Below are 144,179 nucleotides of genomic sequence, written 5' to 3'. Positions count from 1 at the left end.
TTGGAAATGGGTTAGCAACATTATGTGGTCGTTTCATAACGTTTCCCTCAAGACCTTTTGTTACGGTACTTTTGGTGGTAGGATGGGGGGATTTAGTCAGGAAGAGGTGACGGTTACAGGAAGGTTAAAAAGAGGGCAAAAGTGACAAAAGTCAAAAGCCTTTTAAGTTCTTTGCAGCACGGCATTGGCACATTTCTTTCCTCTTGGCAGTAAACTGCACACTACAGGTACTCAAAAGTCTTCTTTAGGGCTGCAACAAAGTTCAGTTTCCTTGTTTTGTACAACAAACAGTCCAATATTGTCTGATGTATTACATTTACAGATTAAACAGAGGGGAAAGTACCAAGTTACTGTATTTGATGAGCCAGAACCAGAGAATGTTGGGAAATCTGGTGTGCTGGTCAGTGACTCAGCATTCATCCTTTCTCCCTCGCTCAGGTAAAGGCTCCATCCCCTCCCTGGACTCTCCTCATTCTCTGGATGGATGCTACTTCTCTCCCTCCCTGGTGACTGACTGGTTTTGGGGGGTGGTGAGCGAGGCTGTGGAGGAGCTTAGGCGCAGCCCCCAGAGAGGCATTCCTACCCCGGACAGACTGGAGAGGAACGGACCCCTCACCACCATCATCCTCCAGGTACAGATGAGACGAAGACCGATGGAATGCTTGTGTCTGAATCAATAAAGTTCCCTTTGGAGATTTCTTGCTAACAAAAAAAAAACATTGTTTCACCGTCGTCACTGCAGGCCGGCTCTAGTCGGGTGCTGTACGACCTGCTGCCCGTGGTGTCGTTTCGGGGCTGGCCTGCTGTGGCCCAAGGCTGGCTGACCGCCAACCACTTCTGGGATGGTAAAATCACAGAGGAGGAAGCCATATCGGGCTTCTATCTGCTGCCCTGCTGCTCCCCGCTGGGCGGTCGGCCCGACAGGGAGTGGAGGCTGGCATTCTCACGCAGCGAGGTCAGAGGATGTTAATGTGACTTTTATTTTGGTGTCATGTTTGGTTCCACCTTGTATCAGGTTTAAATCTTCTTCTTTTCCGTCAAACTTCCTTTGTCTATCTCTCAAATATTCATGTTGAGTTTACCACTGTGTCTTTAATCTTGATCCGGCTTAATTCATTGGTCCTCTATTTCTTTTATTTCCAGGTTCAGTTGAAGAAGTGCATCCCTTACCCCATGGCCCAGGCTTTCCAAGCAGCCAGAGCCGTGTTGTCTCGTATCCTGGCCCGTCCTCGTAGAGGCCTCAGCCTCTACCACCTGCGTACCCTTCTGTTCTGGGCCTGCGATCGACTTCCCCCCGCCTATCTGTCCTGCCCTGACGCCGAAACCCCTGGCCGACTCCTCCTAGGTCTCCTGGATGACCTGGCTCATTGCATCCTGGGTAAAAACTGCCCAAACTACTTCCTGCCCCAGTGCAACATGTTGGAGCACCTCACAGACAGCCAGGCGCTGCTTGTCGCCAGGAAACTTGCCCACGTGCGCTCTGATCCCAGCGAGCACCTGCGGGCGGCTCTGGACCAAGCCCAGCAGGCGGGCCAGCTGAAGAAGGAGCTCACGGCGAGCACCAACGGCCACGGCTCCCCGGGCACAACCCGGCCAGCGGCATCATCTCCCCCTCGGAGGACAAGCTGGCGCAGCGACTGCAGCAGCTGGTAACTGAGAACCCTGGGAAATCCATATCCGTCTTCCTCAACCCTGATGATGTCACCAGGCCACACTTCCGCATCGATGACAAGTTCTACTGATGCAGACGTGCTGCGGAGAAGACGGCACACCGGAGGTGACGGGGACTGGACGTGAACACACTCCTCCTGTTCACCATTGTTAGACTGAAAAATGCAACGAAGCCTTGCTGCTCGACTGACTCTTTAAACCAAAAACACACATGTCCTACTACTGAGAAATCACGCAGACGTCGCACAATACACATGATGTCACCGAGCTGTTGCCACGGAGACGGCCCTCTCCTAACGAGCTGGCCTTAATGAGACTTATCAGCTGGTGTTAAGAAGACAAGGGCCGACTTAAGTCGTGTGATATAAGTCCAATGGAGCTCAGCACAGAGTGTGTACGTGTGTATGTGTGTGTGTACGTGTGTGTGTGCGTGTGTGTGTGTGTGTGTGTGTGTGTGTAGAAGACTAAGGGTTATAACATTTTACCTACCTTTCTAAAGACAAAGAGAGAAAAGCTCCTTGATTGCTGCATTTTTCTCCTTATCTTAGAGCAGAGTGGCTGAATTAGAGAGGAGAAACAAGGTGTGGCTGATGTAACTGAATGTAATGTTGTGAGGAGAACTGCCGAGTCTTTGAACAAAGAGTCTCTTTCCTCTGTCAACTACATTGTAGCCCTCTTTTTGTTTTTACCCCCTTGCCTTGATTTATGGCATTTTTTATTCATTTGAAACAAATCTTTCTCAGGTATTCATAATACTTATCTTTTTTAAATGTATATGATTCATTTTTAGGTCTTAAAATATATTTCAATGGCGCTTACATTTCATCGTGTAATGGAATGTACCAAAGAGCTGCGTTTGAGTGGTTTTGAGAAAGAGAAACCTAGGTCTTGCATAACAGCGTGATGAATCTACTGAGCCGTGGTCTGAATGTTAATGTTAACTTTTCTCCTTCTGAAGGCCTGGTCACACCAACATTTCACCAACATTTCAAAATCAAATACTCTCAATGGAATCAGCACTATCTGTGGATGACGTTTGAGGGACTGTAGAGTCAACAAATAGAGGAAGCTATTAGCTTATTAGCTTTGTTGCACCATCCCATTTTATTTGACCTCCTTTAGAGTTTAAACAGCCCCACAAAAGAGGGTTGGCAAACAGTTATGAAAAGGAGTGAACGGTAGAAATAAGTCTTGAAAATACTGTTTTGTTTATATTGCTCTGATAGCGGTCGAGCTAATGAATTTGTTCACTGACAATAAGCATCAGTTTCTTCAACGGCGTCCTTCTTGAATGAAACTAGAACAATGCTCAGTACAGAGATATGAAAAGAAGCTCGTCAGCAGTTACGTCCTGGTTGGGTGGCGTGTTAGCGGTTAGCTCGCCAGCTTTAATTGCTCACTAATTAACCCGCCCTGTGACTTATCACTCTCAGAGCTGCAACAATTAGTTGCACAATTTTTTTTTATTTGATAGAGAGAAAAAAAAAAAAAGGCAACTATTTTTGACTTTTTTTTTTTTTTTTTTTTGTAACATGAATGTAAATTGGAGTTTGGTTTTCTGTTGGTGCAAAAATAAGTAGTTTTCTGACATTTTACAGACAAAATGCTGAATCAGTAATGAAAAAAGTGATCTGAAAGCAGTCCTAATCACTGCTTCACTGAGCTTCTAGGGCCACATATGTTGGAAGCAGGTTCATTTGGCTGTGCTTCTTTCTGGCATGACAAGGCCTTAAAAGGGTGTTTGTATTATATATATATATATATATATATATATATATATATATCATACAAAGTATTTCCTGTATTGTACGAAGATGAGAGATTTGTTACAATATTTGAGAAATTCTTGAAGCTTCTTAAAGATTTTGAGTTTTGTTTTTCCTACCTGAGCAGACTTTTGTGTTTGGGGTGTTAAGATAGGCCCTTTATTAGACATTGAATACATATAAACCTATGTTTGGAGATGTGCAGAATCAAATTAGTGTATAAGAGTGTATTGACTGAACAAGAAGGCAGAATAGATTTAGAGGCAGGACTTTGGCTCTTTATATAATATCGTCACGACTAAGTCAAGGTATTTAACCATCAAAGCGTCCCACACAGGGCCCAGCACATCTTGTTGCACATCATGTAAGCGTGTCTATTAACTTTTCAGTTTTCTGTGTCTCTCATTCCACTTTTCGGAAACTGGTTTTGACTCGAGTGATTCTGATAATTGTCCCCCGTCTCCTCTGCTTGGTTGGTCTTTTTTAATGAGCTCTGTGTGTGCGTGTGCGTGTGCGTGTGTGTGTGTGTGTGTGTGTGTGTGTGTGTGTTCACCGAGAGACGAGCCGCGCAGCAGGACGCAGAGACAGACACCCAGATGCTGCCCAATTGAATTAAACCCTCGGTGGGTGCGTGTTAGTCGCTGGGCCCTATCGCCTCTCACCAGACGGGAGTCATCCACAGGGGGATGGGGGAGGGAGGGAGGGAGGGAGGGAGGGAGACGGGCCCTCCTCTGGTCCTTTGAACAGAATTGAAGAGTGAGTAAGGGCCTTGCGGGGCCTGGACAGCTGCCTCTTTCTGTTGCTGTCTTTCTCTTGCCTATTTCTGTTTTTTTTTTTTTTTTTTTCTGTCATTCTCCCGCTCTCTTTCATTTTCTCTCACTCTCATGGCTCCAATGTTATTCCCCTCTCCCTCCCTCCCTCCCTCCCTCCCTCCTAGCATCCACATTTACTCCTCAGAGGGTTGGCATATTTCTTTCTTTTTAGTTCTGGAGATCCAGAGCAACAAAAAGCTCCTCAAAACCTGGAACTCCTCCAACCTTCTGTTTACACTCTTTACACTGATTTGATTAGGAGCTGTGCAGCCAGTCAACGTTGTAGTGGAGACAACAAGTATAAGCAGACAGGCAGTAATGTTCTCCCGTCCACTTCTGGTGGTCTGGTGGGTCGTACGTAGATTTGGCTGAACACTATCTGCAAACAAACTGTTGGGTGAACTTTAATCTGATGGGGTTTACCAAGCAGTAAAAAGAAATTCTGCTCACAATATTGGTGCGTTGTCAGGGTATAAAACGCTACAAAGCACATGATTGTTTACAGTTTGTATAAATACCAAGGTGGTGGTGGTTAATTGTGGTGGTTTTATAGATGCTGGTGGATTGTTTTTCCTTAAGACAGGCGTATGAATATCTCTTACAACATCTGCTCGCAAAGTCTGGGTCTACAAATTTCATGTGCTTACTACTGAATGATTAGGTTATTTTTTTGTTACAGCATCTGTCTGTGCTGCTGATTGTGTGTGTGTGTGTGTGTGCGTGTGTGTGCGAGACTGTGTGTGTGTGTGTGTGTGTGTGTGTGTGTGTGTGTGTGTGTGTGTGTGTGTGTGTGTGTGTGTGTGTGTGTGTGTGTGCGTGTGTGTGCGAGACTGTGTGTGTGTGTGGAAAAAAACCAAAGCGTGTTGTTGAGATTATGTTGCAGAATGTTTAGGCGGGTTGTATGTTCAGCTGCCGGGTGTGAGTTTGTGTTCTCAGCACTTTTTCAAGACGAGCCCAAACAAATTGAACAAAATTGTACAAGTTCCGAATAGTCCTAAAGAGAAAAACTGCATTTATTTATTGTGAAGGTACTTTCTCATTGCCTCTGTAATGTTTGACTGAGAGTGTTGGCAGTGTAACGTGTCAGGTCAGGGGTGGTGTCTCACTTTGTACCTTAACGGGCCTAGTTAGAGATTACAGGACAATAACAATCAATGTTTTTCCTGAGTTGTGCACATGAATTGAAATTCTATATTTCACTGTAGTGTCAGTTTTGAGATATGCAATCGGGGCCCCTATGAAAAGGTCTACTCTAGTTCTAAGAAGATCTGCTGTGCAGTGATTGCATGGAACACAGACAGCACTCCGCTCTGTGTTGCTCTATTTAAAATCCTCACTGTTTTTTTCTTTTGTGCTTTAAACTTCTGATGATTCTGTTTAAGATTCAGTCAGCCTCTGTGAATAAATAACTGACTATACGATGAATGTATCAACCATATATCTCTAATCTGTTCCCTGCTTGAGGACACATCCAATCTAATTTCTCACAGTTATCTGCACAGATGTACTGCCGTCTGTACTCAAGTGCTCAGATAACAATCTGTACTGAATCACTCCACAGTTTGAGGAATTACATTTTATATCTCTGTCATTACTTGAGTTCTTTCTAATTTTTCTTTTCTTTTTTTTTTTTTTTTTTTAAAGTCCTAATTATTTCCTCTGTATCAGGATATCCTTACTGTTGTTTTCTGGGGGTTTCTATTGATCAAGCTTTAGCATGAAATAAATCACTACATTTCAAATCACATTGTGTGGTGCTATATATTTATTAATGTGTTATGGATAGGGGATGATTAAAAGAAAGCTGCTTGTCCTGATTGTAACCCATGTCCACAGTTTCAGTTCATCTGAGCTGCAACACATGTTGAGTCCAACAGAGGGCGCTCTAAGACAGTGTTTGTAATGAGTGTCTCACCCCGATCTGTTCTGCTCCAGTCACAGTGTGTGAGGAGAGTGAGAGGATGCTCCAGGCTGTCAGTATAAATACTGACTTTGCCAATGTTAGTGCAGGACTTGCTTTAATTATTGGCAATATTTACTATGTATTGGTTTTTTTTTTCTTTATTGGAGCATCAAAAGTATTTCACACGATTGGACTTGTATAACTAAAGTGAAAACATACAAAACAACATGCATAATGTTGTCTTATCAATTTCTTTCATCTTAAGTGTCTCTACTGTGCAACAGTTACTCCCAAATATATACACCTTACAGGACACCGTACATCATTATTATGTTATTTAAGTAGCTAACATTACATGCAACATATTTAGGAGCTTTAGATGGGAGGTAGTTCATTGTTATTGTCTGTCCCTAATAGACAAATCCAGGGTAGGTTCAGTCTTTCTTATGATTTATATTGCTTCTTCATATTCTATAAAATAAAGGCATGATGTTCCTGCTTTTGAATAATAATCCAATATGAAATACCATGCTCATTATTCCGAAAGTTACAATACTGATGATCCTTAAATGAATTACTCTAAACTCAAAAGCGTTGTTTTCAAACAGGGCGTCATTTTAAAGGTAAAAGTGTCATTCTTTGAAGAACCTTGAATGAATCTCCACATTGCAACAATTAAAGTGCCCAAAAAGGTTCCTAAAAAAAAAAGAAATCTGTCATAAACTGGTAATCAAAAGCTGAAGCTGTGCATATGCCGAGGACACATCTGGTTGTGTCTCCAGGCGGTCCCTGACATTTCCAAATATTTAGCCATTGTCTGTCATTAGTTATGTGATGATGGCGCAGATGTTTTTGGTACAAACACACATATCATTTCTTTTTTTAATATTACCCCAAACCACAAGCACGCACTGACAGCAGCAATCTGTTAATGTCTGTTAAGCAGATTATGAAGCAAGGAATGTGGTGGATTGTGTTCGCTACAGATGTGACCGTCCACGCTGTGACCTCAGGAGGAAGTGTGAGGATTAATATGTACCATTTCCCTGGAGTCCAGCCTCATATTAGTCTAGGTTTATACTTACTATTATTGGGGTTTTTTTAACGTTTTTTTTCTGTTTACTGCAGATGCGTATAGGTGGGATTTAGATGGTTTTCTAATGGATTTCTCCAACTGATCAGTCGGTTGGTCTACCGCAAACTGAAACATCTCAACAAATATTGGATCCACAAATCCATGTTTTTTTGTTTTGGCCGACTCAGCAGCTGTTTTCAAAGTACAAGCTCTAAAAACCCACCTGTTCAGTCCAAACAGCGGAGAGATTGGACAACATAGTGGAGCATTTAGCAGCTTAAAGGCAATATATTTCCGTCTGTTGTGGGTTGAGTCCAAAAACTGAGTAACAAGAGAGTGAATATTGAGCTCACATTGGCCAGCTGGGCCAACACATTACTCTAAATGATTGATAATGTTGCTCCATTACTTCTGGATATGTAAATTAGCAACTTTGCTAACACCTTTGCCATACCACCTTAAAAGCTGATGATGTGTTTTGTTCACTCCTTCCCCCAAGTGGCAAAAAAAAAACTGTTTGTTATAAAGCTGGTGCATGTTTTAAACAATTTCCTAATTGTTTATTTCATGTCACATTGATAAACTCGGCTTGACTTGATTACGGTTCAGTTTTTTTTATTAGCTTTTTTTTTTAAATACATCTCTTCTCATGAACATAGTCCTCCAACTAAGAGAAGGCATCCATGCTTCAATTGTAAAACAAACATCTAAAATAAAAAAATTTAAAATATGTATTTTAACATTTAAGAATTGAAATAACCTCAATAAAAATATATATTTTTTTACTGGTACCCCCATCGCATTCATGTGTCCCCATCCTTCATGTTAACTGTGTCCGCATCGCTGTCTCTTGCCAGTAATTGTAACCAAATCTCCCTCGTAAATAGGCCACTATAACCTCAGCCCTCGGGCAGCCTTGAGTGTGTGTGTGTGTGTGTGTGTGTGTGTGTGTGTGTGTGTGTGTGTGTGTGTGTGTGTGTGTGTGTGTGTGTGTGTGTGTGTGTGTGTGTGTGTGTGTGTGTGTGTGTGTGTGTGTGTGTGTGTGTGTGTGTGTGTGTGTGTGTGTGTGTGTGTGTGTGTGTTGGTGGGTATAAAGTGTTGTGTGTCGCTGTGAATGAGGCCAGGCTGTAGCTCCATAGCACCGGGCTGTCTGTCACTGAGAAACTGGGGCTGAACGGGGACATGTGTTCACCTGACACACACACACACACAGTAGCGAGCCACTGTAAGCTATGCCTGTCATCCTAGTTCCATCCTGCATAAATTAAAACGTGTGTTCAGAGTCGGGAGGAAAAGAAAATGCTCAGTGGAGCTATCATAAATCCAGAACCTCGACCTAGAAGCGTTTAGGCGGGAAAGCTGGATGTTGCAACCTCTTAACGCCTCACTTACCCGATGGAGTTCTCACTCAATCTGTGTGTGTGTGTGTGTGTGTGTGTGTGTGTGTGTGTGTGTGTGTGTGTGTGTGTGTGTGTGTGTGTGAGACCCAAACTTCCCTGTTAGATTCTGGTGACTGGTTAGTGCAGCACATCCAATCTATCTGTCCCCGTTTCTGCCTTCCTAGGACAAACCAGCACACACACTCTATTGTTTAATATTCACACCCTCTCTGCCTTCCTCACCATCATACCCTGTGTGTGTGTGTGTGTGTGTGTGTGTGTGTGTGTGTGTGTGTGTGTGTGTGTGTGTGTGTGTGTGTGTGTGTGTGTGTGTGTGTGTGTGTGTGTGTGTGTGTGTGTGTGTGTGTGTGTGTGTGTGTGTGTGTGTGTGTGTGTGTTAAACTTGTACCCATGCCAGTGTGCATTAATCTCCATTACTGAATCACGTGTATTTAGAGTTTGGAGGGGGGAGAAAGAGAGGACAACCAGTAGAGAGCTCTGCGTGGTTTTCATGCCGATCACACGTCGCGGGTGTCTCCCCACCTTTTACCCTTGTGCAGCTTCAGCCGACCCTTTCTGGCTGAGATGAAAAAAAACCACACATCGTCCATAGCTGATTGTAAATCTCACATCATTAAGCTGATGGTTCTTTGTTTGGCTTGACTGATGCACGTTGAAGAACACTGTAAAAGTCATGATTAATGCACTCTTTTGACCATGTTACCACTTGTGCAGCTGCTGTTTTATTAGCTACTCTGTATTCTCACATGAAGTCCTGATGTCTTACCACAGTTCCTAGCTGCAGTGTTTTCTATTGATCATCAAGACATGATAAAACATCAGCATATCAACATCCAGTAATTGTTGACCTGCACTACTTTCATAACCAGCAAAAAGTCTTTAAACATGCTATGTTCTCTTTTTCTTATCAAGTGACCCCGTAAAGGTCCAGTGTGTAGGATTTCAAAGGATCTATTAGCAGAAATTGAATGTGATGTTCATAATTATGTTTTCATTAGTGTATAATCACCTGAAACTAAGAAGCATTCGTTAGCGTAGAGTCCTTCGTATGGAGCGGGTTCTCTTCGCAGAGTGTGCCTTGTTGCACCGCCATGTTTCTACAGTAGCCCGGAACGGACAAACTAAACACTGATTCTAGAGAGAAACTTTAGTGTCTATACCTTACATGAATGCCACCGTATTTCTCCGACGTGCTGGGGGAGGGTGTGGTGAGCAGAGGGGAATTCAATTGGTTGCAATCTGCAACCTAACCACAAGATGTCACTAGATCCTACACAGTAGGCCTTCAAGCTGCTTTTACACAAGAATGCATTTTTTTTTGCTAAGACTTAACTTGCAAGATCGATAACACTCTAATGACTATCTGTTAAATATAAAGCTGGTGCACCAGACAGATAGCTTAGCTTAGCATAAAGACTAGAAACAGGGGAAACAGTTAGCCTGGCTTTGTCCAAAACTATCAGCCTACAAGCACCTCTCATGTCCTTTAATCAAAATATCATATTTTGTTTGTTATATTGGTTAAAAACCCAAAAGTAAAACCGACATTTGCAATTTTTAGGGGGATTATGTATGGAACTATTTCTTGGCTGGGCGCAATAACTTTGTGGAACTGCTAATTGACTATAACCTCATGGTGGCAACAACACTCCAGAAGGTCAACAGCATTAGTACAGCACAGCCTGGTATTGTGTTTCTGGAATAGTGACTACTGGGGACTGGTTTATCCAAATCCCAGTCTGATTCTGATTATGGCATTCTACACTTACCCCTTTGCATTTATTTAGATGGTAAGTAATTGCAATGATTTTGAAAGGCTTTCCCTGTCACTTGCAGAATGGACAATAGGGCCAGCTGATGATGAAACTTTTTTGGACAGGAATCATGGCTGCAGCTCGAGGTTCTATCAAAGGTCAGCTCTGCTTTCAATTCTTTTAGACACCTGGGGCCTCAGCCAATGTTGTGACACGTCTGAGCCGCAGCTCTGGTTTAATGCTGTGAAATATCAGTGGGTCACATTTTCATCTATTGTTTGTGTTAAGCTAAAACTAATCTCCTTCATTGTGCATGGTATGAATGCCTTACACAAATGAGGGCCCCATATGTTTGGCTCTAACCTGGAGCAAAGATGCAAATATTATATTTTGCATTCATTGATTTTTGACGGCGTATAGTCGATACTGTTGACTTTGAAAAAGAAAGAATTCGTCCAGCCTCAAGTTTTCTCATCACCAGAGTCAGGAGAGAAGACGAAGACACAGAGAGTCTCTGGCTGAGTACGTCCTCCTCACTTCTTTTTCTGTTGGGGTGGTCATTAGTTTGGGCATGTCATCAAGTTTGCTGTGATTGGAAGATCTGCTGCCTCTATGCGCAAGTGTATGTGTGTGTGTGTGTGTGTGTGTGTGTGTGTGTGTGTGTGTGTGTGTGTGTGTGTGTGTGTGTGTGTGTGTGTGTGTGTGTGTGTGTGTGTGTGTGTGTGTGTGTGTGTGTGTGAACTTTCGTTTCAAATGAGTATTTGCAGAATTAATCTTTGTCACATCTTTCATTATATTGTACAAGCCTCTTCCTCTCTTCTCCTCTGTTGTCTTTGCTCCTCTCTTTGTGTGTGTGTGTGTGTGTGTGTGTGTGTGTGTGTGTGTGTGTGTGTGTGTGTGTGTGTGTGTGTGTGTGTGTGTGTGTGTGTGTGTGTGTGTGTGTGTGTGTGTGTGTGTGTGTGTGTGTGTGTGTGTGTGTGTGTGTGTGTGTGTGTGCAGACGGCTCCAGCAGGAGGTGCTCAGTGACGTCAGTGTTGTTTGTGATGCTGGCAGTCATGTCCGTCATTGGACACAATTACTTTTATTGATCAACATCTCTACCTCCTCTCCTCTCCTTCGCTCTGCTCCTTTCAACTTTGCAGACATTGCTGTTGGCATCAGATGCAGTGTGTCCGTGTGTGTGTCCGTGTGTGTGTGTGTTTGCATATTAGAGACAGAGCGAAAGGAGATAAAGACACAGGATCACCTGTTGTTTTATTAGTCATACTCCCTTTGACTACATGTTTTAATAAGTGTGGCTAATTCATGTCAGATGAAGGGTTCAGGATTCTTCTGGGGACACAATGACAAAAGTCTCCGCTAGTTTATGTGTGTGTGCGTCACTTCTTCAGCCACACAACGGCTTTAAAGTTTCTTCTAGTGTTTAAAAGGGCTTATGCATTAGAGATACAGTTTAATTGCTCACCCCTTTTTATCGCACTAACATTACTGACACATTAATTTGCCACACACAAAAGCACAGGCGTGGAAGTTTCATCAATGTCCCATCCGAAAGGATTTGTTCAGCATATTTAGGCCTTCCCGTCCATTTGGGCTTAAAAGTTGAGATCAAAAGTTCATTCTTGACAGTGCAAATTAGTTGATGAAGAACTGAACTAAATTGTGTTTCTCTCAAGTTTGACAGGATTTTTTATTTTAGACAGGATCATTATTTCACCCTAAACAAAGTGTTTGTTGGTGTAATCCTTATTTTGGCCACAAGACCCTGAAGTGCACCACTACCCCATGTCCTAAATAGGAATGAAAGCATTCATGTTTTCTTTCAGATTTAATCTACATAACTTTCTAACTCACCATAAAGAAAACATAAATGCTTTTAAGAACTTTATCCTAGCAAAAAAAAAATGTATCTGTTATTTTGTCATAAACACAGTAAAGAAAGACAATTCAGATCTAAGACTTGAAAAAAAGTATTTTTCTCACCTCCCTCTCGAGATAACCATAAAAAAGTTCTAAAGTTCGCCAATAAACATACCAAATGTTACTTATATCATATTTTATTTCAATCAGATATCACGATTAACATAAATGTTTGCTATTTATTAGGACAATCTAAATGCTGTTGATGAAGTGCAAAATTTCATTAAAATCGCTACATTGCTGCAGAACTGCCAACACTGCAGTAACGATGCCCATATATATATAATAATTTGGGTTTAGATTTATAAAACTTTGCATGTAGATTATTAAATAGTCTTCATGTTGTGGTTTCTTACCTGCAGAGCAGCTTCATGACTTGTGGCTGGCAGATACCAAAAAAAATTCTGATTTCAATACCAGGGCAAGAATCACCATTATCAATATCAATAGGATTTATTATCAAAAACACCTAATGCAATATGTAGGGGAGAGAAAAGTGACATCATTTATGACCTGATTGCATTATTAAAAGACTGCTGATGAATAGAAGTTTATGAAAACAATGTTACCGTTTCAATCCTAACATTTTTATGGTGTGGTCTCACCTGAATGACAGACCACCTGCCTTCCGCCAACCCCCTCTCCCTCTCTCCCCCTCATTCCTATCTCCATCCCTCATTAGCCCTTCGTCTGTGCTGAATTATCCCGCCATTTTATTATTCTCCAGAGGTGGCCGGTGCTGACGCAGCGCTGTGTCTTGTGCTGTCTGCCCTCCCTCCCCCCCTCTCCCACTTCTCTTCCGCAGCTCAGGAGAAAAAGGAAATGAGGGAGGAAGAAGAGGGAGGACAGGGAGGGTAGCTAACATCCTAGAGGGGGGGGCCTCGGAGGAAGAGCAAAAGCAGGCCAACAAAGGCACGTTTGACTGAGAGGCGAACGAGACGCAATAAACTTCCAAGAAGAAAAAAGATGAGACAGAAGGGACGGATGGATAAAGGAGCCGGCAGAAGAAGACTGACATATTCCGCTCCCACCAGAGATTTTTGGCCTAAGCTCTGGCACACATTTGCGATCTAAAATAACTAAATCTTCCTTCGCTCGCTAATCTCTCACTCTAAGTCTTTTTCCCATCTTGTTCTCCATCTCCTCAAAACATACAGTTCAAAGACCTCCCTGCTCCTCCCCTTCCTGTTCCCACATTTATTAAATCTGTGTGTAATTACTATCGTCGCGAAGGGAATCTGAGGCAAGCAAAGGAAAAATTGGTCACGGCCTCGGTATCTTTGAAGTGAAATTACTTGAGCAAAGTTTACTGCCAGAATATGAAGACGCACTGTTACGGCATGCAGGGAATGGTGGGGGGTGCTTGAAAATGGCAGATTAAACTGAGCTCACACCTGTTGTGGGCTCAACCTGGTATCTGAACCCACTGTGAGGACACGGAGGGCTTGAAAATGAGATTGGGAGGGCTGAGAGAGTAGTCTATTTCCCCCCTCGGAGATCAATAAAGATTGTGTGATGATGTTTTTCTCTAGCAGAATATTAAAGCTGCTTGTCCTCATTTTATGACCTTCCTGCGAATATTTCCCCCTTAGCGTCGTCTAAGTTTATTTATGAAAACTGTTTGTAATTGTTCATCAGCTGCTGCAGGGACTTGAAGACATCAATGTGAAGCGATGACTGTTGTGTATTCAAAGAAAAGACAAGTTGTAGTAGTGAACATTGACATGCAGTGGTCTTTCATCATCATCACTGCAGTCAGAGATCAGATCTTTGACCCTGTCGCTGACCTCTCTGACAGCAGCAGGATAGCTGCTCTCATATGCATTACTGAACATTCTCAGCTGAATATATAACATATAACAACAGTTGCATTTACTGAACACACTCGCTTGTTTTCTGTCATGCTCCTGGTCTGGATTCATGGTGTCAATTTTGCATTATAGTATATCTTTCAACAGTTAGTACTACATGAGTATTAAGAGAAATATATTTACTAGCTTTTCAGTCATTTCTGAAACATTGTTGGATTGTTAAATAATTCCCACAAGTTGTTATCAATTTGTAACAGAAAAGCTGCAATGCAAATTTGAGTTGTTGGAGTTTGAAAGGCATGGGAATTTACCATGGAGGGAGGATGAAAAGATGCTATTGGTTGCATTATTGGAAAGGTAGGCTCCATTTTTTTTGGAGCTGGATATACACATACTAAGTTACACCGCCTCGACCCAGAGCTTCACTAATCCGTCAGCACTTTTGCAGTTGTTTGCACTGATTGCACCGTTAGCACAGGAAGCTGCTAGTCGCTGGTTCAGCCTTTCGCCATTTTGAGAGCCATTTGGAGGCAATCCCTAAAACATAGTTATGCTCTGAATTTGAAATTCAGCAGCTTTAAAGTATCTAAAATCCGATCATATAAAAGCCAACTTTAGGTGTTCACGTTTCTTTGTTTCAGTCATCGCATCCTCAGACTGAACTTCTAACCTTTGAGCTCAGTCTCCCACTTTGCCTGCAGGCTAACCTGATGCCATCTTCTTTTCTTCATTGTGCGATTATCCTCCCTCTCCCACTAAATGGACCACTCACCGCCAGGGGACAGACATGAATAATTCTACAACAAAGCTGTTTTTATTATTGCACTTAGTTCAATAGGACCTGTGTGTGTGTGTGTGTGTGTGTGTGTGTGTGTGTGTGTGTGTGTGTGTGTGTGTGTGTGTGTGTGTGTGTGTGTGTGTGTGTGTGTGTGTGTGTGTGTGTGTGTGTGTGTGTGTGTGTGTGTGTGTGTGTGTGTGTGTGTGTTTGTGTCGGTGCATGTGTGCATCCTACTCTCCATCCATCCCTTTCTCCTCTGTAACTCCTGTTCTCCACACTCATGGGAGCTCTCTGACATGAAGAGAAATAGACCCCTCCCATCCACACACACACAGAATGTGAATGAAATAAATTTCACATCGGTGTGCAAAATTGTTTGCATTAATGCCCCAAAATGTACATGTGCATATATTTGCAGACACTGAACACACATACACACACTCACACAGTATTGTATTATATGCTTCTCCTGCAGAGCTTCATTTGGGCTCAAAGAAATATGTTTTAAAAGTAATTCAAAAAGCCAGGTAATCCATTTTTGCACACAGGTTTCGAGGGAGAGGTTGGGAGGATGAAGCGAAGAAGGAAACGAGGTGAAAACCGGCTGATTGGACGAAAAGTACTCCATGGAGAGATAATAGAAACAGATGAAGGGAGTGGAGAAGAGGAAGAAGAATGCGGCGGTATGAAATGGAGTGATACTCTCAATCCAATATTACTTTTTATGTAAGGGCACCGGTGTGAATTTATGTTATTAAAACACAGCAGATAGTGGTAGTGCATGTGTGTATACATGTGTGTTTTATGTCTGTGGGCAATCCATCATTTTACAAACTGTAGTGCAAAATACAAAATCCAACCATACAGAAATGACTATACACAAAGATGGCATTATTGTAACACACACATTGACACACACTGCCTTGTACTTTATGTTCTTAGAATTACTCACTGACATGAACATGGAGGCAGACACTATTGCATCTACATGTACAGTATGCAACCGACCACATTTGTATCCATGTACATTATACAACTAAAGTACATGGATGACAATTAGTTTGACTAATCAGCAATGCTTATTAATGTTCCTTCTTGATGCAAAGTCATATTTGAAAATATATCTTAGATTATTCTGTTCTATTATCCTCAACGCTAAAGCTAGGGTTGGTAGTTTCATTCGGGCCAAATTAAATGATTGGACAGATTTATAACAGTCCGGCGACAACCACAAATTCACAAATTATTTTTGCTTTATTTGGTTGTTGTATGTGATTTATTTTACTGTCGAGTAAGAATTTCAACAAAAATAACAAAATGTGTAACATCACCAACCGTAGCTTTAAAGGTGAAATCCACCAATTACAATTAAATATCACAGATCTTTGGGATTACTACTGAATACGTGTGTACTCTTCTTTTAGATGATGACAAATTAACAAGATTTTTGCTTACTTTTTTCTTACAAAGAGGGATTTGTTTGTGTTCCTCTTACTTTTTTTTTTCTGTGATGTCCCTGTCACAAGAGACCTCATTTGAAAAAAAAAAAAATCTTCTTTTTTGGGGAGGGGGGAAACTGGTAAAACCATTAGTAAACAATCTGTTACATGTACGTATTCATGATCCTTCTTGACCCAAAGTCAAACTTAAATTGATAGAAAAGCCATCCCCCTTGTCATTGGGAAATTTCCATTATGGCACCAATCTTTATAAGATATTTTTCTCGAATAAATTTGAGCACATGTAAACTGCGTAAGGTCTGTAACAGGACCATGACTCTGGTGTCCAGGCTCCGGCTCTGATGCATCCAGTGATGTGTACAGTAACAGTCAGTTGTAGCAAGGGTTGACATGAGGTGACTGTCAGACAGCTCTATCTGCATATATAAAATGTGCTCCTTTGTCGCAACCACTTATTCCTCCTGTCCGTCAATGTCTGCATGTGACGGAGGAGCCGAGCCACGGATCGGTGCCTCGTGGATGGAAGGAGAGGGGGGGGGAAGATGGGGAGTGAGACTGGAAAAGAACCAAGTGCTGGGATGAACACAGAGAGCAATTCACGTCTTTCACACCGTAGGATGAGTCATCACGCTCGGCACTGCTCTGGGAAAACGAAACAGAATGGGGAGGGACACCAGCAGAGAGGGGGCTGTAGAGTGTGTGAGTGAGGGCGAGAAAGCATCTCACACTCCCTGAGGAAGAAGAGAAAAAAACAAAAACAAAGAACAAGCACATGATGTCTACCTCAGATTCTGTCAATGAAAGTGTGAGTATGGAAGAGTGCCAGTCACAGACAGGAGGGAGGGAACAGAGTGTATGAAGAGAGAAAGTGCATGGAGTTACTGGAGAGGATGTGTGTGACGACACAGTCCTGTGCAGCACTGATGTCAGGGGGGGGGGGGATACCAACGTTCCCCAACCAAGCTGAAACAATTGGGTCAATTTAATTCATATAGCCCAATATCACAAATCATAAAATATATCTTAGGGGGTTTTGCCATCTGCATATGATAACCTCTGTCCTTTTCAAACCTCGCAGCAGAGAATGACAAGAGAGCCAGGAGAGAGGGAGGGAGAGAGAGAGAGAGAGAGAGAGTGTTTCATCTGGGAATTCAGATATGAAAGGGATAAGAGTGATAGGGGTTAGGAGGAGAAGCTTTCTAACTCTAACTAACTAAAGACATACAGTCTAAGTGAACATTCCTGATGAGGTCGTGGTGATTAGTATGTTTGGGTCTTTAAAGGGTTCCAATTAAATGATCTGCTGGTGTATTTCTTTACTTCAAGGCGTTTTGCCTCTGGGTGTGCACCAGTTGTAATTAGAGGTCAATGACTGGATCAATCAACCCATCAATCAATTATTTTAACTACGTTATCACTTGTAAAGTCATTTGTCACGGCTCACAACCTCTCATCCAGAACCAAAGAGGACGCTGCCCAGGGAACAACATGAGTTCAGGAGGAAGAGCAAAGGAAAGTCAAGGGAACACTGTGGTGCTATTATGAATACAAATGAATCAGAGCAAAGTTGTCAATATCAAAATGCCAATAATAGCATGTGTTGAGGCAATGACAAAGACAAAACCTGCAAACTGTGGACAAATGATCAATATGTGGAATTGGAATCTATTGCTGAAGCACTGGTTGGGTCAAGACTTGAAGCTGGATTGATATGGATCTGACTCCTTTGAAGTTCGACCCTCAGGACCACAGAATTATACAAAACACATACAAAAAATACAAAAAAGTTTTTTTCTACTCCGAATTAAATATGGCGTCTCAGACATCACTAGTTGTGTGTCAGAATAGCCAGAAAAGCATGCTGGCTTGCATACTACGAAATGCGACCAGATGCAGTACAGCCTAGTAGTTTTGCATACTGAATTTGAAATACTATGTATTGAGACAATATTTTTCTGGCATACTAATAGAATGGTGGTATGGGTGTTGCAACACACAGACTAAACAGATCCTGTCTTCCTGTTTTGTCTGTTTTTGTAGTTGACCAACAAGTGTATTAAGAGAACCAAAGTTAAGCAAACCTTAACGCTCAAAATGCTGTGTGATTAATAACAGCAAGAACATAATTATATCTCCAATATTGCATAATAACAAAGTCTATTTAATTTACTATCCAGTTTGGCTTTCAGTGTTCAACAGATCTGCTCTGTTATGAGACGACTTGCCCGACAACACATGGACCCATTTGACAACATGGCATCAAATTGAATGACTAACAGGGAGACAGAGGCTTCCAGGCTGCAGTTTTATCATTATGGAGGTATAAAGTAGAGGCCAAAGAGACTGTGTCATACTGATAGAGCTGATCTGATCAGGTCTATTGATTCCAATCCAGGATTACACAAAAGTTTGGCAATTGATATCATCTCATGTTTACTTAATCTCTCTCTCTCTCTCTCTCTCTCTCTCTCTCTCTCTCTCTCTCTCTCTCTCACTCTCTCTCTCTCTCTCTCTCTCTCTCTCTCACTCTCTATCTCTCTTTCTCTCTCTCTCTCTCTCTCTCTCTCTCTCTCTCTCTCTCTCTCTCTCTCTCTCTCTCTCTCTCTCTCTCTCTCTCTCTCTCTCTCCCAAATGTCCAATTCGGATTTGTTGTATTAGAATGAGTATTGCAGAGACAGGTTGTGTAAAGTTTACAACTCATAGCTGAACTGAATGGAAACAAATCACGGAAAAGTATGAATCAAATAAAACATATATTTAACCAATATTAGAAAATATTTAATATTTCTCTCTTTACGTCTCAAAAACACGCACGCACGCACGCACGCGCGTCAGTAAACGCCATGGAAACAGAACGATGACCCGACCGAGGTCACCTGTGACCTGCAGAACATTCTGACCTCACTTTGCATTTGGACTTGAACACGAGCTGAAAACCTCTTGTGAACCCAAACTGTGGAGAACGAGCTCTTTGAGTTTTTAACTGCGAGACAAAATCTACTGCAACGAATCTTGTTGGAGAACAAAGCTACTGGATCACTACTATCTTGGGCAACAGAAGAGCCTGAAAAAGGCCCTGAGTCGTCTGACTAGCACCTGCTGAGAGAAGTGGGCTGTGAGCTGGACGATAACCGTGCAGGTAAGAAAACTTTTTGATTTAATTTAGCATTTTTCTTCTTGATTCATCCCCTAAAATCCTTAAAAGTGTTCTCAGGTTAGAAATCAGTGAAACTTTTTGAGTTTAAAGGTGAAAAATTCACATTAAGTTATTGGGCCTGCTGGAAAATTTACAGATTTGGTGAAAAGAGACACTCAGTCGACGTTTTCGTCGTGTAAAATGATTATTTGAGGGACATAATGTCATAAATATGGCGGGACATCTGTGGAATGTAATAACAAGTAGTGTAGAGCTTTGAAAACACTGTTATTTTGGTTTGAAGGCATCAAAACTTCCAAATTTAACATTGAAATTTGTGAAAAAAGATGGCGCCTGGGCCATATTTCATAAAATGCTAAATATGTGCTGAAATGGAACGATGAGGAGGAACGTCATGACGCACAGGTGGAATCACACCTGGGCACGAGGCCACCCTGAGCTGGTTTTGATTGTTGAAAGTTGACTTATTGTACAAACATCTGCTCCTTTATTTAATAATATTACATAAACTACTTCTTTAATATTTAACATTGAAATGCACTCGTTGTTGAGGTATTTTGATATGTAAAGTAACTGTATGGGGCTGCATGTGCGCGTGCTGTCCAGCATGACACCATCTCCTCCACGCGCTGTGATATGCAACTCATAAACTTTTAAAATGTAAATCCTTGAGTTATGAACTAAAGATGTAACTGTGTTCATGTTGGATTCATGTCGCCATGTTTCACTGTGCGTCATGAGGCACGTAGTGCAATGCTTATTAAATACGTTCACGCTGTTTACTGCAAACTATTGATGGTTTTTTTAACACAAACACTGGAGTCCTTACAATTGTTTGGTGCAGAATAAATGTCTTTGACTCACGAGAAACGCAACTGTCTGTATAAAGCCGTGCGCATCTACTCCCAGTACAACAATTATGAAGCGCTCTTTGTGTGCAACTAATGATAAAAAACTTTTTTATTCAGAACCCTACACAGTTGCTTCTGACGTATACAAATAAAAGTAGTAATACTGAAAGAATAATAATATGTATTGTGACTGTTATTGTTATTACTATCGACAACATTATTGTCGTTATATTTAATCTGCAGTATGAGTAACACTCTTCAACCAAATATTTGAATATACTTATGATATATATCGTCAAAATATCCATCTTTGTGAAATAAAATTCCCCAACATGAACAAATAATAATGATTATGTTTATCATTAAGTGTCTCATGAAAGCAGGATTAATTGATTATCATTCCCTTATCTGTTCAAACATACAGAGGCAGAACTGCACTGTGTTTTATATTACTGTTAAAAGGCCTCTTGTGTGTTGGTGACTTTGTGACTCGTGTAGTGCAGTCATAGTTAGTTTATCAATAAGGTTTCGTTTTTTTAAATTAAACTTTATTGTAATCCAGAAATATTTAATGTCTTGAGAAATCCTTACAGTTTAAATTTTTCCCCCTCAGCTGGTGTGAACTACATCATGGAACGTCCTGCACAAGATGGTCTCCCTGTAGTCATCAGGATCCTCAACATCAATGAAGGTAATCTCCCGATCTACATCTCTTCTGATGAGGAAGAGGAAGGTGAGGTTGAGATTGTTGATGTTGTGGGTGTAGGTCAGGTCAGGCTTGTCGTTATGGGTGGAGGTGCAGGTGAGTTGATTCCCCCGCTCTACTCTGATGAGGAAGAGGATGAAGTGGATGAAGAGGTCTTTTCCGACTGGGAGAGCGAAGATTCCGGGTACGACTCCATGTCCTCCGATGAAGAGGTGGAAGAGGAGGAAGAGGATGAAGAGGAGGAAGAGGAGGAAGAGGAGGAAGAAGAGGACTTTGAAGACGATGAAGATGGCTTCAGACCTCGCTCCCCTCTCACCCAGCGGTTCCCTCCTCTGAGTTTCTGGCAGGATCTGCGACGAGGGTTTACTCCTCCTCGCCCAGCTGGCCTTCCTCTCTCCCTCCCTTTTGGTGTGGAACGTCCTCATGAAGCTCCGCCCCCTGTTCATCCAAGGTCAGAAGAGTCTGCACCCTCAACCTCCGGCTTCAGCTCCTCCACCAAGAAGAGCAGGGAAGAGGACTGCACAGTGCAGGTAAGTCTGAAGAGGCAGAGGAACTGTGAGGACCACCAAGAGGACGCAGCGCCCTCCACTTCAGGCCTCGGATCCTCCACGAAGAGGACCAGAGAAGAGGACTACATTTCGTTAGCTCCCTCCACTTCAGGCCTCGGATCATCCACAAAGAGGACCAGAGAAGAAGACTACAGGGAGTCAGCGCCCTCCACTTCAGGCCTCGGCCCCTCCGCAAAGAAGAGCCGGGATGAGGACTACAGATGGTCACCACCCTCCACTTCAGGTCCTGGCTTCCCCTCAGTCAGAAGATACTGGCAGTGGAATGAAGACAGCGACTCGGATTGAGACCGACAGCCTGTTTGCTGCAGGATTGTAAAACCTTTACGTCTGGCAGGACTGATAAAGCCCCAGACAGCCTCCCTCGCATCTGGCGAGGTTGGCAATAGGTAGCATCTTGAAGCAGAGCTTTAAATATTTCTTTTTTATGGATCATCCTTTTGAATAACAGTTGATGATGCTAGATGCAGATACCAGAGGTAAGTTTATTATGAATGGTTGTTGTTCTGTTGTGTGTTTTTCTTTATAAAGTCTAGATATCTACGACAGACAAAGGTAAGTCAGCACTTAATGACACGATTAACACAAGTCTTCTGAAAGTCTCACTGAACAGTAATTCAAAGATTGTTCATTTAACTCACTCTGTCTTTTTTCATAGTTAGGTGTAGGTAGCTGTACCAGACAGAGGTGAAGTAATAATTACTAACATTAAGAAAAGTCTTCCAAGTCTATTTAACTTAGGTATCGATGGCTGTAACAGACCTTCAGGATTATACACACTGCACCAACCTCCTCACAAGAAGCAACAAGGAAGACTCAACATCCAGGATCTCCTTAACAACAAAGTAGATGTGTTTACTCCGGACCAGATGAGAAGGATGGAGGACTACATGACCAGATGGAGAGCGGCGGATGCCTTTCTTTCAGAGGGCTAAGTAAGTAATCCCTCTCTAGGACTACAGTATCAGTAATACGATTCCATCATTGAAGGCCAGATTCAACACAACAATGTAAAGGTTGTATAGTTGAGTTCAAAGTATTCACCACTTGTGTTTGTGTCTCACAGGGCAGGACTCCTCTGTGCTTTGGTCTCAGTCCTGGAGCAGCTGAGAGTGGACGTCAACCAGCCCATCATCCCAGGAAGACCCAGACCCACAGCAGACCACTGAACCATCTCAGCACCCCAGAGAGTCCGAGACCCAGTGAGTACGGTAACGTCCTCCCTGGCCCTCCACCCCCCCGACACCACCCGCCCCACCCACCAGCCGAGAGGACGAGGAGCGTCCCGTCCCCACCAGCACAGAGGACCTGGTTTGTCTCCATCTGCTTCTTCTGTGCTGGTGGGTTTGGGAAGCTCCTCACTCACACAGGAAGCTGTCAGCAGCTCTTTGCATCTGCTCAGAAATCAAGAAGGAGACAGACCGTTCAGGCTGAACGAGAAATAATAATTCTAAAAGCTTTAAAGTCTTTAATTTTTCACAAAGAACACAGATTATATGATATCCAATAAATATTGTGCAATTCATGAAAGGCATTACTGTTATTACTATTTAGTATTGATACTCATAATATAACATGTTGATATGAATAAAATGTGAAAAGCTTTAGATTATCATAATTCTTCCTAATTAAAATCAAATGTAATAAAATGAATTGTAATCTTTACTGATTGTGTACCAGTACAGAGCATAATGATACATAGATGTAGGTGCAAGGAAACAAAAGGTTAATGAATTAGGGGTAAAACAATGTGGGAACTTAATTAATTAATATCATTTTGATAATACCGCTGTAGTTTATTTTTAAATGCTCATATAAAAGTTACCAACACTGGAGAGGCATGGATGATAACAAAATAAGAAACTACATAGTAAATAACTACAAAGTACAATTGTGTTTTTACTTTGCATCAAACAGAGGTCCAGGTAAAAGAGTACATACATGACAAATAGGTCCATAGATTGAGGGTCATTGAACAATATCAAAATGAAATTATGATATGACAGGGTCATCTTGTAACTTTCAAACTCAGCACGTCTCTTTGAAGGTCTTTTGCCTGTCTGTTGTTGCGTGTTGTTGCAAGCACAATTTTCTTTGCTGCAATGTGCTAGAGTAGTGGTACCAGAGCCCGGCACCAAAACTCATCACAAAAGCCAGCTCTGTTCTGGGAACCATTGAAGTCGGTGGTGGAGAGGAGGGTCCTGCACAGACCACTTCCTCAAACCCTGGAGCACTTTCAGTAAGAGACTGATCCAGCTCCGCTGTGACAAGGACGGCACCAGGAGGTCCTTCCTTCCAGCTGCCATCTCACTGTACAACCAGTACAAAACAAACATTTGAAAAATTCAACTTTTGGGAAAATCACTTTGCTGATTGTAATCACTGTGTTCAGTTCAAATTCTTTATTCTCTTTTTTTGCATCACTGTTAATATAGACCTGCTCATCCTGTTTGATCACCATGGGACCTCATTTTGAAAAATAAAAAAGGAAGGTAGTCAATGTAGAGAGACAAATAATGATTTTGATTCCGTTTGAATTGTGCCATGAATCACACATATGTTTGTCAAATTAGCACATCATTTTGCACATCAAGAACTATTTAATTTTGTCGTAAAACTGCTGAACTATAAGACTGTGAAGATATTTTACTGACTTTCTATAAGAGTATACAAGAAAAATGTATCCTACTTCTCACTTGATTTATTACCACAGTAAACATTGTTAACATGAGTTTATCATCTCAATCGCTAGATTCAAGTCATCTTCAATACACCATGATGTTCATTTAGTAAATGATGTTCCCATTTAGAGAAAAATAGCTGATAAAGCAGGTATGCTTTAGAGTGTGGCTGCCTTGTGGTTCACAGGTCTCTAGCACGGCAATGTCCGGTCTGGATGTTGGGCCTGATTTGATTTTTTAGAACTTAAACCCTTTGAAAGTTAATGATAAAATATACATAAAAAAAAAATCAGAAAGGCAATTTTGACAATAAATAGATGAATAAAAGTAATTAACATACATGGACATCATAAAAATGAATTTAGCTAAAATAATTTAACTGAATAAACAGCAATGGACAAATTATTCAGATCTTCAGCCCTCCATTCAAACTTCACTCAAAAGTAAACAGGCTTTGCTCACAAATTCTTCTTTTTATCATGTTTGCGTTCTTATCATGGTTTACCCGGATTTTATTTTGAAGGACAGGAAGTGGTGGTTTCCAGATCAGTAGTGGTTTATATCTTCGAAGTCTTTGGTAAAGAATTATTTTTTTTCAGGATGTTGGTAAATTGTGCACATGCGCCTCACATCTCCGGTGGACCGCCAAGTTCATTAGAGACAAAATAGACAAACTTCAGGACAGTAGCGATGGCAGACAGCCAGTCGGAGGCTTCTTGGTTCACCATACCTCATGAACTGTCCAGTGAACCAAGAAGCTTCTGGAATGATGAGAAACTCCGTCAACAATGAGAATAATGAGACAAGCTTGTTGTTTAGTCCAAACCAATACATAAATGTTAACATGAAGAGCCAGCCCCCCCGTGGCTCAACAAGTGCAGACACTTCGCTTCCACACCAGGCGGTTCAGTAACTGGGACGGCCCGAAAGCAAAGAGAAGATGGGTTACATGACTGGTTTTCTTAATTATTTCCTTGGCTTTCAATTTAACATAAATGGCGACTGTTCATTCTTTCCACTCTCCAGACCAAAACATTGCCACCTTAATTTTTAAAGGATGTATTGCTGCTCTGCAGGCCCCAAGACAATAAAGTCCCAAAGCAACAAATGATGGCAACGTTACATGAAAACTGGACTGGATCAAACACGGGACCACTCGGCCCTGACACTCAGACTGCGTGAGGCATTTCATGGGAAGTTTCCCTCTGGAGCGAGGTAACCTTATGTCGGCATAGCTTGCTTGATATCAAACCTAGCTACCTAGAGTCAATGCTAAATTTAAACAAACCTTATGTTAATTAGCTGGCTGCTAAACAGTAGTAATGTTACCTTTTAGCCACCAACAGTTGGTTTTCCCTTTTTTAAATATTGTGAAGTAATTATTGTTTTACAGTTGTTAAGTAAAGCTGTGGTTGATGTGAATGATTGTTTGTGTGGACATGACTAACGTTACATGTTTTCCTTATTCTTCCCAGTTTGGAGATGTTTATGCCATGTGGGAACAAACTGGTTACACCAATACTGGGCAAAGGTCACCATTGAGATGCTTCTATGGTGCACAAGATCTTCAGTAGAGCTCCGGTGTGTCGAAGGTCGTCAGTAGCCCTTGAGGTAAGCAGCAGAGGGCAAGTAAGTGAGAGGCTTGAAGTCCGTCTCACAAAGTGGGATTAATGTTAGACTTTTATTTGGACAACTATAAAACCGGATTTCTGATGTCACATTGGTATCATATGTCTCTTTCTATCATGTTGTAACCATAGTAACTCTTCCTCGTTCTTGGAGAATTCTGTGGATTATGTGATTGAGCAAAGGGCTTTCTACAATGAAAATATATTATTTTTTAGATTGTCTATATCTCGCGGAGAGAATAGTATACATCTGCAAACTTGTTTAGTTGCATGTTGCGACCCAGCTTTTAATTTTCATTGTCATCATAATAACACAGTTTCCTCCTCATCATCAGGGGCCTCTTGTGGTGTGCTGCAGCTCCAACAAATTTCCCTCAACTGTCAATTAATCAAGACATCTAACAATGTACTTACATCCCACTTAAGCACAAAAACATTGGTATTCATACCCTGCATGAATTGGTAAATAGAATGGCCTAACTACAAGGACCTCACTAACTGTTTACTTTAAATCTGAGCTGTGTAACTGTATAAATATTTTATACAGCTACTTTTGTCTATTTTGCACCTGATGGACCTGTGACTGACAGATATCATGTTGTGTAACTTAAACATAATTAAGTGAATGGCAAGCGTTTATCCTGTAAACCCTATCCCTAAAATAATAATATTACAAAATGAGATATCCCAAAAAAATATCAGGGATAGCTCCTTATCTGGATATTTCTGCTCTCCTTTGAAAGGTAAGACCGTAAGGAACACCAATCTATTGTAAGTAAAACTATTTCTAATACCTTTTTGTAAGTAAATGGAGATGCGATGAAGGAAAAAATAAGATTTTTATTCTTGCATCCTTGCCTAATCTAAATTTAAAAGCACTATCACCTTTAAGTCAAGATCCCATGATACAACTTAATGTCTTCTTCTACTCTGTACTACAACTGTGACTCTAAATTTGATGAAAATACCCTAAAATACAACATTTATGATACAAATTATAAAGCTATACTCAGGCGGTCTCCATGTTTTGGCCATATTGATTGTTAACCTGTTGACTGTTTACTGGGTGTATTATTTCAAATAAATATTTATGTCTATAAAGCCATGTTACAAATAACGTAAATCTCCCCAAAACATTCAAATAATAATAAACACAATGAATATTCATCAAGGTTTTTTTTTATCACTGAAGAGTTGCAAGCTGTACTAGTAGGTAAATGGTAAACGATGGGGCCCCGCAGTGCTCTATGAGATTTCCACTCAAATCTCGTCTCAGCAAAGGGAATGGAATGCTATAAGTCTTATTGGTGTCAGTACTTAGATGCAGCCACCAGGTGGCCATGAACCGCCAGAACTCCCACCAGTGCCCATACCACATTCCAGAAGCGGTTCAGAAACGGCTCTCTGCTCTGTAAAAAAAAATTCTGCTCAGAAACTTTTACCCGAATGCTGTTGGCAACATGTGCTGAGGTTAGCACAACAAGCTGTTTGGCGTGAGTTAGTCACACTATGGCTAGCGCAAATAAAACGCCAGAGCTTGATGACCCACCTGAACACCCGAACGTGTTGGTTCGGTGTTTGAAATGTTCCTTATTTTTATACTGAAAATATTTTATCAAAGTTATTCGTGTCTTCAGTCCCCAGCAGGTGTATTGTGTCTGTTTCATATTTGCACTGCTGGCTTATTAGTAAAGATAGTCAGTATGCAGCCAGAATGAGAGGAAGTCTTTCACTTTTTTCTTTGGCTGATGTAGATCCCGGTTGCCTTTTTAAAGTTGATATGAGATATTTGTGTTTGTTGTCATATTTTTTTACCCTTGAAGAGTTTGCATAGAATAGTTGGTCCCTGTGGAAAGAGGGAGTTTTTTTTAATAATGTTGCATTACACTTAATATAGTAAAACTTTTTTTAACAAAATCCAAAAATATTTATTGGGTATTTTTCAAAGCCTTAACTTTTGAAGCAATTTATTTTCTTGTGGTTAAAATTAGAATTCAAGTTCATTTGTTTGTTATTTTCAGCCTGCAACGAGGGAAGGCTCTGATTCAAACACAGAGGAAGATCACTGGGTGGAAGAGGAGGATATGTTTATCCCAGCCACTGCAGTAGCCCAGGCTTCATGAAGCACCCAACACAAAGCTCAAGCTTCTCCATCACAGCTCTCCATAAGTAACCAGATCCCGATTCAATGGCAAAATGAATATGAAACGTACATCAACCTCATAAACGAGACGTCAGATGAAGGTAACGATGATGACCTGTACAGTGCTGTCATTGCCAGTTCTGAGGATAAGACATAAGTACTTTGTGCATATGTTACTACAGTAATACGACAGTGATACGTTTAAAGACTCCTGTCAATGTTCATGCAAGCACAGTTAATGATAGGTCTATCATTCAAATTTTTAGGCAGCCAAAAGAACACATCCCCGTTACTCAAATTCGGTGTGAACTCGGTGACAACATTGATAACTGGCAAGTGTGCAAGTTCAACATCAATCGTTCTGCAGTCCTTGATGGAGCAGTACGGGGGTTCAGACGGCTCTCCTATGACCCAGATAAGAAGATGTCCATAAAATGTTCTGACGAAGGGGGGAACCACGGAACAGGCTGTGGATCCCTTGCAGAGAGTTTCTACGCCTGCTGATGGAAGCATTGGCAGAGTCAGACATGTTGGAAGGACCAGAGGGACAGCTCAACTTGGCTCTCAGTTCCTCTGGTGTATACCTTCATTTAATTACAAAACATTTGATTTTGTATCTTTTATTGATAAAAAAAAAATAGCATCTTTCACACATTTTAATCAAACATCAAATACAAACATAACATGAAAACAATACAATAAAAAAATCTCAAACCAAGTGTGCAGTTTATCATTTTACAAAAAAGAATTAACTCTACTGTTATCCCAAATAGCCATATAAAAAAACCCCAAAAGAAACAACGATCACAACATAATGGAGGTACCCAGGTGGTTTTGTACTCTGTGGCTCACGTTACCTCAGTGTTGGAGAACTATATTGGCCTTCAGGTAGCGTAAACACATGAAATGCTCTTGCTAGAGCCAGTGTTTGGTTTGTCTTTTCTGGGCTACTGTAGAAACTGAGACTGTGAAAATGATCCACTCCTTATGTAGATATGGAGGGCTCATTCTAAGCTAATGAAAACACAACAGTTCATAGTTTCAAGTGATTATACACTAATGACAACATAGCTATGAATATTATATTATATTCAATTTCCATTTCTTTTGCAACAAAGATATTGTAGGCATCAATCCAAGAGTTGGTGCCTGATGTCACCGTCATATGTCGTACAGATACACGTCCGTCCATGTATGGCGCTGGTGTAACTTACTGATCAGCAGAATGCCTGCTGGGACTGAGTTTCAGGAACGCTTGGGAAAAATTGACTTCGTGTGGACACTACCTCACTACTTGAACAATAAAAGAGCTAAGCTACTGAAAAGGTACTTGATTCAGGAAAAACACCAAAGATATCACCACACTGCTTAAAAATGTATTTTACCTAGTCACCACTTGTAGCGTCGCTAATGCCCAACATTGGGTGCAACTCATGGTTGTGACTCTTAGAAAGTGTTTTCACAAGTTTAATTTTTCAGATTAAAGTGTCTCGCAGCTTCACGTCCCATCTTAATCAAAGTGAGTCACTGATGTTGTCACTATAGTCTTCTAGATCACTGATGTAACCACCCGTAGTGCCAGCCTTGTGTTCTTAGTATGAAAAACTCCATTGCTGTGTCCTCCAAATGTTTACCGCCACTGATTTTGTAAAATCTTGTGTATTGTACATTTTTTCAGCTGTGCGGGAGGACAGGTATTTCATAGCAGGCAGAGCCGTTGCTGTCAGATTGGTGCACGGAGGCCCCCCGCCATGTTTTTTCTCGTAGCAGAGGGACCTGATGAATGCAGGCCTGTGCTTGATGACATCCCAGACGTGGAACTCTATAGTAAACTGAAACAGGTTTGAAGAGCGTTTATTTTGCCGCCAATACCAGTAGTATTGTGCATGGCTCCTGGTTTTCTAAATGCATGTTATGTCTATCTCAAAACTCTCTCCCTCTTTATCGCTCTGTCTCTCTCAACCAGGTTTCTGAAGCCAAAACACTGGAGGAGCTGCAGCGGTTTACTGAACCACTCACCAACTACCTAGCCACTGCTGGATGCTTGAGACAGCTTACGAGCCTCGTTGACAAGGACAAACTGTTGGAAGAGGTCCTGATGTTTCATGTGGGTCAGCGTGTCCCTGGTCCCTTGGAAAGGTAAATATTGTCGCAGTGTTCATCCATTAATCTTTCCTATGATATGGTTTGCAGACAGTGGAATATATTGTATAATTAAAGCAGACTGTTATACACTACAATTTACCATATAGCCGTCTTATTAATGCAACACATATGTTCTTTGAATATTGGTCTGTATTTCTTCCTTGTACAAACTCTGCTTATGTCGCCAGTTGCCCAATAATCTACAACCCTTTGAGGCACTCTGTATGTCCTCTTGTTTATCTACGTCGTGTTGAGGTTTTGTGATGGATTGAGAACATTTGGAGTGCTCCATAAAATCAAACATCATCCTGAAGCCTTTGGTCCTGTCCTGTGCTACAGCCCTGGGACCCTAACTTCTGAATCTGTGGAGGACCTGTTTGACATAAGATGGTCAGAGACTGGGAGCAGTATAAGAGCGGATGAGAACAGGGTGGTAGCCTACTGGAAGGACTATTTGCAGGACGCTGATGTCACTTTGCAGCCAGTGTATGGATATGAAAAAGTGTTTAAATTTGGCTGAACTATTAGTACTAGATGGTTTTATTTCATACCCACCAGCCAGTCAGACTTGAGTTCATCTGCTTTTGTCTAAATCATGTTAAACTCTGGTATCTAGAAACACTGACTCTTATACACTTGCGTTCACAATTAATCTGTTATGCAAATGTTAGTATGTTTGTAGTTTTCTTTACAATCCATTGAGCATTACAGAACTTACAGCACTTTGTACCTACAAGTAAACATTTTCAGTGCGTGTGTACAATTTCAGTACGTATGTGCACATTTTCAGTGTTACACACTGTAAGCGTGTACAAAAGAACTGAAATGTGTGCACAGGCAGTAATGACATGCACATACGCACTGAAAATGTGCAAACAGGCACTGACAACAAGCACATACGTACTGTCATTGTGCGCACACATTTTAGTTTTCACTGAAAGCGTCCTCACTACATACAGTCTATGTTGCATACATAAGAATGTGAACGCATCACCGTTCTAATGCTCTTCAATCTGTACGTCAGAAAGTGAACGCGTCACTGTTTAATGCACTTCATTAGGCATCACCCTTTCAATGAGCTTCAGTAGCCTACATGTGTCAGTAAGTGGATGTATCACCGTTCATATGAACTTCAGTGTTGGCTTTCCCAAGGTTTTAATAATCTTTCACAGCGTGAATTACTGCCAACCTGCTCTTAGTCACTTTTGAGGAGCTCCACTCCTAAAAGCTACTGATTCGATCAACTCTAAGTCATTGCTGATTTACATTTTGCAGAGGTTGGAGGCATGAGTTTTGGAAACATTACATTCATTGGACTAGGGGAATACTGTAATCAAAGGTCAAAATAGAGAGCCATAACTGAGGATTGATCCAGGGTGTTTGTGTACCATGGGAGGAGAATGCTTCCTTTGTGCTAGTGCATCATCTGTGCCTGTTCCTGCTTTGTTTAACCTCACTGGGGTTTATAACACCGTGCTGTCCTGATTGGTTTGAAGCTAATCCCTGAAGGAACATTAGTGCTAATATACAACCTCATACAGATGAATGCACACACACACACACACCACACACAGAAACGTATATATATATATATATATATATATATATATATATATATATATATATATATATATATATATATATATATATACACACACACACACCTCTGCCTCTTCTGCACGCTCTCTCTCTAATGTAGAACCATTCATCAGTGACTTTTTCTGTTCTGATCCTCAGGCGAGGTGGCTCTGTTGATGAAGATTTAGGACCTCGACCCCAGGTGTGTGTGCGTGTGTGTGTCTCCCTTTGCTAGCTGTTACCACTTACTTTAGTTTCTCGCCACACCAGCTTAACGGTTTCTCACACAGGGAAAGGCAGATGTCACACTCACAACTTATGAAGTTATATAAACGTCACGCATGCACACACCAACTGACCTTGGGGATGCTGTCGTGTGTGCAGCCTCTCACATTTTATACACACACACATGCTCATGGTGTGTGTGTCTACATGCAAATGAATGAGAGATGTTTAAATGAATGAATGAATTGGTCATATGTCTGATTCTTTGCATGTCTCTTTGTGCGTTATTGACAATCTTTGATCTCATGACAAATGCTTGACTCCTCTGTGAACGTCTGTGTGTGTGTGTGTGTGTGTGTGTGTGTGTGTGTGTGTGTGTGTGTGTGTGTGTGTGTGTGTGTGTGTGTGTGTGTGTGTGTGTGTGTGTGTGTGTGTGTGTGTGTGAGTACCTCAAGGGTAAAGCCGGAGATGTATCAGAATGATTGGGTTAGAATTACATCACAGGGGAAATGCTGTGCTCTGATTGGTTGGTTTTAGAGGCTTATATACAGTATAGAGGAGGGGGTGTGGTGCATTTTGGTCCGCCAGTCCATTACCCTACTCTGAAGATAAGGAATGTCCAATGGATGTTTTGGGATGTATGTGTGTGTGTGTGTGCTGGTGTGTAACTGCCAGTACATTAGGACATGTGTAAGAGTGCATACACACGCACGCACGCGCACGCACGCACGCACACACACACACACGCACACACACACACACACACACACACACACACACACACACACACACACACACACACACACCTCCACATTGTGTTTTCCAGGCAGGAGAAGGTCAGAGGAGGCATCTAGAGTGTTCCTCCAGGTAGGCAGTCAGTCATAGCGGAGCTGCTGATCCACTCACCTCTGCAGAGGTCATATCTGCGCTCCCCAAAGCCCAGAGGCCTCTGAAGGAACATCAATCACTACAGACCTTGGACACACAAACACACACCTCCACTTTCACACTATGGGACTATAATGTGCTATAAGCACAGCCTTGACCACCCCCTTTCATGGGTAAACCCTGTGTTCCTTTAGCAAAAGAGATCATGATTTAAAAGGATATCTGTAAAGTCAATTCACTGTTATTGACGGCTGTTGCTATGTCATGGTGATTTAAGGTGTTTGGCTAGTTTTGGCATGTTATTGGTGAGGGGGTAAATGTCATATTATTTGATATAGAGATCAAGGTTGTTCCTGATGTCCTCACCAGTCGTACTAACCTTTCCAAACCCTTCTCCCCCTGTGGAACATGTTATTTAAAGCACAAGGCCAACAGGGGTGACCTTATTTTCACTGTGCATCACTACTACATACATGATATATAAGATATTAAGAGTTATCTTTAATTATTTGAGAATTATGTTTACCAACGTAAATGTACTGCAAAGGTAACCACCAGCTTTGCTTGTTAAAGGAATCGTCCAACATGTATGGAATTTAAGAAACACAGCTACCTACACCTCTAAATCTGTCTAATTAACATATTCTATTTTGTATGTATAATATAGTCAGCGTTATGTCATCTCACTTCTTTTTCTGTAATTTTATGTCTGGTTTTGATCAACAAACTGTAGTTCATGTGAAAGATTCAGCCCAGATGCCGGACATTTATTCTTGCCATTGAACATTTCTGCAAGCCACATACACGTTGAATGTCAGCGAAAGTATGATTCCAGGCTAATATGAAATGTATTTATGAAAGGTTTCTTTCATTCAGAAGATGTTGCATTTGCAAAAAAAATTCTGGCCACTGGGTTAAAAATTGGTACATGTTGCCAAATCAGTGACAAGCTTTTCTTTCTGGATTATCTATAGGATGAAATTTCCTGTAGCTTGAAAGATACACTTGGATTTTGTTATTGAACATACATTACATTACATTACATTACATTACAGTCATTTAGCAGACGCTTTTATCCAAAGCGACTTACAATCAGTGGTATGTTACATATCATTCACCCATTCACACACTGATGACAGGGCTACCATGCAAGGTGCCACCATCAGACTCTAAGACATATTGATGTCACCAAATACTGTGATTAACTCTGAGCTGTAGGAAGACGTTGTGATTCAGCAGCACTGTAAGTATAGAATTGTCTAAAAAAAAAAAGACCACCTAAATACCAGCAAAGAAGGGTCATTTCTATTTTAGAACTGCAGGTTCATAAATAAATTATGAAAAGCAATTGAGGAGATTATCCTACATAATTAGGATTTGTAAGTGTGTTCTCTTGTTTTTTTATATGAAGTTGTCTGAAACCCAGAGCTCTCAGCCTGCTTTTCAGTTTTCCTGGCAGAATGTGACCAGCAGTTCTTCAGTTTTGAATTGGATAAAGTTAATCCCATATATTGGGCAATAATGATAATTATAATAATTTAAATGATAATTAAAAAAAATCTAAATCATGTCTTAAAATAAAACTGTAAGCAAGCAAACTTTCACTCAGTGTTACTAATATAGCCAAATTACTTTTTAATCCTCTGACTAAATAAAGTAAAAGCTAAAGGAGGGATGTACAGTTGGTGCAAAACTTCTCTTTGGGCTGCAGGAGGTTTTTAAAAACTCCACATAGTAACGAGGAGAGCAACCAAACAGAGATGATAAGTGCTCTGGCCTAGATTGAGTCCTCTTTGTGCCTTCCAGCACAGTATCAGCAGCACGCTTACTTACTTATGCATAGCCTGGTCAGGGCTGCACAGATGAGTTTGGCTCAGCTTAGCAAAAGCAAAAGCCATCTTCTAGTGATAACAGCAAATACTCTGACGGTAATTTATATTTTAATTTTTTTCTTTTCTTAAAATATGAAATTCCTCCAACCCTGACACACACACACACACACACACACACAAACAGTAGGGAGTCTTATGAATCCAGACCTAGTGGCAATAAGTGTTCAGCTGACTGAAATACAGAGCCTAGATATATTAGAAGTATGAACCATGAATACATCTACTGTCCAGTACAGTCAGCTGAAATTTTTGTTGCATATAATGTATGAGCAAGGAAGGGAGTAGGATACTATTTTTGAAAAATGCTACCTGATACAAAAGCTGGCTAACCCACGTACTGTTTACATATGTTCATGTATGTTCAGGGTTTCTGGAGTTGATGTTAAGAATCTGTAATTTAATGAAACTGGTGAGTATTTGTGTATCGTTTAACTTGTACTCATTCTCGTTCTTCATTCTGATGCCTGACAACTATTCATGAATGAAACATTGTAGTGTGTGAAGTTCAATCTTTTTCTTTCACAGGTTTTCATTTTCCTTATGCACCTTCCTGTCTGGTGTGTTTCAGGTCAAACTGTTTTACTTTTATTAAATGATATAAATATTCCTTCACAACTGCTGAAAACCCTTGCTGTAGACTTCAGCTTCACAGGAGATCCAGGTTGACTCTACGAGCAACACAACAACATTCTACAAGTCATTGTCAATGGAGACCGGTGACATGAATCTACAAACTGACGCCTGACATTCGTCACCGTGTACTGGACGTGATGCGCTGCAAATCTTCAGATGTTTTTGTTTCAACCTGTTCTGTTCCTCCTAAAAAAATGTTGTGTCAGCAAGTTCCCAGTTCTATGTAACGACATAACTACGTCAATGAGCGTTTGAGCAATAACATCAGCAGCAACTCCCCGACAATATACGTAGCTGGCTTTTATCTTTCACTCTTGAAACTGACAACTGCTTTTAACATTTCTGCAGAGAGCTCAGTACATTTTCTTAATTTCCCGTTATCTTTGGGTTTTTCACTTCCATTTGATCTATAGTTACGATTTTTGGGGGGAAATTCTTTAAATTTCAGTTAATGTCTTAATGCAGACTCTATGTGACTGTTTTGGCATATCCCAGTCTGTCTTCCTCTGGTGCCCAGAGAGACATTAGCTCTCTTCATGTAAAACAGATGTTCCTCATTCCTCAGCCCTTACTACAGCTGCTGCTCTCCAGCCGAAGAACACAAAATGGATAGGCTCTCCAGGATATTTATCATTAAGTAATTGCGCGAGAAATCAAGCAAAAGTCATTATGCTGGAAGTGGGAAATAATCTACCACCCCCCTCCCCCACCCCACCCCCGTAAAGCCTTCTTCTTTCTTCTCTCACCAACTCCTTTTTCTTCATTCTCTCATCCTCCACCTTTTTGCTCTCCTCCCTCTCTCCTTCACTTTCTCTCCTCCTCTCCCCCCCCAGATTGACCAGATGCTGGCAATTTCACGACTGTTGACTTATTTACATTACTGCAATCATGGGAATGTATGAATATTTATGACGCCGGTCTCTTGCTGTGGGGCATCTGCCCATACAGCCTGCTTATTTGTATGTGTGTGTGTGTGTGTGTGTGTGTGTGTGTGTGTGTGTGTGTGTGTGTGTGTGTGTGTGTGCGTGCGTGCATGCCTCTGTGCATAATGTGCTTAATATTTTGATGAACTGTTAGATTCTGTGTTCATCAGCCATACATTTAATGTGTGAATTTTTGTCCGCAAGTTGAGAGGATGTAACAGCCGGTCAGAGTGTGTGCGTGTGCCTGTGCGTGTGTGTGTGTGTGTGTGTGTGTGTGTGTGTGTGTGTGTGTGTGTGTGTGTGTGTGTGTGTGTGTGTGTGTGTGTGTGTGTGTGTGTGTGTGTGTGTGTGGTACTGTACCACCTCTGAGCTGAGGTTTCCTCTCTCCTCTCTGTGCAGACATGCGAGTGTACGAGAGCACAGGGAAAGACCGGATGAAAAAATCCAATCAATATTTCATGAGAGCTAAAACCTTTTTTTTCACTGTTTATAAATGGATTATTAGAACTGAAGGATGTTCAAGGAATGAAATACAGTATGTCTTAGACAGTAAGTATGGCTGGTTGATAGATGAGGATGCGTGTAAGTCTTATGACATAGTTTTATGTCAGACTAATGCGATGTCCACTTTGGTCTTTTCATTGGATTTGTTGACCGTACAGAAATATGGAATATAACTCAATTTTTATTTGTTATACCGCTTAAATCTGGGACCAGTTGCCAGGCAGACTGGAAATAGTCCATTAGCTTTTTTTTAACGTATTTAACAAATTATATAAAACATAAGACATTGATAAAACACTGTTCACCTATACAGTGCTGGTAGGAAGATGTTGTTATATTTGGACGGAGCCAGGCTTGCTGTTTCCCCCTTTTTCCACTATTTGTGCTAAGCTACTTAGCTACTTAAGGTAGTTTCATATCATACAGGTAGATATAAGAGTGGTATGGATCTACTCACAAAAACATAAATTGTGACAATATAATCTATGTAATTAAGGTATGTGAACTTGTTTGATCCCGATGGAAAATTGATGACTTAAACAAAGAAATAATATAATAAAGAATAAACAAACTCTTGACACAGCAAGCTGCAGCTTCTCTAGGACTTTGGTTTAATAATTAATATCATAAATATGAGTCTTTTTCCTCCAGTTTTCCAAAATGTATTTTCATGCCTTAAGATCTATCTATGTGTTTACTTATCTGGTTAAGTTAACTGTTCTTAGAAGAAAATCAGTTCTAGCAGTGTGGACTGGTTCTAAAAAAAATATCTCAATATTACAAAATGTTACATTTTTGCACAGCCCATAAAAACACATTAGATAAGACTTTTGGTGACTGATTGTTGTCACACTCACTCTTTTAATCTCTTATTTTTGCCAATAAATTGCGCTTTGGGCTGCTGTAAAGGGACAGCACATCAATCAAGATCCATTGTTACATCAAAGGGAGAAAAAAAAGATCAAAAACAGAAACTAGATCATCATTATTGCATTTGCACGAATAAAAACTGTCATTAAATGACACTAAATGTGGACAGCAGGATGGAAAATGAAAGGATATTTTGCCGAGCTGCTGGTGATTTGTAGGATTGTAAATGACACATTTTTACAGGATGACTCTTTGTTTTTCTTCATGTCCACTATCTTACTATATGTTTTTAGATTAAATCGTATATGTTCATGTGTTTCTGTTGAAATATGGGACTTATTTATGTTCTTTGATAGAAGCAGTGAATGAGCAATTGATTAACCTGCAAACTTGGCGACAACAAGTTGATGATTGATTTTACCTGTTCCTGAAATACAATTTTGAATTACCACCGGTCAACTTTCTTCACACAGAAATGTAGTTAAGTGAACTTTCTACTCTACCGTGACGGGTAAATTGTCACAAAGATGATTCATTCTTACTTTATTGATTTGAATCCATTTAATTAGATTAGTATTGCATTCCTGTATGTGAATATTAATCTCTGTTGACTTTTCACTGCCTGTGATGAGTGTGATATATTACAGTGACTCTATCTCCCTGCTGTTAAACCTCTCAATAAAGGTGAAAGACTTTGTGTGCATGTGTTTTTTTTTTTTATTGTGCCTGTGCCACAAAGTGAGAGTGCTGACCGTGCAAATGAAGGTGACATGCGCATGAAAAACATTAGTGCTATTTATTCCACGGGACAAGAGAGCAACTGCACACACACACACACACACACACACACACACACACACACACACACACACACACACACACACACACACACACACACACACACACACACACACACACACACGCTGAGCCATGACAACTGAGGGCTGCATGATTTAAGACTCTGGTCATCCTCTCCTCCTTCTCTTCTCCAGCTAGCACACAATTGCTCACACGCACACAAAATACATAACCCTGTAGACCCAATCACGTACACCACACGCCCAGTGTAAATAACTCAGAGTTCATTCAAGTCAACTGAGGTTGACGGTGTGACCCCCGCTCAGTAATCGTCTGTCACTAACAGGCAGCAGATTGACAGGGGTCACAGCCAGGCCTCCTCCTACCCTTTATTACCCCTTTAAGGACCGGAGCGCTACTAGAAATTAAATAAGTTCAAAGATTTAAGACATATAAAAGACAACCAATCATATACACACATATAAGCCATTAGGCACACACATATAGATGGGCTGTGTAGAAGATCACGTGGCTTCAGACAAATCACATTCCCAAACTGGTGTATAAACAGGTGTATCTAAGTGGCAGCAAACGTTGTCTGTTTATGTGCCTATTAGTGGCATACTTTAGAAACATCTTCCAGAAGCAGTGACATGGTCTGTGGTATATTATGGGACTTCTGATTTAACCAAACTAGCGAAAATGTAACTTAAAACCAATACAAACAACTAAGAAGCAAATAAATAAATCCAGCAGACGAGAGATAAAAGCTTTGTCTCTTGATCCATGAGCGTCCTAGTGATCCTGAACTGAATGTGATCTCCACACTTCATCTTTCACCAGCCAGCCAATCAGCTGCAATTTGCAACTTTGTCAAGCTGCTTTTTGCCTCGAGGGAACCGCCCACTCAGCGCGTGGGCCTCACATGACAGAGCTGATCAGCTGTCAATCATTCTATATGGAGGATTGTCCCCTAGGCTAGTGCCATCAGATTTGTAATCCTTCGTGATAATGGCTAATCCAATTTAGCAAATCCCTGCTGTCAAAAACTCAACTATATACGAGGGGTTCATACAGTATAGAACAGACATATAGAATACACACGGGATATCATGCTGTGTGGAGAACTCTCCGTCTCTAACACACACTCGTGTAGCACCGAGCTCACACCATCAAAGGCCGCTCTGCTATCTCTCTTCATGTGCCAGGCAGGCTGGATACACTGAACCACCTATAGGATATCCTATAGGACATGATGGGGTCGGAGAGCGAAAGAAACGAGAGCAGAAGAAGATGAGGAGGAGATGTCATAATTGCTGGGATTATAAAATGAAGACAGGCTGAACAGCAGGGAGACACTTCCATCCTTCTAATGAGGGCCAATTCACCAAGAGGGTCGACTGGGAGGCACACTGCCAAGGTAGTGCAGGGGTGAGATTACACATAGAGAAACCAGAGAAGAAGACAAAGAACGGGAGATAAAGAGAACAGGACATGAGTCAAAAAATAGAAAAATTATGAATATGTGTCACAGTGATAAACAGTGGATATTGTCAATATTGAGATGCAACCAAAGTACAATTATGTGAGCAGAGAATGTAGCAATGGAAGAAAAGAAAAGAGCCTTCTCTCCTTGTCTACTTTAGAGGACTCCACTTCCAAATCTGCGTTACCCCCCCTTTCTCTTTCATCCCTCTTTTCTCCTCTGTGGATCATGGCAGGCTAATCTCAATCTGTTTCGCTGTGATATCACACAACAGCTCTATAGCTGCTGCGGTGCCAGCCTTTTGGGCTCGCCTTGCCCCAATGCCAGCTCTCTCTGTCTGCCAGGCGGCACCGGCCTCGCAGTTCTAGTGCTCCACACACTCCACGATTTAGTGGGGTTTTCCATCTCCATCGGCTGCATCCAAACGCTCATCTCTGCTGCTACAAAAGTGTGTCCCTGCAGCCATTGTGCTGCCTGTTGTGTCCCCTTCCTCCTCCAGAGTATTTTGTCCTCTTCTACACATTTTCTTTCCGTACAAGTGCATGTAACACCACGGTGTCACGCTGCTGCAAATGAAGGAAACAAGCAGACGTCTAGGCTTTTAAGCAGGCCTCCAGCATCAATGTCAATTTTCCTAAAGTGAAATTTGATGAAGCGTCGGTAATGAAGACGCAGTCAGAAACTGATTTGGTCTGATGGGTTATTTAAAGTTGCTATGTTTTCAAGATTCCTCTACTTTTTAGTGGCAGTTTCTTTCTGAGTTGCTCAAGTTAATATATCACCAGTGAACCAGGTCTTGATGGGAGCTCCTCTGTGAACCTTTGGTTAAACCTTTTTAATTAGAACTTACTGTGTGTGTGTGTGTGTGTGTGTGTGTGTGTGTGTGTGTGTGTGTGTGTGTGTGTGTGTGTGTGTGTGTGTGTGTGTGTGTCTGTGTCTGTGTCTGTGTTTTCTCTATCTAGGTTCTCTGTTACTGAGAGTGTCAGCTGCTCGTCTGTTGGATTTCCCACATGTGCGCACCTTCATTCTTTCTATTTTACTTCACTAATTTATTTCTGCTTGCCATGGCAGACTGTTAATTACAATTAACCATTGAAAGTAAGAGACTACAGTGTATTAATGGCCGTTAGATAACATCATTAAGATTAGCTCATCAGATTTAAAATAAATGTCCCAACTGCACCAAGAAACTCTTAAAAGATTTCTCAAAAGTTTGGATTTCAGTTCCAACCTTCAGGATGAACACCACTGATCTAAAACAATGAAGACTGTGTCAAAAAAAGTCCTGTTGCATCCTTTTGTGGTCTTCAGTGTGTCGTAAATGTGATATTGCTTTGGGCTCAGTGAACTGGCCAGTGTCAGGAAAAAATAAAAAATGTAATATCCCAGTGTTGAACTGCCAGACCGGCTGATAAAAGTGGAGAAATGAACAAGAAGCTGTGAATCTGAGCTGCCCTTGAGAAGGTCACTGTACACTAATTTGAAGTCCAGCTGCTTTGCGAGGTAAGAACCTAAGTACAGGATGGTTCGGCTTGACTTGGCTCTACTCGACTCTACTCATCTCACTCTTGGTATCATGTGTTTCTTCAGTTTCGTTTTCCATGTCAAATAGTACGGCATTCTTTGCTGACCGTCATAGCGACACTGTGTGAAACTGGCTATTCAAACATGGTGTGTTTGTGCAGGATGTCCAGTTTTGCTAGTGATGGTTTTCTATGACCACCTGCAGTAAGTCTAGTTCTTTGATACTGTAGGGTTATTTTCATAAATGTTTGACCACTTTTCCTCTCTCTAATTAGATGGATCAAGAAACATGAGCAGTAAATCAGACAGGTGTCAAACTAAATGAAGCTTTACCGACAATTGACGGCAATTGTGGTACTGGGAGTCACTACTGGAGGAGCGTATTCCGAGACCATCAGTTTGACCTTTGATCATGAACTCAGTACTGCATCCATCTTCCCATGCTGTCTGTTTATGACAACACCCCACACGTCTCTCTGGACATTGATATTATCACTGTGCATCTCCCTGCTAATCACCCACGCATAGACACACACTGCTGGTAATGTCATTATGTAACAAGTCATCAAACGCGGTGATTAAAAATAAATGAAGGGGCGAGGGCACAGGCACGCTACGGTGCACTGAAAATGGTGTGAGAAACAAAGTTTTACTCTGTTTAGCGTGCGCCCCGCTTCTTCCACATATCTCAGAGGAAGTAAAGAAACTTGTAATGAATAGCTGGAAGGCGGTGGAGCTGGTGGAGGCCACAGAGCTGAGTCCTGTGCTGCAGAGAGATAGTCCGCTTTGCTCGACTGCGTGTAGTATCTCCACAAGACAACGGGTCAGCTATCTTCTTCTCTCTCCGTCTTCCTTTGTCCGCTGTGGCTCTTTAATATTTAGAGCTGCTAGACGTTTCCTTCTCTCCTCTCTTCTGTCGGTTTGAGTGGGTCTAATGCTCTGTCCCTTGTCAGCTTACCCTCTTCTTCTTTTTCATTCCTTCCTTTCATTTCCTCTCATGTCTTCTTCCCTTGATCAGCACAGTTCTGTCTCTGGACATAATGTCAGCATCTCCTCTGGTCTCTTTGCTTCTCTTTCCCTTTAAAAAAAAAAAAAAAAAAAAAAAAGAAGCTTTCTTTGTTATCTTGTCCCCTTCATGTCATGTCCTGTCTCCATGGATGGATAACTGAACAGGCCTACCGGGTCACAAGGGGCTCAAAGTGTCAGGGGCTCTTCATCTGCAAAATGCCACTCAAAGAGACACATACCAACCAGTATGACCACAAAGAAAGATAAGACAACTGCAAAGAGACACGGAATTACCAAAAAAGTGACACAAAACCACAGAAAGATGCAAAATGATTTGAAAGAGACACAAGATATCAACAAAAAGAGGCTAAACAACTATAAAGTCTGTTCGTGTTGCTACTATGAAGGACCATTTTGCATGTCTGGGCCCATGGGGTCCATTGTCTCATAGTCCGCCCATGCCTGTCTCCTGTTTTCAACCTCTGCTTCAGAGTGTAGACTTCTTGTCTGTGTGTTTGGGTGCACACACAAGAATATTCATGGTCGTATATAGAGGTTGATGGACTGTATGTGTGACACTAAGTCTGCGTGGAGGGGATCGACTGGTTCACAAATGGAGCAACTGCTGTTCAGCTCAACACTATTGGACATTCAGTATACTCAGCAGCAAGAGCACACACACAAACACATACACACACACACACACACACACACACACACACACACACACACACACACACACACACACACACACACACACACACACAGCACTGCAGATGAGAGGTAAGAGCTGTTTCTTGATCTGTGTGTTGTTTTAGAGATTGCCAGAGAGTCACTTTCATTTTGCTTAAAAGAGAGCTTTTAGGGGAGTAGCGGCGCGTAGGATCCAGCCTTAATTGGCTTGATTCTTTAGTCAACCCCTATGTTCTAAAGTGTTTGTTTTTACATGAGGGCACATCCACAGAGGGAGCAAAGATACACAGGGAAAGAGTCTTTATACATGCTACCCTACCAAGGCAAAGAGTAGTAATTACTGGAACATTCAAGGTAATAGACAAAGTTTCCTAAACCTATCCAAGTAGGTTTGTTGTTTAACCCCTCAGGGGCTTGTGCAGTCGCACCAATTTCTCATTTCGCTGGAGATTTGTGGGAATACGCACAAAACAATAACTTTTCAATATCATACGAATGGCTGACTGAGTATACGTTGGAGAGATGCATAGTTTGAAATAAATATGTGCTTTGGCAGATTATTTAACCTCTCAAAACACAATGTTGAATCATCCAAATCCAAATTTTTTAATACAGAAAACAGGAAGGACAAGTACATTTAGCATTAGCTAAGGTTATCTTCATGCCATGAACAGCCTGTCAAGTTTCGTGGTACTCAGATGAAATGCTTACTGCACAGCTGGGGTGCCGTTACTGTAGCTTTTGCTTCCGTCCGTTTGTTCCTCCAAAATTCCCTGGTCATCCTGGTCATAATTCAGTTTTGATCATTGTATGACTACTTTATGCTTTGTTTGAAAGTAATGCATGAAGGATGAGTTGGAATTATTAAGGCTGCAGATCCTTGACAAACCTGAGGCTGTCCTGAATGGATTCAAAAGTTTTTTTTATATAACGTGGAAAGAAACAGAAGGAGGCTGCTACTGTTGCTCCATTTGATTGGAACTTATTGGTGAGAGGACTCATGTTGAATCGTTCCCTGTTCAACTCAGCATTTTGTCCTTTTGTAATGAAAGTCCTCTATCATTTAAGGGTCCCTTTTCCTTTCCTGTTCAGCCTATGTTTTGTCCTTCCCCATTCATTTCTCTCTCTGCTGTCTGAATGGCCAAATCCCAGTGGTAAACATTCAATACCAGTCTTTGGTACTGAGAAACATACTTGATCTTTCATCCTATCATGATATCGTCTTTTTCACAATCCTGATGGCTGATTGGCTTTCTAAGTACCTGCTCGCCACAAGGAGCGAAAACAACCTTGACCAGGTGTCGTTACACCTTCACCTCGCAGTAAAGATGTAATGCAGAGAAACTGTCCAAGGTCTGACTTTGCCAAAATGAATCTTGACAAAAAATATTTATGACAAGAAAATAACTAACAGGTCCTGCCAAACCTGAAACCTAAAGAAGCTCTTAATAGCACACAGCAAAGACTCAAAGCAAAAGAGATATGGTGTTTTAATCTGAAAGAAAATAAGTGTGTTATCGATAAAACTGTTTTCCAGATGGCTATAAGAATCTGAAATATCTTAAATGAAAATCAGGCTATTAAAAAGACTTAAATTATAACAGCGTCCTGAATTAAATTTAATTAAATTGACAACTTCCTTTAGTCTTTGATATTTGAAACTTAATATTTAACAAATTGATCATTCATAACAGCTTGTATTTTCAATGTCAATGTCAAGTTTATTTAGTTGAGACTAATGGTAAAAATAGCATGTCATGCTGTGCTTCTTACTCTTTAGCTGAAGCTAACAGCACCTGTACACACATTAATTGTCATTCAGGTTCTAGTCGGCAGCCCTGAGCTGTGTACGGCTCAGTGTGAGTTTGTTCATTGACTCTGTGATGCCTGTCTGTGGGCCTCTGCTCATGTTACTTGTCTTGTATTGCAGACAGAAATGAGGCGAGGAATACTTTACTGCACTCACATAATCACTTTGTTTGCAGAAAACACAGTGTCTTGATCTTGCACAGCTCCAAATAAGAGAGACAGTTTGATGGGACTAGATGAATGATGCTAAAAAGTCAACAAACATACATAGTTAATTTGATTATTTAGATTTTTATAATAAGCAATACACCCCAACCTAGAGGCCTGTCCACCTCTCGTGTGAATTGTACTCTGCACCTTGAGTATTGTATTGTGGTGTTATTGTGCTCAACGTTATTGTGGCGCTGTGAGGCTAGCAAGCTTTGTCCTGTGTAAGAATACCGCTTGGCCCACAGACCCAGCTGCATCTAGCTCCATTTGGCTGGCTGGTGAGCTTTTGGATGGCCGTCACTGTCTGTGTATCTGCATGTTGGATAGCTGGCTGGTGTTCGGACTAAATGCTGTATGATCAGCTGTAGTCAGAGTTACAGAGGGTCAGTTCTTGTCACTATTTTTTTTACCCTAATTTACAGGTAGGACCAAGTGTCCAATAAGGACAATAAGATAATTTACATTGAGCATCCACCCATGTTGGCTGAGACCTTGGCAACGGCTGGGATTTGATTCCGATCCGTGGCCCTTTGTTACTTGTCATCCTCTCTCTTTCCCCCTTTCTTGGCATTATCCAGCTGCTGTGATAAGGGCAAAAACTACCTTTAAAATGATCTTTAAGAGAAAGAATGAAAATAATTGACATTGTTTTCAGTAGTGTAGCTGAAGTTAAATGGCAAGAAATAACAACTCCTCTCAGTTTAACTCATACCTGTGCAAAAAAGAAAAGAAAAACGTTTGTAAACCCCAATCTCATGGCCTATTGCTCTGCTGCTGTAGGAAATCAGCATTTGTTCTACTATACTGTATAATTAGCCTACTTATGTGTAGGGATGCCACCAGGCACAAGAGGGGGGGCTCCAGCTCCCCCTAAAACCTAAAAAGCCCCCCTCCTCTTTAAATAAAATGATATTTATATATTTTTCAAATCAAAAGTGAATAAGACAATATTAAACAAAGCTACAATATAAATAATTGAAAAATATATATTTTAAATATATATATATTATGCAGATGACCCCTGACCCCGTCTTTTCATTGGTTGCCCAAAGCTCGTGAACCAGAGAAGAAGTTGTTTTTTTTGTTTGTTTTTGCGGTATGGCTGTGTGGTAATTTGATATGTGAAGTAACGATGTATTGTTCAGTTGAAACAAACGAATGTTGGAGGTTGACAGTAATGCAGAACAATGTCTCGACCTTTTGGAGTAAGTGGCGCTAACATGAACCTGTCCCTCTATGTCCGCTACAGACGCACCTGAGGAACAGGAGGAGTGGTGGCGCTAAACCCCGCTAGCCGTCCCCCGCTAGCTAGCCGTCCCCCGCTAGCTAGCCGTCCCCCGCTAGCTAGCCGTCCCCCGCTAGCCACCAGCTCCACGAGGACTACAGAGCTACAGAGTCACTGTGTTCTTCTGTAAGTGAGCACTCACTTATTTAAATTGACTATTAACTTTTGTTGGCAATTAAGTGGCTTATTGTTTTGTCAAATTGAGTCATTTGACCATGGGTGTTGAATGATAATGAGGCACGTGGGCTGTCAGGACTTGTAGTTCTAGTTCATTCCACGGTGCATTCTTGTCAGTGGTGCCTTTCCCTCAATAGTGATGCTTGTCTAGTGGAAGTGGTTGTTATGTGCAGGTTACAGCTGAAGCACACATGATTCATGTTGAGAGTCGATCATATCGTAATGGAAATGTTGAATGTGTTTTGTTTGAAACTGTAAAAAAAGTGGTTTCTGTAACTGTACATTTTCTGCATAACGTTGAGTCTGCAGTCAGTGTTGTAGTTTCTGTACACACAGTGAGGCATAAACCCAGACATTTTTAGCATTATTATTTATCGTTAAATATTTGGCAATATATCTTTCAGGACAAAATGTTAAGCAACCACTTTTACTAGGTAAGCTCTCCCTCACATACAGATATTCAGTTCACAATGATCATTTAGTTGGACAAGGCAGAATGTTTGGCAGTTTTGCTGGAAAAATGCCTAAACTGAAAATATCAGCAATAATCAACTAATTCCAGTTTAATCTGGATAAATGAAAAAAAAGATGATGATAAAAATAAGTATTTGAATATAATGCTCATAAGCATGTGTCTTAATAATTCAGCTCCTATTGTGTTATTTTGATTAAAAGACCAATAACCTAATTATATAAGGTAGAATAGTTGGGAAAAATCCCTTTAATTATTAATATCATGATCAATGGCATGCTTTATCCAAAACATAGCATTGAGATTGACAAGTTGCCAAACTTCAAGATATAAAACGAGGTCTAGTCAACATTTAACGAGAGCCCTCAACAGCATTACATCTAGACCTTTTGTTGAGAAGACCGTGTTTAGTCTCTCCCATCGTATATATTCCTTGGTAAGGGTGAGGTCTCTTGCCATTGGCAGGAGAAATGATCAACATAGACACATTTGCACTGAGCCAAGGATGTAGTTAATGTGTAGAACATGCTTACCTCACACACAAACATCCAGGTCCAGTCTCAGTTTCTGTCACTGGTTTTATTTCCAGTCCTCTAGGGAGGCCAACGCTGCAGATACCTAAATTATGTGTTCATCTAAGTCCCCTACAGAAAATCCCTTCCATATCAATCCTAATTTGGGGGCCATTTGTCTCAGACTGGTGCCGGTTAACAGGCACTAACTGACAAAGGGGGATGGTGCATTATTGCATTATTTGAGGCAGCACGGCGCAGCTGAGGCATAGTTTACCAGCATCTAATCCACAGCTGTATCGAGAGATATAGAGGGGAGCAGGGGGTAACACACAGATGGAGCAACACCTACACACACTTACACACACACACATATAGATGTTTATATATGTGCTGTGTGTGTTTTCTATCTATGTTTGGTATATTTATCTGTGATACCAGGTCATGGCAGGATGTATGCTGACATACAAAGCTATAATGTATTAGCGCCCTCGACTCCTTCTATACAATTGCTGATGTCGAGATGACAAATCCTGAGCTGTCTGTCATATAGCTCTGCCTACACTGTACAATTGTACTCTTTATGACGTATATGCTCGATACGCTAAAGACACACAACTTGATTTTGCGTCATCCCTAAATTTCTTCCTTTGCTTCTTCCCCAACATCCGTCTTTCTTAATGAGTTAGCCGCGGGCTTCTTGCTCTCTGTGTGTCTATATGCCTGTTGTGACTTAGTTGACTCTTTCTATCTCCGTACTCATCCCGTCAGATCTGAACAGATGGTCTGTCCCATGCTTATCTATTACATGCACGGCTGCAGCCTGCAACACTTCTTCTGTCCTCATCTCTTCTTCTATCCTTCTATCCACACTTGTCCTCCCCTCCTCCAGCCTGCTTTGCTCCACAGTAGGAATAGATGTGAAACAGGAAGGACAACCAATAACCAGGATATTGATTTATGATCGATGAAATGGTGACATCGAATTTAAATTTAAAAAACACTTTATGTCATACTGTTTTCCACTTTGACTTCCCATTAACAGAAGGCTAATCAAATGTTTGAATAAAAACATTTTTACATAAGTCATACCAGCAGCATCACTAGTAGCTTCAACTCGCATTAATCAGAGCAATCTTGAATACACCTTCTAGGAATTTTGTCTCCACTGCTACCCATTTAAATAGATACAATGTAACAAAACTACAAAGGTGAATATTTTTGCCATGTAAATTAGTATTCCTAATTCCTATGCTTGTAGGTTAATGGGTGAGTCACTTATCTCATTTTAGAATCAAATTAGGCATGTTTCCATCAGCTGATTTGGAGCAAATAAACTCGGCTACGCCAGTTGACGGTAAAGGCTACGCTTTAATAATTACACCAGTAAACAGAATAGAAGTAGAAGTGGAAGTTGCGCACCGGAAACAAAACAAGTTGCCTTTGACATCAAACCCATGTATGATAGATAAATAATTGATAGGGGGCATTTTTCTTCTAGACCACCAGTATTTGTAATGCTCCATGCTGTCTATTTTCCATACAGCTTTTGTAATGCAATATACTTCAAAATGCATATACAAATATATTTATACTGTTACTCAAGACAGAAGGGAGAAACTCTTCTCAAAGAGGGGCAGTGTTGCTATCATTAACGTTGACTGATAACAGGCGGGGGAAGGAGGCAGAGAGAAAGAAGCCTTAATCAGGGTTATTGGAGCCAGAAATAACAAATGAGCCAACACGCCTTAACATAATGAGCCCGAGATTAGGCTGGGAGACAAAACAGGACCAGTCACCTCTACTATGTCAGAGAGAGAAATAAAGAGTGTTACATGAGGAGCGACGATGGGAGGGGGAAAGACGATGAGATGAGTAATATGAGGAGGAGGAGGAGGAGAGAGATTAGGATGGGTTACATATGGAGAGGAGGAAGACACCAAAAGAAAGAGGATTGATGTGTATTCTTTAGTTTTTATGAAAATGTTGTGTGGTAAAGTACACATTTCAAGCAAAACCTGTACAATAACAATCTCCATATGGTTTAATGTGCTTTGGCAATATTCTGCATGCCAAATCTATACTTTAAGAATCAGTCTAATGATAGCATGCTAATTTGCAAATTGGGGCCGACTAACATTGGAAATTATAGTGTTAATGTGCGCCCATGCTGAAATGCAGGGTGTTCAATATAATAAGATAGTATCTTAAAATGCTAACTGCGAGAAACGGGAGCATGCTAAAATGCTATCATGCTAATTGTGAACTGCTAAAGATCAACATTTTTGTTAACGTTTATCAGTCAACACAATATCAACACAGCTTATTCAAAAGACAAATTTGTACCTTCCACATCGGCCTCATAATTGTGCATTGTAAATCATAAACTCAAGCTCAATACAAGTAATGCAGAATCTTTCTTTTGTTAATGCTGCATGTGTTTTTATAGTCAGCGTACCATTAAAGGTCTCCCTACTAAACCAATATAGAACCTTGTGAATTGAATTGGACTCGGGGAGATATGCAGACAGATCTGGGCCAGTCTGTCTGGGTGAGGGGATGGAGGGATGGAGGGATGGAGTGGAGGACGGGGAGGGCGGGGTGGAAAACAATGCTGCCCTGTCGCTGGCGAGGCCTGATCATGGTGTCAGCCTCAGAGGCATTCGCCGATGGAAACCTACTCGTGCAGAAAACAGATTCATGTTCGGCCACCCGTGGGTGGCATTGGCACCAGCAGACATGTGCACGGGCACGCACAAGTTTGCGCACACAGAGGTTGCACATACAAGCACACAAACTGACTCTGTATATTTCCTTCTTTTGCCCTCTCTGCCCGTCTTTGTTTCATTCTCTCTCTCTCTCTCTCTCTCTCTCTCTCTCTCTCTCTCTCTCTCTCTCTCTGTGTCTCTCCTTCTTGCCAGTGTTCCTGTCTGTCTCTTTGGCGGCTCTGTTCTCCCTCCTGGCACGCTGTACCATGTCTTGGCTAGACGAGTGATGTCTCCATTGCAATCGACCAGCGTCTGTTTCACTACACCCCCTAAACCAAATCGTACCTCCACACCATGCTTGTTTTTTACGCCAGGAGGATCACGCGATAGATCAAGTGTGCGTGAGTGACGTCTTACAGCCAATTGTTGTCTAGACGGGGGGGGGGGGGGGGGTTAGCCAATAGTGGGTTGTATTCACTCAATCAAACAGTACAGCAGTGGTCGTTGCAGACACACCTAGTGTAGATCTGCACTCTACTTAGTGCACCTTTTGTAGTTAAAGCTTTGTCCTTTTTAAGCTGCCAGATTTTTCCCACAGTCTAGTGGACTGTCTGCCTCCACCCTGGCCCAATGTGTGATTTAAGAGGTGAGGTTGGAGCTGGAGATTGTGGGATGACTTCCAGGCTAGGTGGTTTGGTTTTGAAGAGAGGGAGAGGGTGGGTGGTGACCTTGGGTGGGGAGTTTGGACAGATAGCCATGGTGCAGTAAGAGGACAGGAAAAGGAGTGAGAGAGAGATAATTACGTTATTTAGCAGCTCAGGAAACTGCAATAGGGTAGTGATAGGTGATTGAGTGTGTGTGTGTGTGTGCGCGTAAGGGAAATCCTGCAGGGTTTCCTTCTTTGGTTCCCTGCTAGGCCAGCAGAAACGGGGGAGAGAGAGAGAGAGAGAGACCTGTGTCAGGTCTGCCTGCAATCACAGAATTCAACTTTCATTTAACATTTGCCTTCTCAGGGGAATGGTTGCTGCTCAGCGGGCTGAGGCACTGTTGCTCTGCTGTCATCACAGTTCAATTCAAACCTTGGACAGCGGTAACCACTTACAATTTGTCCGAGTCGAAGTGATCACTATAAGTGAAGGATTATAACTGATGTTTTCTCATGCAGCTTACCATCTGATTTACATTAGCATTTTTTAGCAGCGTAATCATTCTCCAAACCATCCATGAGCTTTGACTTTCCATTTTAAGGTCACAATTAGATTATTTCTTTTTCAGCACTGTTATTTACATTTTCAAATTCTGATTGCTGCATGGTACAGTAATGGATTTTTTTTTTTTTTTTATCTACCATGCTTGCTCAATTTGGTCAAATTTAAATAATTAGTTTTATACGTAACAACAATCATTTTGCTCAACAGTCAACAGGGACAAAAACAACAAAAGAGAAGGTCCACTAGATGACTGGAGGGTGCTTTACATCAACATCAGAGTTGATGAGAAACACTCTAATGCCTTCTGCCTTCTCCCTCACCAAGGAAATGCTTGGGGCAAGGCTTTTTTTTTTTTTTTTTTTTTTAGGTCTTTGATAGGCTCTCTGTTACTGCTACGGGGCCGGTGTATGCAGATGTACGGCGCCACTTTGCCGGAGCTCCTCACTCACCTGGTGAGCGGCATGGATGGAGGCGCTAAGACTGTTGAGGATCGACAGAGTTTCACTATATGGGGGCATAACCGGACAAAATATTCTCTTTCTCTATCTTAGTTTAACATGTTAGCGTGCAGCCTCTGCTAATTAGCACAAAACACAAATTAAAGTGAGGCTGATGTGTATATCATGGTTGCGCTGGAGGAAAAGTCATGTGTACACTGGGCATGTGACTCACAGAGCAGATATGTATGCTGTAGCAGACAAAAAAATAATAATTTCACTTGGAATTTAAGTGGAAACAGATGTTTTTAACTCTCCCCTAGTGTTTCCAAGTGGTATTATTGTTGGCATTCCGCTGTTTGCCATTTCTGCTTCAGTGGATAGTCATTTATACAACTTCAATAGATACTCTTTGGTAACTGGGGTTAGCCATCAATATCTATTTTGGAAAACAGAAGCGCTTTTCTCTTCCTGTTTTAGTTATTTTTTGGCTGATGCACTTCCTTTGTGCCATAAATTGAGGTGGTACCCGGTGGCAGACAGATATAGTCTAGTGATAGACTATATCTGGAGTGAAAGCGAGACTTATAGGCAGTACTTGAAGTGCCAGTACTCTACTTATTCATCAGCAATAATTATGGCATTCTGAATTTCTACATTTCTCTGGGTTTAGGGTTCCTCCCTAAAGAAAATTTGAAGGCCTTTGTCTTAATACTATGCAATTTCACATCATTTTAGACCATTGTTATAACGCCCAAAAAGCCTAGAAAGAAAACTTGTTATGGATAAATAATAACACATTAATTTAATTTTATTTTATTTACTTTTATTCTTCTTAAAATGTTTTCCCTGTCAAATCATATTCAGTAAATCAAAAGAGCAGATTAAGAGAACTTTCAAATAATATTTCTATAATTATTAATAAATTAAAAGGTTATGAATAAAAGTTCACCAATCATTTTACAAAGAGGACTTGAACATTGTACCGATAAATAACAGCTGCCTCTTCTCAACCCCCTCCTCCGTGCCTTGCGTCGCTTCGTCCAGATTCTCCACATTGTTTTTATGTTCATATAGGATATTGGGCACGGTGCAAAATTGCTGTGGCTGTGCCATACATTGTGAACGCCCAGAAAAACCTGATATGGAGAGATAGATAGGAGTACAGGCGGCTTGTGAAAGCATCGGTGCACAAAACAAAATTGCATTATGCCAAAAAAAGTCAAATGTAGAGTTGGTGAGTATCCGCCCACTTCAAGCACTCTTTAAAGGGAACCAATCTAAATGTTGATGGTATTATTTTTCTATAGCCATTTCCTTGTCAACATTTACTTCATAATGATAAGTCTAATACTAATGTGTGCTTAACCTCCAAATAAAGTGCTTCAGAAAATCTGACCAAACTGTCGGCTTGTTTACAACCTGTCTGATCTGACTGCTAGTTCCTTGCTGGGTTAGACTTGATTGTGTACTGTACATGCAGTGTATGTGATAGATTGTGTTCTTGTGACTGACCGATGCGTTTTAACAGACGTATGGACGATGTGACTGCAGTGATGCAAGATGACTCAGACAGTGTCACGCCATCTATACGTCCTTGTCATAGCAAAAAGCACAGCACTGACAACCCCCGCTTAGTTTGTCTCTTTAAGCCAACATCACATCGGAGAAGGTTGGGTGGGGACGGACAAGTAGGAGGGTGGAGTTGTGGAGTTCGGGGGCACCACGGCTCTGGCCAGGCCCGGCTCACTCTGGCCTGGCACGGTACGACAGAAGTGACGGAGAGAATGAGGTAGAAGGGGGAGGAAGAGACTTTGTATAGCAGACATCGAGCGGGGGGATCGGAGTGACAGAGGGGGAGGAGAAACAGGAGGGAGGAAGGAGAGCAAAGGGGAGGGTTTAGGGAAATAGATTTGAGAGAGAGAGAAGAAGAGTGTGTGTGTGTGTGTGTGTGTGTGTGTGTGTGTGTGTGTGTGTGTGTGTGTGTGTGTGTGTGTGTGTGTGTGTGTGTGTGTGTGTGAGAGAAAAGAAAGATAGAGAATAAGAGAGGGAGGGGTAAACAGAGAGAGCATGTGAAGCACGTTGCCAGTGTTCGCTCGGTAATGCACTGTGAACAGGGACAAGCAAGAGAGCGAGTCTCACACACACACACACACACACACACACACACACACATGCATGCATGCTGCCTCTGTCACACACACTCACACCTTCACACTGTGTCGCTCCTTCGTACACACACATATACACTCTCCCTCACACGTGTGCGCTGAGGCAAAGAGGTGCCTTGTGCGGGGGATACACACTTTTACCCCCCCGTCTCTCTCGCACACACACATGGACACACACCGTGCAGCCGGACTCAACGGAACCAGACCGGACTACTGTCACCCACCGGTGGAGACTCTCGCATGAGAAGCGGCGCTACAGCACCTACCGTAAGGCTACCTGCCAGCCCCCTCCCCTTATCCCCATTAACCTCATCTGCTCTCTCTCCGTTTCTCTCTGTCTCACCTCCATTCATTCATCCCTCGTTCTCCCAGCTGCGAGGCGGCGTGTGCGTGGCTGAAGGACACATAGCGGTGCGCTCAGCTGTGGTGTGGCGCGCTTCTGAGAGAGTTGGAGAGCCCGATGCGATAGGGGGGATAGATAGACTCACTGCACTCCCTCCCTCCCTCCCTCCCTCTCCCCTCGCTCCTTCTGTGTCCCTGTCTGTCTCTCGATCCCCGCACTCTGTCGTTGATGAATGTCACCTCTATCTCTGGGAAATGCTGGATTTATCAAGCCCCCTGCCTTTTCCCCCTTCTTCTCTCAGGGTGTGGGTGAACGAGGGTGACGCCAGGAGAGCTTGAAAGACAGCGAGGGAACAAGACGCACTCAGTCCAGCAGCATCCATCCGCACCCCTTCATCCTCGTCCCAGCTTGCGGAGCTGATACCTCAGGTCGGACAGTCTCTACTTCTACTACTTCTCTTGCTCTGACATTGTTTCGGATGGAGACATTTCACAGGTGAGGGACAGAGAGAAAAGGAGCAGTGTCACTCCTCTTAATTTGGACAGTTGACATTCAGGCGTTTTTCGTCCTACTGAAAAGGTTCAGGCGTCTGATCTGCAGGATTTGGCGGGTTAAGAGGACTGTGATTCCTTTTTTTTTTTTTTTTTTTTTTTTTTTTTGGGGGGGGGGTCTTTTTCATCATGCATCAGATGGTTCTGTGGATGGATCTTTTTGGATAAGGTTGAGTTGAACTTCACTGGAGCTCTAGGAGGAGGGTAAGGGTACACTCAGACTGGGACAGAGGCACCAAGGCACATTGCTGGGCTGCAATGCACTGGTTTTTGGGTGGATAACAACATGACTTGTTCCAATAGAGGAACAGTGACGTATGAAGGCTTCATCTGAAACTCACGCGCTACCAGAAATCAAACAACTAGAAGGACGTTTTAAAGGCAAACGCTCATCAATCCAAACCTCAGCGAGCACCACTTTCCTGTTTTGGGTGGGCCTTTGAGGGATCCACCCTTATTTCCTCCATCACTTTTTCTTCCCTTCTCCCAGCTGTTTCAGTCCATCCTCAGAAGCCCCCTCCTCCACTCTGCACCCCTCCATCAGCGGTGCTCCGTCGCCCTGGGTGAGCGGGCAGGGGGGTGGCCCACGGTACCCCCCGACACCTGGGCGCCACCGAGCCGCCAGAGGCTGGTGAGGCGGCGGCAGGGTCAGCGCTGGGAAGATGGCCGCTCTCGCCAGCTCCCTAATTCGCCAGCGCAGGGAGGTCAAGGACCCCCAGGCAAACCGGCAGATTGCCAGCAAGCGCAAGCCCTGCCCAAAGAGCAACAAGTCGCTCTGCCAGAAGCAAATCCTCATATTAATATCAAAGGTTCGACTATGTGGCAGTCGAGGGAGAAAAATGGAAAAAAGACCAGGTGAGTTCCCCCCGGCCTTCCTATCAAACTCCCCTGTTTTCCAGTTTCTTCCTATTTCCTACACCTTGCTCATCTTCTCTTCGTCTTTGCTCCATTTTCTGCTTGTACTGGGTAACTGGATTTTGATGGTTGACTTGCCAGACTACAGATTAATCCTCAACTGTAAAGCCTCAATAGAGAACATCCCCAGCCTGTAATTTCTAGTGCAGGACTTAATCAGAATCTGGGAAACATCCCAGCACATCTTCCTGGTAGCTGTACACAACATGTCCTGTATGTATGGTTGAACAGGAAATGGACAGAGTCAAATCCAGATTAATACACACAGATTTGCACCACTGACCAGAGGCATAACCTAGGCCTGTGATGTGACCGTTGTGATGGCTCTGTTGAGGCGCATGTCAACACGTCCCATCAAACGCTGGTAATCTGCAAGCACAAGCTAGCAGGCAAGCTCATACATACGGTGATTTACTGTGATATAAAAATGTCAAGAGGCACCTCATTTGCAATTCTGGGGGCCATTTCTCTCTTTGTGCTTCCCTCAAGGCAAGTGAAACACAGAGCGGGCTAATTTGTCTTGGGTGTTTGCATGTTAAATGTAATTGCAAAATTATTCATTGAAGCTAAATGAGACACTGACACTTTATTTGTGTGACGTAGTGCGGCTGTGCTACATATGGTGATAGTTATTGACATCACGAGTCATGGATAAATTGAAATATAATGATGGCAAAATGTTGATGCCTTGTGTTTTTTCAGAGGTTCTCTTATCTTTGTGAAACCTGGTTGGATATATGTGGAAATAATATTTACAAATTAAGATAAGGAGAGGCAGGACTGAAGAGTAAAATCATTCTCACACGAATGGACCTTTTGTCCACGAACAAAATGCACTTTAGTAGGTCACACCACTTCTGTGCCGGGGTTTGATTTTATATGAGCAATATTAGTATTATATACTTTAATCATTTGTCTTACACCTCAATAGAGTCAATGATTGAACAGTAAATAATGAGTCGAGTATTGTCCTATTTTCTTTTTAGGAAGTCGTATTTCGTTTTCTGCTTTAGTTTTTTCATTTAAAAAAAAAAAAAAAAAAGGTGTATTCTCTTGTTTTTTTTTTCTTTTTAGGAAGTTATATATACTTTTTCCTCCTCTTTAGGAAGTATTCTTTCTCATATTTTTTGCTTTTTGGATTGAAAAAATATTCCAGTTTATTCCGCTGTCTACTTTCTAATTATTGAGGTATTTTACATAGATCTTGGATCACTCTATACGTGTCTGTATCTTTATTCATGCGTTGTCTGAATGCGCTAACCCTTGCCTCAGTGGTCTGCATGTGTTTGCTTTCCCTCAACTACCTCCCTTCACTTCAATGCGCAGTGTGTATGTGTATGTGTGTGTGTGTCCTTGTTCGCCCCGTGCAAGTGTGCTTGTGTGTTCTGTGATATTTATTACCTCGGTGTGCCAAGTTCATCATGGTAATTACGTGGGGAACCTCTAGCGTGGGAAGCAACATCTGCCATAGAGGCGGCTGCTCTCTATATTGTAATTACAGTAGTAAAGTACCCTGGACAGGTCGTGGCAATGCCAGCTCTTTGGGAAAAGGCCACACGTGAGCCAAGCCCATTGTGTGAAACCATTTCTTGCCCAAATGGCTTCAGTGCTTCTCTCACTCTGATGGATTTATTATGGTAATCGTGGCTACTGTGGTTAGAGACGCATTACCAGCTTCACCAATTCAGGTTTGTGATTTACAGGGGGTCTGTGTTAAGTACCATGTGTGGCAGTGTGTGTCATCATCATTCTCTACGTGTGTGTGTGTGTGTGTGTGTGTGTGTGTGTGTGTGTGTGTGTGTGTGTGTGTGTGTGTGTGTGTGTGTGTGTGTGTGTGTGTGTGTGTGTGTGTGTGTCAGCATAGGAAGGACACTACCCCTAGCAGGGCTGTCACGGTGGAGGAGTTCTCCTGCGGTGTTAATGATTGGCTCAACAGTGCGATATGCAGTATTATTTAAATTTCAAATTACTTAATTTACTCTGATGTTAGTGCTATACAAATAGGCTTTATTGTGGGGCTAATATTAGGTAAAAATAATGCTTTTTTAGATGAAAAACATGACGGTTTTAAAACTAGTAAAATACCTGTTTATTGTTAAATGCAGAGGGTTGCTCTGGTTGCAGAAGAAGTAAAAATGTCGTATACAAGAGTGCTTGCTCTGTATGGAGGGAAGGCTGAGCAACGTAGGGAGAGAGGAAAGACCCGCTGGTGATTGGTCTCTGTGGTAATTGTCCCGCCCCTCCTCCATTGTCTTTGGACGGCTGGGGAACTTTTTTCATGTCACGAAGTCTAGAAAAAAAAAGACCAAAATGCGAGGTGCTCAACGCCTCGTGGTGCTGCTGGTGTTTGTAGCATAGTGTAAAAAGTGCAAACACAGCTGTTGTGGCGGCTGCTTGCGTTCGCCTGCAGTTGGCTCGTCAATTGCGCCGTATTGCAATATCGAAGTTATTGCGACAGCCCTAACCCCTGGCCATGAGTGTGTGTGTGTGTGTGTGTAACTGGTGTATGTGAGTGTGTATTCTCATCATATGTGTTTTTTCCCTCCTTCTCCGAGATTCAGCCCGAGGCCACAGTTGACCCCTGGCCAGGAATAAACGACTAGAATATTCCTGAGCCGTAGCCTCCTCCTCCTCCGCCTCTTCCTCCTCCTCTTCCTCACCCTGGCAGCACTTCAGAGCATCCTGCATACAGCTTGCATTCACTTTGCCTCCAACTGGCTTCTATTGTTTTTACTGGCATCATTTAGCTGCTATTGGCTTGTTCTGCATCTGTTTGCTTATAGTCTCTTGCATTGTCTTATTTCGGTTGGTTCCCATTGTTTTCCGATGGCTTCCATCGTCAAACTGGCTTCATTCAACAGTGGTTACCTTCTCTATTGGTTTCTGTTGACTTTTATCAAGCAGAGAATCACAATTTTCATTTCTCATAGACACAAACTTAAAAATAAAGCGCAGATAAAATTCTGACAAGTGCCTCAGGCTTTAAGATGAATCCACCTATATTTCACCACAGACAACTGATAACAGTGTGACATATTACATCATTACTGCTTGTACAGTCTTATAGTTATAAGTTATAACACGTGATGAACACCACATTTTATACTGTGAAACACTGGGACAGCGTGTCAGTATTATGGTCATTAATGGTCATTCTTATGTTTGAATCTAGCTTGAATGTCAAATGACATCAATGACAACATACGCAGTCACGCCCAAGTCAGTATTTGTTTGTTACAGTTCCCAGGCAGGCAGAGAAACACTCAAAGTGCAAAGCAGCACCAAAGCAATATGATCACTGTCGGGTGAAGTGTCACCAGAAGCCCAATGATGTACCTTTCTGGGTCAGTGGTGTAACATTAGACACGAACCAGTTGTAATATAACCTGTCCTGTGGCTTTGTTGTTTTTCCATTGTGGTTGTTTACTTACAAAACTGGCCTCCACATATGAGAGTAGAGTTATCTTCAAGTGTTTTCTTTTCTTTTTAGATTGTGGCTGTCAGTAATGAACACAAGTTGTTTCTGTGGTTTATTCATTTGAAGGTAGTTGATGGAAAGAAATACGAAGATTCACATTTCAATTTGCTTGTTTTTTAGAATTATTTGTCTAACATTTAAACGGAAATAATATGACTGTAACTATAAGATGAAATACTGAATTTTCATTTTTTTCTGTCTGTTTTGTTTGGTTCTATTCTTTCCAGACTTCCCCACGTATTTCACCTCATTGTAGTCCCAATGTGGTCCCCTATTTGGAGTCCAGCATGTTGTGACACTATCCACAGTTCAACTAATGGCACCTGAAATACGCAGTGTTTCTGTGTGTAAGTCGATGTTATCACGCATCGATCAGTCTTCTTGTGCGTCACTGCATGTCGACCGGATGGTTCAGGTTCCCTTCCCTTTGTACTGCAGAAGGCCATGTGAGGCTATGGTAGGAGTGGAGGAGTTGTACTTAAGATCAAATACTGTGTGTGTGTGTGTGTGTGTGTGTGTGTGTGTGTGTGTGTGTGTGTGTGTGTGTGTGTGTGTGTGTGTGTGTGTGTGTGTGTGTGTGTGTGTGTGTGTGTGTGTGTGTGTGTGTGTGTGTGTGTGTGTGTGTGTGTGTGTTTGTCCTGAAACATGTATAACCTTCTTCTTTGTGACGAATGGTGAGGAGTGACGTGTGTTTGTGTGTCCCGGGCCTAACCCCTAACACCCCACGCCCCTCTTACCTCCTCTCTTATACTGTTGTCCCCCATCTCTTCCCACTCTGTCAACCCCTCACCTCTACACACACACACACACACACACACACACACACACACACACGCACACGCACCCTCTAACCCTCACCTAACCCATACTAATGATGCCCCAGCACTACAGCCCACTCAGCTTATAACAAGGTCAGCTTGCCCTGCACAAACACACACACACACACACACACACACACACACACACACACACACACACACACACACACACACACACACACACACACACACACACACACACACACACACACTCAAGAGCAAACTAGCCTTAGTAGACACACACATTTTCAGGTGCAGATATACACAAGTATCTATAATTACATACACTTGCATCAACATAAAAACACGCCTACACACAGTCAGACAGACTAATAAATCAACACAAACAACGACAAATGATGAGACTTGATCATTTAAGTAGTGAGTGTGGGAGAGAGATAATTTCGCCCCGGCTTTTTGCGCGTGTGTGTATTTTTATGTGTGATGGGCGTGTGCGTTCTGCGCTGATATGATCTAATGAGCATGTTAATCCGCCTATTGGATATCAAAGAGAAAACCAAAATAGCTTTTGCCGTCCTCTGACTGCCTGCTGGAGCTGACTGTGGAAGCCCTCCTCTCTTCTGTTAACAGGACAGAATAACACTTGGAGTTGTAACTGCTGCACGGGGCCAAGTTCATCCAGCCACTGCAAATTGGTTTGTGTGAGTGTGTGTGTTAGTGTGTGTGTGTGTGAGTGTGTGTTTGTGTTGGTTTTAAGAGTGGGAAAATACATGCACGTTTGGGTTAGAGACAAACCACAAATGACAGTGTTTGGCACACACACCTCAGCCAGACTCTGTGTATGCGCTTGTGTGTGTATGTGTGTGTGTGTGTGTGAGAGAAGCTCATTGTTGTGCCGTGATTCATCAGGCCACATCAGTTCCTCTCATTAACACACACTGATTTATCAATAATGTGCGTCTGCGTTTGGAGAGCACACATTGAACTGAGGCGATTTACTGCCTCGTAGACCGGACACTCCGGACAGGCTACACCATGGAGGACTATATTTCTCCCTCTTTCTCTCCCTCTGTCCACGTCTCTCACTTTATCGGCTTTCTCCCTCTCTCCTCCTCCGTCCTCTCAATCCATCCTCCAACCAGCTTTCTTCTCCTCCCTTTCTCCCACAGCCTCGATTCCCCCCCCCCTCCACACCACTCACTTATCTTCTCAAGGACATCTGGCTTTTCTTATAACCGTCTCTCCCTTCAGTGCGTGCCTGTCTGTCTACACCCGCCGTGTTTCCCCGCTGTGTCTAATCATGTTGTCTTTGGGCCACTCAGTTAGTCACTGGATGCTACAATTGTACAGATACTGTAGGTATTGTGCTGCCATGTTACATAACCCTGGTTCTATCGTTAATGAATCAGGAGCAAGTGTGATTCACGACTTAATTTATGGAACTCTAAGCATATAGATGTGCAGTTTGTTTGTTTGCTATTGTTCTCCTTCCCTCTTGATGTATATTTGATGCAGCCTCATGTTGTTGTGGAGGTATCAAGGGTGTAGGTTTAGTTAGGGAGATGCAATTTATATTAATGAAACTGGTTATATATTTTCTCACACTCTGACAGCTGCTACTAAAGCGGGAGGAAACTACACATTTTTACCTGAGGGGTCTGAATACGGCTGAATTTCTGCCAGATTGATTGTCGTTTGATGCTCAGTTTGAGGAAAGTGGTGACGCCTGATTAATTGAATGAGCGATCAATGATCTGGTTCTCATATGGTCTGATGGATTTTTGAGCAAGTCCAAATACCGTAGAGATGGTCCGCCATCTTGCAGTTTGAGCAGTTTTGCTAAGTCCGTTTTTCAACATGGCTGCTTTTTATCTATCTATCCATCTATCCATCTATCCATCTTTCCATCTTTCCATCTATCCATCTATCTAGACTGGCTGGATAGAAATTAAGCTGAACTCCACAACAGAACAGACAACAACCATATTGTCTGCATCTTTAATTCATCTACAGTTCCATTTTTCCCCTTATTACTTTCTATTTATAGTAGATTTGCACCAATTATCTTTCTCTTCTTTTTCAAATGTTTAAAAAAGAAAAAATGAAGAAGACTGTAAAGTCGAAACTCACATTTGTTTGTGCACGTGGTTACAAGTGTGCGTGAGTCTCCTTTACACAATTTTTAGGAGCCAATATTAGAAAATCACTTCCTTAATATTTTGAATAGTGCAAGCTCTGTCATCTTTTGCTCATTAGCTACAGACAACCGACCGCTCCCCATCTATCACTAAAAAGACGTTTCTCCACATGCTTTAAAGTGTGCAGCCGTCGGCCTCTGTTGTTTGGTAACAGGTTCCAGCCCTCTGTCTCTGTCAGCGTGGCAGATGTTGTGTAGGAAATGGTGCCCGGAATAAATGATTTGGAGATGCTAACATTTGGCCCTGTGTGATGATCAATGTGGGCTTTCAGTGCAGCCCCTCCCAACCAATTGATTTATGGAGCGGACCACCATTTGTTTTGATGCAGAGCGTTTTTTGGATGGGCATCAATCATCATTATCAGACAAAATAGAATATTTCTGGTGCATTTGCCTGAGTGTGTGCATATGGGTGTGTTAGTTGTTGTATTTCAGTGTGGGGTAACAGTTTGCTTGTGTGTGTTCCACATAAGAAGCGTCTGGACTGTGTGCGTGAGTGCTGGTGAGGACATGTTGGGTTTAACAAAAGGCTGCAGTGTGTAGGAATGAGGTGAGCCGCTCGGACTCAATGTGCCACATCTTTGGCACGGCACGGCACCGAGAACACCAAAGTGTAATGAATGCAGGGCAATGTTGCCGAAGGGTTTAAGATCTGGATACTATGATCTTCAAATGACCTCCACCTGAGATGCACGCACACACACACACACACACACACACACACACACACACACACACACACACACACACACACACACACACACACACACACACACACACACACACACACACACACACACAGTGACGCATGTCTGCATGCATGCAAATATGCTCGCATTTTTCTACAGCAGCACTCAACTTCTTATTTTGCATTAGACAATTTCCACTCCGCTGGGATTCACCGTCTTGAGAGCCCAAGTAACAAATGACTGGCAAGCGTCGAGTCAGCATCTCGCGCCCCCGTACCACACCCCGCAACTCCCACCACCAACTCAACCTTGCTTCCCTCAATGTCAAAATACCCACAGAAACAGCACACTGTCCCTTTAATCAATGCCCGTAGTTAAATCGCGATATTAACATGCTGAGGACAGTAAAGCCAGCATTAGCATTTTTGTATGCAATCAATTTGCCGCATGGTTTGTGTGCAGAGCCGACATGTGATGGCAGTTTAGGGATACAGGACACACACATAAACAGACACACAACTGTGGGGAAACAGCATGAAAGCCCTCAGGCTAGAAAGGCACAGGCGCACACACACACACACACACACACACACACGTCCTGGTCATGCGTGGAGAGTCTGATCTCTCTGTCAGCTCCAACACAGTGTCCCTGACCGAAGTGACATTGTCTAAAAGAAAGCTCAATAAATCGGCGTATGTGTTTACCTCCCACTCCCGCACACACACATCATCACAAACTCTTCAAACCTGCCACCATGGTGATTGCGAGAATAAATCGGCCTTGCGGGGTAAAGCCCATGAGTGTATGCTTTACTGCTCACGTCTGTACCTGATTATGTGTTAATTTACTTTGACCATAGAGACTGTGGCACCCAAGGGTGGTGTAGCATTTACTGACAGGTGCTGTAGACCAACAGATCAGCATGCAGCAGCACAGCTGAGGCTGAACTCTGAATTGTTATTAAATTAATATTACTTTTCTGCTAATTAAGAGAAGATAGAGAAGATAAAGTAAAGCCGTTATATGACTGAAATTCTGAATGTACAGTAGAATGCAAATTCTTTAGCCTACAGCTGTAAAAGTGAGGGTTTGTTAGCTTTAATAAGACTAAACCTGCCAAAATTGTTAAGGCATCACTGAACTACACTAACAGTAATGCATTTTATTTACAGAGGAATTGAGCATAACTGGCATGTCAGTTGAAATGTAACTGTCACTTTAACTGTCAAAGTTATAATAAATATTTTAAAAGGCCGTTTCATACAAATTCTTGCAGCATACGTTTTCACAGGGACTATTTTCTTCCAAAGTGTATGTGTAAAAAGTAGATTTTCTATGAAGACATTTTCCAGTGAAAACTGTCGATTCTCCAGAGTAACTGGGAGATTGCTTCTTGAAAGACATGATTGATTAAAGGCACAATGAGGAGAATCTGGCGGTTGGCCCCTCCTCCCCAGCTAAACAAGGGTTACTGTGCTCGCCAGCAGGTGAAAGGATAAAATGATGAAGTGATGACTTTTTGGACAGACATGGATGTAAACTGCAGCATGACTGGTTGGCGGAGTCATACGACTGCGAGGCAGTAGATCTAGTTATGCCTCTGTGCTGCTGACATCCGTGGCCAGACTGTCCGTCCATCCTTGTGAACGCGATATCTGGACTCAGGATAAACTGTGTAGATTTTGGTAGACAAAGGTCAAGGTCACTGCAACCTCACATCAGTCACATTGTGTGAACGCAATATCTCGGGTACTCCTGGAGGGAATAGACTGCTGTGGGAATGAGTCCTAGAACCTGGAAATGAGTTAGCATTCTTCCACTTCTGGTTCCCTCATCTCAAAGTCAATACAAAATAAAGGTTTGTGGTTAACACAAGCTTAAAAAAAAAATTGTTATCTTATATATAAGATTTAACGTTTTGTTATACGATACAAAATACATCAGTAAATATATATATATATATATATATATATATATATATATATATATACAGTGGGTAAATTTTTAAGTATTCAGACCCCTTTAAATTTTTCACCCTTTGTTTCATTGCAGCCATTTGCTAAAATCGAAAAAGTTCATTTTTTTTCAGCATTAATGTACACTCAGCAACCCATCTTGACAGAAAAAAACAGAAATGTAGAACTTTTTGCAAATTTATTAAAAAAGAAAAACTGAAATATCACATGGTCATAAGTATTCATTTGCTCAGTATTGAGTAGAAGCACCCTTTTGAGCTAGTACAGCCATGAGTCTTCTTGGGAATGATGCAACAAGTTTCTCACACCTGGATTTGGGGATCTCTCCATTCTTCCTTGCAGATCCTCTCCAGTTCTGTCAATTGAACGTTGTGGACAGCCATTTTCAGGTCTCTCCAGAGATGCTCAATTGGGTTTAGGTCAGGGCTCTGGCTGGGCCAGTCAAGAATGGTCACAGACTTGTTCCGAAGCCACTCCTTTGTTATTTTAGCTGTGTGCTTCGGGTCATTGTCTTGTTGGAAGGTGAACCTTCGGCCCAGTCTGAGGTCCTGAGCACTCTGGAGGAGGTTTTCTTCCAGGATATCTCTGTACTTGGCCGCAAACTCATCTTTCCTTCAATTGCAACCAGTCGTCCTGTCCCTGCAGCTGAAAAACACCCCCATAGCATGATGCTGCCACCACCATGTTTCACTGTTGGGATTGTATTGGGCAGGTGATGAGCAGTGCCTGGTTTTCTCCACACATACCGCTTAGAATTAACGCCAAAAGTTCAATCTTGGTCTCATCAGACCAGAGAATCTTATTTCTCATAGTTTGGGAGTCCTCCATGTGTTTTTTGGCAAACTCTATGTGGGCTTTCATATGTCTTGCACTGAGGAGAGGCTTCCGTCGGGCCACTCTGCCATAAAGCCCCGACTGGTGGAGGGCTGCAGTGATAGTTGACTTTGTGGAACTTTCTCCCATCTCCCTACTGCATCTCTGGAGCTCAGCCACAGTGATCTTTGGGTTCTTCTTTACCTCTCTCACCAAGGCTCTTCTCCCACGATTGCTCAGTTTGGCTGGACGGCCAGGTCTAGGAAGAGTTCTGGTCATCCCATACTTCTTCCATTTAAGGATTATGGAGGCCACTGTGCTCTTAGGAACCTTGAGTGCTGCAGAAATTCTTTTGTAACCTTGGCCAGATCTGTGCCTTGCCACAATTCTGTCTCTGAGCTCCTTGGGCAGTTCCTTCGACCTCATGATTCTCATTTGTTCTGACATGCACTGTGAGCTGTAAGGTCTTATATAGACAGGTGTGTGCCTTTCCTAATCAAGTCCAATCAGTTTAATTAAACACAGCTGGACTCCAATGAAGGAGTAGAACCATCTCAAGGAGGATCAGAAGAAATGGACAGCATGTGAGTTAAATATGAGTGTCACAGCAAAGGGTCTGAATACTTATGACCATGTGATATTTCAGTTTTTCTTTTTTAATAAATTTGCAAAAATTTCTACATTTCTGTTTTTTTCTGTCAAGATGGGTTGCTGAGTGTACATTAATGCGAAAAAAAATGAACTTTTCGATTTTAGCAAATGGCTGCAATGAAACAAAGAGTGAAACACCGTTTACGGCTGTGATAGCGACATTAACCTGTTACTCAACGTAAGTCGGTCATGCTGTATTGAAGAAGACTTGAAACTAAAGATTGAGACCATAAACTCATGTTTACAATGTTTACTGAGGTAATAAATAGAGTGAGAAGTAGGCTAATTTTCTCATAGACTTCCATACAATTGGACTTCTTTTGAGAACCGGAGGAGTCGCCCCCTGTTGGCCAGTAGAGAGAATGCAAGATTTAAGTTTTTTCCGAATAGCCTGCTTAGATATTGCAGTGTAAATCAGGGCCAAAGAGAGAAAATGTGACGGGAGCAAAAAAAGCCTCAGAACTGATTGGTGTTCAGTGTTTACCTCCCTTTTTTGATCAGTATACCATTTGTCTTTGTCCTCATCTCTCTGCCATTGCTCCACTTCCTGTCTTCCCCACACTTGTTCTCCTCTCCCTTTTTATATGCACATGGAGCACTTAAACATGCATTCTGCATTCAATGTACTTAAAGTGCTGTTACGGCATCAGTACATGAATAACACTGAATAATGTAACTTGGCGGAGTCTATAGACAGACAGCAGAGGCGAGTGTTTCGACCCTATAGAGATAATTCATTATGTTACCTTATAGACAGACACAAATATTTCAGGCATTCACATATTGTACGTACACACAATCTGTGAATACAAATGCAAGTGCTGCTGTTTTGTTTTGAAGAGCATTGTGGCGAATCACACAGACAGGCAAGCACTTCACATTTGCAGTTGCTCACTTGTTCACACTGACTGTACACACACACACACACACACACACACACACACACACACAAACACAGAGGATAAAAGGGGACACGGTGCACACAGAGCTGTGATCTATACTGCATCAACCCCCTCTAGGCATTGTGTGTGCTTTCAAAAGCACATGAGTAGATGATGACTGTGGACCTACATGTGTTATTTGTGTAAGGATTTGGCATGTGTTTGCTCCCTTTGAAAATACACACAATAAACAAGTCAGAAACACAGTGAATTCCCAAGTGTGTTTACACGTCTGTGTGTTTGTGTGTGTGTGTGTGTGTGTGTGTGGGTGTGTGTGGGGCACCTTGCTGATTGCAGCACCCTGTCTACCTATGTGTTGTTCCCCTGTGGTACACAAGCACAGGTGCGTGACGCGTCCTTCACTTTAATGTGCCATCAATCTGTAAAGCTGGAGGCAAGCCAGAGCGCAACCTCCCCGGTCCCCTGCTCACGCACACTCACACAGCTACACACAGCTACACACAGCTACACACAGCTACACACACTTGTACAGTTCATGTACTCCAGAATGGTTTGCTGTTCTCCCATAAGAGATTTTGCGTGCAGATGAGAGGAGGACTTCCTCTAAGACTGGGACTTTACCTCTGCCATTAAATTATCCATCATGCAATTAGTCTGCGCAGAGAAGGGAGGGAGAGAACGATAAAGACGGACAGAGATAGAAAGCTCTCTAAGCCATTCATTAAGTCTAGCAGCGAGTCTTGGTTAAAAACTACAGCAAAACACAGTACAAACTGACCACAAACTTTAAGACCCCTTAAGAAAAGTAGATAGACAGGCTGTGCTTAGGCTGAAGGAAAAAAACGACTAATACTGAACTAGTTTTGTCATTAAAAGTAACACAAATCACGTTTTTAGATGTTAATTTTTGTATATTAGGTGCATTCATTGTTTTCTGTGAATCTCTTATTTCCTATAGAGGAAATGACATAATTAATATACATGGAACATGGATACATTGCTATCACGGAAATTAACTTAAAGAACCACAAGGAACTTTCATGTTGTGCAGATTTAGATTTTTGGTGGCATATATCTATATATTTATATATAGATATATGTATATGAATTCATACTGGTAGTTATCCTGTACGTATTTCTCTTACTGCACAGCACTTGACAGAAGTTATGTTAACTGCTTATCTTCAAGATGAAAGTCCTGTGGGTTGGGTGGTGAGTCAGTTAAAACAATTTTCATCTATTAATGTCATATTCCGAGGCTCCCGGTTTCATGCTGAATATGTGGATGGCACCAGCAGCAGGCAGCTAAAGAGCAGAGGAGAGTGATGGAGGCAATGGAGCACTGCTCAAAATCTTTGCAAGTTTAGACGTCGTAAGCCCCTTAAGGCCATCGGGCCATGAAGGACAGCCATTTACAGATATTTATCATCATTATCTTTAAACCAGCTCTGCTTTATTAGACGTTCTGAAGTGGTAAGTGACGGGATGGAGCGGCGGTCAGGTGCTGACATTCACAAAGGTCACAAGACAGATTCAAATCCATGATGCTGTCTACCGGGATGACTCATATCTACAGAACATCTATTGCTCTCTGCTGTAATTCATGTCCCATGCATAAATGGATATATTAACATATGTAGTCATGTTCAGCGTCTTTCCTGTAATCCCTATAAGAGCATGCTGGGATTGAAGGTAGAAGCCTTAAAGCCTTATAATGAAACCAGATGATATCACTTTTTCATCACAAATTCATGTGTCACCCTTAAATCAAGGCTCTTCATTTCAACACGTCTTATTTCAGAAGATATCATTCTAACATTGCTCACATCAGACTTTAAATGTGACAGACTGTATAGTGCAGCATATCTGAATGAGAACCATCTTATATAGAAGCAATTGAAAAATATACATATATTAAATATCTTTCTAAAGTCTCATGAAACATACGTATCCATGTTGAATGTGGAACATGGATCCGTGGTAGAACATGGAAGCGGGTAGCTAACGATGTAGCTGAAATTGGATGTGACAGAGAACAAGCTGGATTCAGAGAGTGAATCACAAGTAGACAGGTCCATCACTGTAAAGTGTTTGATTTGTGCGACTCGTGTACGTTCACGGCTCATGATCTTCCTGTGAGTTGCCGGCCCCAGGATGGACTAAACTCTGCCAAAGCCTCTGCTGTTTGCTCCAGAGAACACTGACTTTGTGGCAGGTCGCCATCTTAGCACCCCAACTGTACAAGCGAGACAGGTGAGAGTGTTTGATTTGTGCTGCGTGTGCGTTCCGGCTCAACTAAACTGCTGACAGAGAGAGAGAGAGAGAGAGACAGAGAGAGACAGAGAAAGAGAGAAGGAGAGAGAGAGAGAGAGAGGGGGGAATACATTTTGGCAGTTTGTCATGAGTTTCCATTAAATTATTAGTTCTATATTAGAGCCACAAAACATTGGACTTGTGAGACAGACGTTTCAAACCGCAAGCCAACAATAACCTTAACCACCCGTTTATTACGGTAACCATGGCGACAAATTGTTTTTATTTACCCAAACTATTACCTTTCCCTACATAGCATAGTAGTTTTTTATGTTTACAAAAATCTGCAGTGACGAGTACTGTACGCATGAATAATTAACCCCTGAACAACTTGAATGCAGTACTAATGAAGGGGAGAGACATTAAAAACTCACTTTTTTACTGCTTGTGTACATACATTTGGCTGTCTGGAGTCTCGGCAACCCCACAAACTGAAATCAGCTTTTGTGAGCTGCCTAGATCAGAAACGTGTGATTCAACAAGCCATTCAGATTTGGTTCCCCTTCCTATGTCACATGCAGGCTCATTAGAATATACCGTCCAAGGCTTGAGAAATACCTTTGCAGAGGTGCAGCATTTATTGCAAGACAATCAGAGCAGACAGGGCTTTAAGGGAGGGGGCCTTAAAGAGACAGGTGCTAAAACTGAGCTTTTCAGGCAGGGTGAATACAGGTACATTCAGACAGAATGTATGAAACAAAGTGTTTTTGCACATAAAGCATGGAACCATGTTCTAGTATAAACCCTAAACACAAGTGGGCAGCTGAAAATGAGCATATTGTGTCCCCTTTAAATCCACAGCTCTGTAGATTCCAACATTAGAATAGTGGGTTTACCTAAACACACATTTCAATCAGGAGTCGCTTTAAAAAAATTCAACAATAATTTATTAGACGTGCCTAAGAATGAATGATACAAAGTCTTTGGCGATTGGGTGAGCGAAACCATCTAACAGAGGGACAGTGATGCTGAGGTCACCAAGGCACAATCCCCCTGGAGTCCAGACACTGGTGATGGTGGTGATGGTGGTTATTAAGGGACTTCCTGCAATACTTATGATGCCTGAGGAGCATGACTGTGCTGACGACTGGAGGTGACTGGGCTGGAGGAGGGTCGCATCTGAATTGTGGAGAGGAGACATTTTTTTAAAGTTTGACAGCCACGATGTGATTGGCTTAAGGAAACTGTGGCAGAAACTGGTTTGTTAACTTTAAGCGAACGCCCACGATCAGCTGATAGTCGTCACGGGGAGAGAGTGAGTGAGATTATGAATGAACAGGAGTGTAAAGAGAGTCTTCCTGACTAAGCTTCATATGCGTAAGATAAGCAAACACTACTACTAACATATTGGGGGTGCCACAAATGCACTACTCTGGTTTAACACAGCAGAATCTCTGCCAACATCTAAGATATGTTCAGCCACAAGCACTAGAGAAACAATTGATAAAGTTAGCTTCCTACACGGCTAGCTATTTAGCCTACGACATCCCTGAGAACAATAGCTACATAAATCAATGTGTACTTTTACTTAAAGAAGTGTGTGTAGTGAGGTGAAGCATCCATCCTGACCCCCTATGAGACTAAAAGTGACTTGGGAGATGGTGTGATTAGAGCAGACAAGGACAGACTGAAGCCTGACCTCTAGCTGGAGGTAACCGGGAGGAAGGAGGAGGAGGAGGAGGATGGAGAGATGGAGAGAGATTTTAGTGGGATGCCACAAAGCAGGTGGTCTGTGCAAGAGAAAGACATCAGGATGTATAAATGATATCATATCATGTTAGATAGTGTTTTTAGTCTTCTCTGAGTACATGACGTGTATACACTTTTTAGGATCACTACACCGAGCATGAGTTGGACATTTTTTGAGTATTTCAGCGTTCAGATGAAAAGCTCTTTCTGTTGTAGCTTGCCGTGTCTGGATTTTGCCAGTTTCACTTTTATGAAGTGTGAGCTGTGAGGGTATTGACTTTTTGTCAGCCTTTGTTCAACCAAAGAGTTTTGAAGGGTTTTCAATTTAAACAGCTGTAATACCAGAGACTTAAAAGCAGACCCAGAGCTACTGTGGGTATTCCAATCAAAACTGTCCAGAGGAAGTTTGGTCCCCAGTGTTCATATACCTATTTGTACATACCGAGTTTTACCTCACACTTACACGCCGTCAAAAGGGATGGTTTGCTATTTTCATCATGACAATTAACATAAATGAACTGTGTCAGGTTGCAGCATGGCATCATGGGTACATACAGTAGCTTTGGTGAAAGGCTGCTGTGATTGTTCAGTGTGTGAAAAGTGTGTTTGTGCATATGTTTGTGGCGTTTGCCTGATTATTACTATTATTGCGTTGCTATACAGTGAAGATAAATGTTAAACGTTGTGTATAATGTATAACAGTACCCCTTAATACAGCGTGAACTAAGTAATACTTGGTTAAGAAAAGGGTTAATTTACTTGGAAGATTAGTTGAAATAGGTTGATTAATTAATTAAACGACCTTATGTAATTTGATTTAAAAAGAAAAGGCTATCAGGACTGGTAGAGCTCTGCAGGAGCTGATGAGTCAGGTGGATAGAGAATAAAGGGAGGTAAGGAAGGAGGGAGCGCACAGATATATCTTGGAAAGCCAGAGGAAGATGGACAGATAGGAAAGAGGAGGCAAGAACTAAAAGCAGCTCTAAAAGGAAGAGATGGTGTGATAGAGAGATGGAGGGATAAAGAGGAAAGGAGGTAGGCGGGTGGAAGCACGGAGGGAGGTAAGAGGGTCACAAGCAGCGGCGAGAGAGATATGGACTGATGGAGGAAGAAGGAAGGAAAAGAAAGATAAAAAAACAAAAAAAAACAAATACCAGGACCGGTTTAAAAGTGATGGAGGTGAGAGGGAGGGAGGAGACCGGCCTGGGAAAGACGGAGCTAACAGCAGTGCTCACATTTATCAAGAAAGGGGGGGATAAAAGAAAGAAGTCAATTCATCACTCTCATAGGAGTCTTCATCAGATAACTTAGTTTGAAAAACACAGGTAATTCTATGTGCGTGTGTGTGTTTGAAATGAAGATTTCAGTTCAGAGTTGGACACATATACTAAAAGTTATTTATAAAGAGTGCGTGAGAAGGGTTTTATGTAAATATGTGCATAATGTGTGAGTGTAACTGAAATTGGAGTCTGGGGGCAGTGCCGGCGCTTTAGAAGAAGATAAGCAGACATAATTAATAGGCCATTAATAAATCTGTTAATGAGCACTCCATGTAAGAGAGAAGGGGGGGGGCGATGATCATGTGTAATTGTGCGCATGCATGTGTGTGAAGCAGAGAGGGGAGCACACACTCACTGTGTGTGTCGCTCATATTCCATATCAGGCATATCTGCTGGCTGAGATAAGTTATCATTATGAGATATGTCCTGCCTGTGACACATACTCACCGTCATCTCCCCCCCATTTGCATAAAGAGGGCTTTTAGCGATGCCCTTGTACCCTCAATGACAGTATCTCTGCATTAGTCAATGAACACACACACACACACACACACACACACACACACACACACACACACACACACACACACACACACACACACACACACACTTCCGCATACTCACACAGACACATACACACATGCATTATGTATTAAAAGCTTAACATATAGTTGTTTTTTATTTAAAGGATTTGACTTTATTACAAGAAGTTGAGAATGCAAAATGAAACTTAATAAATGCCAATACAATATAATATAATAATATAATATAATACCTGTTTATCTGTGATAAAGTAGTCTGAACTCTTTGTTTTTTTCTGTTTAAATTAACCCCCAAAACCTGAGTTAGATCATTATAGACTTTCAACAGGAACATGTACATTTAGAAACCAAAGTTCATAGTGATAAAAATAAAAATGACAACCCTACAGGTCCCAATCTGTTCTCAAAGATCTGCTTTTTTAACTGATCAGAATCGGCTATATTAAGCGCAATCTGATCATTTATTTTAAATCAGCTGTCAAGTGTGTAAGAGCAGGGTCTGAGCCCCGCCTATGACAAAACATCACTCACCATAAAAGACAGAAAAACACATTATAAAACAGTTTAATTATGCTATTTACCTAATTTATCTGCACTCATTTCATCTCAGTTCAGGTCACTCAGCCAAAACAACAAACACTGGAGAAACACTTTTAAAATAAGAAAGAAATTCCCTCAAACAGCAACAAGTCCAAAAAGATTACTGAGAGAGTTTATTTAATACTTTGTTATTTATCAAAAAACACATATACAAATCCATGAAGGAACAGCCTAGATGCTGGCAAGTTTTTCTTAATGCCATGCCAAGGATCAAGCATAAACATCGGATTGATTTTAAAAACATAATATACTTGAAGTTTGCACTTTGCAGCTGTATTATCTAGGAAAATACAAGTATTATATCAGGACTCTCTATTTGCAGATACTTAATATTAAACGAGTCAGGTTGGTTTCACGGGCAAGAAAACTTAATTGGGACATTTAGATACCCAATATTGAACAACTCAGATCTGGTTTGGTTCACAAAAACATGAACTTATTAAGTAAAATTTGTTTCTGAAATTCATTCCATGTAGTTGTCCCCCAGCTCGCACTGGTAGGACTAATAGGCGCCTACATTGAATATGACCTTCGGAGTAAAACATTTTTACTTACTGATCGCTGTTCTTACAAAACTGGAGATTAATAAGTGGTGTCACATTAAATGAAGCCATCTTAAAGTGTACCTATAACACAGCAGTATATGAGCATAACTTATGCATATACAGTACTCCTCCGCCCACTACATGTCAAGGTAAAGTGGACACTCATAGTCTTAGAAACAGATTAAAATATTAACCAGCTTACTCTCACTCACTCACGCGCACACACACACACACACACACACACACACACACACACACACACACACACACACACACACACACACACACACACACACACACACACACACACACACACCACACACCCTGAGGGTCGTGTTGTGGTATGGGAAGCTTTCAGCGGAAGTATAAATGTTAGATTAATGTCAGTCAGGGAGCTGGGAAGTGCTTATGTCAGAGGAGACATAGAAAGTTGAAGCGTGTGTGTGTGTGGATCACAGTTTACATTTGAGCACGTGTGAAGTGCAGTAAGTGAGGCACCGGGACCGGGGTGCGTGCCGTGAGTAACCCGGGGAAACACTGACTTGGCAGTAAAAAAGAGGAGAGTTTCTGCTGTGAATTTATTCCCCCCCTCGAGGAGAGAGATTGATCCTTCCTATGCTGCTTTATACTCGTCTACTCACACAGGAGCCGCCGTGAATCATAGTGTTTTAAAATGAAAGTAACTTTCAGCTTTTGTGGACTAAAATGCCAGGGAAGTTGAAGCGGACACATAAGACTAAAAACTTGCTGTGAAAATTGATTTTCACACTGACCTTATGTTTTAATTTGGTTGAATCCTTTTTCAAAAGAAAATTGGCATTCAATTTAAGAATACTCACAGGTTTAACTTATAGCCTTGGACACAAGGAACTCCTCTCCGGAATCCTGGAGCTCCAGCGCCCATATTGTAATCTGTAATGTCAACATGATGTACAGCCTGGAGGTTGTCCACTGACAATGACTTTGTGGACTCACACAATGTTTGTCTGAATTTATACATCCAGACAGGCTTTTTGCTGTGGTACTGTAATCTGTCCAAAAAAGCAGAAGTACTTTTCATTTAACACTGCCAGAGTCCTCCTGCCCAGTGCCAGACAGAGTCCAATGAATAAATATATACATTGATAATGCTTAATGTATCTTGGCATCCTAACCTTAAAGTCCCCTATGTGTAGACTATACATTCCCCTTTCTATTTGTCAGGGAGCCAGCTCATGGGCCTTTGTGTATGCTGTTTTTTGAAGTATATAATCCACCAAAGCAACAACATGAGCCAATTAGGCACATATTAAACAGGCCCTATTATGCTATTTTCAGGTGCATATTTTTATCTCCAGTTACAACATGTTTACATGCGTTAATGCTCATAATCCTTCTTGTTTTTCTCATCCTGTCCTGCAGCACCTCTTCTCACCCTCTCTCTGAAACGCTCCGTTGTAGCGCTTGCTCCTCCCTCCAGAAAGCAAAGTCTGCTCTGATTGGTCAGCTAGCCCGCTCTGTTGTGATTGGTCAACATTTCACATTTCAGAAAACTCTTCCTCCGGAGCTTCACCTTCATCTCTCTGTCTTGTCGTTTGAGGGCCAAACTAGCCAGAAGGAGTTTTACGTCACTTCCGTAACATTATGACCTCATAAAGTTACAGAAGTGAAGGAGAGAATTCAATGGAGCCGTTTCAGGAGCTTCTGAGGGGGAGGGTAACTCCTTTTAGGAGTGGACTTCAGGTTTTACACTCTACGGACCTTTTACATGTATAAAAATATATATAACACACTAAAGAAGAGGGAGAAAGAAAAAGCATAATAGGGCGACTTTAAATTTAGCGACCGGGATGCTAGGTTTTCTTGTGGGAAAGAACTTAATCCTTGAAGCACCTGCTTTGAATGTTATCAACCATATGAATGGCTGAAACAGCGTCATTAGTGGTCTGTTAGATATGGGTGCACATGGTTCATCACAATATGAATACAAGATGACAAAATGAGGTGCCGACCCCCAGTAGCTCTAAGGATTATGACGGGAGCAAAGGAGGAAGTCAGGTGACATGGTTTAAAGAGCAACAAAGGCCGCGTAGGGTGGAGGTCGTGGTGGATGAACGGGTCAATTAGAGTAGACTAGAATGGTAGTAAGTTTCCCCTTCACTACAATACAATTTGAGTCCTTGTTGGTACGTGACGTGGCCATTAGAGGAAATGAAGGCATCTCGGTTTCAAACTGTAGCCATGCCTGTTGCTGAGTGTTTGCTATATTATCCTGTTAGCTAGTTAGCCAGATGATAGCTGTGTTAAAGTGCCTGTTTCTGCTCAAGCTACAATAGTTTATCGGAATAGAAACCAGGGACTATTCGATTCATTGGTTTAACTTAGGCAAAACTATTATGATTATTTACCTTCTTGTAATCATGAGCCGTGTACATCAGGGGCTTCACTCCATCTCCGTGGCACACCACATGTTTGCGAGGTGCTTTTTGAGCTTTCATTTCCCCCTTTAAATGTAAGCTTTTAATATCCCTTCCAATTCCACATTTCTCAGCCTCTCTGCTCTCAATCCTGCTGCAAGCCTAAAGGGGCTGTGACTTAACTGTAATTATAAAGACCCTACTCCCACACCAGCAGCAATTAGATATACAAAATGGCTGAGGAATCCGCTCCACCACCACCACCACGGCCTCACCTTCCCCTCCTATAGAAAATGAGAGAGAGCTAAGCAACACGGGAAAGCTGATCACCTTATTGAAAACCTGCCTCTCAGCCCTTTAATTTGAGATGCGTGTGTCATTTCGGCATGGATATATACAAAATCCCTTTTTATTCCTCTAAAAGTGTTGAACAAGTTCCCATTAACAATATTCATCAAGGAGACAAGAAGCTGCTTTCTTTTTGAGCCCTCATCGTGACATTGGATCAAACCAGTTATTTATTCCCATCTTGACAAATGATAATCTCCTCACACACATTACACTAGACCTTAAGGTTAAACTGGGCTAAAGGAAAACACTTTTAGGGCTGACAAACTTCAAAAGACAGGGAGCTACAAATGACCCGTAGTTGATGCTCTCTGTCAAAGTCAGTGTTGTGTCAAACATGTCTTGTCCTTGAATATAATATACCTTTTTTAGTAAATCAATATAAAACATTTCTTCATATATTTAGATTTAGTGAGAAAGTTGTACTGTAAAATGTCACAAAGATAATTTAGACTTAGTTTTTAAACCCCTGACTCCTGTCGGATGTGTGCGTTGGCCTGTGTCTAACTGCCTCAGCCAGCAGGCTCAGACATTATGCAGAGCAACGTTGATGGTGAGTCTAGTTGATTGTCGGACTTCACTTCATCACAGAAGCAATGAAGTGTGCGGATGCTTGAACGGCTTTTTTTTAAACTTATGTGTGTGTGGGATTCACATGAATCAAAGTAGAACTTTTATTTTTCAGCACAATGTGTATGTGCAGTCCATCAACACAGGGCTACAGTAGATCTCATGTTGCACCTGAACATCTCAGTGAATCTCTCACTCAGAATACACTCAGGTCTTTCACTTCTTTAGTAAACATACTCCGTTACTTTCACCATCTAAGAAAAAGCCTCCCCTTAAACCCAATTGTAGCTCCGCCTGCAGAGTTTTATCCCAGAGTTGTGAACCCACGCAGGCAGCCCTGCTCTGCTGCAGCGTAATGAAGATACAAAACGGAAATAAATAGAATCGCTAGCGCCGAGCCAGACAAGCTGACCCCCCCGACAGAAAAGGAAGAAAAGAGGTACTAAAGGGACGACTGGGAGAAGAGAAAACGACAGATGAACAGATGTAGGGGGAGATCACCGGGCCGGCTGGAGATGATGGGGTTGCCTGGATGGTTTTTAATGGGGGGGCCCGTCTCCGTACGCACAAAGAGAGAATTATCCCCGTCCAGTTCAATAAAGCAGCTTTTATAATTACAGTGCAGTTTACTAGCTGGAGGGAAATTGAATCCCTCAGAACCAGGGCGAGAACGGTGAGAGAGAAAGAAGGGGGGGTAGATAAGCAGGTGAACAAAGAGGAAATTATAAAGAGAGGAAGAGCAGGAAGGAGAGCGTACTGTGGCTTCACTTTTTCTATTATCTCTGTGCAGCAAATTAGACTCAGAGGCGCAGGAGCTAACTTTACAAACCCTACGCTTGTGTGTGTGTGTGTGTGTGTGTGTGTGTGTGTGTGTGTGTGTGTGTGTGTGTGTGTGTGTGTGTGTGTGTGTGTGTGTGTGTGTGTGTGTGTGTGTGTGTCCTCTTGTTTGCTGTGAGTAGTTGCAGCGGGGTTTTCGCTGCTTTGCGAGGATAACCCCATCTCGCTCGGTTCAATTTCAGCTGACAAATGAACTGCACGAACAGTGGCCAGTGACAATATGACTCCAGGACATTGTGGTTGGCTGTTTTATTGTTGAGTCGCCCCAGTTTGGTGTCACCAATCAAAGAGCGATTGTACTGGATGGGGAACAGCTGCTTCAACGAGACCAGGAAATAATTAGGAGTAACATTTTGTGAACTGCGTGGCATTTCGGTTGATTGCAGAGCTGCCAAACGAGAACATAGTGGGATGAGGATGTACAGCATGAGTGTGTGTGTGTGTGTGTGTGTGTGTTTTGGTATGGGGGCATGAATGAATTGAGGACAGACTGGAAGAGAGAGTCTCTGCAAATCAGTTTAATTAAAGAGTAGCGATGCATGAGATTAGATTGGGAGCCTATGGTGTAAAGGATATGATTACACAGTGAGAGAGACACAGATTGGAGATAGAGAGCAAAAGTGAATGATGGCGAGAGATTTGGGGAGAAAACACAACCCCCGTATATGCAGACTCTAGAGGTAGTTGTTGCCTGTGGTGATGCACAACATGCCAGGTCCCCATGGCCATTCTTAGGTTGCCACGGCACCCAGGGTGTTTCCTGTCTTGATGTTGTGGTACCCCCGGAGTGAGGCAGTGTGCGTGTGTTTGTTTGTGTGTGCGGGTGGAAACATCTCTGGCTGTGCGTCCTGTCTGTCGCTGAGAGCCTAATTAGTGGCGTCGTACAGAATCTGTTGACAAGACGGAACACAACTGCTGCAGGACACACACACACACACACACACACACACACACACACACACACACACACACACGCACACAAACACTACTGTATGTCCAATGTCCTTTGTGACGACATTGAGTCCAACATGGCACTCTTGAGGACAAAATTTCTCAGACCCCAGGTGCCTCTTTTAATGTCATGAAATAAAAAGCATTTGCTGCATGGCCAGCTTACAATCAAGTCATTTAGAGCCAATCATGTTTCGGCTGCACTGTTTTTGAAATTGGGTTTTACAATTACTGCTGTCTTGCTTTAACTACAGTTGACTGTCGGACTGACGTTCACCAACAGCCAGTTTAGATCTGTGTCAGGTTAACCTCATTAAGACATTATCGGTTGACTTGTAGTGAGGTTTCTTTGTTTTTTTTATTCTTTAAAACCTTGACCACTCTTCTTAAGAAACACTTTACCTCAAAATGTTTTTTTTTTTGTTTTCTTTACTTTGAGCATTTCTCACAAGTTTGCAGGTACCCTTAATTGAATACTTCACCCCTGAACTACTGTTCCCATGACTTGGGGGCTTTGGAGTATTTAAACAGAAGGCATAATGACGCTGTAGCCTCTGTTATTTTACATTTTGTCATATTGGCACCATTACAAGTATGCTGAATTATCTATTAGCAGTTCCGGCTTGCAATAAACCCATGGATGTACTGACAACTGTCACAGGATTACTTTGATACTGAAAAAAACTTTAAAACAGCCAATTCTCAGGCACGTTTTGGAGATATAAGCAGCATCTTTATTTGATGATTATGTTCATATACGATGGACATCTGAGATAGTAAAAGTATCCTTCCTGATTCCTGTATGGCACTCCCAAATCTCAACTGATCTTTGGTCACTTAGCTTTGGAATCCATTCAGTTTCAAAACATTAACAGCGAGCTGAGTTAGGGATTCTGTAACAAAAAGAGGAAAAGTACTGTTAGATCTACAGTCATTTAATCACAAACACTGTGCCAGTGAAAGATGATCACACTGCATCACTTAGACGCCACTATTATTGTTCAACTTGAAGATGGAAATACGACTACACTTTACATGACAGTATTACGGCTATGACCTGAGGGAAAAATAAAGTACTACTATAGTGGTTGTTGATTTCCTCATTTAGGAGCGGATGCTGACATAAACCATCAAAGAGAGACAGAGGAAGGGGTTGAGCACGAGGAGGAATAGTCAGAGGCAAAGTTTGTTTCTTTTTATGACTCCTGACACTGAGCCTGATTAGCATTGTGCTCCATGTTCCACTGCTGTGGCTTAGAGAGAGGGAGAGCATGAGAGGGAATGAGGTGGAGAGGGATGAAGGAGGCAGAAGTGCTGGCTCAGCGCTGTGCCAAAGGAAGAAGGAGAAGAAGAGAGGAGGTGAGAGGTGGTCACTCCATATGTTTAGAGATGAATGAGAGGAGAGGACACTATCGGAAAAGAGAGGCAATTAGGAGAAGGTAAGATGTCGTCCCTCTCTCTCTCTCTCTCTCTCTCTCTCTCTCTCTCTCTCTCATTGTCTAAAGGCCCCTGTACACCGTGTGATTTTACACTGTCACAGAAGAGAGTTCACAGACGTGAGAGAAACATGATGAAATATTAGTTTTTTAGTCCAAAATGATGGTCCAAGATCCACAGGCTGTCCTCAAAAGACACACACTAGTGGAGACATACACACATAAACATAGTCACAAAGCTCACAATGTCAATACGTTTTTTTCGAGCATACACAATATATACCACACACACAATCAATCACAAACAGTTTTCTTGCTGACGGAGGCACACCCAGTGATAAGCGTCCTAACCTCGACAACACTCTCTTGGCACTTACATGCTTGCCAATAACCTTTATTATCAATTATCAATTATTATTATTATCAATAACTAATTGAACAGCTCGGTGACATGGTTTTGTTAGGAACATAGATCGACTAACTTATCAGAGCTAACTTGAATGCAACCATTTTGGGCAAATTTGGTGGTCATGATACTAACTGCGAAAAAAACAAAAATGCTAAATTGGGTCGCCTGATATACTTTCACATATATATAAAAAAACAAAAATCGAAATAAGTAGGAAAACACGTCATATGGAGTGATGAAGAATATATTGCTCTGTGAATATTTTAGAATAACAATGTATCAACAAAACTTGACACAATATCAGATGTTTATCTAAAAGCCATTGTCAGCCTGAAATACTGTCATGTGGGAGCCTCACGGCAGGATATCACAATTAATTTTCCAATGACATCCTCATGTTTAAAACCACCACACGTAGAGCTGTGAAGTGTTTCTGATAATAATGTGAAAGCAAATTGATTCGTCCTCTTTCTATCAGCGACTCTGGATGTGATCCAAGTGAGGAATTGAGCAAAGAGTCCTTCTGGGTTCTTTAAATTCGTCAAGTCATTGTCGATTCACCCTTCCCTCCAGCCCATTACCCATCTGTTCCAACACACGCTCTCACACACACACACACACACACACACACACACACACACACACACACACACACACACACACACATCTCTTCTTAACATGACACACACCATCTCTTCTTAAGGATGAGAAACCCACCTGTGTGTGTGTGTGTGTGTGTGTGTGTGTGTGTGTGTGTGTGCAGGTAGGCAGCAATTGGTCATTAACTAATGCACAATGGGGGTATGTGTCTGCCACGGCCGGCCTCGCCGAGGTCAGAGGTCAGTGACGCAACAGCACACAAGCCCCTTGAAGGGCCAATTCGGCCTCATCCATCTCTGTCAGTCTCAGCCAAGAACACACACAAGCATAAATGCATACAGACGCATGTGTAGGTGTCCTCAGGTGGATGTGTGCACGCAAACATGCAGCACGTAGACATGCATTTCCTATGACTACACACACACACACCCACACACACCCGCACACACAAACACAGATGGAGCAACCTCATAGCATCTGGTGTCACTTTCACATGAATTTTGTTTGCAGCCTCATGGGAGAAGACTGAAAGAGAATGACAGCAGGAAGTCTCATGACCTATTTTGGTCACGACCTGTGTCCCTGGGAGTGTGAGTGTGTGTGTGTGTGTGTGTGTGTGCGTGTGTGTGTGTTTGCCTGTGTGGATGTTTCTCGTCTTTTTCTAAATATCCGAGGAGTACCAGGATCTTCAGCTGCAGACCACGATGAACGTGCACAAGACACAGATCAACGAAACATATCTGAAAACATCCTGAGCAACACTGATTGCCAACAAGCTGAACATTAACTGAGCATTCTACATTTATCTAGAAATGTCAAATGTAATCAAACTTAGGATCCCAAATGGGCTCAGCCCAATGTTCCCTCAGCATCATCCCTGGCCCTTGTTAAAATCTGACTAACTTTTTACATATCACACTTACAATATCCGAGAGCAGGGAGACTGGCTAGTACTTATAGCCTTCATTGATTGGGTTGGTTAAGTGTAGCCAAGAGGAGGGTGATTGGTTAGGGTTAGAGTAGAATATCAGGGTAAGCCAATCAGAGGCAGAGTAGGGCAGGTTAAGCCTTCAATGTAGTAGTCAAAGAAAATATTGCAAACAGGAAGGTCCAGTGACGTCATACTGCGTGATAATTAGCCATGCACTTCTGTTTGTTGTATTTTCAGAGCAATAGGCCTTTGTTGGGCTGTGGGACAAATAGGACATCTTTCTGACTGTCTGGGTTTTCTGAATAAAGGGCCATCGGAACAATGAATGGCGTATGTACTGATCTGAAGGTAACATATGGAACTGTGATTTATGTCACAGTTCTTGCAAATAAAATGAAACAAGAGAGGACCACACTTGAAAATGTTTCCAGTATACATCACCTCACATGTCCACCTACAGTAGACGCATGCACTAGATGCACTAGGATTGAAATGGTTCATGTATTCGTACCGAACCATTACTGTTTGGGGGTCATGTGTCCACAGCCTTTTTGCAGAACACACAGCATGTAGAGTGATGCATGTAAAGCGGAATTAAAGTTCACAAGCACGATTTCCACCCGGTAACCTTAAGCCATATGCCATTAGCAACGTGCGTTGGGTGTTAGAACAACAACGTATGGCGTGACAGTAAGTCCACAGCAAAGTCAAATAAAACGGCGGGGCTGGAAGATCCGCCTGTGGGTTCCCGGTCAGCTACAACACTAACGGAGAGAGAATTGTGTACGAGACGAGGACGGCGTGTCGGCATTGCTCCGCTGTTGGAGGGGATGTGAACGGAAACGCATCCAACACTTAAAGCACATTCAACGGTATCACATAGTAGTGACGATCACCGACAATAAATGCTTGGGTGCTTCGAACATTTAGATATAGCAAAGATGGAACAAATTGTAACACTCCTCCTAATGCACAGGTTTTTATTTTTTTAAGCATTGTATAAATTTTGGTAATTTCAGCTTAATAGCATAAGATGCTTGTCAGTTTTATTGCCTAGTTTGTTAAGTGTCCATAAAGTTTAATGCCGAGGTGTTTGAAATGATCCTTTTGGTTATAATGAAAGTGGTTCATCAAAGTTGCCAGTGGGCTAAATGCTACCTCAGTCCCCAGCCACAGGATTTCTGTCTTTGACATTTGCACTACTGTCTGTTCAAAATACAGAACCATATCCTTTGGTGTTTTTTTCCGCTGTACTGTACTTACCCCGAGCCGTGACCTCTAAACCGAACTGTGATTTCTCCCCGTTACACACCTAACATGTACTCTATCTGCTGATCTCACATAAGGTCGGAATCCTCATTTTTCAAAATGTCAACGAGTCTCCAAAGTATCAGGACAAGAAACTCAACCTTTCTGCAAATTCTACACTTCCAACCAATTAATAACATCAGAGTTGTACACTTTCATAATTTGGCCAATTTGTGTCTTTTGGGGGAATTTCTCTCATATTTTCATGTGTTCTTCCACACGTGTTGCTGTGAGTTATGGCATAATATGCTTTAAGTGTCATCTAGAGAGTTTCTATAGACAGGAAATTGGCTTGTGTTTGCCTCTAATGGCTCTTAAGGGAATATTCCTATTTATCTCTGTATAGGTCAGCACTTACCAGGAAAAAGAGAAATATAGTACCGTGTTAAAAAGCTGAAAGATGTAAGGTGTCGTTAAGAGAGAGGGAAGAAGGGAGAGATGAAGTGAGAGTGTACAGGAGGAAAGGGAGGGAAAGGGGGGCAAGAGAAAGAGAGAAGTGTGTGGGTGGAAAGTTTGGTTCCTGGCCATTGACTCTTTTCAATGTTACAACACCAGGGCCATTGGTGATTGATCTCTCCACTCTCCTCCCACCCTTTTCTCTCCCTCGGCGAATGCCCTCCGTCTCTTGCTGATTCACTCGTTCGCTTTCATCCCTTCCCTCTGTCAACGTTTTCACACACTTTCCTTCCTTGCTCCCTAAGTTTTGATGTTCCCATCCTCTTCACCTTACCTTTTCCTTGTCTAATTCCGATTCTTTCGGCCCCTCTCCCTCCATTCATCCTCTTTCTACTTCTTTTCATCCCTCCTTCCTTCTTATTTCCTTAACTCCTGTCTGTAGTGTCCAACTTCCACCAACTCTCCAAGCATTGTCCCTCCTTCCTAATCCCCCCCTCTCCGTTTTCTTCTTCCTTTTATCATGTCCAAGGTCCTCTTCTCCCTCCTTTTCACCTTGATTTGCTAACTCCCTGGTTCCCTCTCATCCAGGCCTTTCTCCCTTCCCCTCAGGTGATATCAGGTCCTGGCCTGGATCCACACTGGGTGGGCGGGGTCTCCCAGCTGATCGTTAATGTAATTAACATTAGGATCCTGGGATACTGAAAACCTATTGACTCGCTCAGCTCTCCAACTCTGTCTTTACCTCCTCCAACCAGGCCTCAGCAGTGTTAAGTTACAAAGCAAGCTTTTAAATCAAAAGATATACCACTGGGACAGGGTTTGTTTCACTTTTTGGCCAGAAAACCAGCAGCTGCCACCTTTGTGCAGGTTCACATATAGAGAGCAGAAGTCCTGCTTCCCATCAGCGCTAGTTACCAGCTTCTATGACCATTCAATCATTTCTGCGTTGACACTGAATGTTTGCCCTGGGCATCAATTATGGGCATCATCTCTACTTATAATGGTCCGGACTAACCTGCTGGAGGGCCCCTGGCTGAGCCAAAAACTTATCACTGTCTGTGTAATGTGTACAATTTCTCTCGGCCTAAATACTACCTGGCCTCATGATTATCCGCATGGTAATTTGATGAAACACTTGATTATAAAATTTTTCCATATGTAAGCATAAAACTCCAATGATATAGATTTTTGACACAGGTAATGAACTGCATGAATGTTACCACACCTTCATCAGTGTGTGAATGGGTGAATGATATGTAATATGCCCTTATCATGTTAAATGCAGATAATAATATAGATTTTGACACAGGTTTATCATGTTAGATGCAGACAGACTCACAAATGTTCAATTGTAAACCACAGGAAGGTTGGTGTAGTTGACCGCTTTTACTGGCTGGAAATCCACTTAATCCCTTGTTAAAATCATGTGACCACAAGACAAAATTATTAATCAATATATATATATATATATACACAGTGGGGTACCAATTGTGCAAGTTCTCCCACTTAAAAAGATGAGAGACGCCTGTAATTTTCATCATAGGTACACTTCAACTATGAGAGACAGAATGGGGGAAATAATCCAGGAAATCACATTGTAGGATTTTTAATGAATTAATTGGTAAATTCCTCGGTAAAATAAGTATTTGGTCACCTACAAACAAGTAAGATTTCTGGCTCTCACAGACCTGTAACTTCTTCTTTAAGAGGCTCCTCTGTCCTCCACTCGTTACCTGTATTAATGGCACCTGTTTGAACTTGTTATCAGTATAAAAGACACCTGTCCACAACCTCAAACAGTCACACTCCAAACTCCACTATGGCCAAGACCAAAGAGCTGTCAAAGGACACCAGAAACAAAATTGTAGACCTGCACCAGGCTGGGAAGACTGAATCTGCAATAGGTAAGCAGCTTGGTGTGAAGAAATCAACTGTGGGAGCAATTATTAGAAAATGGAAGACATACAAGACCACTGATAATCTCCCTCGATCTGGGGCTCCACGCAAGATCTCACCCCGTGGGGCCAAAATGATCACAAGAACGGTGAACAAAAATCCCAGAACCACACGGGGGACCTAGTGAATGACCTGCAGAGAGCTGGGACCAAAGTAACAAAGGCTACCATCAGTAACACACTACGCCGCCAGGGACTCAAATCCTGCAGTGCCAGACGTGTCCCCTGCTTAAGCCAGTACATGTCCAGGCCCGTCTGAAGTTTGCTAGAGAGCATTTGGATGATCCAGAAGAGGATTGGGAGAATGTCATATGGTCAGATGAAACCAAAATAGAACTTTTTGGTAAAAACTCAACTCGTCGTGTTTGGAGGAGAAAGAATGCCGAGTTGCATCCAAAGAACACCATAGCTACTGTGAAGCATGGGGGTGGAAACATCATGCTTTGGGGCTGTTTTTCTGCAAGGGGACCAGGACGACTGATCCGTGTAAAGGAAAGAATGAATGGGGCCATGTATCGTGAGATTTTGAGTGAAAACCTCCTTCCATCAGCAAGGGCATTGAAGATGAAACGTGGCTGGGTCTTTCAGCATGACAATGATCCCAAACACACCGCCCGGGCAACGAAGGAGTGGCTTCGTAAGAAGCATTTCAAGGTCCTGGAGTGGCCTAGCCAGTCTCCAGATCTCAACCCCATAGAAAATCTGTGGAGGGAGTTGAAAGTCCGTGTTGCCCAGCGACAGCCCCAAAACATCACTGCTCTAGAGGAGATCTGCATGGAGGAATGGGCCAAAATACCAGCAACAGTGTGTGAAAAGCTTGTGAAGACTTACAGAAAACGTTTGACCTCTGTCATTGCCAACAAAGGGTATATAACAAAGTATTGAGATGAACTTTTGTTATTGACCAAATACTTATTTTCCACCATAATTTGCAAATATATTCTTAAATCAGACAATGTGATTTTCAGGAATAACAAAGTATTGAGATTTTTTTATTTTCTCATTTTTGTCTCTCATAATTTAGGTATATCTATATGAAAATTACAGGCCTCTCTCATCTTTTTAAGTGGGAGAACTTGCACAATTGGTGGCTGACTAAATACTTTTTTGACCCACTGTATATATATATATATATATATATATATATTGGAAGAAATACTATCTATAAGCTAAACAGGAAATGGGTAAAAGGGAAAAATAAGTAACAAAGTCTAACAAAAGTCCAGGGTCAAACTGGCGACGTTGCGATTACATGCTGAATGTCTTATACAGAACAATAGTTCCTTTTATGACCACAAAGGCTTCCTAACCTTGACCAAGTAGTTATTGTGCCATAACCATCGAGGTGGCAGATCAGAAAGCCTTTTGAAGGCACTGAACAAGGATGCCATCTTGCAAGTAGGTTGCTGGAAGACTGCAAACCTGTTTTGCCTCAAGTTTGGATGTCTTGTTTGCAAGGTTACGGTATGTTGTAGGTCAGGACCTCTTTGTACTTCTGAAGCAGGACTTCTATGTTCAGCTTTCACTTTGGTGCTGTATACGATTTCAGTCCTCCCTCTGTGTCTCTCTTACATTCTCTTTTTGACACAAGCTCTGTCTTGTCCTTGTTATTTATGTCTCTGATCTAAAGCGGTGTTTTTTTCCCTGTGGTTTCGTCTCTTACCCACTTTTTCTGCTCTGATCCAGGTTAGGCCTGTCTCAACGGGAAAGCCTCCTTCTCTTTCAGTCATTCCTTTGCTTCTTCTCTCTCTTGGTCTCCACATCTCTGTCTGTTCGCCTGTACAAACACAGCCACCCCTACGGGTGTCTTTCTTTCAGCTTTTCTAAACTGTCGTCTTCTTTTCTTGATTTATGCCCACCCTCTTTGTCTCACTCTTTCTCCTTCTCGTCCCAATTTCAATCTTGTTCTTTATCCCCTTTCCTTATCTTCCTCTCCTTATACACTCTCTCTCACTTCTGAGACAGCTGCCTTTGTTTCTGTCTCTCTCTGACTTAATTATTAGGCCATTAATTTAAGCTTTAAATCATTAAGCTTTAGTGCACAGACTGAAAAGTTCACTCGTTGCTTTTCTAATTAATCCAACAACGACTCACTCTCCCTGACCTATACGTGTGTGCGTGCTGTGTCACTTTTAGTTTGACTGGTTTCTTTTTTCTGATGAACGTCTTTCCCGACGTGTCTACTCGTGGACCAATGTGTGCGTGTCCATCACGGTAATTACTGTGGTATTCTGCCAGAATCCACTGGAATTATATTCACATCAGACAATCAGGAAAAAATGACCATGGGTTTGGATAATCTGGCTATGGTGTTGGCTTGTTGACATCCCATCTGATCATTTTACCAGCAACTAGCAATGCTGCCATTTTTACAGATCTCACCAAGAAATTTCTAAATTAAAATTGAGATGAATTGTTCCACACCAATGAACGTAATTCTGGCAAGTATTGTTCAGTATTGTCCGTTGGTTGGTATACTGACAGTTATGTAATCTAATTATTTTACCTCATTGCAGTTTTTAGGCAATTAATTTACTGAAAGTAATTAAGCCTTTGGGTTCTCCTCAGTGTTATCGCTTTACATGCATCATATTTCCACATTCTCATGTTTATATAATGGCTTCAAAGTTACCCATACTGTCATAACATGGAAAAGCAGACAATATGGATCAGAGCCACTAGTTTTACAATATGGTTATTGTAAGCATCTAACATATATAGAACATTGTTACAGCCAGAGCCCTGAGGTTGACATCAATTAAGAGGAATCTGTTGTGTGTTCCTCCATCTAGCAGTGCTGCCGGCACAGTGCTGGAAAGTCATAGTGACCCAGTGTCTGATAACTGTGGCAACTAGGGACTGTAAGCCAAATGGTCACGTAGTTGCTTGTAGTAACGTACATAAATGGTTAATAAACACAGATGGGTATGTATTTAAAGTAGTTTGAAGGCTTTAACGAAGACACCTACTTCGTAAAAGCACAGCTGCTGTGTTTTCAGCAGCTGTCGCTACGAGCAACCGTGACGCATTTGGCTAAGCGTCGTCAGTAGACACGATTGGCAGACACTTTGTTCATGTTCTGTTTGTGATTCCGACTGAATTATTTCATAAGGTTTCCCCAGTTATAGCAACTAATCTTATATTTTACAATAACGTCAGTTAGTTGGTTGAGTGAATTTATTCTGTGGGACCTGCAGCCCAAAGATAGCGTCAGCCCACTTACGTTAGCTACGCTAGCAAAGCAGTGTTAACTAAGCTGAGGTTACTTGTTTCACCATGTTAGGCAGCCTGGAACGTCTCAGGTTCTTCCCAAGCTTCTAGACATCGTTGTCAAATGTTGTTCTCTGGAGGATACATCCAGTATTTCCACAGACTGTAAACACGCAGCTCTCTTCTTCTCATCTGTACAGTTTAAAGTAAAGCTGCTGTTTGTGTGGTGCCATGGATCTCTGTTCTGGAATACAGACTTTAACATGTCAGAATTAGATTTTTTATTCTCCACCTCGCTAATTCCAAAGCCTGGAAATGTACCAACTGTTATTTGGCTACTTCTTCTCCGTCAGCCACAGTGTTGTAAGGCCTGTGCACAGTTTATGTAATTTTGTATAATTCATATTGGGAAAGAGAGAAAAGCATTTTGTTTTGAAGGCGTCCCGCCCCTCTCTCTCTCTGCCTCCTATGAGGGATGAGGCTACTGGCGGTTTGGAGATGATTGATGGGCCTTGTAAATATGGCCATTACCATGTAGGCTCTCCCCGCCTTTATACCCATTATTCACTGTCAACTGGGGCCACTGTGAGCCCCTAATTTCATGCAATTTAGCTGTGCACTTAATGTGAATTGTGAAATATGAAAATATGAGAACACATACGGTTCCTTCTCATCGTGATTACAGATTTTTTTTTTAGCTTCAGTGAAGAGTGTAAATGAAGAAAAAAAAGCTTCTCTGTGAAAACGGATCTACATACAATACTCCACTTGTTCTCATTTCAATACAGGATATGTTATTGCTTTTGTGGCTGCCGTCAAGCGTTTGGATGCAATAAATGCCGGGAGATGAAATACTAGCGGTTGTAAAATCCATATGTCCACGGATTAATAGCTTCAGGCCGCTCATGCTAGTGGTGAGAAAGACAATATTAGAGTCAGTGGGGAGTAACAAGCTTATTAACTCCGGAGAAAGCTGAGAAGTGTTTCTGGGACCAGTGTGCAGAAGCATGGCATGTTAAGTAGCAGCAACCAAGCAGGAATTTGCCCACAGTGCTATATTTGATAAGAGAGAGAATTATTCTGAAATGACCTTTGTCCATTGGTTGAGCAAGGAACAGATACCCTCAAAGTTGATTGCAAAAGCATGAGTGCACAAGCGTGCCCCTGTGTTATACACAGAGGTAACAGTGCAGGCACAGACTAGAGAGATTTCACTCTTTTACAGCATAAAACATCACGCAACTGTAAATCGCCGCCACTCTGTTGCACGGCCTCAAGGAGTAATTACTTGGAAAAATTCAACTGTGCTTTGTTTCCACCTGCCAGGCAGCACAAAGGACAATCTGTCAGCCAGTTGACTGAGAGTTTGTGTTACAATATGACTATTCAAATTCCTTGATGGCTGGAAGAAGACAGCCTCAGCGTCTATGTGTATAGCTTTAGGCAAATTTTACTCTTTTGATTCATGTCAGTTTAAGTCTTTTTATTTTTTTTAAAGTCAGTGAAACTTTTGTTTTTGTCATGCATTTAAAATATAACTTTTAAGCATTTTGACACACTCACTCCTTTCAAACGCAACACGAAAGACAGCCAACTGAAAGTAACATAAACGTAACACCCACACTAGCTTATACCTTTTATAAATGCCCCCATGCTGCTTGGATGTTATAGTAGTATGTCCCAGCGGTTTTGAGGCGGCTTCTTGTCTAATTACTAGTGGGTTGTAGATGAATTTGCTCTATGAATTGGTTTCTTCCATGAATTTCTTATGCCAGAACATAACGTGCAGAGACAGAACGTTATTAAATGTTATCGTTGTTATTAACAGTAGTGCAAGAGGTCAAGCAGCCCAATCACTGAGATACTTTAAGGATTTGGAGGATACTGTCTTACTAGGAGATCCATTGTGTGATTCCACAGATGCATGCAGGACATTGAATATAGAACTAGTCTTGTTTTGTTCGTGGAGAATGGTCGCCAACAACACATGCTAGCCTGTTAGGTTTTGGAAGATGAACACAGCAGTGTGCAGAGTTTCTTCATGTTGGAGCATGTGAAAGGTGATGAAAAAAAACATGTTGATTTTCAGTAAATCCAAAGGGAAGCAAACCCTCTTCCATTGATGTAGGGGCTGCTTGCTATTGCATCATCTTTATCGCAACCGGAAGAAACAGAGTCTATGTCTGAATCCCATACTCCATTCAAGTAGTATACAGTATCTTATTAAGTGTAATACACTTATTTTTGTGGTGTAATGTTTTTGTAAATAGCATTGAGTCAGTTGCCTAATTACCAGGTCCACCTACAGCATCCATTAACTAAATTCTACCTTCATGAAGGTTTTAATCAGTTTTTGTAGGAATTGTTTCAGAGATGCGTTGATTCTTCTTCATGATCTTTTTGGAGGATGTAGTTTGTGCATTATACAGAGCGGTGTTTCTGTTATTTAGCAAACCTTATTTGGTATAAATGGGGTGGAAAAATGAATCAACCCGCTCTTACTCCCCATATGTCAAACACCAACACTGGGGCAGTGCCCCTTTGCTCCTGATATCAAGGCACCCTTAACTTATGTTGGCTTTCAACTAACTCATTAAAAACCATCAACTGATGTAGTTACATTTTTGTGATGTAACCTATACACTTAACTATCGACAGGTACATAGCAAACATTGTTATTTAACGTAGCAAACATACTTATCTTAACCCAATCACAAGCTTATCCTTAACCTAAACAAGTAGTTTTGTTGCCTAAAGTAAACTTAAACGTAAAGCTATACTGAGGTTGTTTTTGGAGAACACACATGCACAGACATGTTATGGTTATGATGCGTTAGTATGGAACTAGGACACACTGCCAATGGAAAAATAAAGCGTAAGAGTTCTGAGACACATTGCCTGTAACAGTAGCACCAGTGTGGTTGAGTTATACATCTCAGGTGTTCTTCTTTCTAACTTACTTCTTTATAAAGTCCAGTATAGATGGGTAACTCTTAAAGTATCACCTTTTTTAGACAGTTTTACCTCCTCAACTTCACCAGCAGCTACGTTTGGTGTGATTCATTTGGGGTGCGGTGATGTACGCAGCTGCTCATTCTCTCCAATGAAGTTTTCAAGCTTTAATGCTGCCAAACGCTGAAACAGTTAGTAAACTACAATGGCCATAATTCATCAGGGATGCGTCAGTGATGTAGCACATCTGTTCTCCCGGAGTCTCACTGCGTCGGTGCTGACACAGACCGAACGGCGAGCATTTAAGACGACGTCCTCGGCAAACAGATGGAAGTATCATAATCAGCCATTGTCGCAGTGCCATCAGCTTCAGGTGGTTTGACAGACTTCAGTGCCTGGGAATAATAGGAATTACTGCGCCCGCTAAATGAAACATCAATAACAAGTCATCAGTGTATCCCAGAGCTGCTGAAGTGAACTGACTACCTGTGGGAAACATGTAGAGGCACAGAGTCCTCTTTCTTTCCTTTAACTTGTCCTCGATATATCTCTGTTTTATCACAATTTCCTCTGAATGACATGCCATGTCATTCAGAGTCTCTGTTGCTGTTAAGAGTTAAGTTTTGTTGACGCCGCTGATCTTTTCCCGTCACCCTCCCCTGTCCAATGCATTACTCCTCCACCCGCTTTCTCTCTTTAAAAAAAAAAAGCAAAAGTAAGGACTTCTGTGCTGATTGGATATGCATCTTTGGGATGAGATGGGGAAGAAGAGAGGGAGAGAAACAGGGGGAATGGGGAAAGAAATGAGAGTCACTGCATAGCAAAAAGAACATAGTATTTCTTAGTGATTCTGGGCTGCTGGACCCTAAATAGTGAGAGTACACTTGTGAGGAAAAGTAAGATAGAGATGGATGGAAGTAGACACAATATGCCCAATAGTGTGTGTGTGTGTGTGTGTGTGTGTGTGTGTGTGTGTGTGTGTGTGTGTGTGTGTGTGTGTGTGTGTGTGTGTGTGTGTGTGTGTGTGTGTGTGTGTGTGTGTGTGTGTGTGTGTGTGTGTGTGTGTGTGTGTGATGACAGCCAGTCCTTGGCAGACAAGCTTTGCTTCTTCAGCCAAGCCAATTCTTTTGGAGGTGTCCAACACACACACACACACACACACACACACACACACACACACACACACACACACACACACACACACACACACACACACATTAAATATTGTCATGGGGGTTGAAAATAACACCACTGCTGCCCAGTTGTCATCTGCCATGAAGCATCGCGAAGCCGGAGGGTTCAGGGTGACTTTAATGGTTTAAAGTTCTTATTAAGTCAAATTAATCCTGCTCTTTATTAAGGTCACTCACTAATTGGCATTGAATGTCTGTGGGATTGTAAGCACAAATCCACATCGTGCATGAACACACACACACACACACACACACACACACACACACACACACACACACACACACACACACACACACACACACACACACACACACATCACAGTTCTTGTGTTGTAGCATAGGATGCACTCTGATAACAAGTCTCTTGTCGGTATACTAATGCTGTGATATTCCCAGCATGCGTTCTAATGTGACGGTGTGTTGGCACGAATTTGTATTACCCCATGGTTTTAATGCCATTTTCATAGGCTTCTCCAGCGTGCCAAGAATACAACTACAGGGGAGTCTAGCAAAGCATTGTGGTAGCTTTGGACAAAAAAACTTGTGGGCGTAAAAGTGGTCAAATCCGTAGCTTTAATCCAAAAATGTCAGAGGGAGCTTTTAAAGCCTCTTCAGTTAAACCCTAGGCTGGATTCGGATTTGAACTGGACCAGGGTTTTAGCTTCCAGCACGTTGACCCTGAATGAGGGATTTCCCTTCATCAAACACGGAGGATTCATTAGAGGAAACTCCTAATGAATCAGGGGGTCTACTTCTGCATACAGGCAAAATGTTTCACGACCATCAACAATTTCTCTTGGGATAAATAAAGTCTCATCTCATCTTATCTGCACCTCTAACTGACTATAACTTCTTGAACGGCCTTCACCACTGAGATCTGATAGGCTGGAGATTTAACAGAACGTAGGTCCATAGGGCTGAGTATTGGCAACAATCTGTAGATTTGATACGTATCATGATACATGGGTTATGATTCAATGTGTTTCGGTATATTGCGATACCGTAAGCACGGTGATATAATGTGGTTTTTCAAATCAAATTTATAAAAAATGTCGTACAGTAGTGAAAGGGATAGCACCACCACATGAATACAATCTTTTTATTTTTTCTTTATTTCTTTGTGAAGGCTGTGTACACGCACCAGTAGTTTTGCATGTCCGAGCAGTTCGTTTCGGATCGCAGCGTTGTTATCAAACAGGGGGCGCGTGGAGGCGGAGTCCCGCTAAAGGTCAACATCAGTTTGTTGCTGCGCTCTGCTCTGCACTGTGGCAGATGCGTTAAACAGCACACGGCCTGGTGTGTGGTTTGAGGCTTAATTTAGGATTAACACTCAGGCCATTACAGATTACTACACTCAGCGTTTGACCTTCTGTGTCTAGTCCGCCAGCGATGGATGGATGAGCTTTTATCTTTTCAGTAGTTACAGCGACTCAATCTCGCGGCCGAGGCCAGAGCCTCCAATGAAAAGCTTCCAAACATGTTGTGTCAGAATGAAACGGGAGGATTACACAGCAGCATTTCTTTGACTAATTCACAGACATCAAGGCTTATCTCAAATCCTAATGAGCTTCAATTCAACAACTTCTTGAGGTTTGCAGAAAGATATGTTAGCTTTGCAGTAGAATAGTTACTTAACATTCTGTCACCTTCTATTAAAAGTGAAAATAATTATTTCAAATGTATATGATTGATAAGTATGATGGAGAATGTTAAACTGGCATGATTGCTGTGAAGGGGATATAGTACAATAGAATATTAGAGATCACAAAGAAAAAATAATAATTTAAGGCTTTCATTTGAAGTATAACTCCACCCTGTGTAAGACATGGAGGTCAATTTGCTCTTCATGGAAAGTACTCTTCAGTCTGTGAAAACAGTAGAATGATGTCCTCTGGAGGGGACTTCTGAGCATCACATTGAAAGACATTGGTCTTTACCAGACAGGTAGGGGCTACTAAAGGCGTCTGTATGCTTCAAGCAAAGTATCTGTTGAAATGTCTCATAGCTTCTGAAACTCCCTCACATTTACAAAAAAGTATTTCACCCCTAATGATGGATATAGACTAGAATAGAACATTACTCGGCAACAGGGACATTTTACTAACAATATAAGGCAGGGGTGTCCAAACTACGGCCCGCGGGCCAACTGCGGTCCATTTTTAATTGGCCCGCTACAAATTCTAAAAACATAACGGAATATGGCCCACACATGAAACTTGCACTTAATGCTGCGTTCACACCAAAAGCGAAGCGAATATTTTGCGCGTCTAGTTTACATGTAAAGTCAATGCACAGACAGTAGATGCGAACTCGAGCCTGGCGCCGCGAATCAGGTGAAATATTCGCGGGACGCTGTGTTGCGACAGCCAATCAGCGTTGAGCTTCTCCTCCTGTCACTCTGTCATCGATCCGAGCTCCGTTCACAAAACAGGCATTTTAAAAGTGATTTCCTTCTCCTCCTGCAGAGAGAACTAACAAAACATGAATTCTGACTTTTTACAAACCACCATAATTATGATGTTATTTCAGCGTCCCTTTTTGTACATTTATTGCAATTAAATCACAGTAAAATTGTTTATTTTCGGTTCATACGGCTCAAATAAATCCACAGATGATGTTATGAACTCAGACAAGACGGCGTTCAGTTTCCCAGGATATCTGGGACTGCCACAACAAGTATAAAGCAGAATTAGTATTTATTCATTGCATGGTTGATGGTGAAATAAATGGATTTGTTGACAGAGGTTTCCATGGAGATAAGCCCCGCCCCCTCTCCAGGGCTGTGAAGGATCACCATCCTGAGTAAGAAGCAATCTCAGGCTGCTGTTTTGAAAATGAGCTGCCAACCATTTTTATAACAAAATAAATGAAAACCCATTAATGGAAAGTTGTGATGTTTTTTTCTTTAAGCATATTCAAATATCAAGCATAATTTACCTACATTTGATTGATTTTGTTAACTTTAATACACTAGAGGTGAGGCGATATACCTCACCTCTAGTGAGTGGCCCAGCCTTTCGTATATTTTTCTATATGTGGCCCTCAGTGAAAAAGGTTTGGACACCCCTGATATAAGGCATGAAATAATAATCATAAACTATTTTTCAATAACGATGCCAAAGATGCCCAAAGTAATTTTGTGCAGTCTCACTTGTCTGTGCAACTTAAATGCAAAGTCCAAGTCGCTATCTCTGGTATCTGCCTACTAAGTCCCCATCTGATACTTCTGTTTTCTTCGATAAAACAACTACGCAAACTTTTTTTTTAACTCTGGTGTTTACCTGTATCTCTAACTTTGCAAGTGCAATGCAAAACCCTTTTAAGGCAAGATGTGTCTTTGGAGGAATTATAGCACATGTAAGTAACAAACAACAATACAATAAGAATGTTTTTCATGTAGTTTATTTTTACGAGTTTAAAAGTTGGGGTGGATACCTTTTGCAGTGCATGTCTGTCTCTCTCTCTCTCTCTCTCTCTCTCTCTCTCTCTCTCTCTCTCTCTCTCTCTGTCTCACACCTCTGCTGTCAACCGAGGGCCAACTGCCAGCTGCCCCCGTACTTCTCTGTCCTCATCTATATTTGATGCATCTCATTAAAACTTGAGCGTGGAAACACTTCAGCATTCTGACATTCCTTCTGATCCACTATTTAGTCCCCCTCAGCACTTCTAAATGAAAAAGCCCCCCCCCCCCCCATCAGTCATGCGTGTGCGGCCTGAGAAAAGAAACACAAACACGAGGTTTGAGGAAGACACGGCAACTTATCTCTGCAGCGATGCCGGATTTGTTCACCGAGACAAATAGTAGTCTGATGCCTCCAAGTGCACTGAGTAAATGACGACAGTTGGTATTTGAGAGCAGCGTAAACAGACGATAGGAGATGGCTCATTAAACTTTCAGTATGATGGTTAAGTTGTTCTTGTTTGTTTTGTTGAGCTTTTGCCATCTTACATGCAGGAGATGGAGCTTTCTGCTCTGTTTACGTGCACAACTGGGTTCAGATTACAGAGTGCTTGTGGGTTCATATTGCTAGGTAGCTACCACAGAGGTCTACTCATGTGAAATGATCACAACAGAAATAACTACACTACTTAACCGGGGGCTTGTTCACTTTCAACTATACCTTTTAAACTAGTAGGGCAGAGGACATTTCTAAATCGTATGGGGTTCCTCCTTGGCCCATGCTACACCCTCACAGTAAATTGCATGGAAATCAGGCCAGTGGTTTTCCATAATCCTGCTTACAAACAGACGGACAAACCAAACTAAAAACTTAGCCTCCTTGGCGTGAAGGTATTACGTGACCCCATATACCAATGAAGAAAAATAATAATGGGGAAGTCACAGTTCAGTTGTGTATTAAAATGATAATTTAAGTAAAAACATTTATAATTAAGCAAAAAACAACAACAAACTAGACCTTTCAAACAAAACAAATACATGTAGAATATCTAAAACCAGCAATACAATCGCTTATTAGCAAAGTAAAACAAAAAATATCTTTATGTCCCTATCAAATTAAATAATTCAAGCTTCCCATGTCCTTGCTATCGTAGCACTAACATCCTGTCTTTTTTTCTAGTTTAGACTAGACGGCAACTTCCATGTCTGAAAAGTGAAGCCATTACAAAAGTTCAATAAACTTACATTTTTTTCTAATAGCCAGCAGGGGGCGACGACTCTGGTTGCAAAACGATGTCTTATTCTATAAAAGTCTATGAGGAAATTAACCTACTTCTCATTTGATTTATTCCCTCAGTAAACATTGTAAACATGAGTTTACGGCCTCAATCTCTAGTTTCAAGTCTTCTTCAATACATTTAGTAAATTGAGGTCCCATTTAGAGTTAAGTAGGCCATAAACCAGGATGCTACCACAGCGTTGTAGGGTCTGGGAGTTTGTTGTGTTTTATTCTTGGAACTTGGACCCTTTTGCAGAGTGTTTTCAGTTCATCAAAGTTAATTTAATGATTTTGGTCACCTAAAAACGTCCTTTTCAGTGTTCGGTTTTACACTCCTGTGTCACTTATTGTTCAGTGGCAGAAAATACTGAGCTTGAGTCTTAAAAGTCCCCTTCTTCTATTGAGGGGTCTAGAATGTTTGAAGAGCTTTACTTATTGTAGAGTGGTGGGCAGGATCCCATCAATACTGCTGAAAGCCACAGTCTCTCTCACACACACACACACACACACACACACACACACACACACACACACACACACACACACACACACACACACACACACACACACACACACACATTCAAGCTCACACACCTCACTGTTTGACTATTTCACAGTGCAAATATCAAGACCTTCCACTTGTTTAGTCAATGTGCATGCTCATAGGAAAAGGTTCGCATTAATAAAGGTGCAATGACAGGTGTGTGTGTGTGTGTGTGTGTGTGTGTGTGTGTGTGTGTGTGTGTGTGTGTGTGTGTGTGTGTGTGTGTGTGTGTGTGTGTGTGTGTGTGTGTGTGTGTTCCCAGGTGTCTAACGTGTGTTTAACCCTGTGTTTGCTCTGCAGAGCCCCAGCTGAAGGGCATCGTCACACGGCTTTACTGCAGACACGGTTTCTACCTCCAGATGCTTCCGGATGGCACCATGGAAGGCACAAAGGACGAAAGCAGCTCCTTCTGTAAGTGAACAATCAGACAGACAGGGAGCAGACGATTAGTAAGATAAAGGAGTGTATTTTTAATATCTCTGTCATATATACCACCTGCCTCCACGTTAAAGGGCATTTAAAAAGGAACTTCCAGGTAGGACAGTTGTAAATCTCAACATCTGGACAGAATGCAGCATTACACTGCCCTTTATTTCTGTTTTTATAATGATGGCATACTACCTGAATATGTTGTCATGGTTTCAGTTTTCTCCATCCCCACAATCTCACGTTCATAACGCAGTATTTTGGAGTGACTATATGCACTCAGCTTGTAACTGCAGTATTTTGAATTTACTTAACGGCAGCAGAGAATCCTCTGAGGATCTGAATCAAGACTTAAAGCTCTGCCCATTAGTAGAAAAACCTGCTGTGGCTTTCTGTTGCTGAGTCTCCAGATGTATACAGACACACACACACACACACACATTACCACAACCATGTGTACACACACCTCACTCTGCAAGGGGTTCTTCACCTGGGTGATTACTGACCAAACACATCACATCTCCTGGACTCCCTCTAACGCTCCCAAAGAGATCAATATTGTATTAATGGATATCCCTGATGTGGCAACACAGCATTTTCTTTTCTGTCAAAACACCAGTTTATATAGAAAAACATGAAGTTTGCACAATTTTTGGATTAACAATCTACAGAGAGCTGAGAAAAAAAATCTCACTTAGACTTTCAGTTGTGGTTCCCTCTGTAAAGTTTATATTTCACGTTTTGTTGAGATGTCAGAATAGTTGTGTCAGCTTGTGTGAATTACCTGGATTTAACCTTGAGACATTTACCGTAAAGTAGATCCTTGGCATTTGTCCCTGTCATATAATTATGTTTTATGTGTCTTAGACATTGCCCGGATTGTGTCTGCTTATTGCAACATGACAGTTGTTTTTATTTAGTTTTAAACAGGCCCTATTATGCTATTTTCCGGTTGCATATTTTTATCTCAAGTTACAGTTACAACATATTTACATGCGTTAATGCTCATAATCCTTCTTGTTTTTCTCATCCTGGCTGTCCTGCAGCACCTCTTCTCACCCTCTCTCTCTGAAACGCTCCGTTGTAGCGCTTGCTCCTCCCTCCAGAAAGCAAAGTCTGCTCTGATTGGTCAGCTAGCCCGCTCTGTTGTGATTGGTCAACATTTCACATTTCAAAAAACTCTTCCTCCGGAGCTTCACCTCCATCTCTCTATTTTGTTGTTTGAAGGCCAAACTAGCCGGAAGGAGTTTTACGTCACTTCCGCAACATTGTGACCTCATAAAGTTACAGAAGTGAAGGAGAGAATTCAATGGAGCCGTTTCAGGAGCTTCTGAGGGGGAGGGTAACTCCTTTTAGGCGTGGACTTCAGGTTTTACACTCTACGGACCTTTTACATGTAAAAAAATATATATAACACACTAAAAGAGAGGGAGAAAGTGGAAAAGCATAATAGGGCCACTTTTTCACAGCTCTCTAAAAGACAGTATTTTTGTGTAACAATCCTTTGAGAAAAAGTATTAGCAAATCTTGTGAGAAGGTCCTCCAACAGCTGTTTGTTTGAGCTAGGCCCACGACACCTCCAGACATCTCCACGGTAACTGATTAGACCTGCTTTCCCTTCTCCCTCTTATGTAACGGCACACCTACACAGAGGCAAACATTGCTGCACTGTGAACTTTAAAAATTCTCATGTCCGATCTGAAATATTCATCACATAATACCGTAGGGCACATCCAAAGGCGAACGGGGCTTGTTTCCAGCCGGATGTGAAGACTGCCGTTGCGTAACAGCTTTTCCTGGTGTGTCGGGATATTTAACATCAGTCAGTGGAGGTCACCCCGCGAAGTGTCTGCTTGGGTTTGACTTATGCTTATAACAACTATAAATCCATCAATTCCAGGATCTGGTTGAATGCCGTCTTGGGCTCTTTGCGTTATCGAGGGGGGGACAGTGTCGGGGTGGTTGGCAGGCGAATCCCGTAAAACTCTTTATCGCACTTTTTATCCAAGTCCGCTTATTTATGCATTCATGCAGGAATCGTTGAGTGATTGACATCATTGTAACTGAGTATCAATCAGTGGCACAATCATCTACCTGACTGCATAGAATATTGAAAGGGCAGAAACAGCTGTGTGAGCATGTACTGTACCACACTCACTGTCAGGCTTATCTTCAGTAGTCTCCCTGGCAGCAGGGACTTTTCAGTCTAATGCAAACTGGCTTGGGACCAGACTGCTTTCAATTTCAGGGCATTTCAATTTCCCCTCTCTTTCTTTTTTTTCTTTTTCTTTTTTACAGCCAATAGAAAACATGTTGTGTCAAAACTTGTGAGCCTCACTGACCACTTTCCCTTCTGTCCAATGCATGCACTCTGACCACACTGCTGGGTGTGTATTTGATCAAATATATTAAGGAATAAGCACCTTGTAAGCAAAACGTAAGCTTAAAAGCAGGTCTGAAAACTAGATTGTGACACTGAACTCTTTGTCGTGACAAATTTAAGGTTATAAAAACAAGCCCTTATGTCATGTTAGATAATATCTTGCTTTAGTGGTGCTTTTATGGTATTCCCATCAAAATTTATGATTAATCACATTACCATAAAGTACCAAACTGTAAACTTGAGGCTGTTTGAGCCCCTTGAGGTCTTGGGCAGTTGCCATTTATCCCGTTGGTAATCCAGCTTTGCACCATGGTTATCAACACACATTTTACATCCCCTGTTACATGACATATTTAGTTTATATGATTAGTCTGAAAGGTTTTATAAAAATGTAGGTCTTTTTTTCTCCATCATTTGAGACATTGTTTCTCTTAGTTATGATGCCATCGTACTTACTAAACCAATTGTTAACAAGTTTATCCAGATCATCTAAGTGTTCACATTCTGTGGTCGTTCATAGAATCCTAGACAGCTGCGTGTGTTTGTCTTCACTTGCGCTCCACCTCACGTGAACTATTCACGCTTTTAAAAACTGCTGTCATGCAGCATTTGAGCCCTCACACCCCTGCACTTAGAGGGGGGCACTAACACTGGGCCAATGGACAAAGGATGTATTTTTCAGCTCCCATCGAGACAACTTGTGAAACCAAATAAGATTATGAAACTGCAACGTGTAACCTTCCACCCATTCATCTCCTCAGAATACGTGTTTGCATGTGTTTGCAGACATTATTGGTATGCACCCCACTGCGGTGTTGGCCGAGAAGACCAAATCAGCAGTAAAATGGGATAAATAATTAACGGTGTGATTCATATCTGAGGCCCCTGCCCTGACGGAGTTCTTGGCTAAATCCATGGTACTGATCTTAACAAAACCTAGTGCACACAAATTCAAAAACACTTTTTCAATACTTCTCTAACCCAACTTGCACAAAAAATCTCCAAAACAGAGTTAACCTTTAAAAGACTGGTATCGCAGCCCTTTCCACCTTCTCCATCACCCCCTTGACCCTGACCTCCTGTGACCCGCTGTAACGACACCAAACGAGCGACCTGCAGGGAGCCGGAGAGATACATGGTCTCACAGGAGGACTTGATACCACTCTGACCGCCTCTCATCACCTCTCTTCCTGTTCTACCTGACTTTTACAGCTGCTGCCTTCATGTCCTGGTTCTCTTAGACACTTTCGTTAGGCGAGACATTGAAGGGAAAGCCTGGTATAGGGACAAAAGTTGCAAAGAAGCCCTGAGGGGGTGTATCAGAACAAAAAGTGACGAGTGCTTTTTTTTTTTTTGAATGGCCTTGCAATACTTTTATCACTTTTAAAACTAAGATCCCTCAGGGCTTCCATAACTAGGCGATAGAGGAAGTTGCCACAGAGTTGAAAGTGATTGTATATTAAAGCAAAAACCGACAAAAGGGAGGAAACAGAGAATAAGAGGATCAGAGAAGAGCGGAGAAACAGAGAGAGGGCACGGTGGAATACGTCAGAGAAAGGTGAGCCTGCAAGACTGGAAGAGGAAGAGAGAGGAAGTGAGAGGGAGAGGAGAAACGTGAGGATGACAAGAGAGAAAAGGGAGAGCGGGAGAGGGGAGGGAGCGATGGGGAGCAGTAGAAGCAGCTGGCACACAGCTGATGGCTCCTCAATCACTGTGTCTCCCCCCTCTGGTGGGAGGTCAGAGAAGCTGCCACCCCCCTCCTCCCGCCCTCCTCCTCTCTCCTTCTCTGTTCTTGGCTCTTCTTAGCGGTTATGTAATAAAACTGGAAGCGGGATGAAAGCAGGGGAGACGAGTATGGTGAGGGAGATTTATATCTATGTATCGGGGCAGAATGTGCTACTGAAGGACTATATGTATGCACGTTTTAGCACCTGAACGTTATGAATCACACCATTTTCCCTAAGTGCTGTGAAGACTTTTCGTTTTTGAATGCAGTTTCTTTAACATCCAAGCTGCCTTAGGTTTCAATTAATTTGGAATTTCAGCTTTCAAAGACTTAAACGTTATGTAAAGGGATAATTTGCTGTCTTTTATGGGGATGCCCAATCAGTTTTGATGGTTGATTGAAGAAATAATTTCCTCAGTGCTTGCTGCATTGACTGAGAAAAATTTGGCTGAATGTCAGAGTCAGCCGAAACTCTGTAAAATGTATCCTTGTCCGTAACATTCTCTGCTCGCATATTTTAGGATGCCATATTTGCTGTCGCAAACGTAGTGGGGTAGAAACTCTAAAGTGTGTCAGTAAGTTTAGCAAGGCGCTGACTTTACGAACTCACTTTCATCATTGGAAACAACAGTAAGGCCCAAAAATAAAAACATGCTAAAAAAAGCAAAGTAAAAAAATTATGATTATTTTAACATTTGATATCATATTTTAAAATGACGAAAAGATAGGGAAATCTGAAAAAAAAAACTACTTCTTAAGGCCTGTGATATTTTCAATTTGGCCCTTTTGGAGGTTGAATCACAGCTTTAAAGCCCCTGAAAACTTGGTTTTAAATCTGAAGGGTTTCTCTTTAACATTAAATAATAATGACTAAATAAACAACAATGAAAGTTTAGAAAGAAATGTCCTTAGTTATAATTTATTTAGAGCTTTGATTGACTGTGCTTGTAACATTTATAAGCAGACCACCACATATGTCATTCGAATGTAGCTAAACTAAAGATGTGTATGATATAAATATTGGGTTCATTTAAACAGACTGCAGATATCGTGACAACAGCGACAAAGGTGAGTCAAGGACAGAACATGGATTTGGAAGGTTCAGGCTCTAAACAGATGGATTAAGAATCACACAGGGAAGGAAACAGATTTGAAAGGTGCTGAAGGACGATTAAAAAATACACAAAAGAAAGAATAAATGCGCCGAGCAAGCGATGAGCGATGGAGCTGCTGGCGTGATTGTCACTGGATTTGGTCTCTTTCTGAATTCTGTTATTTGGAGAGGAAGAGAGAAAAACCCAAAATTAAACAGCAAGACGAACAGTGTGACAGAGGAGAAAAAAGAGAGGGATGAAAGCGATTGACTCTCAGTGTGTACATGGGAAGGCCATGAGGAAGAGCTTGATTCATCCACTATAATTACAATCTCCCACTGTTGGAGGGAAATATTACTTATCTCCTTCTCTGTTCTGGAACAAGTCTGCTCTTTCTCGCTGTCTTAACTTTCCCCAGAGCTCCATAACGCTCCCTCACAGAGTGCAGAGAGAAACAAATTCAAAGACTTGAAAGGCAAGCTGAGGGAAAACTTCTCTGTGCATTCCAGAAGGAAGTAATGTGAACATGGAAAGCAAACGCTCTCTCAGCCAGATGAGGGGGGGGGCTCATGAGGATGAGAAGGAGCGGCATGAAGAATACCAAACGAGGAGACGTGAAGATAGAGGAGGCACGGAGAAGAGACAGGCAGAGGAGGCTGCAGGGTAAAATGGGACAAAGATGAATGGACGCTGATGGAAAAGTATTGGTTTCACAGGACGGGGAGAACGACAGCAGGCGACCAGAGAGTTGAAAGGGAACAAATAAGGGAAGAAAAATGTAGAGCCGTATAAAAGAAAAAACCAGTGTGAGATAAGAGAAAGGTTGTTAATTCATGACAAGGGAGGGGGAAAGACAGAAAGCACCAGGGAAAGAGAGGAGGAGAGGAGACAGATGGACTGAAAGGAATACAGATAAAGGCTCGGAGGAATCCGTTATGGAGGGGGGAAGCCTGGGGGGGAGAGGGAGAAGTTAAATAACAGGAGAGGAAAAGGTAGTTGTCTTGTCATCACAGTCATCGACCACGAGGGAAATCAGGCGTGAAGCTCTTCTACAAGTCATTTAATCTACTATCGAGACCCACGCTCATTTTTTACCGCACAAAATGACAGTGTGTGAACGGAGAGAGGCTGTTTTGTTTGTCGCCAATGCAAATCAACTTGTTTGTATCAATTCAGGTGTCATTTCACTGATCACAGCGCAGGTGTATGTCTTGTTTCAAGATGTAGATGTTTTTTTAAATGAAGGGACTGTAATGCGATCAGGATGATTTTAGTTATTCTAATTGGTATGAACAAGGAATTTTTACCAAACACCATATTTATCATATATTAACTTAGCAAGCTAAGGTTTTTATTATTTTGGACGTTAATTATTTATAGAAATTATACATTTACCATGACTAAGGGCAAAAAGGGGCGACAGGTACGGTAAACGGTATTAATGCCGTACTCTTTTATTTATATTCATAGACATATCTACTTGTATTGAATCTTGATAGCCTTCTAATACAGATAATCTTGACAGGATCTTTGTCCCCATTTCATACTACATGCTCAAAATGAAGTATTATCAAACTCAAAGTGTGCATAGTAAATGATCTTTGGCTTTTTAAAGTTTAATTGGGAGTGGAGGTCAAAAGTCACACTTTGATTGATGTTAGTTGGCGACCATATTGCATTATTTCCCGTTGGTAATGTATGGCAAAATATAATATGTTCTCACTCTCAACTCTTCACGTACGGACTTGGTCAGGCTCGTTTGGAGTTAGATTTAGGAAAAATATAAACAATTAAGGTTAAAAGGGGTACGTTTGGTTCGTTACTTAAGGTGTGTATGTAAGTTAAGTATGGTATGTACGTCCAAAGTTAAGTTTGGTATGTTTATAAGTCAACCTTGACTTTAACTTTCACATGGGAAACCAACAGCGGATAGACCCATCCATCCACCCCTGATCCCTATGTGGACTTTGTCGCTCTGTATATAGCATATCCTGACTTCCTCCTTGTCTTCTGTCATAATTACATCGCCCATCAGAGGGAGCCCTGCACGTGGAAAACGGATGCTAGAGGCTTTTGTGGAGGCTGATTGGATGAGCTAGGAGGAAGAACAGTTTCGTTTTTTTGGTCCACACAATACACCATTATCATGCAGTATGGAATTGGGTCATGTCTACAACTGTAATTTTGAGGCTTTAGACAGGAATTTTGAATTTCAACTACTGCTTGTTTGAACTGCTGCATACAAAGTGGTGAAACTCCAGCGCTGAAAAGCTTCTGACTCTATTATTGACGATGATGATTCACTTTGTTCAGCTAGAGGATTGTGTGTTGGCTGATGCAATCACCACCCAGTTTACAGGACACTTTAAAAACAAAACAAAACAATAGAACTTGGTCTCACTAAGTCCAATAACTTTCTTTTGTTTAGCTTATTCGGAGAGTGAAAGACAATTCCGTTGTTAGAAGTCTAAGTTACGATCACACCACGATGCTTTCATCCAGTCAGGAAAGAGAACAGAGAACGGCTGGTCCCCGTCCAGAAGTTAAACTCTGTGTGACTTCTCCCAGATGACTATAATCCTCTTCTCATTCCAGCAGAGACCAACAGGGCTACACAATACAACCCTGCAGAGCGGCAGCCCAGTGTGCAGGCCTGCAGATGCCCTCTGCACAGCTTAACTCTGTTTCCTGCTATTGCTCCCCCCCCCCCCGCCCCCCCCTCTCCCTCCTCCTCTCTCTCATCCCCATCTCCACTCTCTCCTTGTTTATTTATTGTGTTGATGATCTCAAGCCTCAAATTGACTCGTGGGATTGATTTGGCACCACCCTCCTCCCTCCCCCTTCATTTCTCTCCCCTCTTCTCCCTCTCCCTCTCCCTCCCTCTGTCTCTCCCTCAAAAGACTTTTGATTAATCCAGCGACCTCCTCTGTGAGTTGCAGAGAAAAAAGGGAGTCTAACTGAAGGACGGAGAGGGAGAGAAAGATGAGGGAAAACGGGATCAAAAGAGTAGTGCTGTAACAAAAAGTACCGCGCTTCGAAGCCTCATTCATAACGTCGACGTTAGGATTTCTAGTTCAACATTCGAAAGCTGCGTGGCTGTCATTAGGTTTTTTGGGGCTCGTCAATTCTTTCAGTTTGAACCTGGTATTTCTGCCCAGTTGCAGATAAAGATTAGGCTACACTAACATTTTAGTATTATGCTTTTTGTCGAATTAGATAGTAGTGGCTTTGTAGGATGGTTTCCAACTTGTGCAGAGTGTCCAAAAGTCTTTGAAAGTTGAAGTATTAGGAAAAGATGGGTGTAATCATTTACAGACTTCACTGCAATATTCTGCTTCAATTTGTGTTTTTTAGTGTTAAGCCATTCAAAAACAACAATATCACTGCGGTCAAAAAACTGTTTGCTCTCCTCACACAAAGGAAGGCAGCCTATCGAGTTATATTCAGTAAAGAAATCTGATCTAATAGAAATATGACTGACTCATTTAACGGTGAATCAATTTATTCAAATTGAGAATTTTGTTCAAGGATTTGCACTGGGTTTTTTTAAGGGTAATGACGTCTGAAAATATGAAAACAGACATTCAAAACTTCATTCAAAAACCTCAGTAAAAGCCTTAAATGTTACCTAGCTAATAAAGCTAACATTAGCTTCATGGCTTGGTTTAAAGCAGTTTCTCCAGCTGAACCCTGTATGTGTGTCTCAACGTGCATCAGGTTATGTTGGGTCACCACCACCACCACCACCACAGCAAGGCTGCTGTGAGAGAGTGGAAGAAACAAGAGTGAAGGGAAGGAGAAGGGCACGAAGGAGGGAGTCGGTGTGCCGCTGCCCTGCTCTATTTGTCATCCCGGCCGTGGTCTTTGGTGACACCTTGTTCATTTGCGAAAGCGACTGTTTGAGATGCAGGGATCGATCGAGCAAATATAAGCAGAGCCCTGAAGAAAGAGAGGGGGGGGGGGGGAGCATGTGCAGTTTTCATTACCTGAACACACATCACTACCTGTACTGTGTTATGTGTCATTTATATTGAAGTGGTGGCCAGCGGATAAAGTAAATTCTGACAACGTTCACATTGGCGGTGAACATTAAATCTAACAACTTTCTTCCCTTTTAGCCCACATTTGTGTCTAAATAGAATCAACATTTTAAAGTTTTCCTCAAATGCTATGCATCCTGCCTGGAAAAAAAGGACAGATAAAGTTTGTTTAAATACTTCACTTCAACAAGGTTCAGGTTTGGTTTAGTTTAGTCATTATGGCCAGCATTGACTTTCTATCTCCATCTGATAACTTAACTTCCATCCATTATGTTGGCAGAATTTTTGATTTGAAATTGATTTGTTTAATAGCAGCTAATGGCTCCATGAATCTAAAACATGCTCCTGAGACTTCATTTTTCACCAGTATAACAGATCCGTCATTTTGACAACCCAGCTGTCACTTCATAATGCATTCTTGTAGTTTGTTAAATTAAAAAAAAAGCATATGCTGCATCACAGTGATGCTGGTTTGGGTATTTCTGACCAGAATTTAATTAAAAACCGATTGCAATGAACGCTTTATCTGCTAGTGACTTTAATAAGTTTTGCTAGCCAATTATTTATGATTTTATTATGTTGGAGTTGTGCAAACTTGCATGTGGAGCTTTCAAATGTACTTCATGGTCTTCATTGGCAGAAGTTTGACGAAGATCAAAACTTTTGCTATCAAGTTCAAGAATTATTAATAATTTCAAGCTTGACCCCACATGTTAAAGGAATAGATGAACATATCTGCTAATCCCTTTTCTTGCCGAGCATAATATACAAAGACTGATACCACTCTCGTGTCTCTGTATTAGCTTAGCATAAACAATTCAATCAGGCAAGGCAAGTTTATTTGTATATCATCTTTTAATAACAAGACATTTCAATACGACAGTGAAAAAGAGCTCCTCCATAAACCAACAGAAATCTGAAAACAACAAGTTGTGGCTTTATGGAAAGTTAGGTGCTGTAACAATTTCTTGTCGACCGTCAGCTAGCCTCACTAACCTCTTGGAGTTGTTGCTGGTTGCCTGGCAACCTCGCGGTAATAACAAGATTCCAAGAAGTCACCAAAGAAAGATAGTTACAGCACATTAGTCCCAGCTAATTATTGGCGATAACTAATAAGGATATTTCCCAAAATGTTGAAATATTCCTTTAAATATTTAAGTTATTGCTGTTTTTCTATAGCTGTGTTCTTCAGTCTTCAGAATCCTTCTCATTGCAGATCTAATTCAAATCCTTCAGGGACTAAAATTGTCCCGGTAGCGTTTGGTCATCATGACAATGTGACCACAGAGCAGCTGGCGTTTTGTCAGTATCACTCAACTCAGCATGTCACATCTTGTAAAGCACTTTTAGATGGCACATACACACACTAGAGGTCTGAGAGGGACACGTGTACACACACAGGCAAGCACAGAGACGTATTTGTACTTGCATGCATGGACAGAGAAGCAACCTAACAAATTGCATGCAGGCCAGCCCACTTCAGAAAACAGGTTCAAACACAGTGTGTGTGTGCTGCTCCAGTGGCTGGGTTGAAGTTAGTTTATATGGAGAGCTATGCACATAAAAAAAAAAATCCAAGGTTCCATAGAAAGGGGCTTCAGCAAACTGCATTACAAAGAGCTGTTCACTGTGTCGAGACAGAGGGAATGAATTCAAAGCAGGCTCGGGCGATGTCACTTTCTAATGTACTGAATTCTTAAAGCTCTCTGCTAAGCTATTCTCTCTCTATCCTTCTCTCTCTCCAGCAAGGGAGTACTGAGTCGGACCTCCGGTGTACCAGCAACCAGACTTTATACCCCTAAATCTACCTCTCCTAATCCTTCCCTGCCTGCCCCCCTCTCCCTCCTTTTTCACACACACTTTCCATCCACGCCTCTGACAGATATACTGTACAACAGGGAGAATGAAATAGGAGACAGATGGAAAGCAATTGTCTTTTTATGCCACGCGGAAGCACTGTGAGCGTTTAGGAGAAAGAATGATTGCTCTAACCCCAGTCCTCCCTTTCTGTTTTTTTTTTTCAGTGCAGTTCAACTTGATTCCTGTGGGGCTCAGGATAGTGGCCATCCAGAGCACCAAGACTGGACTCTACGTTGCCATGAACAGCGAGGGCTACCTCTACACTTCGGTACGGTCAGAACATTCAGTACAGTAATGCTCATGATGTGTAGTGAATAACTCCCAACAGAAAGGATGATGAAGTTGCTCCAATATTCTCCATTGTTCAAAATGTGTACCACTGGATGCCTGCATGACAATACAAACCAGATCACCATTTATAAATAGTACACTGTCCCCAGTCTGCATTCACAATATAAATGTGCAGTGTGTTATGATAATTCAAATTCATTCAAATTCAAATCCAACTAAGTTGTTTAGAAACACTATTAGCTTATTAGCATCTACTTTCCAGAGTGTACTGTATTTGGTTTTATACAAAAGTTATTCCAATTTGCAGTAAGTCACGTGACAAAAGTGACACTTCGAGAATCAAAAAAGATCTTGTTGCCTTCAAATGTTGAGTTTTTCTCTGCCGTTGTACAGCGTGGCTCTGATTTCTGATGCCTGGTTTGTCAAACTTAACATATTGGGTTGGTACTTTTACATCAGATTACCATTACAGCAGAGAATGCAAGTTGTGCTGGCTATCAGCAGGGACAGCATGGTAGTCCATATACGGTATATATTGTGGAATATATGGCTCAGTGTACATATTATTAATTTTTTTATAATAATATATAATAATAATATATATTTTTAACTCAACTCAGCCCAATCACTATATTTTTCTCAAGCTTCCAACCTCATCTGACCATCTTCCTCCTCTTTTTCTTTCTCTCTTTTTTGTCAATCTACTGTTTCCAAGGTCATATTGTTTTTATCCTGAAATTTTTTCAGTTTTAAATATTTTTTATTGTGATACTGAATGGAAACTCTAATCTTATTTTGTTAATTGCACCATGACATTTTTCTAGTAGGGATATATCCCCTTACTATAGTATAATGTTAGCAATTAAGTCACCTAATGAGCAGTCCATACTCCTAAGTATATGCAAGTATGCTATCTAAACACAAAGCGTCACATGACACAGGTTGAGAACCTGGTTCCCTTCTTCTCACACGTTGATGGACTGAGTGAGTGACATCTGAAGCTGCGGGTTATGTCTGCAGGCATCTGTGCATGAAACAGTTTCCCACTCGCGGTCACAGCAGCACTTGTAGGCTACAACTTGTGAAACAGCTCATACGGTGCTTCCAGAGAGTTGTTTCGCATTGATGTGCAGAAAGATGAGGCACGGATCTGAGAGGTAGATGGAAGAATAGACGAAGACACAGAGGGTGGATCGGAGTGCACACTTTCAGGATGCAGGGGAAAAGCTCTTTTTTTTTTCAGCCTGTCTCCTCTTGGCACACAGGCATAGTGTGTGAGATGTTGTTTGAAGTGCATCACTGCGCTCACTTCAAAGTCCATCTAACGCTGCCTGCATGCATACTGCCAGAGACGAGGAGATACAGGGTTTCTATCAGGTGGAACGATGGGAAATGAGCCTGGAAAGAACACACATACACTGATGTACACAAAGTGTGCTGCCGCTTTTACAGTATGTGAACATCATTCTGCACACTACTTAATGTCTGTCCTTAATTCTAGCAGCGTCTCACTTTGCCAAACACAAATTGCAGTTAGATATAGTTCAAGTCTTTAAAGTTCAAAGCCAGAAATCACATAACATGACTCAGAGTAGTTTGCAAGTCTGGCTTGAACTGAGATCTTGTTCCTGAGGTTTATGTAAGTTTTTTCATAAATGTACAATCTATAAGCCCCAATTTTAAATCTCTACCAGAAATTCCCTATATAAATAAATATACATGTATATGTATAACAACAACACAGCATCTCATAAACTTTTCTCTCATTTTGAAATATTTCAACCCGCAAATGACGGCCCGGCAGGAATTCACGTCTATTTGCGTCTTTCCATTGACCTTGTTCACAGAAAGTTCACTTTGCGTTCTCAGTGAACAATTCTTGAGAATAATCAGAAGGATTTCTTATGTATTCTTAAACATATTCCATGATTCTACTACTTTTGAATCTACTACTTTCTGTGTGTTACATTTTCATTTGTAATCAAAGACAAGCATTTGAAATGATTCATGTAAAATTGTATTTTACTTGAAAGTCATTAGTAAAGCCCGATATACAATATAGGAGCACCGTTTTGTTTATAGTTAATCTCCTGTATGCAAAATTATTAAAATACTTTTTATTACGAAAAGTCTCGAGTAGTGTAGTGTAGTATATTTAGAAGTAGCCTCAATCCATATTTTAACTATACTCTAACCCTAAAACCCAAACCCAGAACCAAACTTTCCCATAATGAGGCCCAGATAATGGTCCTTGTAAATGACTTTTTCAGGGCTCGGAACCCCCCTAGACAGTAAAAACCTCCACACACAGAATATAGAGGTTATACATACCCCGGCATTCTCCTGACAAAAGAAAGGTGACCCATTTTCACTAAGGGGAAAAAGGGAGAGAGAGAGAGAGATATGGGGGGGAAGGAGAAAAATGTTGGAGAAAATCCCTCTGAGATGAGAAAGGAGGGAGGACAAAGTAGAGGAGGAATCTCCCCCCCCCCTCACCTGGAACTTCCTGCTCTACTATTGTTCTGTGCTATTGTGAACACCATAGAGAGAGAGAGAGAGGTAGAGAAGAAGCAGAACAGAAATAGAGGAGGAAGGCATGTTTTGCGCTTGCTGCCCTCAGGGTCTGGAGAGAGGCAGTGCAGAGCCTTAACACCCTGTTATGCAACCGTTAGCATGTGCAGGAAACAAGGGCCCCGCGTCATCCCCCTGAAGGGTGAGGGAGATTTTAGCAAGCTGTCAAAGAAATAACCTCAATGATATATCTTTACTTGAACATGTAGAGATGTTCTGAAAATATTCTGGTGTCATTTTAGGTCAAGGGTACAATTTTTTTTTTTTTGCTATGTGTAGTGGAAACTGCACGTTGGGACTTTGGAAGGAAGGGTGAACTCTGTAGTTGTTGTTTAATTTCTTATGTGTGCTTTATTTAAAGATGTATACTTAGAGAGATGTTTAAGATAATGGCTTTAAGTTTGTGGGTTTTTTTTTGTGGTCTGCAATGTAATTCTACATATGTGAGCAACGAATCCGTGTTGAAATCAGCAATAGGAGAGGTTCCATTCACTTACATTATGAGGCATTCAGTCTCTGTTAAGTGAAAATGTGTGTTGGGGGGAGGTCAATTATATAGTTATCATGATGTGTTGGAATGAAATCTTGTGAAGTGTCGTTTTTGGTGAGATATTTGAATAAATCCAGTTATTTATTATTGTTTTCTCAGCAATATAAATAGATATTAGAGAGGGAATTATGACCTGTTTAACTTCCTACACTAGCTTTAATCATCTTATAATACATTAATTACATAATTAAAAGCACAAATTCCACAAGAATATATAGTTTTTCCTCAATAGAAATACAATGTTTTAATTCCTAATCATTTGAACTGTGTGTTTTCATGCACTTTGATGGTTAACACATCCATTCATTCATCAGTGCATCCCGACACTGACTTCAGAGCAGCTGCTATAACAACACAAATCCTCTACTTATTCTAATGGGTATCAGCTGCAAAAAAGCGTTATTGTGACTCTCTAAAAGTTATATTTGCTCCCTTTTTTCTTTTGTGTTGATCTGATCCCATCTGTAAATCAAAACCGTGATGTAATCCCTACAGAAGAGACAAAGAAAGGTGAGCGCAAAAATGTGACAACATAGTGTTTTTGTGCAAAAAAGCTTGCATGTCAAAGCAAAAGCACAGAAAATGATCACCTTATTCTGCAGCTCAACTCATTAGCGCTTTAGCTTCCTTCAGCTTATTGTTTTGGTTGAAGGCCTTCAGGTGACTCTCACAGCTCTTATCAGCTTGTTGCCAGATGCAGCAGGAAGCTCCTTTCAGCAAAAAGCTCTAAAGATACACACTGTACACTACATACCCAGCACAAAAGGCAGACAAACAAAGTTAGCAACTAGCTGGCAGATATAGTGAAGCATGTAGCAGCTATAGAGCCAAATATAAGCTTCAGGATTTGGTGGAAAGTAAAACGGAGCTAAATGGACAGTACATATTGGACTTAAATATTGTGTGTAATGTGTAAAACAGACTTTGCTAAAAACTTTACAGCTTGTTTCTGCTGCAAATAATGTGATAGTCCAGGTTTAAAGAAAGGTTTTCTTCACAGTAGGGCTGAGCAATCTGAAGATTTTAGATCATGATTGTTGAGCAACCGGGACCTCTTCTGAAGATAATACAACAAACCATTTTGAAACTTGGTATGGGCGATATCTTTAAAGGCCCAGTGTGTAAGATTTAGTGGCATCTAGTGGTGTGTTGCAGATTGCAACCAACTAAATTCCCATGGGCCTGTTTAATACCGGGTTTCAGAACGCATCCCTACCTTAAGATAATGTAAAACGCAAATATTTAAATGGTTATCAGTCTCATAGTTATGGTTTAGAAGGGGTCTGCTACACCTACTAGCAGGTTCTGAAGACTGTTATCATCTGTTTACATCATTTATCTCCATTAAGATCATAAGAATTATGACGAGAGCAATGGTGGAAGATAGGTGACGTAGTATGAGCAGCGACAAAAGCCCATGTAGGGAGGATGAGGCTGTGATGGATGGGTCAAACAAAATTAAAACAAAATGTGCAAAAAAATACTGTAAGAAACCATATGAAATAAATTGTGGATTATAGGTGAATGATTTGAACGTACCTTGACGATGCCAAATACTTGATTTCATAAAGTTTTCCTGAATATGTTGTTTAAAGTTCTAAAACAGGAGGCATTATGTTGCAAAGCAGCGGTATGAAAGTCATTCCTTGGCGACAAGTCTGACAGTTACAACCACATTTGCTCTCCGGCTCAAATCAAAGAGTATTATCCAACAGAAAAAAACAGGTAACCAAGGTGTTTCCTCTCACCTTTTTGTAGCAATAACAAAAGGCTCACCTTGGCTGCGGCAGTGTTCCAGTGGCTAGTCAGCATTAATCTTTCATGGGCTTCTGTGGCAGACGTGTTCCCTCTGCCTCCACACACACACACACACACACACACACACACACACACACACACATACATATACACACACACGCAGCACAGCAGATAATTACAACCCTTATTTAAAGGATTTGAAAATGAAGTACCCTCTCCCAGCTGTACATTTGCCAGTAATGGCTCAGAGGATAGAGGAAAGTAGTTTTCCAGCTTGGCCCTCTTAAGCCCCATCATTTATCTTTATTCATCAGTTGCATCATTCTCATTCAAAGCTCTTTGTTGTTATTTTTCTTTCTGTGTTATCTTCAGTAGTTTCTGTTTGTACTGTTCTTATCTATATTCTCTCCTCCTCTGCTGCCACAACTCATTTCCCCCTCGAGAATCACTGAAGTTCCATCTAATCACCTAATCTAATTGAATGATGTCAAGTTCTGTAAATATTTTTGGTGACCTCTATTCATCTTGCGAGATAATTAAACAACCTCGAAACACAGCGCGCACAGTAGCTTTTATGAAATGTGCTTGATCGTGTATTCCACTTTGAGAAATGATTCAGTAAATTTGGTCTCCAGGAAGAAAATAAGTGATTGAAGTCCCATAAGCAATTTTTTGGTTCAAGGTCACTGATGTCTATAGAGACATTTTATTTTCCCTGTTTACTCCATAGGGAGGTCAAAGGTCAGGGGGAGCTACAGGACAGCAGGCCTGGATCTTCTGGAGGTTTTGTTTCTCGCGCAATGACACAAGGGTCCATTAGAAATGTAGTTTTTAGGCTTCCATGTAAGTAAGGACCTGAAAGACAAGACATGAAGAAGTTAAAGGGCACGTATTTTAGGAAGGATCCGTCAACTCCTCCCATGGGAAACACCCAAAACCTGTGCAAAAAGATTAGAACAATTCAAGAATTAAGAATTAAATACACAGCAAATATCTCCGTACTCCGTGCACAGTGGTGTTTTCCCCTGCAAACACACGGCATGCATTATTGATCACATGCAAGCACGGTAAATCCCAAACGCCCCTCTTTTGCTACGTTTAACCAGACAACAAACTCAAACCTCCAGACAGCTTTAACTCAGCTGCAGTGAAAGCAGCTCGTGCTAGGACAAGGGGAAAAGTAAACGGGACTTACTTAACTGAAGAGTGTTGATTCACCTACCTCAGTGAAGCAGTAGGCAACCAAACATGCCCGTTTAACCCTGAGAGATATTCAAGGATTCACCCAAGCAACAGGTTGGTGCTTCCTGGAGAACTCAGAGGAGATGAGGAAAGAAAACAGCAAAGTAATCTACTGTAGAGAAGAAAAAAAAAACACACTTCTAACTCCTTAATCTCTTTGTGGATTTCTTACTTGGTAAATACAAAAAGGGAGTGAGAGCTAAATGATGTGGCGAACGTCCTTTTGTCCTTACACGAGCCTCTTGTTTCGGGGGAGGATAAAACAAGATGATAATAGAAAGGAGACGGGGAGCAGAGGAGGAGTGAGTCACCGCACAGCATCGGTTATTCTGCATATACATTAGAATGTGTAGGATGGAAATGGACATTTGGTTAGAATGGGACATGTTAAGCTGCCTCCCTGTGTGTGTATGAGGGGGGCAATTTGATGGACAAGACAGGCTTTAATGTTAACCTCTAATAATAACAAACAGGGCTGATGGTAGTCGCTTGTCTTGAGAGGACGGAGATGGAAAGAGAGAGGGGGGGGGAGAGCGGCAGAGGATGCTGGGATTGAGGGAGAAAGAGAAGGATGGCCTGACAGACCCGGACTCATAGTGAGTCGTCCCCCCCCACCACCACCACCACCACCACCCGTTCTCACTTGTACAGCTTTTACTCGCCTGTCAGTCTGTCTTGCTCCCTCTCCGGCCATTTGTGTCTGTTTGGCCTCTCTGGTGGTTTGTCTCTTCCTCTCCTCTCCACCATAACTACTTTCCCCCCCATCTTGCTTTCTGTCACGGCGCAAACCTCTTTTTATTCTGAATATATATCCCTGTCTCGCTGTGTCCCTTATCTGCTGGCCTTGTCCTAGCTCTGTCCTCTACCTCTCTGGTCTCCTTTCCTTTCGCTCGCTTTGTCCTCTGCCTCCTCGTCCTGAAACCTTTCCCCCCTTTCTATCAGCCCGCCCCTCTTACATTTTTATTCCCCCGCCTCTTTATTTCTCCATTCCATTAACTGCACTCTGTACATTTTGGTTGATGATTTTCATTAGTCTCTATTCTAGGACATAATCCATTTCTGAGGATAATTTGAAGTGTCAGTGATGTAGTAAAATACGTTTCTGTGACAGCATGTTCCTTTTGACAGAGATGACGCATCACCCCAGTTACCAATCAAGTAGAATGTCGTCCATTCTAAAGGGACAGGTCACACCCAAATCAAAAATATGTATTCTTCCTCTTACCTGTAGTGCCATTTATCAATCTAGACTGCTTTGTTGTGAGTAATCGGCCGTAGAGATGTCTGCCTCTTCTCAAATATAATTGGACTATATGGAACTTGACTTCTGGTACACAATTCTTCTTTCCACCAAAGTTCCTACATTAAACCCAGCACAATAAGGTCTGTAGATTGTCTTCTGGAAAGAAACATTGCTGTTGAGTTTTTCAAATGTATTGCATTTGCCCGGTGAGCACCACAAGCCAAGTGCCATATAGTCCCATTATAGTCAAGAGAAGGCAGACATCTCTCCGGCTGGTAGCTCCAAAACTACTGCCTGGATCAGTTCATTAGTTTGTGTAATTGTTTGACTTTGGTGTTTAAATGGGTTCACCAAAGACACACAATAGTACAAACAAATTAACCAATTGAGCCAATGGTAGACCAGAAACTTCCATGTTCTGCTTGGTGCGATTAGATTTTTTGTCAAACCAGCAAGGTGGCTTTGAAGAGAGCATCGATGGATATAGTGGCTTTAGTTCCCCGTCGAAAGGGCTACATTTAATGTACACTTAACACTTAAACACAAAGTGTGTGAAATAAGTTTTGCTGCTGTCCCGTCCACAGAAGTACAATGCTTTTCCTCCGTGCTGATACTCCCGTATTTCTAAACTGGCATTAACATTCAGGAACAGAAACTTTTTCAGTGCAGCACTGTATAGTCCAGCTGTAGGAGGCCAGATGGGCTGTGTGTATCCATCTGTCTTTACACATCCCCAACGGTACACACCTCTTCATCATTCCCTCACACCACCTCTGCAGTACCTTTATTCATCTGGTCACCGTTCATTTTTTCATTCCCCACCTTCTGCCTTTCATTTCATCATGTCTGACGACCTACAAATCTCCAATCACTAAAGAGCAAATAAAATTTTTCCATTTTGTCTCCAGGAAGTCAGCAACAATAAATTGGTCTATGAAAGGTCTTGATATTAATACAGGGATAAGGACCAGGTCTATGCAATAGCTGCACCATGCTCCTGGAGCATCAGGGCACTCTGGAGGAGCTCAGCAGAGGTTAATGGTGGGGGGAAACTCCCTGTCATGGCTCCATTGTCTGAGGCGCTGGGACCCGTTTACCTGTGGGCACCTCCTGAAAATTGCTTTTTGATAAAAATAGTGCTCAGCTGTGGACCTGGCCCACTTTATTAGCCGTGTGCTCTGGAAAAGCCTCCTGGGTAGAGGGACGGCAGTGGGAGGGAGGAGGGATGTGTGGAGGCGGGTTGTGGGGATGGGGCTGGGGGTCGGCGTGTTTTTTTTTTAGATGTTGCCCAAGGCACACAAACGCAGCTTAAAAAACGTGAAATTTTACACACACACACACACACACACACACACACACACATACACACACACACACACGCTCCCCTGTGCAATTTAGCCACCCTCCACATCCCCACAAACACACATGTGCAGCCAGGTATAAACAATCTGACAGAGGCAGGCAGACATAATTGGGCCGGACTCCGATACCCGGGACCAGCTCTGGCCAGACAGCACGCAGTTAACAGGGGAAAGTTGGGCAAAGTAAAACTTAACTCTGCAGGATGACATTGTGGATCTGCACTCAGAGGATAAACAAACACATCTCCACTTACTGAGGATCATTGGTGGGGTGGAGGGGAGGCAGAAATAAAACCCATTTTCTGCCCTTTTTTCTCACGTCAATTCAGGAGAGAGACAAACCTAGCCACAGCAGGTGTATCCAGAGTATTTTGGGATGGCTGAGGAGACATGCACGCTTTTGTTAAGAGTTGTTCAAAATCAGAATGAGCTTTTATTCCCAGATCACCATGAATACGTTCAAGCAAAACGCAGGACTTCAAAGGTGTTCTGATAAAGTGTCTGTGATCACGTTAGATAAAAGACAGATCCAGGCTCCTCTTCTGTGGTTTTGGTTTAAGTTTAAATGACGGAGTTGTTAAGAATGAGAAAACATTGGTTTTGGGTTGAACTTGAAATGACTACATAATTGAGGTTAGAGGATGTTTGTCATCATGGTTTAACCCTCGGTTAAAGTTTGGAAATGATCGCGGTCATGCTTAAAAAACATTAGTTGCTTAGTTGACCCATTCATCTAAGCCAACCTCCACCCTTCGCTGACGATGTAACGACATCACCTTGAGCTACAAATAAGAACAGTTCACCAACCGAGAGCAATAGGATGTCGTATTTTTTCAGGCCAACCCAGAAGTTAGCAGCCCACTGGTTCCATCTATCTGTGGCAAGCAAACGTTTATGACACTTACACGTTTTACTCTTTACTCTTTAATCTCACAAATGAGCACCTCTTTTACAATTTTTTAAGGTTTGATGCAATCATAAGAAGAAAAAAGCTAACGAACTACACCACGGTCACATGACTTCATGTCACCACCACGAAGCTAAAGGCGGAGAAGTGTTCAGCCTGATGACGTTTTGTAGTCTCATTTAGCCACTTGTTAGCAACTACCTTTCTTAACACACATAAAGGCTTCAAAATTCTGTGTTATTTATTGATGTATTTTATATTGTAGAACAAATGATGAAAATCTCTTAAGCTTTTGTTAACCACAGACCTTAATTAGGGCACTTAACCAAAAACCCATTGACTCCGAAACAAGGGAACCGGAAGTGACAAAATGCTGACTCATTTCTGTGTTTTACGACTCATTCCTGTAGCATTATATAGAAAGCTGTCTTGACGGTGCTGACCTTTGTGAAAATGGAGAGCTAAAGAATTGAGTACACTAAAATTCTTTTTCATTTTCAATGATTCGTTTGGGTTGTTATACGTGTTACACCATGCGCTTACTGAAGCCTCGTCTGTCAAGATGTATAAACTGCTTCTTTAAAAGATGAACGGTTTATGAAGATAGTTATGAGACAGGAGTTAATGGGACAAATATGCGTTTTGAATAAACCTTGTGAACTTATTGTCCCATTAGCAGCAGAGCAGATACGCTAACTGTTAACAAGCCCCGACAGCTTTTTGTCCTCGTCAATAAAAGTTTTTATGGGAAGGAAATGTCAGGGGGGAGGGTCCACAGTGAGGGCAGAGAAAATAGAAGGAAGCCCAGGATGCGTTTGTTACTGAATAGTACTAGCAAGGTCCAGCTGGTTACAGCAGTAACGGTAGTTAACGACTTCTGCAAGTACTCCCTACCTCACCAAGACTTTCAGGTCAAATATTTCCCTCATCACCTTCCTCCTCCATTCATCAATCTACCGGTTCTCCCATATTTCTTGTTTGCGTGTTGTTCAGTCTCTCTCCATCTTCTGTGGCCTCGTCTAAGCTCTTCACTGGGGACTCCTTTGGAGAGGCACCGGCCGCTAAATAGGGAACACTTCTGCTCACTTGAGCAACCTCAGAGAGGAGAGGAAGAGGGAGGGTGGGGCCAGAGGAACAAGGGGAGGGAGTGATGAGAAAGTAAGGAAAGAGGAACAGGCAAAGGGAGATGTGGGGCATCATGAAGGATGAGGAAGTGGAGGAGGAAAAGATGACATGAGAGAGGATATCATATCCACCTTAAAATCCTGCTGCTACGTCCAGAGCCAACACATTAGCCCTGTACTGCATTATGATCAGTACTAACAACCCATAAAGACACAGGGCTTCAAGTACACCCCATTACTGTTCATTTGTATTTCCTATCAGTGAAGTTGTTCCATATTAATTTCCTGCTGTGCCATTTAGTTTGCCATATTTTACGAAGCCAGTTATTTGGGTTGGGATGATCTTTGGTGATACAGAAAGTTAGCACATCCATCATCACACTGTGTTCTGTAACAGCGAGCAGTTATGTTCTCAGTGGACATTGGCAGAGAGAAGGTGTGTGCGTACGGGGATGGTCCCTTGAAGATATTTAGTTCACTGGTTTCCCTGCAGAGCTATTGTAGACTAAGAGTAGGTCACAGGATTGATGCAGGGCTGAAGATGTAGTTGGAGAAGTTAACTTAAGAAAACAGACATTCCAAAAATCACGCTCTTTGAAGACAAACTTTTTCTATCTGTGCCCCATGTTCACTCTCTTTTGGTTCTGTTTGGCTCTTCCCCAAACTGTATCTGCTACATGCTCCACTATATTCACCAGTTCAGTTGCAGCATGCAAAACCAAAATAATGAACTGAAACATGCTATAAAGCTCTGTAGAGCTGATTGGACCTGCAGAGTCTTAGCAGTGCACGCTTCAGGGACCGCCTCAGCTCGTACTTTAAGTGCACGTTCATGAGTTACGTTGGTTTTGTGCACGTAATATAGGTTACTACTGGTCATGCCAATGTTATAAAATGTTTCCCTAATCATGTTGAAAGAAAGTATTGGAAGAAATATACCGGCTAGCTAACATTAGCTAACTGTTAACACGCTAACCTTCTTTTTTTAAAACCTCGTACTTAATAACGTTAACTGCTTAACCCAAATTTTAAATCATAAGACCCTCACCTCACCATTTTGTCATCAAATTTAAAATGAATTCTCACCTTATCGTTTGCTGTTCAATTTACAATAGGAGTGTGTGTGTGTGTGTGTGTGTGTGTGTGTGTGTGTGTGTGTGTGTGTGTGTGTGTGTGTGTGTGTGTGTGAGAGAGTGGGAGGTTAGTAAAATCTGTGTGATTGGACAATAATGTTTGTTAAGATTAGGTTAAAAACTTTTAAGTTGCAGTCTTACTAATCACCCAAAAAGTTATAAGACAACTTGATGTCAAACTCAAACCGGCTGAAGTAATTGGGGAGCTACACTGGGTACCTTTAAGTTCAGCTTAATGCTTTTCCAGTCAACTCTAACCCAGGTAAATATGTTAAAAAATTCATAATATGTAAATTTATCAAATTGAACTTGGAAAAATGGTAAACTGTGAGCACAAGATATAAAAGTAACAGCAGGTTTGGGCTGTATGTCTTATGATAAGTTCTGACCATTTCATTCTGAACATTCCCCCACTCACTCACACACACACACACACACACACACACACACACACACACACACACACACACACACACACACACACACACACACACACACACACACACACACACACACACACACACACACACACACACACACACCTGACAGGTGGCGAACTGGCAATTAGTCAGTTCCTTCAACAAAGCTTTCAACAAAGTCTTCTTACAGTATGACCTGAGAGGACCGACCACACACACACACACACACACACACACACACACACACACACACACACACACACACACACACACACACACACACACACACACACACACACACACCTCCTCTGACCTCCCTCACCTGCCCATCGAATCAGAAACCGCTTGTCTGTCTTTCTTTGAGTCAGCACTATTGTTTCCTTTCCTCTGCTCTCCTTCCTTTTTCTCCCTCTTTTGCACTCTGAACGACCCCCCCACACACACACCCACCCACACACACACACTTCCTCCGCTAAGCACAAGCGTGCAGCCATTCGCGGCCTTGAGGAAAGAGATGGGGAGAAATGTGAAGGATGGAGGAAGACGGAGAGAAAGAGGGGGGCGAGGAAAAGAGAGGAGTAGAGAAGGAGAGATGAAAATGAAGTGTAGAAGTAAGGCAAGTTATCGCTGGTTCGCTTTGGAAAATCCCCAAACGCACAGCGAGGGTCTGGCAGTCAAGGTGAGAATCAGAGGACATCCCCCCCTCCCTCTCTGCTTCTTCCCCCTTGGTAACCCGCCTGCACCCTCTCCAGCTGTTCTCATTACAGTGTGTGTGTGTGTGTGTCTGCTTTTTCCCCTCCACTCATCTGTCTGCGTGTGTGTTCGTGTCACAGGGCTGTTTCATGATTGCGTCTTGTTCATTCGCCCTTTGGTGTGTATGATATCTCCAACATTTGAGTGTACATATGTGTTTTTGGATGTTTTTTTACCCTTTCCATTGTGTATGAGTGTGTGTGAGATGCCATTTAGTGTGTATGTGTGTCTTCTGCATACAGCATCAGCCCTGGTCGAGCTCCAGCGCTCCTCAGGGCGTCCCTGTAAATGCCAGAATGTTGGCACCGACGAGGACCCCTCTCCGTCTGAACTGCTAAAACTTTGTTCTCTTCGCTGTCGGTCAGCAACTCATAGACACTCATGGGAGTTCACAAGAGCACTGGGAGGCCGAGAGGTGGAACTCAGACAGAGAAAAGACCTTTAAAGGTTGTTGTGAGGTCTGTTTGATTCATGGCGAGCTGGGAGAACTGTCAGATCATTCAAAAATCACTGTTCCCACGGGAGGAATGTGCCATTTTATGAGTCCAATTTGGAACATATGTTGTCTTACTTTTCTAGCCTAGACACTGTGTGTATCTACATAAAATATTGTGTTTTAAGCTCGAAATCACTAGGTGATGCTCTCTCTGCTAGCTGTTACAGACCATGCAGACTATCAAGTTCAAAACAACTTGAGGTTCAAAGTGGTTTAGTAGCTAAAAAAACAAATATTTCCATCATGAGTTGGTGGAGAGCAAAGCATCTTGGCTTAAAAATTGAGTTTATCCTGAACCTTGGAATAACACGACGAGTAAGAAGCTCCTATGAATGTAAAATAAATAGATTTTATCTGCCAATGTGATCTCATCAATAATAAGTGACAATTAAAGGCATTTTAAAATAACATTAGCAATTCAAGACATTTTTGTCCTTATCTCTAGAAATATAATAATCCATGAAAATGTTTTGGGGGGGAAACATTTTTATTTAATCCAGCAACATTACTGTTATGTCTATTTGACTAAAATGGTCTTAAAGGAACAACCCCTTATATGACTGCAGACTTAAGGTTCACCAAACTTCTAAACTGATTTGGAGCCTGCTGCTCCCAAAATGATCACACACACAACAGCTACATTGAAGGGATCAATGTTTTCTGATGCTGTCAAAGGTTTGTTAATATGTCATTACTCTAAACAGCCATACATTTACAGATATAATCAATTCTGATCATTACATCAAATTATAGCTGTAACATTTTGATTCATAAAACAGTAATAGAGCCTTTAAAATGAGCTTGATATGATCTACAGTCTTCTGCCCATCTTGTCATTTTTTAACAGCGTGCTCTCCCATAGTAAGGCAGCAGACTCGCACACAGCTGCAGTGAAAATGACACCTCCCTTTTTTCAGAGTGAAGCATCCTTTGTCTGTGAAAGCTTCCTAAAGGCACCGCTTACAAGTTGTGGTGCAAGTCAACCAGAAAAATGTTGCTTTTCAAACTGGTGTTACTATTGGACCTGACAGAGTTGCTTTGAATGACAGAGGTTGTTTTTCACTTAACGGTCGTAGATGTTGATGTTTTTTTTTTAAACACTCGAGCTGGCTAGGTTAGCCACCCGAGAATACAATACTGCCTCTGAAATGGAAGTTTTGATGTAGACAGCTGCTGAGTTTTCTTCCCTAAGTGCTGAGTGATGGTTTCTACAAAGCATTCCAAAGAGCAGTGCTGAGGATAACACTATAGAGAATGCCAGCGGGGCCACATGTTGTGCATTAATTAATAGATGATAATTACTCCTATCTTCAGACGATTCTTTTTGCACGCTCCTGTGATGCTTCCTCAGCTGTTTGTCCTCAATTAAAGTTGTTTTTCTGCTCATTTGCTCAGATAATAATCGCTGTGGCTGGTAAACACGCTTTTGTAGGGCTAACCTTGCTCTGTGGGCTTCAAGTGCTGATTTATGTACTTCTGACAAGAGTTGCATCTGCGGGTACATATTTCATCGTTCACTTTATTTCTCTGTTGTCCTCAGCCAAAACCCAGCATTCCCATTGCTTCATATTTGGCTTGTAGTTTTATTAACCAATAATTAACCACAAAGAAACGCTCACAGCTGTAGCATAACGTCGTATTGCAGTATTATTGACTCATCTCTGATCTTCTCAATGTATAGTTGTGATAGAAAACGCTTTACATATAATTGCATCACACACTTCTTGGGGGCCATTTTAACTGTTTTCCTGATTTCTGTCACCAACTGATCCATTCTGCAGTAACATAAAAAAAAAGTGTTTTTTGGATGAAAGAAAACAGCTCTCAATTCACGATCGGTCCGATATATTTTTTACAACCCCAGCTCCCTCTTACAAAAAAATATTCCCCGCAGGATATTTAAATGACAGTTTCTTTTTTTATTGGATTGTGAAATGAAGAGACAGGAGGGACAGGACAGAGACAGGGAGGCTGAAGATGTGATCTGACAGACCGGTCAGACTGTTGACTCACTTGAAGTTGTGTAGCAAACTTAATAACTACATGACCCTCATCACCATGCAAACAAATACATTGCTTGTAAATATGAAACAAGAGGGAATTTGATATGAAACACACTTTTTTTTTAACAGATATTTGGCTTAAAACAAGATATACCTGAACACTTAACAACAGGACTCTGGACTTTTAGTATTTTGAGTTGATATCTTCCACATGCCTAAATATTAAGATGCTTCATATTGAGCACGATGGAGCGAAAAGTATTTTGTTTAAGTTTTAGCAATTTTTGCAGCAAAGGTCCCCGGATGTTACAATTTCATGGTTTCATAACCATTTCACAGGCTGCATCATATTCTATAAACTCCTGACTTGTTTTGTATGTAACGTCTTAACGGCCTTAATGACTAATAACCAATATTTGTGGAGTATAAAGTAGCATGGAATGGAAATAGTAAAGTAAAGTACTTATACCTCGGTATTGTCCTTAAGAGTGTTTTTTGTTTATGTACTCTGTTTGTGCTACATTCCACCATTGCATGCAAACTATTCAGCTCCAAAATTACACATGAATAACATTCAAGTATTTAGCTTTTTAAAAATATTACATTTATTTGAAAATAACAATAATACATAGCCATGAATCATTTCTGTAAATTAACTTGGCCATATCAACAAATGACTAAAAGAGGCAAAGTCCCCACATGAGACCTTTTTTTGGAAAAGATAGGTAGGGAAGTCAACAACCAGATACAAATCATTTTTTATCCTGTTTAACACGCGTATGCACATAAGATTTTTGTCATTTTTAAAGATAATTGTACAAGTGGTAGTAGCGTTTAGTTTTGTGTGGAACTTCTCAGTGAACTACATCTCTTTTCTTGCACAACGTACGTCACCAACTGAGTTATTTTCTACTCACAAATGTAACGTTATCTTACCTTATGTGTTTTATCCAGCAGCTACTGGTCTTTTTTATCAGCTGTTAAGCTAAAGAACCAGCAGACCTGTTGTTTGAGTACGAAAAACACAGACATCGTATCTTCAGTGAGAGACACATCACATACACAACTTTTGGGTGGGTAGTCTTTCTAATAACGTATTCTCACAGTTTTACGACAAACTGCGACAAAATGAACTTTTTCATTAAAAATTTAAAACATAATTTGTGTAATTCAGTGCACATTTCAAACAAGTTTGTCTTTCCCTATTGACTACCATAGATGTTGTTTTTTTTCACCTATATGCATATTTGGTGAAAGGTGCATCATGATTTGTGGACTTGAAATACATTACATTACATTACATTACAGTCATTTAGCAGACGCTTTTATCCAAAGCGACTTACAGTCAGTAGTATATTACATATCATTCACCCATTCACACACTGATGACAGGCTACCATGCAAGGTGCCACCATCAGACTCTACCTAACATTCATGCAACATCCAGTCCACACCGATGGCAAGCCTTCGGGAGCAACTTAGGGTTAAGTGTCTTGCCCAAGGACACATCGACTGCCGAAGCCGGGTATCGAACCACCGACCCTCTGATTGGAGAACTACCTTGCTCTCCACTACGCCACAGCCGCTATCAAAGATTAGCGATTGGACTTGACTTTGAACTTGTTGATCTGGACCAACTTCATCTCATCTCGATTCCTCATATTTTGTCGCTTGGTCAGATGCCCCCGGTGTCAATGGATGGGGAAGTTTTGCATTAGCACATGGTTCGTTGTGAAATGGTGGCGGTAAAGTTTAGAAAACAGAAACACGTGGTATGGTTTAGATAAAAAACATCATAGTTTGGCTAAAAAATGATTATGCTTGTAACGGCATATGGCTCAGTGATGTAGCGTCACGTGACATAACGTCAAAATCACTCACCTTTTGGTTCCACATGGGTCACTACTCTGTTTGTTTTTACTTTTACATCCACCTCCAAACCTCCAGCTCTGTGTGGACTTCTCTGCTCTAAATACTGGTTTTCATTGGAGGTAGTTGCGTCTCATACAGACGCTGAGACTGCCTTGTGTGTGTCAATACACCAAAGTCCACTGCCCAGGCGTCGGTATTTGCCGCCTTGGGAGTGAGACCATGCTGTCCTGACTGCGGACTTCCCAGTCCTAAATCGGGACTTGACTCAGGATTTAGTACATTACATTACATTACATTACAGTCATTTAGCAGACGCTTTTATCCAAAGCGACTTACAATCAGTAGTATATTATATATCATTCACCCATTCACACACTGATGACAGGCTACCATGCAAGGTGCCACCATCAGACTCTAACTAACATTCATGCAACATCCAGTCCACACCGATGGCAAGCCTTCAGGAGCAACTTGGGGTTAAGTGTCTTGCCCAAGGACACATCGACTGCCGAAGCCGGGTATCGAACCACCGACCCTCTGATTGGAGAGCTACCTTGCTCTCCACTACGCCACAGCCGCCCCGTAATACACACATTGTCCCACCTTTAATGTATCAGCCTAAATATGTACGTCTGATCCAGCATAAACATTGACACTGGCCAACAGAAGCCCATTTAGCTTGAATGAGGCCCATCCATCCTCCATTTGTTGCCAGTACAACTGCAACAGAAAGCCGGTATTGATCAGGTTTATCTGCTGACACATGTAACTGCCAACACCATTTACTGAAAGCTGTTAAAAAAAACACATATCCTTTATTGCCCTTGTCATGTACAGTAGAAAGACACATGTGAGCAAACACACGGGTCCTCTCACATGTGTTCTCTGTCGGGGCTGTGAAATACATTTGTCCTCTGGAATGAAACTTAAACCCCCTGGATTAACCTGTAGTCTTCCGATCGCGGCTTGTAAGTCGTTTAAGTGTGGCGTCGTGTGGCCAATCAAAAGCCTAATCCCTGTTTTTTTCTGGACTAATGCCTATTGACTTTTCACAGAGGTCTTACATTGAATCAATTCCCCAGCTGAGCGCACTGGAGGCTCAACGGTTAACGGCAGCCTGAGAACGAGGCCGAATAATGTCTTTAAGTGTCATCGGATGGAAATGAGACGATGGTGTGTGTGTGTCATTACTGGAGTTTAATCCCGTATCCTTCCTCACTTATCATGTCTTCCCCCACCACCCCTTTTAATTTTTTTCTCCCCTTCCTCTTGCTTCATCTTGTCCACCCCTCTTCCCCTCCATCCCTCTCTCTTTCTCTCTCCTGTCTGTGAGGGTGAGTGATGAGGGAGGCGACCAGTCCATCCGTCACCAGTGATGTTGTGTGTGTGTGTGTGTGTGTGTGTGTGTGTGTGTGTGTGTGTGTGTGTGTGTGTGTGTGTGTGTGTGTGTGTGTGTGTGTGTGTGTGTGTGTGTGTGTGTGTGTGTGTGTGTGTGTGCGTGCATGCATGTCATCTGGCACCGGGTGGCCTCCCGCTGATGTAAGAGGGATCTGTCATGTCTCTCTGTCACAACAGCAGACATGCATGAGTGGATATACACACCTTCACACACACACACACACACACACACACACACACACACACACACACCCAAACGATCCTCTTGTCTCCTCTGAAATGATCTGAGTGTAACAGAGGTAAATATAGTTTCAAAAAGTGACTGGACCCTGACTTGATCTGATTAGTGAGTGTGTGTCTATGTCAATATTCTTGTTTTCTCTTTGTTTATCTTATTTATTCTGACATATATTTGGATGTGAGACTGCTGAGGTCTGCACCTTCACTGAAAACATGTAGCTTTGTATCATGGCCAAATGAAAGTATGAAATTTAGTGAAATGAGGACCGTAATATCTTTCTGAAGTCAGTTAAAAACTGAATTTTAAATCAGGAAGTTGTACAAGGCAATAGTATCATCGTGCGCTATAGTTTATGTCCGTCTCTGCATCCTAAATTGTATAATGCAACATGACAGAATGTTTTGGCAAACGCAGCTTAAAATGTGACAAAACAACATGGAGTTTGGTGCATAAATAGAAGCACAGAAAGAAATCCTCGTGTGGATTTGTGGCAGCTCTGCTACCCGAGTGATTTTCATTGCCAAAGAGGCCCTTTGGGGGAGAGCTGGGCATTTATGGAGTGGCAAGTAGACGCAAGTTAATTTTGGAGCATCAATAGCAGCAGGACCAGTGACAGGAGCGCTGTGTGTTTGGAGCACCCCCTGCTGAACACAAGTGGAACTGCAGCAGTGATAGTCGAGACTGGTTGAACGAGAGTTATTGGACTCAGGTGACAGGTAGCGTTCACTGTTTTTATTTAGACCTCCGTATCTTAATAGATAAAGAGCTGTGAGGAAGTCTGTCCTTTTCTCAGTCTGCGTTAGAGAGGAAATATATTTAGTGTGAAATCAGCCTGAAGTGTAGCTGGAGTAAACGCTCTGCAGACAGATGTGCGACTCTCCCCAGTGTGTCTGCTGTGTGAATGATGCCTCTCTATAAATGACTGCTTAATAGTGTATTATCCTATAAAGCAGCGTCACTGACGGCACCCCGAGTGTGTATTTGTGACTAAGTACATGTGGTTGGCTTCTGGCCACGGACAAAAATGAAGACAGACTTATTTTGATATGTGATGGTTGAAATTTTCCTTTACAGCAGCATTTCTTTTTCAGATATTTACAAAACACAGATCAAATAAAAGTATAATGATAAAAAGGTTTGGGAAATAGTTAGACCATTCTTCTGACAGAAAATGGAGGAAATTAGCTCCCCGTATGTTTTACAGAGATGAGTGTTCTCATGCATTCATGCATGCAAACTCTGTTTCCCTCAATGGGTGTTGCACCATGCTAAGCATTTCACTGAGACAAAATACATGAAATATTAAAGGAGATCATAAATGAATGATTCTCTGTTTGTTGCTTTGCTGCATCATGCTTACTGACTGGAGGTCATATTTTACCTTTTTTCCCCCACCTCCTTGCATGTAAGATTTAGACATGGACCTGTCAAGTGTTGCATCGCATGTTGTCAGCCATCTATTCTTAGCTAAGACAACAAGTAATGAAGTATTCTATTACACTGGGGTTTATTGCTTGAATGTTGTTTAATGAGACCATTTTTTACTCAACCCCTGCGTGGGGAAGTCATGTGTTTGTATGCTGTCAACACTGTAGACACAGAGATGAGATGACACATGAGGATTAGGGAAAATAATACATAAATAAATACATTTAAAAATACATGTTGAATAAGTGAAAAATAAATGCATAAAAATAAATAAATGAAAGGGAAAATAAGTGCCTTCATATTCATATTTGTATTTGTTATATATTTAATGGAATATTATTTTATATATGGAGTCATTTATTTATACATTTTTTATTTGATGTCCTCCATAGAGGTCACAGCACGGCAAAAACGAAAACAAGTCTCTTTGCTGAGAGATACATATGACCATGAAGGTTCATGTAAAGACACGTTGCACAAACACAACATCTGGTCTTTTTAGTGTGTTGCTACACACAGATAAAAATAAATGTGTTTACGATTTGACTGTGATAAAACATTAGAGGGTTCATTATCTCGTCCAATATTTAGCTCTGAAATGTAGTGAAGAAGAAGTATAAAGCAGCATGAAAAGAAATTCCTAAAAAAATTGTACTTAAAAATGTACTTGAGTGAATGTTACTTTCTACTGCTGCACCACTGATCTTGCCAATGTGACCTTTGTTAGCTAGTGAAAGGACACTCAAAATTAACCTTTGCTATATATGGGCTATTCTCGGAGTATGAAACAGTGCAAATGTCCTCTCAAACTTTTGTCTTTCATCAGAAAGTCTGACTTTGTGTGTGCTGGCTATCAGGTTTTAATCCTTTCAAGTCTCCCCTCCCCAAATACACACACACACACACACACACACACACACACACACACACACACACACACACACACACACACACTTACACATGGAGAAGCTGAGATGCAACACACTGCAGTGCAAACATGGTTAATGATGGCAATCTGATTACACCTTCCAAAAGACTCCAGACCTTTGCATCCCGCTCTGTTCTATTAGAGCTAAGTTAATGGGTGGGTGAGGAAATGAATGGCTGCCTAAGTGAATGGATGTGTAATTATGAAATGGGCAATACAGTCAATGTAATTAGCTTGTTTATGTGCGCTACAATGGATATAGGCAGACGTTAGGGCCCTGCGCCTGCGGTGGCAGACAAGCAGAGAGAGAGAGAGAGAGAGAAGAGAGAGAGAGCAGGAGGAGAGGGTGAGACGGGTGAGTGAGAAATGAATGAGAGGGAAAGAAAGAAAGAAAGAAAGAGAGAGAGAGAGAGCAAACTCCTTATTCAGGCCTTTTCCTGCTCACCCGTCACATCAAGGCTCCAAATCAATCCTGCAAATTGGTTTGTTCCTCAACAAGGTTACCAAATGACGAAGGGATGGGGGGAATGAAGGGAAGAAGGAGAGGCAGAGTATGAGATAGAGAGGGAATATGGGAGCGCTGCAACGAGAGGGAGACAGGGGGTGGAGGGTTGGGGATTGTCTAATGCAGCGCTGTGTGTGTGTGTGTGTGTGTGTGTGTGTGTGTGTGTGTGTGTGTGTGTGTGTGTGTGTGTGTGTGTGTGTGTGTGTGTGTGTGTGTGTGTGTGTGTGTGTGTGTGTGTGTGTGTGTGTGTGTGTGGGCTGAGAGGGGCTGAAGGCCGACAGTTTAACCACAGAGGGGGTGAAGGATCCGGGTGATTGCTGCTTGTTACAGGTAAACCCAATCGGCTGAGTTATGGCATCCCAGCTCACAAAGCACTTTGGTCATGTGGCAAATAGGCGTGTGCACAATATGGGATGAGTTTGTGTGTGTTTGTTCAGCGTGTCGATGCAGCCACAGATGCTCCTGTACTGTAACCCCCCCTGTCACGATGAAATGTGGGGCCCATTTCCTCCCAGTCCAGTGGAATTGGAGAGTAAATATATAAATAAAGGGAGAACTGATAGAGAATGGCAGACAAACCAAATGTGTTATTCTTCTCCTTTGATCTGACATGTGTGCTTCTGTCTCCCTGTATGTATGTGTGTGTGTGTCTTTCAGGAACACTTCACGCCGGAGTGTAAGTTTAAGGAGTGTGTGTTTGAGAACTACTACGTCACCTACTCGTCCATCCTGTACAGACAGACCCAGTCGGGTCGGGCGTGGTACATCGGCATCAACCGAGATGGACAGGTCATGAAGGGGAACCGTGTCAAGAAGACAAAGGGGGCTGCTCACTTCCTGCCCAAACTCATCGAAGGTACAATAGATTAATATGTAGCCCACTCTACAAGTTGTTCCAGGAACCAGTGGGTGTTAGTCTGGAAGATGATCAGGAATGCCAAGAATGTAGAGGTCAGCGTCAAATGTTCGGTCAAAAGTTCAGTAATCATTGTGGTATGTAAATTAAAAAAATAGACTTTTATTTAAGCATCAAAGTTGAATCTTGACCTTGAAAATAGTCATGGGAATATTTTTCTGACAAAGTAGTCCCATTTTCCCAGTAAAAATTAGTCAGTGAGTAGACTTTGAGCTGTGCATTTTGTGTCAAAAGACATTTACCTTTATATAATATTTTGGAACATCACTTTGCCACTTGAATGTCTGTCTGCAAATATCTTAACAGTATTTTGACACAAAGACAGACAGGATTTCATTATTCCATACCAAAAGTTACATGTTTCTTTTTTCTACGATATATAGCTTAATCATGTTAATCATGTTAATAATACACGTATGATTATATTGTTTAAGTGAAAGGGCCAGTGTGTAGCGTTTATGGGGGATCTATTGGCAGAAATAGAATATGATACTAAAGTGTAACTTCACCCCCAGGTCTGAGCCTAAAGTCAGCCACTGCATCATTTTGAAAAATGTTTAAACAATTTAAAGTAGTCATCAAAAAAGTGAACCTATTTAATATAAGAAACATTATATAGTAAGTGATATTACAAAAGGTTAATATCACTTCCAAACACTTATTTTAAATAACCAGGCAATGCTTAGTTAAAACTGCATTCTTTGTCTGATGTTTTTTACCACATTGGGGCGGTAGAACACGCTGTAAAAATAAAAGTGATACTGACAAATAAATCTAACATTCAGAAACATCTTAGTGGATCTGAGGTCAATTGAAGAGTTGGAGATAATTATGCTTTCATCACTATGAAAACCTCATGTTACATTTCTTTAAATTATACGATCCTTTGCTCACATAAAGAAATTAATTAGTTCACCTTCAAAATAAAAGCTTGAGAGTAATCCACTTTCAGGGTACTGGTTGTTTTCTCTCCATGTCACCCTATCTATTTGAAGCTGACTCAAGTTTTTGCAGAAATAAGGTCTTGTTCACATTGTTAAAGCACTATGTGTACGACTTTTATGACTTTGGTGGCCTCCATTGTTAGTGTAAATGAAGAACAAAGTGCTGAAAGCTTAATTTTTTTTTAAAGGAAACAACATACACCTTAGGGGCTTAAAATGTTTCTTTTTATGTATGAACCTGAAAACATGAGGATCTCCAAAGAACAAACTAAAGCAGCAGAGGAGCTTGTTCTTCTGTATCAGCCACACAAGTGACGTCCTGCGTCTGTCTGTTTCTACCCAGTCATAACTATTGCAACCTTCTCCCTCCTCAGTGGCCATGTACCGGGAGCCCTCTCTACACGACGTTGCTGAGTCGAGTCCGCCCAGGAAAACGCCCAAGACCTCCAGTGACTCGCCCGTGCTCCAGAACGGCAAGAAGGACCCTCAATCCAAAACCAAAACCTCCTCCTCCTAGCGCTCAGAGACAAGGGTGGGGAGAGGAGGGGTGGAGGACAACGGGGCACAGGGCAACAGCCAACAGCTGAACAGGATTGTTAGGGCTACCCCCCCCCCACATGCAACACTGACCCCACGAGAACTCTGCGTACCACAATGCACTGGTGCAAAGTTGGAGAAAAAGGAGAAAGTCTGGGGAAAGTGAAGCCCCTTTAACCCTCACAGAACCCCACACTTACTGTATCTGTTTGTGATTATTAAAGCCTGGGATATAAAAGCAATAACTCAATGAAGAGGTGAACATTCACCTAGCATCATTTAGCATGTCACCACAGCGGGATAAACCGCCTGGAAGGAAATCCCACACACACACACACATCCTCCAGCCATCATCAGCGACATCCTTCCAGTCAACCAAATATCAGAGCAAAGTCTTCCTGGTTTCACCACAACGGGTGCAACGGTCAAATGGGTCCCTCTGCAGCACATGCTTCACAAATGGGTTTTCATTTCCCCACAGGGTTCCATGCTAATGTTAGCCCGACACAGAGCCATGCTACTGCGAGGCTGTTACAGAGACCCTTGCAGACTTTTGTTCTGCAGCCATCTGCTCGGTCCACATCTTCTGTGTGTGTCAGCGACTTTGTGAGATGGCCTGGATACTTGTCAGCCCTGTTTGTGTGTGTGATGTGCGTGTGTGCCTCTGTGTATGTTTGTGTTTGTTCCCTTCTTCTTCCATTCACCTTTGGTGCGATTTGATTAGTTTGTGACATGGACTCAATTTTCCACTCGGCGGCACAAGAAAACCCCTCCCGTTCCTCTCTGGCTCTGTTAATGGAGTCTGGGGCTGATCAGAATCTTTCGACCCTTAAACGAGGGGCCAGGAGCTCCCTCGACACACTGCATAACCACACATACACACACACACACACACACACACACACATTCATTATTACACTGACATTTACACTCGTGAGGAGGTGTGTGTATACTGTGTGCACACACTTTAGCTTCATGATATCCATGAGAGACGAATGCAGAAAATGATCACACGACTTAACACAATGACATGCATTGAAATGCACACACATGCCGACGTGGTGGTGGTGGGTGTGTGTGTGCAGGTTCTGGGAGATGATGAGGATGTCATCAGAGAGATGGGGTACTGATGGAGCCCGACTCTGTAGCTTGTGATTGCCCCTCGATAGCTTTTTTCACTGTGGCTGGCCATGCATTGCACAAACCCCCGAGGCCCGCACTTTATCTGTGGAGCCTCTATCACTCAATGTGGTATCCTCATATAGAAATACAGAAATATATGTTTTTATTTTATTATTCTACCTAAATAGTGATATCACCTTATGATGAATGAAAAAAATGAAATTTGCATATGATCTGCAGATTAACCTCTATACCCATCGCTGTCCACATGCCAGAGATATTCTGTGTACTGAATGTAAAACTATTTTTTAAAGGGGCAGTCCTCCCATTTTACCTTTCAAAGTCAGTTTGCAGGTCATGGGGAGTACTACCGAGCTTGGCAAAAACAGTTCCACCCAACTGGAGGTGTGGAGTACACAGCACCCCAAAGGCCTAAAACTCAGACTCAAACCTGGGCCGTGCCCGCACCTTTAAGACCTGACTTAAAGGACCAGTGTGTAGGTTTCAGTGGCATCTAGCTGTAAGGATTGGACGTTGCAAACAACAGAATACCCCTCCTCTCACCCCTCCCTTTCCAAGCGTGTCAGAGAACCTCCGTGGCCTTTAGGTAAAGTAAAAATGTGAAAGGCCTTCTTTACAACCAGTGTTTAGTTTGTCAGTTCTGGGCTACAGTAGAAACATGGTGGACTGGGTCAAGAGGACCGACTCCCTATGCAGATATGAAGAGCTCATTCTAGGCTAATGAGAACACAACATCTTGTGTTTAAGATAATTATAAACTAGTGAAAACATAGTTTTAAATATTATATTCCATTTTTACAAACAGAGCCTCCTCAATCCTATACACTGGACCTCTAAACTAACTGGTACTGCCCGTTGGGAACCCAACACTTATATTTTTACTAAATTACTGACTGTCAGACTAATGCAACACATTGGCTACACTGTAGCTGTGTCCCAAATCCATAATTCATTCTAATATTAAGCAGGTGAATTGTAATTGTAACCAGCAACGTTATATCTTTTTTCGTAATGCTTCATCTCTTTTTAAAACTTGGCGCCTACCTGTGGAGCTATAAATAGATTTACACAACTTTTTTTAAACACATGGAGTACTACTCCCCAAGACCTCTAAACTGACTTTGATGTGTCAAATCGTTGACGTTAACTTAAAAATATATATCTGAAATTAACCAATCTAAACCTGAACATAACCCAAACCCACAGCTTAACACAACAAAACCCTGGATTTGGAGGCAGAACAATGAAAAATGTGGATGCCTACCAGACAAGGCAGGTCTGCTGAAAGATGGCCAAACACTGCAGTAGAGGGGGTGTAGAATCCAGGGTTTTTAGGAGCTTGACCCCTTATTCAGGACTGAAGTCAGGACATCTCAGCCTCTGCTGCTAAAATTTTGACTATTCTTTTTTTTTATCTGTCTCTTGCAATTCCCCCAACTTTATGAAAGTGCAATACTTAATCACTGGAGTGGTCCTTTAAGTCTTTATTTACACCTGGATTAGTCAACTGAGCACCTATGCTCATGATATGAAACAATACCATGCTGACCAGACCACACAAATCCCGGGCTTGTTCAGATTTCTTTTTATTTCTAAATGTGTTCAAACAATTTACCATAAAGCTCTCCAGGAGACTTTGGTTATGATGCAAAGGAATTGAAGCCTTCTTTACTTGTCATTTCACAAGTCTTATACTATTATGATTGACAGCTCATAGATTATGCTTGCCGTGACTGTTTTCTTAGTAGAAAAAGTCATAAATAAATAATGAAATACAGCTCTAGCAAATGAAAAGAACGGTGATTCTAAAAAAGAAAAAAATGGAATGACAGATGTTATATTCACTTTGATCACAGTTTTTTTACTTGTTTGTCTGAAAGAGTCTCTTCGTAAAGAAACTATTTGAAGTATTTCATTATGCTGGTTCAGGAGAGGGTTTTGTGTGTGTTTCAATTTGTTCTTTCCATTCAACACAAAAAGCAATCATTTTTTCCTATCAAACTTTCTTGGTACAATATGCCCGGCAGGGTAATTGTTTCTGCCTAATGTTTATGTATTGTATGAATCAGGAAGTCCTGCGTTTTCAGGAGGTAGCGGCAAGGTTAGATTGATGATCAGGGCTCAGAGAGAGGGACCAACCAAAGAAACAAAAACCTGGAGGGGGAGAGATTTTTCTGGGATATAATTTGTGGTGATGAGCAGAAGAAAAACAGAGTTTAAGAGGGAATTATGGTAATGTAGACGGTGTTCCCTGAACACACACACACAAACACACACACACACACATTTACGCACACTTCTCATTCCATGCATAATCCTCTACTCCCCTGTAACGTGGTTGTAAATAATAATAGCTGATAACCCGTGCAGAGTAGAGGCGAGCTGCTGAGCAAATTAATCTGCTACCTGAGATGTGAAGCAAGCTTTACCTCTGTTTTCCCGGGGAGAGAAAGAGGACAGATTAGTTTACAGACGGAGAATGAAAAGAAGAAGTTTAAAGGGGAAAGACTGGGGAAGAAAGATGATTAAACAAAAGAACTACTGGAAGGAGTTGTGAGGAGCAGAGAAGAGAAAATCTTGAGTTATTCCTATGATTTTTTTTTGCTTTAATGAACACATGCTACTGTTAAAACCTCACTTCCACTCTAAAGACCTTAATTAAACTGTTAAATAGACCCTCAGGTCAGTGTGTCCGACCAGTCACCCCCTGTGGATCGCTAAATCCAGAACACAATGTTTAAGTATTATTCACAAAGTAATTAAACAAACGTTTAATTAAAAGAGGCTTCGTCCCAATAGAAGTGAGGGAAAACTGTGTGGAAGAGAGAGAGAGAGAGAGAGAGAGTGAGAGATACTGTTAGCTGAGAGGAGACAGACATAGCCATGACTTCTGTGACAACTACTACTGTACGTTTTAAGGGCTGGGAAATCTATGTTGCAATATTTTCTTATGTATATGTCATGGTTCTTGTTGTTTTCCGATTTTGAAATATTTGTAATTTGAGAGTTAAGGGCTAACATTTTAGTTCAAGCCATTAATAAGGACTATAGAAATAATTAACAAAGAAATGTCTGCTGTCATTTTGATGACATTTAAATTTGAGGTATGGACAATAAACAATGCGTCAATCATGCACACAAGCTTGCATTACACTGGAGGTATGGGGGTTTGAAATACATGAACATTTTAGAGGCATGGAGGGTCAAATTAAAGATGAGTTGCATCATGGGGAATGTAGGATCCAGCGGTTTTGGAGCTTGACTAAAGCTTTACACTTAAAGTCAGGCTCATCCTGGCTTCTGATGATTTAATTTAGACCATTCTTGTTTTAATCTGTCTCTGGTTAGTCTGACAACTTTATGGAAGTTTTATACTATATTGTTTGATAGCCTCTTTAACCCCTTAAGAACAGTGTTATTTTCTCTAGATGGCTGTAAAGATGCAAAAAAGAATAGCACATAAGTTGGCATTTCTAGATAAGGGGATAATAATTTGTATTTTGATATTTGCAGGGCTACAAACATCTCATGTTCTGCCTCACACTAAAAGTGACTTTAAAGCAACTAGAGGCAAGATTATTATTAATCCAAGCCATCGGATCTGGTGATAGAGCGCCATTCAACACTGATATCTAGTGGGTATTGGATTCACATCTCAGTTTACTGAGATATCCGTACTACGTGTGGACTCAGTGATTAAATGCAATCCATTACAAATGACCCATCAGCCACTTTGTGTTGCATCAAAAGGCTATTATTCCTCTTTTATTTGAATACCAATCCTCATGGTATTCAGCAAGATCTACTATCTGTTTGGGACAAGAAATGTTATGTCAGTGCAAACATAAAGATAGTCTCTGCAGTTGCTTTTACAGATATTATCTTTTGTAATCAGATTAGATGTTACCTGTTATTGGAGTATAAAAAATATATTTGGTAAGCAAGTGGGGGAGAAGAGTTTAAAAGAGGAGGCGTGATTTCACTTTGCATTAACGTAGATAACAAAAATCATTTATTGTGTGTGGAGCTTTGCATGAGTGTGTACGTGTGTGTGTGTGTTTTGCAGTGTTCACACTCACCTATCTTTCTCCGCTGTAAGTCCTTTGTGAAGCCAGAAATCAGCTTCTCTGTTCCAGCCCCGCGGCCTTCAGGCTTCACTTCAAACAGGTCTGTGTGAATTACAAGATGTAAAGATTGCCGTTTATCTCGGCGGCCGTCTATCTGAGGCGCATGTTTGATTAGCCAACCCCTCTCCATGGCTTCATTTACTGCTTTTAACTCACTGATGAATGTCTTTGAATTCAGCTCTTACTGTTAAATATTGGCCGTTGGGCTTGGCATATTTGAAAAAAAGATGTGTATTGATATCGGAGGGGGTTAAAGGATGTAAATCTGCACACATCACACACACACGCACACACACACACACACACACGCACTTCTATCTCTGGGGACTCCCCTCTCTGCCTTTTGTCCCGAGTCAGGACCCTGCCTGCTTACCGAGCGCATTACAACTGCAGTCGAGGGTCATCCGGGGTGGTGAAGGACTCGGAGGGAGAGAGGGAGAGAGAGAGAGACAGAGAGAGAGGCATGTGTCACATATTGTAGTGTAGCTAACTCCTGCCCTCACAGCTTCCTTTTGAAGTTCCACTTCCTCTCCCTGATCCCTTTTTTCAAACACAACTTCCCTTTAACCTGGAGGCAGTATGTATGTGCATGTGTGTGCGTGTGTGTGTGTGTAGGAGTGCTTGTATATATGTGTGTGTTCTAGACTCACTCATCAGCTTTGGTCTTTGTATGTAATCGTTTTGTAACTGTGATTGAATATCTCTGTATGTCCAATATGTGTGAGGGAATAAATTATAGGCTGAGAGAAAGGGAGGGAGGAAAATAGAGGATAAATCAGAGGCCGGATCGATAAGTACGAGTCCTTGGGCAGAAAGCAATAAACTCCATTAACAAGGTGCAGCCACATTATCTGAGGGGGTGTGAAAAAAAAGGATTAATATTGATATAGAAACCAACTGCGTGTTTTATTAGAGCTTTTATTTTTCTAACACTTTTCCCTTTTTTTGTGAGCTGGGTTGCTGTTAAAGTGTGTGTGTGTGTGTGTGTGTGTGAGTGCGTGCGTGCGTTACTTCGAGGTGGAGTCCCTTCACCACATCTGCAATGCAGCAGAAAACACAAAAAAGAGAGGGAGGAAGAGAGAGGCTCACGTGACAAAAGAGTGACGCCGTCCTCGGACAGATTTTCCCTCTCTTTATTTTTTGTAGCTGCTTCATAAAATGTGCTTTTATACTGGAATCCAGAGCACCTAAGGTCACATCCTGCTTAGAAATTAGTAATAAACACTAACCTCATACGTACAAATCGGGCTGTGTGATTTATAAAAGCAAACCCACATTACCCTGACACATCTGCATTGCACACACACACACACACACACACACACACACACACACACACACACACACAGCACCCTGCACCAAGCCAGCACAGATGTGGCTAAATGGGGTGACCTTTACAAACAGATCATGGAGGGCCTTCACCTCTCACAAGCTGATGCACCAATACTGTTTTAGTGGTGACTTTACAGTGTACTCTGTGCTCAAAGGTCTTCATTTATCACTTTTTTTTCCAAGTGTTTTTTGTTAAAAAAAAAAAAAATAGAAATATGGATTGTATTGTGGGTATTTCTCAGTGGGAGTACTGTGACTTTTAATGAAATGATACAAGGCATTCTGAATATTGGTATGAATCATTGTAGGTCTATCCATGTGTGTTTGTTGATTTGATGTGTTTATTTCGCAGTTTAAATGCTGTGTCGATGTTGAACGATAGAGCTCAGTCTGCAAAGAGAGGAAAACTTAAGTACACCAATACTGAAAGGTCTCAAAACCTCCTGATCCTCCAGCACTCACCTGTCAATCAAAGGCAGACTGACTGACCTTTGACCTTTGATCTCTTTGGATTTTAATTGGCTCACCGGCAGCACGTGGACTGCTCATTACCCGGCTGTCTCCCCCTCAAACACACAAACACAGCGTCTACCTGTGTGTGTGTGTGTGTGTGTGTGTGTGTGTGTGTGTGTGTGTGTGTGTGTGTGTGTGTGTGTGTGTGTGTGTGTGTGTGTGTGTGTGTGTGTGTGTGTGTCATTCTGTGATCCATCCTTGAGTGATTTAGCAACTTTTTTCATGTTTTTTTTTTTTTTTTTTTTTTTGCTCTTCTTTGTACTGCATGGACGATCCAAGTTGTTGTGACAAAGTCTTCCAGAAAAGATGTTAAGGAAAATCACCATAATATTTTCTTTCCTTCTTGTCTTCCAAATGCAAAAAGAGTGCTTCAGTCTTCCAGCTAACAAAGCCACAATAACACTATTTTTGTATTCAAACTGAGCGAAAAAAATATATCTATATATAAATATATATAAATATATCCATGCAAATGTGGTTGGGGTGCAGTAACTCCCCCTGTTGTTGGCAAGATGGAATAACAACTACTGTACGCCATCCAAACCCATCGATGACCTGGAGAAACGACCTGAAAGGACTACAGAGAGCCGTGGGACCTGTAGTTTGAAACTCCTGGGTGATGGTGGAGGACCACAGACAGGCGGCACTACAAGCATGCATGCGCCAATCATTTACTGGACACCTTTAAAGCAACAGTCTTTACCCCAATATTTACTCTTTAACCCCTTAAGCCCCCATCCGCAACACTATTATCCCAAACTCTTGTCTCTGCATTTGCAATATGATCTCTATTTATTTCTATAATAACTTACACAAAGTCAAGGGAGACGTATTATTGGATAAAATTCAATAAAACAAACTAATATATTTGTATGATTGTAACGCTTGTCTGCTGAGAGTTTTTTTTCTGGATTGTTTTGATGTAATTCCTCCAACAAATGGCCTACATTTCATAAAGAATGGTAGCACTGAGCCAAGTTAGCATAATCTGATTCATTATGATCATGTCATGGTTTGGGCTTGGCGCCTTTTGTTGCTGTCACACCTGTAGTTCAGTTGCTCTAGACAAGGGCTATTTAAAGTTGGACTCTGTGGGGCCCCCCCCTTCAGAAAAAATCACAACTGCAACATGAGAAGATTCTCTGGCAAATTCTAGAATTCTGAAAGGTGCTTATTTTTTTTTACGATTTCTAGTTATGACTCCAAGAAGAACTGTAATTTTAAATGACCTTGAATGCCGCCATGAACTGTGTGCCAAAACGGCTGCTGCCACTACTGCTGACTTGGTTGATAGCAATCACCTTACAGTTTAATGGTCTGGTATGGACCAAATGAAAAACCATCAACAAGAAAATCAAACATGAAGTCACATGCATTGATATTTATTGCTTCAACATTCAGAAATATTTTGGGCAATAGAGTGCTTCGACCCTTATGGCAACAGTTTGTGCTTGTCCCTTTCCTGTTTCAATATGACGATGCCAGCTCCATTAAGGAATGGTTTTCCCAGTTTCGTGTGGAATAAATTGACTGGCCTGTTCACACCGAGTCCTAAACCCCATCACAAAGCTTTGAGATTAATTGGATTACCTTGTCTTCCAACATCTGTGGCCGGCCTTACAAAAGCTCTTGTGGCTGAATGAGAGCAGGTCCTTGCAGCCAGCTTCCAAATTCTAATGAAAACCTCACCTGGAG

General features: G+C 41.7%; 2 protein-coding genes across 2 annotated transcripts in view; both read left to right on the top strand.

Moving 5' to 3' along the window:
* The window catches only part of tmem102 (transmembrane protein 102), a 17,060-nt gene extending 14,692 nt beyond the window's left edge, over positions 1–2,368 (top strand). The window contains 4 exon segments of the mRNA XM_054601705.1: positions 439–632; positions 743–955; positions 1,144–1,584; positions 1,587–2,368. Of these exon segments, the coding sequence (XP_054457680.1) occupies positions 439–632; positions 743–955; positions 1,144–1,584; positions 1,587–1,742 (1,004 nt within the window). The 3' untranslated portion in view covers positions 1,743–2,368.
* A 53,429-nt stretch (positions 2,369–55,797) lies between these two features.
* Positions 55,798–135,349, top strand: fgf11a (fibroblast growth factor 11a). Its single transcript, XM_054601445.1, has 5 exons — positions 55,798–55,990; positions 99,521–99,631; positions 110,914–111,017; positions 133,630–133,828; positions 135,207–135,349. The coding sequence occupies exons 1-5, from the start codon at positions 55,798–55,800 to the stop codon at positions 135,347–135,349; spliced, it is 750 nt and encodes a 249-aa protein (XP_054457420.1).
* Positions 135,350–144,179: the final 8,830 nt, after the last annotated feature.

Source organism: Anoplopoma fimbria, chromosome 7 (genome assembly GCF_027596085.1).
Source record: "Anoplopoma fimbria isolate UVic2021 breed Golden Eagle Sablefish chromosome 7, Afim_UVic_2022, whole genome shotgun sequence".
Taxonomy (NCBI): domain Eukaryota; kingdom Metazoa; phylum Chordata; class Actinopteri; order Perciformes; family Anoplopomatidae; genus Anoplopoma; species Anoplopoma fimbria.
The sequence above is the reverse complement of the archived record's forward strand: the minus strand, read 5'-3'. Positions and strand labels throughout refer to the sequence as shown.

Bases quoted from the DNA above. Each gene is read 5' to 3' on its own strand.
- fgf11a (XM_054601445.1), top strand. From the start codon at position 55,798: ATGGCCGCTCTCGCCAGCTCCCTAATTCGCCAGCGCAGGGAGGTCAAG. The intron at 99,632-110,913 runs GTAAGTGAACAA...TTTTTTTTTCAG, and splicing joins GGACGAAAGCAGCTCCTTCT to TGCAGTTCAACTTGATTCCT. The intron at 133,829-135,206 runs GTACAATAGATT...CTCCCTCCTCAG, and splicing joins CCTGCCCAAACTCATCGAAG to TGGCCATGTACCGGGAGCCC.